The 128851-nt window shown below is 51.6% G+C and overlaps 4 protein-coding genes across 10 annotated transcripts in view; 3 read left to right on the top strand and 1 right to left on the bottom strand.

Annotated features, from left to right (window-relative positions):
- Nucleotides 1-7757: 7757 nt before the first annotated feature.
- LOC144503919 (hyccin 2) lies at nt 7758-70153 on the bottom strand. Of its 3 annotated transcripts, none has more exons than XM_078228996.1 (12): nt 69939-70153; nt 47366-47441; nt 46273-46374; nt 42563-42742; nt 37544-37624; nt 30414-30529; nt 28718-28813; nt 25986-26102; nt 23746-23833; nt 21243-21402; nt 20740-20895; nt 7758-13429 (listed from the first exon to the last, which is right to left on the bottom strand). In XM_078228996.1, exons 2-12 carry the CDS (start codon nt 47414-47416, stop codon nt 12864-12866), a joined length of 1713 nt encoding a protein of 570 aa, XP_078085122.1. In that variant the 5' UTR covers nt 47417-47441; nt 69939-70153; the 3' UTR covers nt 7758-12863. The 3 variants fall into 3 exon arrangements, with proteins under 3 accessions (XP_078085122.1, XP_078085121.1, XP_078085123.1); XM_078228995.1 differs by having other exon boundaries at nt 70004-70153; XM_078228997.1 differs by lacking the exon at nt 20740-20895 and having other exon boundaries at nt 70004-70153.
- Nucleotides 70154-73699: 3546 nt separating this feature from the next.
- Nucleotides 73700-75666, top strand: ndufb3 (NADH:ubiquinone oxidoreductase subunit B3). Its single transcript, XM_078229269.1, has 2 exons — nt 73700-73859; nt 75391-75666. Exons 1-2 carry the CDS (start codon nt 73747-73749, stop codon nt 75545-75547), a joined length of 270 nt encoding a protein of 89 aa, XP_078085395.1. The 5' UTR covers nt 73700-73746; the 3' UTR covers nt 75548-75666.
- Nucleotides 75667-88332: 12666 nt separating this feature from the next.
- On the top strand, nt 88333-115737 carry LOC144503922 (CASP8 and FADD-like apoptosis regulator). 3 transcript variants are annotated; one of them, XM_078229001.1, is made up of 11 exons: nt 88333-88470; nt 90013-90110; nt 93246-93674; nt 100606-100711; nt 103088-103229; nt 106462-106571; nt 108080-108152; nt 109641-109723; nt 110756-110834; nt 111639-112152; nt 114467-115737. In XM_078229001.1, exons 3-11 carry the CDS (start codon nt 93370-93372, stop codon nt 114594-114596), a joined length of 1542 nt encoding a protein of 513 aa, XP_078085127.1. In that variant the 5' UTR covers nt 88333-88470; nt 90013-90110; nt 93246-93369; the 3' UTR covers nt 114597-115737. The 3 variants fall into 3 exon arrangements, with proteins under 3 accessions (XP_078085127.1, XP_078085130.1, XP_078085129.1); XM_078229004.1 differs by having other exon boundaries at nt 88340-88470; nt 108083-108152; XM_078229003.1 differs by lacking the exon at nt 88333-88470 and adding an exon at nt 88807-88824.
- Nucleotides 115738-128408: 12671 nt separating this feature from the next.
- The window catches only part of LOC144503916 (caspase-8-like), a 27759-nt gene continuing 27316 nt past the window's right edge, over nt 128409-128851 (top strand). For all 3 annotated transcript variants that reach the window (XR_013499569.1, XM_078228992.1, XM_078228991.1), the window contains exon 1: nt 128409-128494. The gene's annotated coding sequence lies outside the window, so the exon portion shown is untranslated. The remainder of the gene's footprint in view (nt 128495-128851) is intronic.

Here is a 128851-nt window from a genome sequence, read left to right as displayed (position 1 = left end):
CCCGCCCCCCCCCCCCCCCTCCCCTCACCCTCCTCCCCCCCCCCCCCTCCCTCACCCTCCTCCCGCCCCCCCCTCCCTCACCCTCCTCCCGCCCCCCCTCCCTCACCCTCCTCCCGCCCCCCCTCCTCCCGCCCCCCGCCCCCCCTCCCCACCCTCCTCCCGCCCCCCCCTCCCTCCCTCACCCTCCCCCGCCCCCCCCTCCCTCCCTCACCCTCCTCCCGCCCCCCCCTCCCTCCCTCACCCTCCTCCCGCCCCCCCCTCCCTCCCTCACCCTCCTCCCGCCCCCCCCCTCCCCTCCCTCACCCTCCTCCCGCCCCCCCCTCCCTCCCTCACCCTCCTCCCGCCCCCCCTCCCTCCCTCACCCTCCTCCCGCCCCCCCCTCCCTCCCTCACCCTCCTCCCGCCGCCCCCCCCCTCCCTCCCTCACCTCCCCTCCCTCCCTCCCTCCCTCCCCCTCTCCCTCTCCTCCCGCCCCTCCCTCCCTCCCTCCCTCCCCCTCACCCTCCCCTCACCCTCCCCTCACCCTCCCCTCACCCTCCCCTCACCCTCCCCTCACCCTCCCCTCACCCTCCTCCCGCTCCCGGATCAGGGTCTCCGGGTCGCTGATGAAGCGCAGCCTCCCGGGCCTCATCCTCCCGCCGCTGTCCCGGGGCCAAAGGTCAGACTGAAGCCAATCAGCAGCCGCTACCACATCAGCCAATCGGCGCCCAGCTCCAGAGGGCCAATGGCACGAGTGGGCGGGGCCGGGAGTGAGGGGGCGGGGCCCGGCGTGAGGGGGCGGGGTCCTGAGTGAAGGGGCGGTGTCCTGAGCGACGTGGCCGGGCCCGGAGTGAGTGGGAGGGGCCGGACCGAGGGGGCGGGCCCGGAGTGAGGGGGCGGGGCCCGGCGTGAAGGGGCGATGTCCTGAGTGAAGGGGCGGTGTCCAGAGTGAGGGGGCGGGGCCTGGAGTGAGGGGGCGGGGCCCAGAGTGAGGGGGCGGGGCCAGAATGAGGGGGCGGGGCCATACATTTCCTCCTTTTTATGGAAGTTTCACTCGAACTTTATTCAGCTTCTTCCGACTTTCATTTCATCCTTAAAGTTTTAACGTTTATTTATCAGTGTTACAGGTAGGCTGACATTAACACTGCAATGAAGTTACTGTGAAAGTCCCCGAGTCGCCACACTCCGGCGCCTGTTCGGATTCACTGAGGGAGAATTTCGCTCGGCCAATCCATCTAATCTATACAGCTGTGGGCACAGTAAGGAGTCTCACAACACCAGGTTAATGTCCAACAGGTTTATTTGGAATCACGAGCTTTCGGAGCGCTGCTCCTTCATCAGGTGGTACTCACTGGAGTTTAAAAGGATGAGGGGGGGATCTGATCGAGGTGTATAAAATTGATAAAGTAAATGTGGACCAAATGTTTCCTCTTATGGGGCAATCAGGAACAAGAGGTCACAGGGTACAGGTTGAGAGGCGGTAGATTTAAAACTGAGAGGAGGAGGAACTACTTCTCGCAGAGGGCGGTGAATGTGTGGAACTCGCTGCCCCATCGCGCGGGGGAGTCTGAATCATTGAATGGATTCAAGAGGGAGATGGATATATTTCTAATTAAAAAAGGGATGAGGGGATATGGGGAACAGGTGGGGAGGTGGATTTGAGACCAGGCAGGGATCAGCCATGATCTGATTGAATGGCGGAGCAGACTCAAAGGGCTGAATTTGCCAACTTCTGCTCCTAGTTCCGATGTTCCTATGAGAGAAAAAGAGATAGAGTTATGTCGCATTCCAATTATGAGTTGCCTTCTTAACCTCTGCAGTCCCCACGTTAACAATACTCCTACATTGCTGTTACATAAGGAATTCAGGATTTTGACCCCAAGATGATGAAGGAACAGTGATATATATATCCAAGTCAGGCTGATGTTCCCCTGTGCTGCCTGTCCTTTTAGGTGTAGTGATCATAGAATCCCTACAGTACAGAAGGAGGCCATTCGGCCCATCGGGTCTGTACCGACCACAATCCTACACAGGTCCTATTCCCATAACCCCACACATTTACGCTCCGAGTCCCCCTGACACTAAGGGTCAATTTAGCATGGCCAATCAACCTAACCCGCACATCTTTGGACTGTGGGAGGAAACCAGAGCACCCGGAGGAAACCCACGCAGACACGGGGAGAATGTGTAAACTGCACACAGACAGTGACCTGAGGCCAGAATTGGGTCCCAGGCACTGTGAGGCAGCAGTGCTAACCACTGTGCCGCCCTGTGGTTGCTGTCAAAGTGAGACCTTAGTGAGCTGCCACAGATGTAAGAATTATAGATTCTATAAACTGCAGCCATGGCAAAGTGATGAAAAAATATGGACACTGAGTCCAGATATGGGAGTGCAATAAACCAAACTGCTTCGCCCAGGGCAGGCATCTTGGGAGTCTGTGAACCCATGCAATCTGCAGTTGTCTGGGACTGCTGCATGCGACACCCTCTACCCCGGTTCCCAATGTTAAATGGGAGGACTCCTCACTGGAGGGGCCTCCACTGGGGACCTCTGCCACTTGATGGCAACAGGTATGCCAAGGTGTGTCTGGGCGGCGGGCGAGGGTAAGGAAAAGAAGGGTGTGCAGCAGCAGCCCAGACAGGAAACCCCTCCACGCAGTGCAAAAGGGCACGGGGCACGTTTCCACAAGGAAAGAACCTGGAACGGGACTTGAACCCACGACCATCTTAACTTGAGGGCGAGTGTGCTACTAACTGAACCATGGCCGGTGGCAATTCATTTAGCTCCCCTATGCTGCCACAGGTTCATTTACCATCTACCATGGTGGGATTCGAGCCCGGGACCCCAGAATATTGATCTAGGTTTGTGTTTTATCAGTTCAGTGGCCTAGACCACGAGGCCACAGGAAGAACCCAATGCAGGGGAATGGCACTAAGTCAAAATGCCCCTTTGGGGAACCGGTGGGCAGAGAGTGGGCCACTTGGCCGCCTTCTGCCCTGTAATGATTGAGAGTTTCTCCCTCTCTATCTCACCCCCTCATGATTTTGAACACACCTCTCTCTCAGCCTTCTCTTCTCGAAGGAAAACAGTCCCAACCTCTCCAATCTATCCTCATAACTGAAGTTTCTCATCCCTGGAACCATTCTCGAGAATTTTTTCTGCATTCTCACTAATCATAGAATCCCTACAGTGCAGAAGGAGGCTATTCAGCCCTTCGATTCTGCACCAACTCTCTGACAGAGTGTCTTATCCACCACCCTATACCCGTTAACCTGCATTTACCATGGCTAATCCATCTAATGTGAACATCTTCAGACACTTAAGGGGCAATTTAGCATGGCCAATCCACCTAACCTGTACATGCGCGCAAGAAACAATACTTTTCACTGTGTGCTAATTGACAATAATAAATCAAATCAAAAGAATTGCTGCAATCTGGGAAATCCAGTGACTGTCGGAAGTGCTTCCAGAGGCCTTGGGTCTGCAGCAGTGTTCACTGATCTGTCATGTGGCTGCAGTGTTACAACTGTACCCCAGGTTTTCACACAGATAGACGTTGGACTTCTCATTATTTCAAATATGATGTGAGTCAGCTGACCCCCAATCAATAATCAGTAAGGATACGCGACAACACCTCCTCCACGCTCATCCTCAACACCAGTGCCCCATAAGGCTGTGTCTTCTACTATACTCCTTACACACCCATGACTGTGGCCAAATTCCACTCCAACTCTATTTTCAAGTTCGTTGCCGACACCACATGGGTCGGATCTCAAACAACGACGAGACGGAGTACAGGAATGAGATAGAGAATCTGGTGAACTGGTGCGGCAACAATAATCATAGAAATCATAGAAATCATAGAAACCCTACAGTGCAGAAGGAGGCCATTCGGCCCATCGAGTCTGCACCGACCACAATCCCACCCAGGCCCTAACCCCACATATTTACCCGCTAATCCCTCTAACCTACGCATCCCAGGACTCTAAGTGGCAATTTTTAACCTGGCCAATCAACCTAACCCGCACATCTTTGGACTTAATCTCTCCCTCAATGTCATCAAAACGAAGGAGATTGTCATCGACTTCAGGAAGTGTAAAGGAGAACATGCTCCTGTCTACATCAACAGGGACGAAGTAGAAAGGGTCGAGAGCTTCAAGTTTTTAGGTGTCCAGATCACCAACAACCTGTCCTGGTCCCCCCCATGCCAACGCTATAGTTAAGAAAGCCCACCAATGCCTCTACTTTCTCAGAAGACTAAGGAAATTTGGCACGTCCGCTACGACTCTCACCAACTTCTACAGATACACCATAGAAAGCATTTGTTCTGGTTATATCACAGTTTGGTATGGCTCCTGCTCTGTCCAAGACCACAAGAGACTACAAAGGGTCGTGAATGTAGCCCAATCCATCGCTCAAACCAGCCTCCCATCCGTTGACTCTGTCTACACTTCCCGCTGCCTCGGAAAAGCAGCCAACATAATCAAGGACCCCACGCACCCCGGACATTCTCCCTTCCACCTTCTTCCATCGGGAAAAAGATACAAAAGTCTGAGGTCACGTACCGACCGACTCAAGAACAGCTTCTTCCCTGCTGCCGTCAGACTTTTGAATGGACCTACCTTGTGTTAAGCTGATCTTTCTCTACACCCTAGCTATGACGGTAACACTACATTCTGCACTCTCTCCTTTCCTACTCTATGAATGGTATGCTTTGTCTGTATAGTGCGCAAGAAATAATACTTTTTCTGTATAGTAATAAATGTGACAATAAATCAAATCTTTGGCAACTAAGAGGCAATTTAGCATGGCCAATCCCCCCAACCTACTCATCTTTGGAGTGTGGGAGGAAACCAGAGCTCCTGGAGGAAATCCACATATACATTGGAGAGAATGTGCAAACTCCACAAAGACCGAGGCTGGGATTGAACCCCGGTCCCTGGCACTGAGAGGCCAATGGTAGCCATGATGTGGAGATGCCGGCGTTGGACTGGGATAAACACAGTAAGAAGTCTCACAACACCAGGTTAAAGTCCAACAGGTTTATTTGGTAGCAAAAGCCACTAGCTTTTGGAGCGCTGCTCCTTCGTCAGGTGAGTGGGAGTTCTGTTCACAAACAGAGCATATAAAGACACAAACTCAATTTACAAAATAATGGTTGGAATGCGAGCCTTTACAGGTAATCAAGTCTTAAAGGTACAGACAATGTGAGTGGAGAGAGGGTTAAGCACAGGTTAAAGAGATGTGTATTGTCTCCAGACAGGACAGTTAGTGAGATTTTGCAAGCCCCAGGCAAGCTATGGGGGTTACAGATAGGCCATCCTCATGTGTGCGGAACTTGGCTATCAATCTCTGCTCAGCAACTCTGCGTTGTGTGTCGTGAAGGCCGCCTTGGAGAATGCTTACCCGAAGATCAGAGACCGAATGCCCGTGACTGCTCAAGTGTTCCCCAACAGGAAGAGAACACTCTTGCCTGGTGATTGTCGAGCGGTGTTCATTCATCCGTTGTTGTAGCGTCTGCATGGTCTCCCCAATGTACCATGCCTTGGGACATCCTTTCTTGCAGCGTATCAGGTAGACAACGTTGGCCTAGTTGCAAGAGTAGGTACCGTGTACCTGGTGGAAGGTGTCCTCACGTGAGATGATGACATCTGTGTCAATGATCCGGCACGTCTTGCAGAGGTTGCTGTGGCAGGGTTGTGTGGTGTCGTGGTCACTGTTCTCCTGAAGGCTGGGTAGTTTGCTGCGGACAATGGTCTGTTTGAGGTTGTGCGGTTGTTTGAAGGCAAGAAGTGGGGGGGTGGGGATGGCCTTGGTGAAACGTTTGTCTTCATCAATGACATGTTGAAGGCTCCGGAGAAGATGTCGTAGCTTCTCCGCTCCGGGGAAGTACTGGACGATGAAGGGTACTCTGTCCACCGTGTCCCGTGTTTGTCTGAGAGGCAGCAGTGCTAACCATTGTGCCACCGTGCTGCCTTGACATTTTTCATCATGCCCAGTTAAGGGCGGACCAGTGTTTTGGACAGTTTTTACGTTTTAGGGCTCTAAAATAAATAGCTAAGGAAATTGTGGAGGCATTGGCGGTGATCTTTCAGGAATCACTGGAGGCAGGGAGGGTACCAGAGGACTGGAAAGTAGCTAATGTAACAGTAGCTTCTGTTTAAGAAGGGAGGGAGTTAGCAGACAGGAAATTATAGGCCGGTTAGCCTGAGTTCGGTCATTGGCAAGATTTTAGAGTCCATTATTAAAGATGAGATCGCTGAGTACTTGGAAGTGCATGATAAAATAGGACTGAGTCAGCACGGCTTCGTCAAGGGGAGGTCATGTCTGACAAATCTGTTAGAGTTCTTTGAGGAGGTAACAAGGAAGTTAGATAAAGGAGAACCAGTGGACGTGATTTATTTAGATTTCCAGAAGGCCTTTGACAAGATGCCGCAGAGGAGACTGTTAAATAAGTTAAGTGCCCATGGTGTTAAGGGTACGATCCTGGCATGGATAGAGGATTGGCTGACTGGCAGAAGGCAGAGAGTGGGGATAAAGGGGTCTTTTTCAGGAAGGCAGCCGGTGACTAGTGGTGTGCCTCAGGGGTCAGTGCTGGGACAACTTTTCACAATATACATTAACGATTTGGAGGAAGGAGCTGAAGGCACTGTTACTAAGTTTGCAGATGATACAAAGATATGTAGAGGGAAGAAGCAGGGAGGCTGCAGAAGGACTTGGACAGGTTAGGAGAGTGGGCAAAGAAGTGGCAGATGGAATACAATGTGGAAAAGTGTGAGGTTATGCACTTTGGAAGGAGGAATGGAGGCATAGACTATTTTCTAAATGGGAAATGCTTAGGAAATCAGGAACACAAAGGGACTTGGGAGCCTTTGTTCAAGATTCTCAAGGTTAATGTGCAGGTTCAGTTGGCAGTTAGGAAGGCAAATGCAATGTTGGCATTCATGTCGAGAGGGCTAGAATACAAGAGCAGGCATGTACTTTTGAGGCTGTATAAGGCTCTGGTCAGACCCCATTTGGAGTATTGTGAGCAGTTTTGGGCCCCGTATCTAAGGAAGGATGTGCTGGCCTTGGAAAAGGCCCAGAGGAGGTTCACAAGAATGATCCCTGGAATGAAGAGTTTGTCGTATGAGGAATGGTTGAGGACTCTGGGTCTGTACTCATTGGAGTTCAGAAGGATGAGAGGGGATCTTATTGAAACTTACAGGATACTGCGAGGCCTGGATAGAGTGGATGTGGAGAGGATGTTTCCACTGGTAGGAAAAACTAGAACCAGAGGGCACAACCTCAGACTAAAGAGACGATCCTTTAAAACAGAGATGAGGAGGAATTTCTTCAGCCAGAGAGTGGTGAATCTGTGGAACTCTGCCACAGAAGGCTGTGTCATTGAGTGTCTTTAAGACAGAGATAGATAGGTTCTTGATTAATAAGGGGATCAGGGGTTATGGGGAAAAGGCAGGAGAATGGGGATGAGAAAAGTATCAGCCATGATTGAATGGCGGAGCAGACTCGATGGGCCGAGTGGCCTAATTCTGCTCCTATGTCCTATGGTCACCTCCTCGCTGCATGTTTCATTTACTTGAACCAGGAAAAAAAAACAAGCAACACATCAAACTGGGAAACACGAGGCGTGCGGCCTCACGGAGCACGGGATTAAGCTGTGGGTGCAGATGGACACTTCCTCAGTGCCTGCACAGCACTGCTCCGAGGGAGAGAGAGACATAGACTGGGGGGAAAAAAAGACGATACGGCCAGGTAGAAATGACAGTAGCCCAGAATCAAGAAACAGCACAGTATTTATTTCAGGTAGAGATTACAGATAGATAATTTCTCTGCATTGCAGACTGATCTGAATGTTTATACACCTGTATTTACACATTTAAAATCTTTAATCTGTGACAGGTATTTACAGGATAGAGATCACATTCACATCCCTTACATTAACAGTATAGTTCATTTTTAATTTTTAAAAAAAGCTCTCTGTTCAAAGGATGACGGATTTACATGCATCGATCAACAGCTGGGTTCCCACCAGATGACTCATTCCCTGCTCCACCTGCCCCCAAAACGCAGCTTCTAATCCCTGAGCATCTGCCGGGAACGCAGGACACAGTCAGGTCTGGACACAGCCGAAAGGCCCGTGAATGAGTGGGGAGACGTGGCGTCAGTCTGCTGCTGATCACTTCATGGAATCCCTACAGTGCAGGAGGAGGCCATTCGGCCCATCGAGTCTGCACCAACAACAATCCCACCCAGGCCTCATCCCCATAACCCCATGCATTTACCCTAGCTAGTCTCCCTGACACTCGGGGGCAATTTAGCGTGGCCAATCCCCCCTAACCCGCACATCTCTCGACTGTGGGAGGACACCGGAGCACCCGGAGGAAACCCACGCAGACACGGGGAGAATGTGCAGACTCCGCACAGACAGCGACCCGAGCCGGGAATCGAACCCGGGTCCCTGTGAGCTAGCAGTGCTAACCACTGTGCCACCTTGCCACCCCTGCATGATGGGGGGGGGTTAAGGAAGGCGAGTATCTGGCCTCCCTCCCTCCCTCCGCAGTGAAGTCAGCAGTCAGACAGACACAGCTTCCAGTCACGTCCATCTCTCTGGACTCGCTCAGCTGGACATTCCTCGGGCAAAACGGGGTTGATTTATTATTCACAAGCACTGAGACAGAGGACCAAACACACACACACACACACACACACACACACACATCGAGCAGTTTAAATTTCCACATAGAATTGGGGGGATCCACATCTCTCCCTACTTGTGTGGCATGGGGAGGGGGGAGGGAGCGAGGGGGGGGGTAAGATAGCTGGGCAGACTGTTTAAAAAAAAAATTGTGGAGTTGCCAGCATTGGACTGGGGTGGGCACAGTAAGTAGTCTCACAACACCAGGTTAAAGTCCAACAGGTTTATTTGGTAGCACGAGCTTTCGGAGCGCTGCTCCTTCATCAGGGGAGTGGAGAGGTTAGTTCACAAACACGGCATATATAGACAGGGACACAACTGCAAGATAATGGTTGCTGCAATTGTGTCTTTGCCTCGATAAGCCGTGTTTGTGAACTAACCTCCACTCACCTGACGAAGGGGCAGCGCTCCGAAAGCTCGTGATTCCAAAATTAAACCTGTTGGACTTTAACCTGGTGTTGTGAGACTTCTTATTTAAAAAGAAAGACAATCCAGTCAGTCCCAATTCTGCAGGCTCCACGTGGTGGGATTGGATAAGGAGTGGGAAGGTGTTGGGATCCCCTGTAACCACAGATCACACACCGTGCTCACTAGTGACACATGACTACAGTGAGGAAGGACAGTTGGAGCATTGCAACCAGCCCAATGCCGGAATGAAAAATCTAAATGTGCCAAAAAAAAAACCCAACAACAATCGTTTGATATCCTACAACCAATATCAGTTGAAGCACATTCACCGAGAATTCACCGCAGTGCCGTTAACTGCAGCTTAATCTAGACTGAGGTTCAAGATTGCCAGAGGTGGCAAATTCAACCCTCTCCCCCATACCCCTCCCGAGTATTTCTCTCACTGTCAGTCTCCAAAGTGGAAGCAGGCCTCCTAGCTGCCCGGGGATACTCTCCTCACCTGGCAGTCTGCTCAGTGCGAGAGGCAGTGAAGTTGCGAAAATCCCAGACATTCCCTTAGGGGGAAGACAGAGTGCACAGTCCTGAGGGGGCGGGGGGGGGGGGGGGGGGGGGGGAGAGAGCCAGGAGAGAACGCCATCCCTGGTATGGGGGCCAGGGTCACATTGCTGCGGAGGGTGGAAACTGGCACAGTTTTTGTGCCCAATCTGAATTTAAGATGATTTTTTTGGAAGGGGGGGCCGGGGGGGGGGGGGGGGCAGTGGGAGACAGGAACTGAGTTTCTGTCAGCACTGAAATCTCAGGACATTGGCAACATTCAGGAACTGGCCGGAAGTTTTTATACTGCAGAAATGTGAGCTAGATTCCATGTACCTGACCCAGGCTTTCATACAGGGATCAGCTCCTTATACCCCGGGTGTCACTGTAAAGATTAGACCCTTGTTGCTGGTGTGGGAATGCTGCCTTTTCCGCTTCTGAAATGTCTCTACCCAATCTGTTCTCGTCACGGCCCCAGAACCAGCTTCATATCCCCCGGGAAATGCAAACGGAACAGAACAGGGACTCCAGGGACATTCCAATCCTCTCTAACCCCATTCCGGGGCCACGGGCTGGGTTAGATGCGAGAGAAAGCTCTTCAATGAGGCGAGACTGGCACATACTATTTTTTTCTAATCAAACAGGTACAAGGTGGTTGAATGATTTATACGCAGTGCTGAGCACTGCCCAGGCGGCTGGAAAGACTAAAGGCCCTCGCACAGTAAGATCACCGGCAGAATCTCTGCAATGCAGCAGGGCCTGACACTGAGCTGTGCTCAACACATACAGGAGCTTGCAGCCAGCTCCCTCAACATCACCCAGGCACCTGGGGAAAGTGTGTACGTGTTTGTGTGTGTGTACATGCAGGAGTGTGTGTGCATACGTGTGTGTGTGTCTGTGTGCACGTTTGTGTGCGTGCATATGTATATGGGAATACGTGCGCATGTGTGTGTGTGTGTGTGCATGTATGTGTGTGCATACGTGTGTGTGTGTCTGTGTGCGCGTGTGCACGTTTGTGTGCGTGCATATGTATGTGGGAATACGTGCGCATGTGTGTGTGTGCGCATGTATGTGTGTGCATACGTGTGGGTGTGTCTGTGTGCGCGTGTGCACGTTTGTGTGCGTGCATGTGTATGGGAATACGTGCGCATGTGTGTGTGCATACACGTGTGCATGTATGTGTGAATGTGTGTATGCATGTATGTTGTGCATGCGCACACGTGTGTGAAAACTGTCAGCAACTGTGCACCAGTATGTAACATGCAGGTACAGACACAAAATCATATCAGACAGAGGAAGGCGCGCACACACGCACACGGAAACAAGCAGAGACACGTGTAGACACTCAGACACATTCTGGGTCAGGCGAGGAACAGGATCAGTAACCAGTGCTGGAAGGGAATGTAAATGTTGAGCCTCGACAACTCCCACAGTCGCACAACGCTGACAATTGGGCTACTGGAGAATGCCCAAGGCCAGGGTGCCTGAGCCCCCAGGGTGCCCACCTGCAGTGTGGGAGAAATCAGATTAAAGCGGGAGGCAGAGTTAAAGCAAATGGAAGTTTTTGTAGCTGCTCCAAGTCCTGAATGTCATCTCTCCCCCACCAAAGGCCACGGGGCAATCACCACCTAACGAGCCGCAGCCCTGATGCAGATGGTCATTTATGACAGGATACTTTCACAGGGTGGACAATGAGCCTCTCTCAACCAATAGAAATGCTATCCAGCCCATCAGGTGACACACAGGAAGCTGAACGAGTGGCCGCACTGAGTGGCTCCTCGGGGGGAGGGGGAGGTCTTTCCAAGACCGCCGCCCACTATTAGGGGGTCAGCTGTAGATAGATAACTACTCCAATGCTATACCCACCATACAACACAAGGAGAAAGCTTAGCAAACACCGAGAGGAGCTACCCTCACAGGATAAGGAGAGGAGTACAGAGCGGTGTGTATACACGCTCTGCTCTGGCAGTGCGGTACTGACACTCCAGGTTGAATAGCTGCAACACCTTTACAAACACCCGCTTCTTAGTGTTCCCCTCTCAGAGAGGCTCGCTGACTTTCAGCGCTCCTTTAGAGACCTTCCCTACTCAAAATAATCTTTCTTTGGTGAGGGGCATTTCCCCACATACTTCATTTTCATAAATATATTCTGTAACTGAAGATTTGGACCTTCCTGAAGGCAGTAGAATAGGATCGGAGGAAATGGGACGGGCTGGAAGGGTTGAGGGGGGGGGGTGGGGAGGGAGTCGGGGTTGGGGTAGTGGGGGTGTGCAGTCAGGGTAGGGAGGGTGGGGGCAGTTAGGATTGGGGGGGGTGGGGAGGGAGTCGGGGTTGGGGTAGTGGGGGTGTGCAGTCAGGGTAGGGAGGGTGGGGGCAGTTAGGATTGGGGGGGGTGGGGAGGGTGTCAGGGTTGGGGTAGTGGGGGGGTGCAGTCAGGGTAGGGAGGGTGGGGGCAGTTAGGATTGGGGGGGTGGGGAGGGAGTCGGGGTAGTGGGGGTGTGCAGTCAGGGTAGGGAGGGTGGGGGCAGTTAGGATTGGGGGGGTGGGGAGGGAGTCGGGGTAGTGGGGGTGTGCAGTCAGGGTAGGGAGGGTGGGGGCAGTTAGGATTGGGGTGGGGAGGGAGTCAGGGTTGGGGTAGTGGGGGTGTGCAGTCAGGGTAGGGAGGGTGGGGGCAGTTAGGATTGGGGGGGGTGGGGAGGGTATCAGGGTTGGGGTAGTGGGGGGGTGCAGTCAGGGTAGGGAGGGTGGGGGCAGTTAGGATTGGGGGGGGTGGGGAGGGTGTCAGGGTTGGGGTAGTGGGGGGGTGCAGTCAGGGTAGGGACAGTTAGGATTGGGGGTGGGGGGGGGGGGGGGGGGGGGAGGGAGGGGTCAAGGACAGAATAGGAATGTCGGAGGATGGCCAGATATTGGAGGTCTGATCAAAGCAGATCTCCTCGGTCAGGACAAGATGAATTGCACTTCACCCGAGAATGAGGGAGGGGAGGGAGCAGACGGTGCGGGCAGACGCTGGTCTGTCGCCTCCTACAAGCTCCCTTTATTGCTGTCCCAGTACAGGGTAATTCCTACTGACTCTCAATAATTGTCAGTTGGAATTGAAGAGGGCAGAGGTTGGGGGGAATTGGGGGGGGGGGGAGGAGAGGGGGGGTTGGGAGGACGTCCTCCTGGAGAGAATGGAGCTGAAAAAGAACAAAGGGGGGAGTTTACCCAAACGCCAGCCACTGGGACGGGCGAGGCAGAGGCTGCCCTACACCTGGGAAATCAGCTGCATGTTGAAGCTGGGTGATCGAGATTGTTTGGTGAGGGGTGCCCCCGGGGACAGCAGGTCCATGGCCTCCGCCCCCCGGCCCAGCCGCTCCTCCTGCAGGCTGACGGTGGAATAGCGGTTGGCGTTACCGTGCGCCAGGTTGGAGCTCCCATCCAGGGTCTGGCTGCCGTTCACCCGATCGAAGGACTTGGTGGAGGAAGTGCTGGCCGTTCGTACGAGGCCGACCGCCGAGGCAGCGGGCACAGGCTGCCCGCCAGCTATCAGCAGGTGCTTCTTCACCGGAGTCAGCTCCATGGCGTCGGTGGCAGAGCGGGTCGCCGCCAGCTTGCGACTGCCCGTTTCCCGGCTGCAGTCGGCTGCACCATCGGCCCTGGGCGTTGCTGCCGCCTGGTCTTTCTCTCTGCCCATCAGGCTGCTTGGACCTTTCTTCAAGCTGCTGCTCTTGGAGCCGCTGGGCTGGCTGATGCTGGAGGCCCCGGATGAGAATCCCTCGTCTGCGTCAGTCAGCTGGACAGCCTCATCTCCCCCAGCAGCACCCTGTCGATCTGTGAAAGTACAAACAGCCGCTTCAGGGAACAGTCGCTCTCCAGAGACACACAGGCCAACCCGGCCAGCTTCCAGACAAAGCCACAGCATTGTCTCTGTGATTAGCGCATACTCTATACACATTACAAACCCCGTTATACACACACACATTACAAACCCTATTATATACACACACACACATTACAAACCCTATTATACACACATACACATTACAAACCCTATTATACACACATACACATTACAAACCCCGTTATACACACACACATTACAAACCCCATTATATACACACACATTACAAACCCTATTATACACACACACACATTACAAACCCCGTTATACACACACCCACATTACAAACCCTATTATACACACATACACATTACAAACCCCGTTATACACACACACATTACAAACCCCATTATATACACACACATTACAAACCCTATTATACACACACACATTACAAACCCCGTTATACACACACCCACATTACAAACCCTATTATACACACATACACATTACAAACCCCATTATACACACACACATTACAAACCCCATTGTACCCACACACATTACAAACCCCATTATATACACACACATTACAAACCCCATTATACCCACACACATTACAAACCCCAATATACCCACACACATTACAAACCCCATTATACACACACATTACAAACCCTATTACACATATTACAAACCCCATTATACACACACTGCAAACCGTTATCCAATCACACACATTACAAAGCCCATTAGACACACATTACAAACTCCATTATCCAATCACACATACACACATTACCCAATTATCCAATCACACACACATTACAAATCCAAATATTCAATCACACAGACAGATTACAAGCCCCATTATACAATCACACACACATTACAAACCTCATTATCCAGTCACACATTAAAGTGTTCCCAGGTGCTTTGCAGGATCACAGTTTACAAAATAAAATACAACACTGAGCTACAAAAAGAGTGATTAGGACAATGACTAAACCTGTGGTTGGCTTGAATAATGGTTGTAATGAAGGAGCGAGGGGGAGAGGGTTATGAAGGAAATTCCAGAGCTACAGCCTCTGCAGTTGGTGACTTGGCCACCATTGGTGGGATGGCTGGGTCTACATCAGAGGAAGCTGAGATCTCCGAGGGAAGGCCGGAGGAAGTTCACACTTAGGAAGGGGTGAGGCCATGGAGGGACATGAACACGAGGCTGAGAATATCTCGAAGTGTTGCCAAACCAGGATCCAATGCGGTTCAGTAATGGGCAGAGTGAATGTGCTGGGGGCAGTGGTGAACCGGACTTGGTGCGAGTTCGGATACAGGCAGCCGTTGGGGTCATGTTTACGGGGGAATGGTCGATATGAACTTGGTCAGGGGAGTATTAGAATAGGCTATGTTAGAGGTCACAGAGAGATGGTAGAGGGCGTGTGCTGATAAGCTGAGGTCAGGGAGAAGTAGCCAGTCTTGGTGTTGAATGGATATGTGGACAGAATTGTCACTCAAGGTCAAATAAGACACCAAGGTTGCACAGTAGCCAGGGAGAGGGATGGAGTTAGTGGCTCGAGAATGGAAAACAAGAGCAAATAGTCTCAGGCAAGCTAGGAATGGGGATGGAATATTTGCATGTACTGCAAGGGGAGGTGAGGGCCGAGTGGTATTATCCTTAGACTATTAATGCAGAAACTCAACTAATGTTCTGGGGACCTGGGTTCGAATCCCACCACGGCAGGTGGTGGAATTTAAATTCAATTAAAAAAATTTGGAATTAAGAATCTACTGATGACCATGAAACCATTGTCAATTGTCGGAAAAACCCATCTGGTTCACTAATGTCCTTTAGGGAAGGAAATCTGCCGTCCTTACCTGGTCTGGCCTACATGTGACTCCAGAGCCACAGCAATGTGGTTGACTCTCAACTGCCCTCGGGCAACAAGGGATGGGCAATAAATGCTGGCCCAGCCAGCGACGCCCGTGTCCCACATGAACAAATAAAAGAAAGGGGAATGGAATATAAAGTAGGGAAGTTTTACTGCAGCTGTATAAGGTTTTGATGAGACCACATCTGAAATACTGTGCACAGTTTTGGTCTCCTTATTTGAAAAAGGATACAACCACACTGGAAGCAGTTCAGGGAAGGCCGACTCGACTCATTCCTGGGTTGGGGTGGCGGTTTAACTTATGAGGAAAAGTTGAGCAGGGCAGGCCTATACACATTGGAGTTTAGAAGATTAAGAGGTGATCTTATTGGAACATACAAGATCCTGAGGGAAGCTGATGGGATGGATACTGGGAGGATGTTTCTCCTTGTGGGAGGGGCTAGAACCAAGGAACACTCTAAGAACAAGAGGTCTCATTTTAGGAGGTGGTCTCGGAGAATGTTTTTCTTTCATTGGCAAAAATTGGCAAGTCATGTTGCAGCTTTATAGAACCTTAGTTAGGCCGCACTTGGAATATAGTGTTCAATTCTGGTCGCCAAACTATCAGAAGGATGTGGAAGCTTTGGAGAGGGTACAGAAAAGATTTACCAGGATGTTGCCTGGTATGGAGGGCATTAGCTATGAGGAGAGGTTGGAGAAACTTGGTTTGTTCTCACTGGAACGACAGAGGGTGAGGAGCGACCTGATAGAAGTCTACAAGATTATGAGGAGCATGGACAGAGTGGATAGTCAGAAGCTTTTTCCCAGAGTGGAAGAGTCACTTACTGGGGGGCACAGGTTTAAGGTGCGAGGGGCCAGGTTTAAAAGAGATGTACGAGACAGATATTTTACACAGAGGGTGGTGGGTGCCTGGAACTCGTTGTCGGGGGAGATAGTGGAAGCAGATACAATAGTGACTTTTAAGGGGCGTCTTGACAAGTACATGAATGAGATGGGAATAGAGGGATATGGTCCCTGGAAGGGTAGGGGGTTTTAGTTAAGTCAGGCAGCATGGTCGGTGCAGGCTTGGAGGGCCGAAGGGACTGTTCCTGTGCTGTAATTTTCTTTGTTCTTTCTTCTTTGAACAAAGAACAGTACAGCACAGGAACAGGCTCTTCGGCCCTCCAAGCCTGGGCCAATCATGATGTCCTAACTACACTAAAGAAAAAAACCTCTAAGTATAAGGTTATAAGTTTTAAGCTTAAGTTTTAAAGTTTATTTATTAGTGTCACAAGTAGGCTTACATTAACACTGCAATGCAGTTACTGTGAAAATCCCCTAGTCACCACACTCCGGCGCCTGTTCGGGCACACTGAGGGGGAATTTAGCACGGCCAATGCACCCTAACCAGCACGTCTTTCAGACTTCTGCCCTTACTCGGTCCGTATCCCTCGATTCCTTCCTTATTCACGTACCCATCCATTCGAACTTGAACATAACTTGGAAGCCTTTTATGTGGAACTTGATTTAAAGCATTCTGAAAACCCAAATAAATCCTTTTACAGGGAGTTCCACCGTATACTTCATCGGTAACATTCGCAAAGGAGTTGAGGAGGTTGGAGAGGGAGCATTCCTCTGCCTTCAGCCCTCCTCACTAAAGCCTTTTCCCTCAGCCAATAACTAGCTGGGCCCTGCCCCTAGCAACCCCCTGGGAATACTGCCAATTATCTCAACTAGAATTTAGATTGTGGAAGCAATTATTTCCGAGTTGACAGCACAGTCTACTTTTGAGGGGAGTTTTAAAGCAAGACATTTCTGTGAAGGTTTTACTTGCACTGAATGTTGCAGTGCTTGTCATGGCACCCAGATACCAAAGCAAAACTTTCCCCCTCAAACTCAGTGATACTGCAGTGTAGGTAATCCCAGCACGATGCAAGTATCATCGAAACCCAACAGTGATGAAGGAGGCCATTCGGCCCATCGAGTCTGCACCGACCACAATCCCACCCAGGCCCTATTTCCGTAACTCCTCATATTTACCCTGCTAATCCCCCTGACACTAAGGGTCAATTTAGCTTGGCCAATCCACCTAACCCGCACATCTTTGGACTGTGGGAGGAAACCGAAGCACCCGGAGGAAACCCACGCAGACACGGGGAGAACGTGCAGACTCCACACAGACAGTGACCCGAGGCCGGAATTGGACCCGGGCCCTGACGCTGTGAGGCAGCAGCGCTAACCACTGTGCTACTGTACTTCGCTAAGTTTTGTTTTAAGGCTGAGATGTCCACAGCACGACGAACATTTAAAACCACAGTAACAGTTGATCAAACACACTCATTTTGACAAACATCGAGCCCGGGTAAAGCAGTCCAGCATTGCCCCGGGTGTACACTGTCCATGCATTCAAATAGTCTCAATGTTGCACAGCAGAACACACAGAAGCACATACAGTGGCATGCAGTGAAGCATTCAGACACAGTGTGGAGAATCCGCTCCCAGCAACCGCAGTAATCACAACCCAGCAACCTGGACATTGTATAAACTCTCCATTCCAATGTCCCACCACACAACTGCAAAGTAGCCTGCTCTTTTAAACTTACCACCCATCACCACTCATATACCAGAACAAAAGTCAGCGATTTTCAGGAATGTGTTTAAACTGAGGTTAATTCTGTCACAATTAGACCACATTCCCAATGAAATAAACCAGCTCAAAACGGCCCCACAGTCACGAGCACAGCAGTCGAGGGAGTGGACTGACACCACAGTGACTGTCACACAACCGACATTCTCCCTTCGCACTGTTCCATCACCCTCTCCGCACTATACCATCTTTCTCCCTCACTCTCTCGCTCCCTCCTCACTGTCCCGTCGCCCTCCCCTCACCGCCCCGTCTCCCTCCCCTCACCGTCCCGTCTCCCTCCCCTCTCTCTCTGCACCGTCCCGTCTCGTCTCCCACCCCTCACTGTCCCGTCCCGTCTCCCACTCCTCACTGTCCCGTCCCGTCTCCCTCCCCTCACCGTCCCGTCCCGTCTCCCTCCCCTCACCGTCCCGTCCCCCTCCCCTCACCGTCCCGTCCCCCTCCCCTCACCGTCCCGTCTCCCTCCCCTCTCTCTCTGCACCGTCCCGTCTCGTCTCCCACCCCTCACTGTCCCGTCCCGTCTCCCACTCCTCACTGTCCCGTCCCGTCTCCCTCCCCTCACCGTCCCGTCTCCCTCCCCTCACCGTCCCGTCTCCCTCCCCTCACCGTCCCGTCTCCCTCCCCTCACCGTCCCGTCTCCCTCCCCTCACCGTCCCGTCTCCCTCCCCTCACCGTCCCGTCTCCCTCCCCTCACCGTCCCGTCTCCCTCCCCTCACCGTCCCGTCTCCCTCCCCTCACCGTCCCGTCTCCCTCCCCTCACCGTCCCGTCTCCCTCCCCTCACCGTCCCGTCTCCCTCCCCTCACCGTCCCGTCTCCCTCCCCTCACCGTCCCGTCTCCCTCCCCTCACCGTCCCGTCTCCCTCCCTCCCTCCGCACTGTCCCGTCTCCCTCCCTCCCTCCGCACTGTCCCGTCTCCCTCCCTCTCTCTCCGCACTTTCCCGTCTCCCTCCCTCTCTCTCCGCACTTTCCCGTCTCCCTCCCTCTCTCTCCGCACTTTCCCGTCTCCCTCCCTCTCTCTCCGCACTGTCCCGTCTCCCTCCCTCTCTCCGCACTGTCCCGTCTCCCTCCCTCTCTCCGCACTGTCCCGTCTCCGCCTCTCTCTCCGCACTGTCCCGTCTCCCTCTCTCTCCGCACTGTCCCGTCTCCCTCCCTCTCTCCGCACTGTCCCGTCTCCGCCTCTCTCTCCGCACTGTCCCGTCTCCGCCTCTCTCTCCGCACTGTCCCGTCTCCCTCTCTCTCCGCACTGTCCCGTCTCTCCTTCTCTCTGTGCACTGTCTCATCTCTCTCCCGCTCTCTCTGCACTGTCCCATCTCGCTCCCTCTCTCTCTCCGCACTGTCCCATCTCTCTCCCTCTCTCCGCACTGTCCCATCTCTCCCTCTCTCTCTCTGCGGAGTTCCAATCTCTCTCTCTCTGCCCTGCCCCATCTCTGAGCTGCCATGTGCCTCTTTCACCCCACAGCCTCTCTCTCTTTCTTGGCTCCAGCACCTGTTGTGTCAATGGGCTGTTACAAGCTGTATTTATGGAGCAGTTGAATGACACACAGAACAGTAAAGACCAGAGTTCCACCCCCTGCGGATTTCAGGAGCAGAACCTTTGGTGTTGACGGATATGAGGGAGTTAATCAGCCAGGGTCGCTGCCCAGTGACTGCTGCCCAGTGACTGCTGCCCAGTGACTGCTGCCCAGTGACTGCTGCCAGAGGCTGTGGGTTGTCGCTGTTTGATGACGCCTCTTCATCAATACTCACCTCGTTGGCTCACACCAGCCTGAGTGAGGGAGGAGGTGGGGAGTGGCGAGAGAGAGCATGAGGGATGGGGGCTGACAGAGGGGCGAAAGGGAGGGCAGAGGGTCAGAGGATAGGTACACGGATTGGAGGATGTCAGGGTTGTGAGGGCGAGGAGGTGGTTCATAGAATCCCTACAGTGCAGAAGGAGGCCATTCGGCCCATCGAGTCTGCACTGACAACAATCCCATCCAGGCCCTATTCCCGTAAACCCACACACATTTATCCTGCTAATCCCCCTGACACCAAGGGGCAATTTAGCATGGCCAATCCACCTAACCCGCACATCTTTGTACTGTGGGAGGAAACCGGAGCACCCAGAGGAAACCCACGCAGTCACGGGGAGAACATGCAGAGTCCGCACAGTGACCCGAGGCTGGAATCGAACCCGGGTCCCTGGCGCTGTGAGGCAGCAGCACTAACCCACGGTGCCACTGTGCCATCACTGAGGTGTCTGAACACTGGCTGTACTCCGCGCTTCCTGCAACTGTATTTGATTCAAAGCCAGGATTCATGGTAACATTGCCTCATATTTGCCACTGGGAAATGACCAAGAAACAGCAGCAATGCTGAGATGCGAAGGACAGCCAGGGGAGAGGAACTGCCTCAGCATTCAAAGGCAGGGCTTGGGGAGGGGAGGGGAGTGGGGGTCAGGGTTGGGTGGGGAGGGAGGAGGAGGGGGGGACAAGATGCAGGAGGGAGAGCATGCAGTCAGTCAACGAGCACAGTCCCATCCGTGAAGCTTCAAACCAGATCGCCCCTTTCCCATGCCCATTTGGCACAGCGGCAGGGGAGCATGAGCCCGTAAACAGGAGACCTGAGGCAGCGCAGCACGGTATGAGAATGATTCAACCTTAGCTTGCCGTTAGCAATGGAGCCGAATGGGGATGTGTAGAAACACCCCCGGGGGTACAGCCACTGGCCGTGCTTGGGGAGCGAGGGGACACACAGCCATGGCTGCCTTCCAGCATTCTCACTGATCGCCACTTCCTCATCGCAGGCCTACCCGGTGTTGCCAATGGCGCCGCCTCCTGCGGACAGAGCCAGGGGGGGTCTCGTCTCCCCTCCCCTCTCCTCTCGCGCACCCCGGCCAATCCAGACGAGTAACGGATTAGGGAGGAGGGGTTGCTTAGCTCCACCTCGGCCGTGTAATCTACACAATCTGGGATTCAACACAGAACATTTAGTCTTTTCCCCCATCCAGTTGCGAGCTGGGATAGAGGGGTGAAGACAACACCAAGGTCACACAGAGGTAACAGGACGTACGCTGACAGGGGGAGACAACACAGCTCAGGACAATGGTAACACTGGCGCCAGGACAGAGCAACATCCTGAGAGCAGCTCCGTCGGGGCAGAGGGGGCACCACCATACCTGCTCGACTTCCCAATTGGACCTGAAGCTGTAAAGAGCAGCGGGAAGGTTTTACAATTCGACACATGGAGAGGTTTAATATCCCGCAGTCAAAGTCGCGCCAAGATCAAAGGCGAGGTTTCCCCAGGCGGCTTTACCTTCTCGTTTCCAGCGGTGTCTCCGGATAGAGGCCGTGGTGATGGCAGTACGGGATATCCTAGGGATCGTCGGTGTGACCTCCACCTGCAGACACCTCTGACCCATCTTCGAAACGTCAGGAGCATCAAAGGGCAACGAGCTCTTCATCGCATTGGCGACCTGCCAAAAAACAAGACCAAAGTCAAGGTGGGAGGAGAGAGGACAGGGTCATAGAATCCCTACAGCGCAGGAGAAGGCCATTTGGCCCATCGAGTCTGCACCGACCACAATCCCACCCAGGCCCTACCCCCTTAGCCCCACATATTTACCATGCTAATCACTAACCTATGCATCCCAGGGCACTACGAGGCAATTTAGCATGGCTAATGCATCCTTGGGCAGCACGGTGACGCAGTGGTTAGCACTGCTGCCTCACAGCGCCAGGGACCCGGGTTCAATTCCCGGCTTGGGTCACTGTCTGTGTGGAGTTTACACGTTCTCCCCATGTCTGCGTGGGTTTCCTCCGGGTGCTCCGGTTTCCTCCCACAGTGCTGGTTAGGTGAATTGACCCGAACAGGCGCCAGCGTGTGGCGACTAGGGGAATTTCACAGTAACTTCATTGCAGCGTTAATGTAAGCCTACTTGTGACTAATAAATAAACTTTAACCCACACATCTTCGGAGTGTGGGAGGAAACCGGAGCACCCGGAGGAAACCCATGCAGACACGGGGAGAATGTGCAGACTCCACACAGACAGTGACCTAAGCCAGGAATCGAACCTGGGTCCCTGGCGCTGTGAGGCAGCAGAGCTAACCACTGTGCCATCGACTGCAGTACACTCACATCACATGTACCCGCACACCAGACTAGTGTTACCCATTTATTAGTGAAACCGGAGGTATCATACCAGGAAGAAATGATTCGAATATGGAGAGTTCCAGAGGTGCTGTTCTCTTGGAGCGTGTTCTCATCAACAACATCAACTTGGTTCATGAAGTCACCCATTGCCTGACAAAGCAAGCTCGATATTCGGCCGGTTCGCCCACAGGCTTTGGAGAGAGTGTGCAGTTCGTCTCAAGGGGCTGGCACAGTGGTTAGCACTGCTGCCTCACAGCGCCAGGGACCCGGGTTCGATTCCCGGCTTGGGTCACTGTCTGTGTGGAGTTTGCACGTTCTCCCCGTGTCTGCGTGAGTTTCCTCCCACAGTTCGAAATATGTGCTGGTTAAGGTGCCAAAATTCTCCCTCAGTGTTACCCAAACAGGCGCTGGAGTGTGGCGACTGGAGGATTTTCACAGTAACTTCATTGCAGTGTTAATGTAAGCCTACTTGTGACACTAATAAATAAATAAATCTACCAGTCAGTGATTCTCACTGTACTTCCCAATGGTGGTGAGGTTTGGATAAGCTGCCAACTTCACATAAAGCAACTGAATGCATTCCACCGTCGCTGCTTAAGATCCATCTTCAACATCCCCTAGGCCGAGGCTCTTGCAAAGGTGCTGCGTACCTGGCAGTGGGTGTATGCTACTCTGGGGTGGTTGCACGTTGGATTCCCGTAAGACCATAAGACATTGGAGCAGAATTAGGCCACTCGGCCCATCGAGTCTGCTCCGCCATTCAGCCATGGCTGATATTTTTCTCATCCCCATTCTCCTGCCTTTTCCCCATAACCCCTGATCCCCTTATTAATCAAGAACCTATCTATCTCTGTCTTAAAGACACTCAATGACCTGGCCTCCACAGCCTTCTACGGCAAAGAGTTCCACAGATTCTCCACTCTCTGGCTGAAGAAATTCCTCCTCATCTCTGTTTTAAAGGATCGTCCCTTTAGTCTGAGGTTGTGCCCTCTGGTTCTAGTTTTTCCTGCTAGTGGAAACATCCTCTCCACGTCCACTCTATCCAGGTCTCGCAGTATCCTGTGAGTTTCAATAAGATCCCCCCTCATCCTTCTAAACTCCATCGAGTACAGACCCAGAGTCCTCAATCGTTCCTCATACGACAAGCTCTTCATTCCCGTGTGCCCAAGATAGTAGCCCACAGCCAGCTGAGCACAGGGACCCGTGCCGCCCAGAGCATCCCAAACTCACTCACACAAAGACATTCCCAAACTTAGAGGGCAAGAGCTGGGCCCCATCACAAGGGGGTAAACTAACAGAATGCTGGACAGATCCAAACAGAGAAGCCTTGGTCATGGAGCAGTCTCAAACAGTTAGAGAACGGAGTCGAGTACCCGCGGGACGAGTGAGCTTACTGCCTTCACTCTCCCTCCCAGCAGAGACTACATATGTAATAATCATAACTGGATCTGCGAATCAATGTCTTGGTTTAACATCACCTACGGGATGACACCAGACAAGACGGTGAATCTCAGGCTTCCCTGCTGAACACACATCCGTCGAGATGACAGGTGAATCCATCAGGGATGTCACTGCACAGCCAATGAGGTATTATAATGACACTGAGTACTGCAGCGCCTGTCAGCGGGCTGAGATGCAGATATAATGGGTGAAGTTCTGGCTTACCAGCAGCGGCTGAGAGTATAGCTCTAACTGTGCCCGGTACAGGAGGTCCTCCAGTGCCTCTTGGCCCAGCTCCCACTCTCCATTGTATCTGTGGAAGAATGACAAAGAGAATGTAAAATGCGCGTGAGACAAGGGTGAAACGTGGGTGGGGAGTTGAGCTGGTGGAGGTGTGTGGCTGGGAGTAGGGAGAGGCAGAGCTCTGAGAACAAGCCCACTCGCAGCAAGCAAATCACTCTCAGTTCAGACACACCCAACGATACAGCAGCAAATACACACAGCAGCCAACAGGAGGGGTCGAACGGGCGAGGCAGAACGGCCTGTGGTCAGCTGACAGGTTGGACGTGATCCTGTTTCTGCCAATCACATCACTGAGGGACTGGCAAAGAGGAACACAAACCAGCGCACAGCGATTAAAGCAGAAGCACAGAAGGTAACAAGTGGTGGAGACAGATTCACACAGCGAGTGGTTAGGATCTGGAATGCACTATCTGAGAGTGTGGTGGAGACAGATTCACACAGCGGGTGGTTAGGATCTGGAATGCACTGCCTGAGTGTGTGGTGGAGACAGATTCACACAGTGAGTGGTTAGGATCTGGAATGTACTGTCTGAGAGTGTGGTGGAGACAGATTCACACAGTGAGTGGTTAGGATCTGGAATGTACTGTCTGAGAGTGTGGTGGAGACAGATTCACACAGCGAGTGGTTAGGATCTGGAATGTACTGTCTGAGAGTGTGGTGGAGACAGATTCACACAGCGAGTGGTTAGGATCTGGAATGTACTGTCTGAGAGTGTGGTGGAGACAGATTCACACAGCGAGTGGTTAGGATCTGGAATGCACTGTCTGAGAGTGTGGTGGAGACAGATTCGCACAGCGAGTGGTTAGGATCTGGAACACTGTCTGAGAGTGTGGTGGAGACAGATTCACACAGCGAGTGGTTAGGATCTGGAATGCACTGTCTGAGAGTGTGGTGGAGACAGATTCGCACAGCGAGTGGTTAGGATCTGGAATGCACTGTCTGAGAGTGTGGTGGAGGCAGCTTCACACAGCGAGTGGTTAGGATCTGGAATGCACTGTCTGAGAGTGTGGTGGAGACAGATTCACGCAGCGAGTGGTTAGGATCTGGAATGCACTGTCTGAGAGTGTGGTGGAGACAGATTCACACAGCGAGTGGTTAGGATCTGGAATGCACTGTCTGAGAGTGTGGTGGAGACAGATTCACACAGCGAGTGGTTAGGATCTAGAATGCACTGTCTGAGTGTGCGGTGGAGACAGATTCACACAGCGAGTGGTTAGGGTCTGGAATGTACTGTCTGAGAGTGTGGTGGAGACAGATTCACACAGCGAGTGGTTAGGATCTGGAATGTACTGTCTGAGAGTGTGGTGGAGACAGATTCACACAGCGAGTGGTTAGGGTCTGGAATGTACTGTCTGAGAGTGTGGTGGAGACAGATTCACACAGCGAGTGGTTAGGATCTGCAATGTACTGTCTGAGAGTGTGGTGGAGACAGATTCACACAGCGAGTGGTTAGGATCTGGAATGTACTGTCTGAGAGTGTGGTGGAGGCAGATTCACACAGCGAGTGGTTAGGGTCTGGAATGTACTGTCTGAGAGTGTGGTGGAGACAGATTCACACAGCGAGTGGTTAGGATCTGGAATGCACTGTCTGAGAGTGTGGAGACAGATGGCTTTCAAGTATTACTCAGAACTGAGAATAATTATCAGAAGTGGAACAAATGGCACCAGACAATGGGGAAAGGACAGGGGGAGTGGGACTTGCTGAGGTGCTCTTTCAGAGAGCCAGCATGAACTGGATAGGCTAAGTGAAGACAAAAACAAGAAATGTTCAAAAAGCTCAGCAGTTCCGACAGTACCTGCGGAGAGGGAATAGAGCTGACGCTTCGAGTCAGGGTGACCCTTCATCAGAGCTGAAGACAAAGGGGAACAGGGTGATATTTATACTGTTGGGCCCCCTTTCTGTCTGCAACCATTCTACAAAGGGGACGCCAGAGGGAACATTAATTGTCACAACAGCGCGCAGGAGCTGCAGCTGAAACAGGGCAAGTTAAGCTGGTGTGCCTGTGAATCGGGAGGGGCAGGGCTCAGGGGTGGGAGCACAGCTGCTGGGGCTTGGCGGGTTAGAATCACATTTATACTGCGTAGAGAGAGAGAAAGGACTTTTCCCAAATGGTGGTGATGGTAATAACCAGTCAATAGATAGCAAAGCCTCGCTTACTCACATGGTATGATAGACACCAGACAACAGCTGCACCATAAACTCCGGGTCCAGCATAACCCGGCCGCAGGTCTCACTCCACACCTTCTGCCGCTGTCGGGGGAACCCAGTAATACACAACCTAACGATAGAGAACAGGCAGGTATCATGAACAGCTTCTGAACCCTGATATGCTCAAAAGGCAGTCATGCAGAACCTTTTTAAACACAGCCTGGATTAGGGTAGCGACCACAGTTCAGTAAATTGTACAAAAGTCCCCCTTGGGTCTAACGAGTGAGTAGCCTGAAGGATTGCAGATCAGGACAGCACCGGGTGAAATGCTTGTCAATCGAAGTCAGGACCTGTTCAAAGTTTAATTTCTTACTGTCACATGTAGGCTTACATTAACACTGCAATGAAGTTACTGTGAAAATCCCCTAGTCGCCACACTCCGGTGCCTGTTCGGGTACACTGAGGGAGAATTTAGCACGGCCAATGCACCCTAACCAGCACGTCTTTCGGACTGTGGGAGGAAACCAGAGCACCCGGAGGAAACCCACGCAGACATGGGGAGAACTCCGCACAGACAGTGACCAAACCGGAATGGAACCCGGGTCCCTGGCCCTGTGAGGCAGCAGTGCTAACCACTGCGCCACCGTGTCACCCCCTCCTCCCAAAACCTGGTCCAAGAAATCGAGGTTCCCAACAGCATTTGCAATGAAGCTCACAACTTTACAGCGAGAGAGAGGGGCCATTAACCCTCTCGCCCCTGTGACCTCCTCCGAGAAAAAGGTTCTTGATTAATAAGGGGATCAGGGGTTATGGGGAAAAGGCAGGAGAATGGGGATGAGAAAAATATCAGCCATGATTGAATGGCGGAGCAGACTCGATGGGCCGAGTGGCCTAATTCTGCCCCTATGTCTGATGGAGACCCCTTCATTCTACCCCCTCCCAGCCCCCAGCCTCTCCCTCACTCCCAATCCCCTGCTCTCCCCCCACCTCCATTCGGCCCATCATCCTGTGCAAACCCACCAAGACAGGGCTGGGAACTGAAGTGCTTTGTATTACTGAAGATTGATGTCACTTTCCACAAAGATTACCCACAAATTGTGCAATTTCACCGCGCGGAGACGGATGTTAATTCTGTAACTCTTCCCCCCACAAAAGAAAAACTGAAGAAAAACTGAAAGCTGGAATCAGTGCAGCAAATAGGAACAGGGTCATGGGGACAGCATGATAAAAAAACTCAACCCAACTGTGCCAGCCACAGCTCCGTGGGGGGAATTCCCACCTCGGAATCAGAAGCTTGTGGCCGGGCCCCGCGATGTGAGTTGACACTCCCAATGCCATCTTTCTGATGAGACACTAAACGGTGCCCCTCTGCCCCAGACAGAACTGGCCGCGTGGCACTATTGCGAAGAGCAGGGTCATTCTTCCTGGTATCCTGCTGGTAATGCTGCTTTAAAACCACAATCACTCAAGCTGAGTGCCTGGCCATTATCGCAGCGCTCTCGCTGGGATCTTGCTGTGCATAAAGCCCAGCTCCCTGCATCACAACAGCCGCTACACTTCATTGGCTGTAATGAGCAGAGGTGGTGAAAGGCGCTATGGAAATGCAAGTCTGTCTTTCGTTAGCTGGCAGAACAGGGTAAAACTTTATTCCAATTCCCAGCTGACAAAATCGGAAACACTTCCCACAGCTGCCGTTTATTAAGGGGAAGGATTCAGCCGCCTGTTTCTGAGAAATGTTGACACAAGCTCCCATCCAGAGCTCCAACTCCACAGCTGGCATCGTCCCTCCAGACCTGGTTCCCCCATTTATCACCTCCTCTCTCACATTCTGTTTACTCCACATGGCTGCGCTTACCATGGTCCCACCCTGCTTCATGCCAACCTCCACTACATTGCGCCAATGCCAACCTCCACCGTGTTGCCTCAGTGTTGACCTCTACTGCACCGCACCACAATGCCAATCCACCAGTGCCCACGGCGCCCCAGTGCCACCCTTCACCGTGCCGCCTCACAGAACATACCTCCTCCGCACCACGCCAAGGTGCCGACCTCCAACACACTGTACCAGTGCCAAATTCCTTTGCACTGTACCAGTGTCACTACACTCTTAACCCCGTGCCAACACCCCCGCACTCTCCGTGCCAACACCCCCGGGCCAAACACCCTGCGCTCTCCCACGGCGCCAACCTCCCCCGCGCCCTCCCATGGCGCTAAGCTCCCCCACGCCAACCTCCACGCGCTAAGCTCCCACAGTGCCAACCTCCCCCGCGCACCCCCACGGCGTCAACCTCCCCCACGCCCCCCCCACGGCACCAACCTCCCCCACGGCGCCAACCTCCCCCGCGCCCCCCCACGGCGCCAACCCCCCCGTGACCCCCCGCGGCGCCAACCCCCCCCGTGACCCCCCACGGCGCCAACCCCCCCCGTGACCCTCCCACTGCGCCAACCTCCCCCAACCCCCTCCCACTGCACCAACCTCCCCCACCCCCTCCCATGGCGCCAACCTCCCCCGCACCCCCAACCTCCCCCGCACTCTCCCAGCGCCAATCCCCGCTGCACTCTCCCAGTGCCAATGCCCCCTCCACACTCGCCCACAGCGCCGGCCCCCTCCACACTCGCCCACAGCGCCACCATCATCCTGCACTGTTCCCCCCTCAACTAAGTGACAAAATTAACCCCCAAAAAAACTCTTTAAAAGTGAGCTGGAAAATAAACCACGATTAGTGCTTCACTCACATCACTTACCTCGAACACACACTGCATAGGGAGCGATAGGAAGAGTTCGGCATGGAGACCACTGTAGAATTATAACACAGCATGAGGAAACTCAGCACCTCGAACCTGGGAAAAAACACAGGCACATCACCAAACATTATACACCTGTCCAAGTACCTGGCATTGTAAATACAAGGCCACTCACACAGTGAATCCTCATATTAACAGGTTCCTGGACTTTCTCTCTCATGTTATAAATCATAGAATCCTACAGTGCAGAAAAAGGCCATTTGGCCCATCGAGTCTGTACCGACCACAATCCCACCCAGGCCCTATCCCCAAAACCCCATGCATCCGACCCTAGCTAGTCCCCCTAACATTAAGGGTCAATTTAGCATGGCCAATCCACCTAACCCACACAACTTTGGACAGTGGGATGAAACCGGAGCACCCGGAGGAAACCCACGCAGACACGAGGAGAACCTGCAAACTCCACACAGACAGTGACCTAAGCCGGGAATCGAACCCAGGTCCCTGGCGCTGTGAGGCAGCAGCGCTAACCACTGTGCCACCGTGCCGCTCCAAAAATCTATGGCTTCACTGGCTCTCAGATTCAGTTACACTGCGACTCTGGCAATCTGGCCACGTGCCCCCGGGCATCGGCAGAGCAAAGACCGGCAAATGGTTAGTGCCTCACCAAAGGGCAAGGGGAATATTGAGAACTGGTCATTTCGGGTTATTTGCCACAGCCCATTGGCATCTCTTGCCATTAGGGAGGAGGAGACAAAAACAGGAAAATGCTGGAAAATCTCAGCTGGTTTGACAGCATCTGTGCAGAGAGAACAGAGCCAACATTTTGAGTCTGGATGACCCTTCGTCAGAGCTGAGAGGAGGAGCTCATTGGTTATCGAAACCTTGAGGGCACCACCCAGCAAACATTGGGCAAGGCGAGAGGGCAGACTCCATGAGCTGCCGTAGCCGGCACGGGGGTTGTTGCGTCACTGTTGGCGTCATTCTGTACCTCATTCTAGCCATCTACGCAACTGGGATAAACCACCACAACCCTCCGCTTATTCACTGCCGACCCCAAAGGAAAGGTCATGCCTCTGGGAAGGCCGCAGATTCTGATGTCTGGAGAGGAACCATTGGGAAAACCGGGGTGGGGAAAACCAACACAAACGGTGTCCTCTGACTGGCAAAGCTTGTAACAACACCAGGTTAAAGTCCAACAGGTTTATTTGGTAGCAAATACCATTAGCTTTCGGAGCACTGCTCCTTCGTCAGATGGAGTGGAAATCTGATTTTCACTCCATCTGACGAAGGAGCAGCGCTCTGAAAGCTAATGGCTTTTGCTACCAAATAAACCTGTTGGACTTTAACCTGGTGTTGTTAAAACTCTTACTGTGTTTACCCCAGTCCAACGCCGGCATCTCCACATCATGACAAAGCTTGCACAGTGGGCTAGGGAGCATAATAAGCCAGTTTGCTCATTTGTCTAAACAGAAAGCCCATATTTAATACCCTTCTTTCAAATAATCTGGCTGTCGGCTTGACAATCTCACACAGTGAAACACTAGGGGAACAATGTGCACTGAGAAAGCTCGGGGGTGGGAGAGGGTGAGCATGTGTCCAGGTTTGTTGAGGTGGGAGTGTCCAGACTGCGACCAGGGAAAGGGGGGGGGGAGAGAACCAGGGCAGAAGGATCAGTCCGTGCTGCTTCCCTTACCTGTTCTGTGCTGTGAAATTCTCCCTCTGAGGGTGCAGGTCACTGTACACCACCCGGATGAGATCGTGCTGACTGAGTGCTCCTTCTGTCAGGGCCATAGAGCCGATGCTTGAAGGCTGCGGGTTAACACAAAGCGAGGGGCTTTTTCATTTTCGGTTCAGCTCCGCGTGTGCCGATAGTCACCGGAGTAATCCGGACAGTGCAAGGTCAAACCCCACCCAGGCGGTTTGAGAATTCAGATTCAGTTTAAATTAAAAACCCGGAAGTAAAACCCGGAAGTAGCAGAGACCATCAATCAGAGAATCCCGACAGTGCAGAAGGAGGCCATTCAGCCCATCGAGTCTGCACCGGCTGACAGAACATCTTACTCAGGCCCACCCACCTCCCACACAATCCATGTAACTCCATATATTTACTACACATCTTTGGACACTAAGGGGCGATTTAGCATGGCCAATCCACCTAACCTGCACATCTTTGGACAAAGAGGAAACTGGAGCATCCAGAGAAAACCCACGCAGACACGGGGAGAACATGCAAACTCCTCACAGACAGTGGCCCGAGGCCAGAATTGAACCTGGGTCCCTGGTGCTGTGAGGTAGCAGTGCTAACCACTGTGCCACACCTAACTGCGGCACTTCTTCATAAAACACAAACGATCTACACCTCGAAAGTAACTGACTGGTGTTGGGATGTCCAGAAGATGTGAAACGCATTCAAGAGGCGGCTGGATATAGCGCTTGGGGCGAACAGGATCAAAGGTTATGGGGAGAAAGCAGGATTAGGCTATTGAGTTGGACGATCAGCCCTGATGGTGATGAATGGCAGAGCAGCTCGAAGGGCTGAATGGCCTCCTCCTGCTCCTATCTTCCATGTTTCTATGAAAGGGGCTGTAGAAATGTGAGTTCCTTCTTTCCTCTCCCATTAGCTTAGTCCCCTAACAGAGGCAACACCCAAGTGGGTGGCAGAGTCCAGCGACTGTCCTCCAGACGGGTGAAGCCTTCACCAACCAGCTGCCAGTCTGCTGCCCAGTCTCTAAACAGCTGGATGGTAAAGGGTTACGGGGGAAAAGATTTATCTCACGACTCAATTCCTTGTCACGAGTTAACCCAACATCAGTGTAATGCTTCGATGCTGGGGGAGGTGGGAGACTCCAAGGCTGAAACAGGGTGAACTAAAAGAGGACGGGGATTTACTCTGGGAGGAGCTGGCACTCTAATGCAGAGGAGTGCTCGGTGCTTCTGAACCCCACAGTGGTCCAACCCAGCAGGACAGCAGAGCCGGCTCTCAGCACGGAGTCACCCAGGGCTGAACCGGGAGCTGGGGCAAAGCAGCTGTGGAGGAGGAGGGGGTGCTGGAGTCACCTTACACCCAATCACTGGGCTTCCTTCCAGCACTACCCACTGTGCTCAGCTGCTGGGGGTCCCTGACGTGTGACGTGGGGGTAACATGTACACAGAACGGCTCCTTAGAGAAAGCAAAGGGGCTCAGTGAATGTCCGCTATGTGGTGTTTTAAGATCGAATTAGTGAGCAGGCAGCAACAATGGAAGGGTGGGGATGGCCTTCTGACCAAATAACCCACCGGTGGAAGGAAACCTGGCTCAGGTTCAACACCCTATCACTCCCGCTGCCAGAGCCACGCAGGGCTGAGCGACCACAGCTTGCACTTCACTAATACAGCAATAACAATAAAGGTGCATTTCTGTAGCAACTTTCGCTAGCCTCAGAATGCCTCAAAACATTTTATAGTCAGTGAAAGAAGTTACGAAGTGTAGTTGCCTCCGCCCCCACCTCCACTTTCATGCAGGAAATGCAGCAGCCAATGCTTACACAGCAAGATCCCACAAACGTCCAGCAGATAATGACCTGATCGCCTCTTCTAATGATGTTGATTGAGACCTAAGCTATAGGAATACAATTAGGCCATTCGGCCCATCGAGTCTGCTCCGCTATTCAATCATGGCTGATAAGATTCTCAACCCCATTCTCCTGCCTTCTCCCCGAAACCTTTGACCCCCTTATTGATCAAGAACCTATCTTTCTCTGACTTAAATACACTTCCCTCCGGGTGCTCCGGTTTCCTCCCACAGTCTGAAAGACGTGCTGGTTAGGGTGCATTGGCCGTGCTAAATTCTCCCTCAGTGTCCCCGAACAGGCGCCGGAGTGTGGCAACTAGGGGATTTTTACAGTAACTTCATTGCAGTGTTAATGTAAGCCTACTTGTGACACTAACAAATAAACTTTACACCTCAATGACCTGGCCTCCACAGCTTCTGTGAATTCCACAGATTCACCACCCTCGGGCTGAAGAAATTCCTCCTCATCTCAGTTCTAAAGGGTTGTTCCTTTACTCTGAGTCTGTGCCCTCGGAACTTAGTACTAATGATCCCTGGAATGAAGAGCTTGTCGTATGAGGAACGGTTGAGGTCTCTGGGTCTGTACTCATTGGAGTTTAGAAGGATGAGGGGGGGATCTTATTGAAACTTACAGGATACTGCGAGGCCTGGATAGAGTGGACGTGGAGGGGGTGTTTCCACTAGTAGGAAAAACTAGAACCAGAGGGTACAACCTCAGGCTAAAGGGATGATCCTTTAAAACAGAGATGAGGAGGAATTTCTTCAGCCAGAGAGTGGTGAATCTGTGGAAATCTTTGCTGCAGAAGGCTGTGGAGGCCGGGTCATTGAGTGTCTTTAAAAGAGAGATAGATAGGTTCTTGATTAAGGGGGAAAGGCAGGAGAATGGATGAGAAAAATATCAGCCATGATTGAATGGCGGAGCAGACTCGATGGGCCGAGTGGCCTCATTCTGTTCCTATGTCTTATGGTCTTACTGTACCTGGGAGTGTCACAGTAAGAAGTTTAACAACACCAGGTTAAAGTCCAACAGGTTTATTTGGTAGCAAAAGCCACACAAGCTTTCGGAGCTCCAAGCCCCTTCTTCAGGTGAGTGGGAATTCTGTTCACAAACAGGGAGTGTCTGGGAGTGTCAGCCAGGATTACGTGCTCAAGTCTCTTGAGTGGAACTTGAACTCATAACTTTCTGGCTCAGGAAGGGAGAACGACGTCAGTAATGAGATCTGAATTTCAGGCAAGTGTGTCAGCAGCCATTTGCCTGAGCTCTAGGTGACACGCCGCACAAGACAAGGCGGCGTGTTCAGCTTGTGTAGCATGCAGTGAGCTTTTTGCCGTCTGTGCGTTTACTGGGAGGGAAAATCTTATCCTGATCTCAATAATCTTATCAAAGAGAGTGCAAGTTCCACCACTGTGGACTGTTTCAGTCTGATCACAAGACTGTTGCTATCTTGCGGGAGTCACTGAGTCACGGACAAAGTTTACAAGATATGCATTGGAACTGATGAGGCAGCTGGAGAGAAACTGTTTCCACTGGTTGGTGAGTCTAGGGGGCAGTGTCCAAAAACTACAGCCAAACCTTTCAGGATTGATAAACTGGAAAGAGTGCAAAGGAGATCTATGAGGATGCTGCCAGGACTATTGGGCCTCAGTTACAGGGAGAGGTTGGCCAGGCTAGGACTTTATTCCTTGGAATGTAGGAGAATGAGGGGTGACCTTAGAATAGCATGCATAGAAACCCTACAGTGCAGGAGGCCATTTGGCCCATCGAGTCTGCACCAACCACAATCCCACCCAGGGCCCATCCCCACAACCCCATGCATTTACCCTAGCGAGTCCCCCTTACACTAAGGGGCAATTTAGCACGGCCAATCCGCCTAACACGTGCATCTTTGGACTGTGGGAGGAAACCGGAACACCCGGAGGAAGCCCACGCAGACACGGGGAGAATGTGCAAACTCCACACAGACAGTGACCTGAGGCCAGAATTGAACCCTGGCGCTATAAGGCAGCAGTTCTAACCACTGAGGTGTATTATTATTGTTATTGAGGTGTACAAAAAAACAAAGTCATTAGGGGGATAGATAGGATGAATGCACATCATCTTTTTCCCCAGGGAAGGGGAATTGAAAACTAGAGGGCATAGGTTCTAAAGACATGCGGGTTAGGTGGATTGGCCATGCTAAATTGTCCCTTAGTGTCAGGGGGACCAGCTAGGGTAAATGCATGGGGTTATGGGGATAGGGCCTGGGTGGAATTGTGGTCAGTGCAGACTCGATGGGCCGAATGACCTCCTTCTGCTCTGTAGGGATTCTAAGGTGAGGGGGGAAAGATTTAAAAGGGGCCTGAGGGGTAACTTTTTCAGGCAAAGGGTGGTATGTATATGGAATGAGCTGCCAGAGAAAGCGGCTGCGGCAGGTTCAATTACAACGTTTGATTTGATTTATCACATGAATTGGGACAGTGAAAAATAATGTTTCTGGCACACCATACAAAGCATACCGTTCATAGAGAAGGAAAGGGGAGGGTGCAGAATGTAGTGTTATAGTCATAGCTAGGGTGTAGAGAAAGATCAACATTTAAAAAGCCTTTGGATAAGGACATGGATGGGAAAGGATTAGAGGGCTAAACACGGCCATTTAGGACTAGCTGGGAGGGCACCATGGTCAGCACGGACCAGTTGGGCCGAAGGGCCTGTTTCTGTGCTGTATTGCTCTATGACTCTATCAGTGAAATTAGAAAACACTTTTGCACACAAATGGTGGTGGGAGTTTGGAACTCTCTTCTGCAAGTGGCAATTAATGCTCGCTCAGTTGTTAATTTTAAATCCGAGACAGACAGATTTCTTTGAACCAACTGTATTAAGGGATACAGGAAAGTGCAGGTACCTGGAGCTCGGTCTCAGTGCTCACTGAATAATAGAACTCAAGGATCCAACTGATGTCCTCCTTCTCCTATATTCTATAAGGCCATAAGACATAGGGGCAGAATTAGACCATTCGGCCCATCGAGTCTGCTCCGCCATTCAATCATGGCTGATGTTTTTCTCATCCCCATTCTCCTGCCTTTTCTCCATAACCCCTGATCCTCTTATTAATCAAGAACCTATCTATCTCTGTCTTAAAGACACTCAATGACCCGGCCTCCACAGCCTTCTGCGGCAAAGAGTTCCACAGATTCACCACTCTCTGGCTGAAGAAATTCCTCCTCATCTCAGTTTTAAAGGATCATCCCTTTAGCCTGAGGTTGTGCCCTCTGGTTCTAGTTTTTCCTACTAGTGGAAACATCCTCTCCACGTCCACTCTATCCAGGCCTCGCAGTATCCTGTAAGTTTCAATAAGATCCCCCCTCATATTTCTAAACTCCAACGAATACAGACCCAGAGTCCTCAACCGTTCCTCATACGACAAGCTCTTCATTCCAGGGATCATTCTTGTGAACCTCCTCTGGACCCTTTCCAAGGCCAGCACATCCTTCCTTAGATACGGGGCCCAAAACTGTTCTCAATACTCCAAATGGGGTCTGACCAGAGCCTTATACAGCCTCAGAAGTCCATCCCTGCTCTTGTATTCTAGCCCTCTTGACATGAATGCTAACATTGTATTTGCCTTCCTAACTGCGACTGAACCTGCACGTTAACCTTAAGAGAATCTTGAACAATGACTCCCAAGTCTCTTTGTGTTTCTGGTTTCCTAAGCATTTCCCCATTTAGAAAATAGTCTATGCCTCCATTCCTCCTTCCAAAGTGCATAACCTCACACTTTTCCACATTGTATTCCATCTGCCATTTCTTTGCCCACTCTCCAAACCTGTCCAAGTCCTTCTGCAGCCCCCCTGCTTCCTCAATACTACCTGTCCCTCTACATATCTTTGCAAACTTAGCAACAGTGCCTTCAGTTCCTTCCTCCAAATCGTCAATGTATATTGTGAAAAGTTGTCCCAGCACTGACCCCTGAGGCACACCACTAGTCACCGGCTGCCATCCTGAAAAAGAACACTTTATCCCCGCTCTCTGCCTTCTGCCAGTCAGCCAATCCTCTATCCATGCCAGGATCTTACCCTTAACAGCATGGGCACTTAACTTATTTAACAGTCTCCTATGCGGCACCTTGTCAAAGGCCTTCTGGGAATCGAAATAAATCATGATAATATTCAGGGTAATTTCTTATGGAACTTCTCCCTGGTGTTTGGATAGTTCCGGAGGATTACTCTTTCTCCCCTCCCTGTGCTGTCATTGACTTGCTGAGTAGGTTTTCCAGACTGCTGCCCAGTGGCCCAGACAGAGTGTCTGGGATACCCCCATTGAGAGACCGGATCACAGTAGCCCCAAAGCCCTCATTAGCAATACTGCCCAGCCAGGATTAGCAGACAGTTAGATCCCCAACTGGACCCCCCACCCCCCCCCCCCCCACTCCCCTAACCCCCCCCAACATTCAGGTTCGGAGGAAACTCCAAATGCTGCCCGGATGGAGGGCTACACACCCTGCAGGGTCAGGGGTAGACTAGGTTCTTGGGATCAGTACAGTGGGAGAGGAGAATAGCTGTTCCTTCATCACTTTCCCAGAGGAAGCCACTCACCAGGTTTCAGAGAGAAAATCTCACCAGAGATGAAGCTACTTGCGAACTTGATGAATCCACTTTCTCAGAAGACTAAGGAAATTTGACATGTCAGCTACGACTCTCACCAACTTTTACAGATGCCCCATAGAAAGCATTCTTTCTGGTTGTATCACAGCTTGGTATGGCCCCTGCTCCGCCCAAGTCCGCAAGGAACTACAAAAGGTCATGAATGTAGCCCAATCCATCATGCAAACCAGCCTCCCATCCACTGACTCCATCTACACTTCCTGCTGCCTTGGCAAAGCAGCCAGCATAATTAAGGACCCCACGCACCCCGGACATTTTCTCTTCCACCTTCTTCCATCGGGGGAAAGATACAAAAGTCTGAGGTCACGTACCAACCGACTCAAGAACAGCTTCTTCCCTGCTGCCATCAGACTTTTGAATGGACCTACCTTGCATTAAGTTGATCTTTCTCTACATCCTAGCTATGACTGTAACACTGCATTCTGCACTCTCTCCTTTCCTTCTCTATGAACGGTATGCTGTCTGTATAGCGTGCAAGAAACAATACTTTTCATTGTATACTAATACCTGTGACAATAATAAATCAAATCACATCAAAAAGCTGTTGCATTCGGAATTCAGTCCCAGTTTTCAGGAACCTCCGGGGAGGGAGGGAGGGAGGGTGAATGATGGCTCCATCAAAGGCAACTCACCTCATGGTAAACTGATGGCTTGGATAGTGACGGGATAGTGAAAGACAGCACCTTATTGTTTCCGTCTCTATCGACTATCTCCTGCGAGGAAAGCAAAACAAAGTCATTAGCTCCCATTTCACACAAAAACAATTCTGTTCGATGCGTCCGTCACTTTTCATGATAGAAAAACGAGGGAGACTGACAGGGCTTGAACTGATGGCAGCAAAGCAAAACCTGTCTGACTGCTCAGCTAATCACATCATGAATCAGGGCAATGATCGCAACGTGCCACAACAGTGTGAAACTGCAGCAGGAGAGCAAACACCTAACCCAGTTCAACCCGACCTCAGACACCCAAAACGGACATGGCTACACAATGCTCCCTTGTGCAATTCCACCCGATATGCCCAGGTTAACAATGTGTGGAAGGAATACTGCTAAGACCAGCTAGCTACAACATAAGTGTGAAAGATGACCACCTCGCTTCTATTGTAAATGAATGGCCATCTAAAGTAAAGTGAAGTAAAAAGTAAAGCTTATTTATTAGTCACAAGTAGGCTTACATTAACACTGCAATGAAGTTACTGTGAAAATCCCCTAGTCGCCACACTCCAGCGCCTGTTCAGGTACACTGAGGGAGGATTTAGCATGGCCAATGCACCCTAACCAGCACGTCTTTGGACTGTGGGAGTAAACCGGAGCATCCGGAGGAAACTCACTCAGACACAGGGAGAACGTGCAGACTCGGGGAGAAAGTGCAAACTCCACACAGACAGTGACCCGAGACCAGAATTGAACCCGGGTCCCTGGCGTTGAGAGGCAGCAGTGCTAACCACTGTGCCACCGTGCCGCCCCTATTGACCACGTGACTGAAACTAGCTCTTTGGTATTGAAATCCTTTCATCCAAAATTCAGGAGAGACTGGGGCCGGTTTACGGAATAACACCAACAAGACGATCGCTGCACAGAAAGGCTGCGTCACTTTCACTCCTGAAGAACCAAGAGGCTTAAACCTCCCAGCCTGATATCCGGCCCCAGCTTCTCTGAATTTATCCAAACTACCATTCAAGATAGGAAAAGCTTCCATTTTCACTGGACTCCCAAAGACACGATGGGGCGAATTTTCCTGTTCTGCCCACCACGGGAATGATAGGGGTGGACCATGGAAAGGTCCGTTGGCCTCGGGCAGGATTCTCCTGTTTTGGGGCGAGCGCGGCTGGAGAATCCCGTCCAGGATAACTGTTAACGAATCTTTTGGTTTAACACTGTAGAAGTGCACTACCTTCTTTAATCGTATCTTTCTGAAGTGTGTGGTGTGTGACTGACATGGCGTTTAGATCTTTCTGTGGGAGCGTGCGAATAAATGATACACTTTGTTCAGTCTGCTGCCAGTACCTTTGGAACTGATGACACAATACTGGGAGTTTAGAAACACACGTCTACCTTTGCAATAAATAAACCACTGAATACAGACAGAGGGGAAGGGAATGGGGGAGGTCACTGTTTGTCTCTCCTCCCGTGTCCATAACAATTGCAACAGATTGGAATTCAAATTCTCTCTGTGCTATAACAGACTGAGATTCAATTCTGTGCTCTTAACAGTTTTACTGTAACAGGTTGTTATTGTCTACCATCTGGTATCATATGTACACTTACAGTATACCCCCTGAACAGTGGTGCTACAGACAACTGTACACTGACAGTATACAGTATTAGCATCAAAGCTACAGGACACAATGTACACTGACAATATACCCTGAACAGTGGAACTACAGGACATCCTATGTACACTGACAGTATACCCTGTTTAATTTAAAGTTTTATTTATTAGTGTCACAAGTAGGCTGACACTAACACCGCAATGAAGTTACTGTGAAAATCCCCTAGTCGCCACACTCCGGTGCCTGTTTGGGTACACTGAGGGAGAATTTAGCATGGCCAATGCACCTAACCAGCATGTCTTTTGGACTGTGGGAGGAAACCGGAGCACCCGGAGGAAACCCATGCAGAGAAGGTGCAGACTCTGCACAGACACTGACCTAAGCCGGGAATCGAAGCCGAGTCCCTGGCGCTGTGAGGCAGCAGTGCTAACCACCGTGCCACTGTTAACAATGGAGCGACAGGAGACTGTATGTACACTGACAGTGTACCCTGTTAACTCTGTAGCTACAGGACACTGTAATGTTCAGACTTTGGAAGTGTGGGGCCTATGTTTCCCTCGGTGAGAATCAGCAAAGGGGGTGAAAGCTGGCTATAAGCTGATCTCGCGAAGGCCAGAGATGGATTCAAGTGCAGGAGCAGGGAATCGTAATCCCCATAAAAATCTCTAGCTGCCCGGATAACGGGCAAAGTCTCCGAAAGTGGTAATCGCCCGTTTGAGACTGGAGCTTGTGTCTATTCAACCTCCACTCTCAGGTAAGGGGCAAGAATCTGATCAATGCCAATTGTAGCTGGACCTCTCAGAGCTGCTGAAGCATTGCTCAGTGAGTCGCCGGTCCTGAAAAGAGGGAAGAGGCCAGAGACCCCACATAAACTTGCAAAGAGCAGCAACTTGAATACTGTGCCTTGTTACTGCTTGCTCTGATCCGGCAGTGGCTGTACATTCAGTGACATTGCCTCAGAGGCGACATTCTATTTATATTCAATGACACTAATTATTCGAGTGCCAAAAGGTTTGTACATTATGTTTAAAATTTTTCAGATATCATATTGTACACATTTTCCAGGATGTCAACTGGGGAAGCACGGTGGCACAGTGGTTAGCACTGCTGCCTCACCGCGCCAGGGATCTGGGTTTGATTCCTGTCTCGGGTCACTGTCTGTGCGGAGTCTGCACCTTCTCCCCGGTTTCCTCCGGGTGCTCCGGTTTCCTCCCACACTCCAATGATCTGCGGGTTAGGTTGACTGGCCATGCTGAATTGCTCCTGAATGTCAGGGAGATGAGCTGGGGAGATTTGTGGGCTTAAGGGGATAGGGTTTGGGTGGGATTGTGGTTGGTGCAGACTCGATGGGCTGAATGGCCTCCTTCTGCACCGTAGGGATTCTATGATTCTAACTGCGGAGGATGAGATGCAATATTCTGAGTAGTGATGTGCATTGTCTCGATGTGTATTCTATTGGTTATTAAGTAGTGCGTTTGATAAAAAGTGACACATTCTGTGTGTGTGTTTTTGGCCCACAGTTCCCAGGTCTGATAGAGTCATAGAATCCTACAGTGCAGAAGGAGGCCATTCAGCCCATCGAGTCTGCACCGACCACAATCCCACCCAGGCCCTATCCCAGTAACCCCACATATTTACCCTGCTAATCCCTCTAAGGGGCAATTTACCATGGTCAATCCACGTAACCTGCTCATCTATAAAGATCCAAAGATGTGCGGGTTAGGTTGATTGGCCATGCTAAAATTGCCCCTTAGTGTCCTGAGATGTGTAGGTTAGAGGGATTAGTGGGTAGAATATGTAGGAATATGGGGGTAGGGCCTGGGTGGGATTGTGGTCGGTGCAGGCTCGAAGGGCCGAATGGCCTCTTTCTGTACTGTAGGGTTTCTATGATTCTATGATGATCTTTGGACGGTGGGAAGAAACCGAAGCAGAGGAAACCCATGCAGACACGGGGAGAACGTGCAAACTCCAGTCACCCAAGGCCGGAATCGAACCCGGGTCCCTGGCGCTGTGAGACAGCAATGCTAACCACTGTGCTACCGTGCCACCCTGTGATATCTCAAGCTGCTCAGGGAAGGTTTAGTCCTCCCATAGGCTCCTTGTGCAGCTTCCAGCATTGTTTTTTTTCCCCCTTGGCACTCAGGCTGTTCCTAGCACTGAGTGTGGAACTCGCCTGCTGTCTTCAAAGTATTTTTAATCCTTACCGGGAGCCGGGGTAGACAAGGGAGAGAGAAGGGGGGGGGGGGGGGGGGGGGTGTGAACAGGGGTTTCCATCTATATAAACACCACACAAAATTCAAGATAGGAAGGTAGTCAGGCAGGAATACGGCAGTGAATAACTCACCTCCTGACTCCCCAAAGCCTGCCCACTGATGCGCGATATAACTCACGAGGCTAGTGGTGCTCGAGGAAATAAAGGCTTTTATTGACTACTACAATAGAGCTACCATATATAATACACGATCCCAGACTGAGGGGTCCCAGACAGAGCAGTGACCTTTATACCTCTCCCAGGAGGCGGAGCCCGACTGGGATGTACCATAATAACTATATTACAGGTAGAACAGCCCAACCCTAACCCCAACAGTAACATGTAGAACAGCCCAACCCTAACCCCAACAGCAACATATATACAGACTCATAGTACTGGCCAGACCCTGGCTCAGCACTACCTGGTGGGAACCAACAATGGTTCACCACACCCACCATCTCCAAGGCACAAGTCAGGAGTGTGATGGAGTATTCTTAACTTGCCTGGATGGGTGCAGCTCCGATAACACTCAAGAAACTCGACACCATCCAGGACAAAGCAGCCCCGCTTGATTGACACGCTAACCACAAACATTCACTCCGCCCCCCCACAATGCACAGTGGCAGCAGTTGTACCATCTACAAGATGCACTGCAGGAACTCACCAAGGTTCCCAAGAACAGCACCTGCCAAACCTGTGACCTCTACAACCTGGAAGGACAAAGGCAGCAGATCCCTGGGAACACCACCACCACCACCTGAGGTTCCCCTCCGAGTCCGTCACCATCCCAACTCGGAAATATATAGGCCGTTCCTTCACTGTCGCTGGGTCAAAATCCTGGCGCTCCCTCCCTAACAGCACTGTGGGTGTACCTACGTCACATGGACTGCAGCGGTTCAAGGCGGCAGCTCACCAGCACCTCCTCAAGGGGCAATTAGAGATGGGCAATGAATGCGGGGCATTACCAGCAATGGGCACATTCTGCAAAAGAATTAAAATAAACCAGAAAAGAGAGGGGACAAATCTAAACACTCTGAGCATTGGCTCACTCACTGATGCCTACACATCATGACCCATGTGGTACACAGACACACCCGGAGACAGACAGACGGACACACAGCTTACCAGGTTGTAGATCCCCAGGAGCAGGGCTTCGATGCAGCCATTGCTCTGTCTCTCTCTGCTTGCTGTGATGCACAGATATCCCCAGACCAACTCGGGCAGGAATTGCAGCGTGAACCTCTTCAACCTGACCTCCGAGCTGCGGTACAGCTCAAACAGCTGGTGACAGACGGGTTCCAGTAACTGTGGAGACAGAAGAAGAGGTCAAAACAGGAAAGATCGCCACCGCAACAACACGCCAAGAGGGATCAGAATCCCTACAGTGAGGGAAGGAGGCCATTCGGCCCATCGAGTCTGCACCGACCACAATCCCACCCAGGCCCTTATTCCCGTAACCCCACATATTTACCCTGCTAATCCCCCTGACGCTAGGGTGAATTTAGCAGGGCCAATCAGCCTAAACCAGCATGTCTTTCGAGTGAGGGGGGAAACCGGAGCACCCGGAGGAAACCCACCCTCCGGGAAGAACATGCAAACTCCACACAGACAGTGACCCGAGGCTGGAATTGAACCCAGATCCCTGGTGCTGTGAGGCAGCAGTGCTAACCATTGTGCCACCATGCCGCCTCTAAAAGGAAGAATAGAGACATAGAGGTTTACAGCATGGAAACAGGCCCTTTCGGCCCAACTTGTCCATGCTGCCCTTTTTTTTTAAACCCCTAAGCTAGTCCCAATTACCCGCATTTGGCCCATATCCCTCTATACCCATCTTACTCATGTAACTTTCTAAATGCTTTTTAAAAGACAAAATTGTACCCGCCTCTACTACTACCTCTGGCAGCTCGTTCCAGACACTCACCACCCTCGGTGTAAAAAATTGCCCCTCTGGACCCTTTTGTATCTCTCCCCTCTCAGCTTAAACCTATGCCCTCTAGTTTTAGACTCCCCTACCTTTGGGAAAAGATATTGACTATCTAGCTGATCTATGCCCCTCATTATTTTATAGGTCTCTATAAGATCACCCCTAAGCCTCCTACGCTCCAGAGGAAAAAAGTCCCAGTCTATCCAGCCTCTCCTTATAACTCAAACCATCAAGTCCTGGTAGTAGCATCCTAGTAAATCTTTTCTGCACTCTTTCTAGTTCAATAATATCCTTTCTATAATAGTTTGACCAGAGCTCTACACAGTATTCCAAGTGTGGCATTACCAATGTCTTGTACAACTTCAACAAGACGTCCCAACTCCTGTATTCAATCTTCTGACCAATGAAACCAAGTATGCTGAATGCCTTCTTCACCACTCTGTCCACCTGTGACTCCACTTTCAAGGAGCTATGAACATGTACCCCAAGATCTCTTTGCTCTGTAACTCTCCCCAACGCCCTACCATTAACTGAGTAAGTCCTGCCCTGGTTCAATCTACCAAAATGCATCACCGTGCATTTATCTAAATTAAACTCCATCTGCCATTCGTCAGCCCACTGGCCCAATTAATCAAGATCCCGTTGCAATCTGAGATAACTTGCTTCACTGTCCACTATGCCACCAAGCTTGGTGTCATCTGCAAACATGCCTCCTATATTTTCATCCAAATCAAGAAGTGCCAGGTCTAGGCTCTCCTCACTGTTTTGTGTTTAGGCCTGGCACACTCCCATGTCCAGCACTCCAGATGATGTACTTCTTTTTAATCCTTTCACGGGACATGGGCATCGCTGGTTGGGCTGGCCTAACCCTAATTGCCCCTTGAACTGAGTGTCTCGTTTGGCCATTAAGAGAGCAATTAAGAGTCAACCACATTGCTGTGGCTCTGGAGTCACATGTCGGCCAGACCGGGTCAGGACGGCAGATTTCCTTCCCTAAAGAGACATTAGTGAACCAGATGGGTTTTACAACAAGTGATGATATTCTAAAGGTCACCAGTACTGAGATTCACTTGCAACTGAATTTAAATTCACCAGTGCTGGGATTTAAACCCGTGGCATTAGCCTGAACCTCTGGACTAATAGTCCAGTAACACCACCACTATACCACTGCCTCCCGTCTCAAAGGATGAAGCTCACATCAGCATCCTTAACTGTGAAATAAATCAAAACATCCCAAAGTTCCCTTGCAAACGGCAACCTCCAACATAAATGAGTCCTTGTTATGTCAGTCACACCTGACTCTGCTGTGAAGTCAGGCTAACTGGACATGTTGTAATCAGGAATTAATTCATTCCTTTTCATCTCTTTATGAGCTTGTTATTTAAATACACCCCTGAAAAGGATTTTATAACTCGGCATTTGGAAGGCAGTGGTATAATCAGACAAAGTCAGCATAGATTTACAAAAGGGAAATTTCTGAGGGTGTAACTAGTAGAGTTGACCGAGGAGAACCAGTGGATGTGGTTTATTTAGACTTTCAGAAGGTTTTCGACAAGGTCTCATAGAACAGACTACTATGTCAAGTTAAAGCACATGGGATTGCAAGTAATGTCTTGAAATGGATAGAAAGCTGGTTGGCAGATTGGAAGCAAAGAGTTGGCATAAATGGGTCTTTTTCTGATTGGCAGTCAATGACTAGTGAGGTTCTGCAGGGATCTGTGCCAGGACCCCAACTGTTCACATTATATATTAATGATTTGGAAGAGGGAACTGAATGTATTATCTCCAAATGATTCAAAGTTGGGTGGGAGGGTGAGCTGTGAGGAGGATGCAGAGATGCTTCAGCGTGATCTGGTCAGGCTGAGTGTGTGGGCATCTGCATGGCAGATGCAGTATAATGTGGGTAAATGTGAGGTTATCCACTTTGGTAGCAATAATAAAACAGATGATTACCTGAATAGGTGTAAATTGAGAGAGGCGGATACTGAGTGAGACTTTGGTGTCCTCATGCATCAGTTGCTGAAAGTAAGCGCGCAGGTACAGCAGGCAGTAAAGAAGGCAATGGTGTGTTGGCCTTCATAGCGAGAGGATTTGAGTATAGGGATAGGGATGTTGTGCTGCAATTGTATAGGGTGTTGGTGAGGCCACACCTGGAGTATTGTGTGCAGTTTTAGTGTCCTTATCTGAGGAAGGATGTCCTTACTACAGGGGGAGTACAGTGAAGGTTTACCAGGCTGATTCCCGGGATGGCAGGTCTGTCATATGAGGAGAGACTAAGTCGGTTAGGATTATATTCACTGGAATTTAGAAGAGTGAGAGGGGATCTCATAGAAACTTATAAAATTCTAACAGGGTTAGACAGGGAAGATTCAGAAAGAATGTTCCCGATGGTGGGGGAATCCAGAACTAGGGGTCACAGTTTGAGGATAAGGGGTAAACCTTTTAGAACTGAGGCGAGGAGAAATTTCTTCACCCAGAGGATGGTGAATGTGTGGAATTCACTACCACAGAATGTAGTTGAGACTCAAACATTGTCTGATTTCAAAAAGAAATTAGAAATAGCTCTTGGAACTAAAGGGATCAAGGGATATGGAGGGGGAAGGGGGGGGATCAGGATATTGAATTCGATGATCAGCCATGATCAGAATGAATAGCGGAGCAGGCTCGAAGGGCCGAATGGCCTCCTCCTGTTTTGAGTTTCTACGTCTATAAAATCGGAAATGAAAATCAACACAAGCAGGATGACTGCAGGAAGCTTCAGCACACAGAGCCAAGAAGCTTCAGCAAGACACCTGCCAGAGCTCCTGTAACACAGGCAGCAAGTGTCAGGATCCACATCCCCCGTGGCCATTACAGAATAGGAGCTTCACCTCTCTGAGCTGACAGGAGACACTCTCTGCTGGAGCCTTACCTCATTGTTGGGGTCCTGGATGACCTTGTAGAGAGCCGGCACGATATTTGTCTTCTGGTGGAGGGTTGCTGCATAACAGGATATCTGATTTTCAGGTAAAGTCTGTAAAAGACAGAGGGAGAAAGGGAGAGGTTTCAGAGTCTGTCACAGTCTTAAGCTCTGAGCATAATGGCAACAGACAGTGTTGGTCACTGGGAACCGTCACACCAAAGCTTAGTTACCCTTTGCCGAGCTGCCAGGGTCTAATCACACGGGCGAGCGGGAGGGCGCGGGAGTGAGAGGGGATGAGAAAGGGTGGGCGTTGTATACACACACAGACCCTCACCATGAGCGCGAGTGTGGCCTGAATGGGTGGGTGCATAGTTGCGTGCATATGGGTATGTGGTTGTGAGTGGGTTTGAGTGCATGCATGTGTGGGTGTATGTCTGGTTTTAGGTGTAGGGGTGTGTGGGTCTGTAAATGTGTGGCTATGGGTGTGTGCGTATGTGTGTGTGTGTGTGTGTGTGAGCGTGTGTGTGTATGGATGTGTGTGTGTGCATGCGTGTGTGTGTGTGTATGGATGTCTGTTTGTGTGCGTGTGTATGGATGTCTGTGTGTGTGTATGTATGTGTGTGTGCGTGTGTGTGTGTATGGGTGTCTGTGTGTGTGTATGTGTGTGTGAGCGTGGGCCGGGTTGGGGAGCATGTATGTGTGTTTGTGGTGTGTGTGCTCGCGGGGTGTATGCGTGTGCCTGTCTCAGTTGCTGTGATTCCACGTGACCTCGGGTGTTGCTCCTGGAGCAGTTCAGATCACCGCAGACGCTTGGACACTTCCTGCCGGACACGCACCCAACGGGGACAGGCAGCCCGGATAAATATTTCCACTTTAGCGGACGGATCTCGGCGGCAGAGCGCGGATAAACATGGAATGACTTTTGGCATGTTCATTCAAAGAACAAAGAACAATACAGCACAGGAACAGGCCCTTCGGCCCTCCAAGCCCGCGCCGACCATGTGCCCAACTGGACCATTTGTTTGTAACCCTCTATTCCCAGTCTGTTCATGTGGTTATCAAGATAAATCTTAAACGATCCCAGCATTCACAGCGATATTACCTTGAACTGGGAGAGCCAATCCTCCACCACCCCGATGTCAGAGTCCAGCATCTTCCTGCCGGTCCAGCTGAGAAACCTGAGGAGAAAACGGAGACTTCAATCCCACAGGTCTGAGGAGCTCCATGTGACACACATCAATAAAACGCAGGGCAACGCGGACAACAGAGACCGAGCTCGGTGGCACAGATTGTTGATGAGCGTATGGCGTTGCCATGGGACACGAACCGACTGAGTGAGTGGGTAAACGCTGTGGCAAATGGAGCTGAACGTGGGCGATCGTATGGTCCTCCACTTTGAACAAAGATTAGAGTCTCTCTCAATGGTGAGGACCCAGGAGCTGGGGTTAAACAATAGAGGCTGAGGGCTCATTGTACAAAAATCACCCGAGAGCTACAGGGACCAGGGAGAAAACAGGATTTAAAAAGATGAATGGACGGTGGAAGTCCTGATACAACCTCAGGTCAGACCCCAACAGGAGTAATTGCACTCAGTTCTGGGCTAGCACACCTCAGCAAAAGTAGAAAGGCCTTGGAAGGGGGTACAGTGCAGACTGAAAAGGGTCTTTGATTTGATTTGATTTATTATTGTCACAGGTATTAACATACAGTGAAAAGTATTGTTTCTTGCGCCCTATACTGACAAAGCATACTGTTCATAGAGAAGGAGAGAGTGCAGAATGTAGTGTTACAGTCATAGCTAGGGTGTAGAGAAAGATCAACTTAATGCGAGGTCGGTCCATTCAAAACTCTGACAGCAGCAGGGAAGAAGCTGTTCTTGAGTCGGTCGGTACGTGACCTCAGACTTTTGTATCTTTTTCCCGATGGAAGAAGGTGGAAGAGAGAATGTCCGGGGTGTGTGGAGTCCTTGATTATGCTGGCTGCTTTTCCGAGGCAGCGGGAAGTGTAGACAGAGTCAATGGATGGGAGGCTGGTTTGCGCGATGGACTGGGCTTCGTTCACGACCCTTTGCAGTTAAATTATGAGGTAGGTTACATGGACTGGGCTTGTATTTCTTGAGAACAGAAGATTAAAGGATGCTGTAATTGAGGTTATGATGATCAAAAGCTCGGGGGGGGGGGGGGGGGGGCGAGGAAGCAGTTCTTCACATGAAAGGTTGTGTAAATTTGGAACTCAAAACTTACGCTGGGGGGAGGGGAGGAGTTAAAGAGAGGGATTGAAGGAAAGCAGCAGCCTGGACAAGCAGCAGGGAAAGGCTGTGTTCTGTTAGCTACCAGGCAGAATGCTGGTGGTAGTTTGTCCTTTGGTTGAGGAGATAGAACCAGCAGGAATTAAGGTCCTAGCGTGGCTGGGGAAAGGAGTGAAGCAAGCTGCTGGAGGTCAGTTTGGGATGTTTTGGTAGAGTGTAAGGAAGGGGCCCTCGATGGTCATTGGACATCCTGACTTGGTGAAACGGGGAGAAGTGAACCTACTGGAAACTGAGAGTAATCTTGCAAAGGATCCTGCAAAGGCTGTAATCCTGTGGAGAGCATGGTGCAGTGTATAAGCGTAGCATGGGGTTATCAGACACATTCAGAAACTAACAAATGTTATCCCTTCTGTAGTTTAGTCTATTAGTTGATGACTAACAAATGTTTGGACAATATTATTTTTAGTTTGTTTCTTACACTAAAAGTCTTAAAACTTGAAATCTTGACGTGCAAATTCCTTCGAGTCGGAATTCAAATACCTTGTTTAAAATTATCGGTCTCTTTGGGGATTGTAACAACTGCCCTGTGCTCTCAATATACTGGGATCCATCAGAGAGCAGGGGAAGTTTCAGTCAGGAGATTCATGGCTGGTTTTCTCACTTCAGAGATTCCTTTCTCTCGGGGAGAAAGTGTGATCTCCGGGCTATAACCAGACCGGTTTTTACCATCGGTTTTCCAACTGACCAGTTTCAACCTCGATCACCAACTCCTTTACACGTGGTAAAGATTATGTTCAGCCAACCTCAGTACACTGATCTTGTGTGAGAGAGACTGGGGCTGATAGCAGTGCTCACGGCCTCCAGGAGGCAGGTGCCAGGAGTCTGTACTCTCACGGAATACTGGTACACAGTCTGTTAGAAACCAGCGACTTAGAGAGCTCAAGGTACGATAGATTACAAGAGCAATGCTCAAGCTATTAATGAATGTTCCTGACCCTCATGACACACAATGTCCTTGAGACACATGGACGAACACGTACAGTGTGATTCTATCCACTAACTACATTGCTGGAGTGAGCCGAGTGTGTGATTCCTCCCCCCAGCCCCCCCAAAGTGCTGATGTAACAGCAGTCAGAACAGCTGCTGCCTATAACCATGACTGAAACGGCAATGCTCCTGGCCCCGGGATCAAGAAACCCAGACTAATGTTCGCAAAGCGCAGCAATACAGACTGGTTACAACATGGGAGGAGGCCATTCAGCCCATCATATCTGCACCAGCTCTAAGAATGAGCACTGCACCTAATGTCATTCGTGCACCTTCTCCCCGTAACGCTGCAGATTTTTCCTTTCAGATAATAATCCAAATCCCTCTTAAAAGTCTCAATTCAATCTGTCTCCACCACACTCTCAGACAGTACATTCCAGATCCTAACCACTCGCTGTGTGAATCTGTCTCCACCACACTCTCAGACAGTGCATTCCAGATCCTAACCACTCGCTGTGTGAATCTGTCTCCACCACACTCTCAGACAGTGCATTCCAGATCTTAACCACTCGCTGTGTGAATCTGTCTCCACCACACTCTCAGACAGTGCATTCCAGATCCTAACCACTCGCTGTGTGAATCTGTCTCCACCACACTCTCAGACAGTGCATTCCAGATCCTAACCACTCGCTGTGTGAATCTGTCTCCACCACACTCTCAGACAGTACATTCCACATCCTAACCACTCGCTGTGTGAATCTGTCTCCACCACACTCTCAGACAGTACATTCCACATCCTAACCACTCGCTGTGTGAATCTGTCTCCACCACACTCTCAGACAGTACATTCCACATCCTAACCACTCGCTGTGTGAATCTGTCTCCACCACACTCTCAGACAGTACATTCCAGATCCTAACCACTCGCTGTGTGAATCTGTCTCCACCACACTCTCAGACAGTGCATTCCAGATCCTAACCACTCGCTGTGTGAATCTGTCTCCACCGCACTCTCAGACAGTGCATTCCAGATCCTAACCACTCGCTGTGTGAATCTGTCTCCACCACACTCTCAGACAGTGCATTCCAGATCCTAACCACTTGCTGTGTGAATCTGTCTCCACCACACTCTCAGACAGTGCATTCCAGATCCTAACCACTTGCTGTGTGAATCTGTCTCCACCACACTCTCACACCAGGACGTCTCTGAGCGATTGCAGGACATTCTTAAGGGGGAGGGTGAACAGCCAGAGGTCGTGGTGCATATTGGTACCAATGACATAGGTGGGAAAAGGGATGAGGTCCTGAAATGTGAATATAGAGAGTTAGGCAGAAGGCTAAAGTGCAGGACCTCGAAGGTAGTAATTTCAGGACTACTACCGGTGCCTCGTGCAAGAGAGAGTAGGAATAGGAGGATTAGGCAGATGAATGCGTGGCTTGAGAGCTGGTGCAGGGGGCAGGGATTTAGATTTTTGGATCACTGGGATCTTTTCTGGGGAAGGGCTGATCTGTTCAAGAGGGACGGGTTACACCTGAACTGGAGGGGGACTAACATCCTGGCGGGGAGATTTGCTAGAGCCACTCGGGAGGGTTTAAACTAGTTTGGCAGGGGGATGGGATCCAAAGCAGTAGGGAGACAGAAGAGAAGTTTGAGGACAGCACAGAAGTTAAAGAGAGCACATTAATTAGTAAAGGCAGTGTCAGTAATCCTAGTACCAGACAGATCAGGCAAAAGCAAGACAGAGAGCAAGGGAAGTCCAGATTAAACTGCATTTATTTCAATGCAAGAGGCCTGATGGGCAAGGCAGATGAACTCAGGGCATGGATGGGTACATGGGACTGGGATATTATAGCAATTACTGAAACATGGCTAAGGGAGGGACAGGACTGGCAGCTCAATGTTCCAGGGTACAGTTGCTATAGGAAAGATAGAACAGTAAGAGAGGAGGGGGAGTTACACTTTTGATTAGGGAAAGCATCACGGCCGTACTGAGAGGGGATATATCCGATGGTTCGGCCACTGAGTCTATATGGGTAGAACTGAGAAATAAGGAGGGGGAAATCACTTTGATAGGGTTGTACTGTAGGCTCCCAAATAATCAGCAGGAAATTGAGGAGCAAATATGTAAGGAGATTACAGATAGCTCCAAGAAAAATAGGGTGGTAATAGTCAGAGATTTCCCAACATTGACTGGGACAGCCATAGTATTAGAGGGTTGGATGGAGAGAAATTTGTTGAGTGTATTCAGGGGGAATTTCTCATTCAGTATGTGGATGGCCCGACCAGAGAGGGGGCAAAACTTGACCTCCTCTTGGGAAATAAGGAAGGGCAGGTGACACAAGTGTTAGTGAGGGATCACTTTGGGACCAGTGACCATAATTCTATTAGTTTTAAGATAGCTATGGAGAATGATAGGTTTGTCCCAAAAGTTAAAATTCTAAATTGGGGCAAAGCCAATTTTGATGGTATCAGGCAGGAACTTTCAAAAGTTAATTGGGGGAGTCTGTGGGAAGGCAAAGGGACGTCTGGTAAGTGGCATGATTTCAAAAGTGTGTTAACCAGGGTTCAGGGTAAACAAATTCCTCTTAGAGTGAAGGGCAAGGCTGGCAGAAGTCGGGAACCCTAGATGACTCGGGATATTGAGGCTCTGGTCAAGAAGAAGAAAGAGGCACATGACATGCATAGGCAGCTGGGATCAAGTGAATCCCTTGAGTATAGGGGGTATAGGAGTAGAGTTGAGAGAGAAATCAGGAGGGCAAAAAGGGGACATGAAATTGTTTTGGCAGATAAGGCAAAGGAGAATCCAAAGAGCTTCTACAAATACATAAAGGGCAAAAGAGTAACAAGGGAGAGAGTAGGGCCACTTAAGGATCAACATGGTCATCTATGTGTGGATCCACAAGAGATGGGTGAGATCCTAAATGAATATTTCTCATCAGTATTTACTGTTGAGAAAAGCATGGATGTTAGGGAACTTGGGGAAATAAATAGTGATGTCTTGAGGAGTGTACATATTACAGAGGAGGTGGTGCTGGAAATCTTAAAGCGCATCAAGGTAGATAAATCCCCGGGACCTGATGAATCATATCCCAGGACATTGTGGGAGGCTGGGGAGGAAATTGCGGGTCCCCTAGCAGAGATATTTGAATCATCGCTAGTCACGGGTGAGGTGCCTGAAGATTGGAGAGTGGCAAATGTTGTGCCTTTGTTTAAAAAAAGGGCAGCAGGGAAAAGCCTGGGAACCACAGGCCAGTGAGCCTCACATCTGCGGTGGGTAAATTGTTGGAAGGTATTTTGACAGACAGGATCTACAGGCAGTTAGAGACGCAAGGACTGATTAGGGACAGTTAGCATGGCTTTGTGAGTGGAAAATCATGTCTCACAAATTTGATTGAGTTTTTGAAGGGGTAACCAAGAAGGTAGATGAGGGCAGTTGATGTTGTCTACATGGACTTTAGCAAGGCCTTTGACAAGGTACCGCATGGTAGGTTGTTGCATAAGTTTAAATCTCCAGGGTGAGGTATCTAAATGGATACAAAATTGGCTTCTTGACAGAAGCCAGAGGGTGGTTGTAGAGGGTTGTTTTTCAAACTGGAGGCCTGTGACCAGCGGTGTGCCTCAGAGATCAGTGCTGGGCCCACTGTTATTTGTCATTTATATTAATGATTTGGATGAGAATATAGGGGGCATGGTTAGTAAGTTTGCAGATGACACCAAGATTGGTGGCATAGTGGACAGTGAAGAAAATTATCTCCAATTGCAACGGGATCTTGATCAATTGGGCCAGTGGGCTGACGAATGGCAGATGGAGTTTAATTTAGACAAATGCTAGGTGATGCATTTTGGTAGATTGAACTAGGGCAGGACTTACTCAGTTAATGGTAAGGCGTTGGGGAGAGTTACAGAACAAAGATCTCGGGGTACATGTTCATAGCTCCTTGGAAGTGGAGTCACAAGTGGACAGAGTGGTGAAGGCGGCATTCGGCATGCTTGGTTTCATCGGTCAGAACATTGAATACAGGAGTTGGGACGTCTTGTTGAAGTTGTACAAGATATTGGTAAGGCCACACTTGGAATACCGTGTGCAATTCTGGTCACCCTATTATAGAAAGGATATTATTAAACTAGAAAGGGTGCAGAAAAGATTTACGAGGATGCTACCAGGACTTGATGGATTGAGTTATAAGGAGAGGCTGGATAGACTGGGACTTTTTCCTCTGGAGCGTTGGAGGCTGAGGGGTGACCTTATAGAGGTCTATAAAATAATGAGGGGCATAGATCAGCTAGATAGTCAATATCTTTTCCCAAAGGAAGGGGAGTCTAAAACTAGAGGGCATAGGTTTAAGGTGAGAGGGGAGAGATACAAAAGTGTCCAGAGGCGCAATTTTTTCACACGGAGAGTGGTGAGTATCTGGAACAAGTTGCCAGAGGTAGTAGTAGAGGCGGGTACAATTTTGTCTTTTAAAAAGCATTTAGATAGTTATATGGGTACGATGGGTTAGAGAGGGATATGGGCCAAATGCGGGCAATTGGGACTGGCTTAGGGGTTTCAAAAAAAGGGCGGCATGGACAAGTTGGGCCGAAGGGCCTGTTTCCAAGCTGTAAACCTCTATGACTCTATTTCAGATCCTAACCACTCGCTGTGTGAATCTGTCTGCACCACACTCTCAGACAGTACATTCCAGATCCTAACCGCTCACTGTGTGAATCTGTCTCCACCACACTCTCAGACAGTGCATTCCAGATCCTAACCACTCGCTGCATAAGTTCAAATCCCAACACAGTAACTGGGTGGAATTTAAATTAAATTAATTAATAAATCTGTAATTAAAGTGCTGGTCTCATTAATGGTGATCATGAAATTACCAGACTGCGGTAGAAACCCATCTGGTCCATTAATGTTCTTTAGGGAAGGAAATTTTCCGTCCTTACCCGGTCCGGCCTACACGTGACTCTAAACCCACAGCAATGTTCACTCGAACTGCTCCTCCGAAGTGGCCGAGTGAGGCACTCAGTTGTATCAAACTGGTGCAGGAAAGAAGCGGTTCAAGGAGACTGCTCACCGCCAACTTCTCAAGGGTCGAGTGAAGATGGGCAACAAATGCTGGCCTGACCCACCACCCACGAAGGAGTAGATAAAAAAACCTCCACAAACTGCAATGCAAGCCGAGGGAACCTGCTGTGAAGGGAGCTTCACTCTTCTCAAGACCAGAGTCTGTCGTTCCAGAGACAGCACCCTCCAAAAAATAACTCCCTCTTCCCCTGATTTTAAGCATCACCATTTTGAAAGTGGCATTGATATTTCAGATCCGTCTGATTATTTTCTTTGTCTTTCTTATTTATTCACTACTCCTGCTTTACAATTTACATCCTGCAAGAAGCTGAAGGTTATTTTTGGCCTGCGTTTTATATACAGGAAGCATTTTTTAAAAAATGCTCTCAAGTCTATTTATTACATCAATAGTGGAAACGGCTCCGTGCCTGTGAGAAACGCTACTGGCAATGAACTTGAGCTAAAAGCACTGGGTTGGAGCTCAGATTATCAGAATCTCAACAGGAACTGCCGCGGTCAGGCACAACATCGCAGTACACAGACTGCAGGGGGAAGAAGCTCATACAATGCACTAAATGGAGGTAAAGGATTGTATAGCTCACATATTGGGAGCACAGAAGGATTCCAGACAGAATGGAGGCGACAACTGGACCCCAGCATTGGAGGGGGATTCCTAGGTCAGGACACTGTCCTGCTGGGAGGGTGCCTGTTGTAGATTAGGAGAGCAGGTACCGTGGTGACACCTCTCGCAAAGCATCCCTCCGACATTCAGCGCAGAGGCTCATAACTGGCAGGGGCATCCGGTCGCACCAAGAATCCTGCTCTGCCCAAGACCACAAGAAACTACAAAAGGTCGTGAATGTAGCCCAATCCATCACACAAACCAGCCTCCCATCCATTGACTCTGTCTACACTTCCCGCTGCCTCAGCAAAGCAGCCAGCATAATCAAGGACCCCCCCACGCACCCCGGACATTCTCTCTTCCACCTTCTTCCGTCGGGAAAAAGATACAAAAGTCTGAGATCACGCACCAACCGACTCAAGAACAGCTTCTTCCCCGCTGCTGTCAGACTTTTGAATGGACCTACCTCGCATTAAGTTGATCTTTCTCTACACCCTAGCTGTGACTGTAACACTACATTCTGCACCCTCTCCTTTCCTTCTCTATGAACGGTATGCTTTGTCTGTATAGCGCGCAAGAAACAATATTTTTCACTGTATACTAATACATGTGACAATAATAAATCAAATCGAGTTAGTGCCATCAGGGAAGGAGCACAGTTCAGGAGTCATTTATGCCATAGGAGGGGACTATTCAGCCCATCAAATCCATGCCAGCTCTTCAGAGAGCTGTAAGATCAGCCCCATTCCCCCGCTCCAACCCTGTGACCCTCAAGAGCCCTTCGGGTTTCATCTTGAAATCACTGGTCGCCTGTGTTTTCACCCGCCCCCCCTTGTCGGCAGCGAGTTCCAGACCATTACCCTCGGCTGGGTTAAACAGTTCTTCCTCACAGCCCCTCGGCCCCACCCGCCCCCATCTCTGCAATCACTAACTCACTCATCCCATCAACAAAGCACCCCCAAAAAACTGAAGTCCAAAAATGTGTGGGTTAGATTGATTGGCCGTGCTAAAATTGTCCCTTAGAGTCCCGGGATGTGTAGGTTTGAGGGATTAGTGGGGTAAATGTGAGGGGTTGTGGGGATAGGGCCTGGGGTGGGATTGGGGTTGGTGCAGACTCGATGGGCCGAATGGCCTCCTTCTGCACTGTAGGGACTCGATGATTTCTATGAATGTACAGCCTTCAAACACCAACTCACTCACCTCACAACAAACTCCCAAAACAATCCATCCTTAAATTGAATACCTAGTCTGGGGACTCCAGCCCCACCCCAGTTTCCTCCCACAATCCAAAGATGTGCAGGTTAGGTCAATTGGCCATATTAAATTGACCCTAGTGTCAGGGGATTAGCAGGGTAAATATGTGGGGTTGCGGGAATAGGGCCTGGGTGGGAATGTGGTCCGTGCAGACTCGATGGGCTGAATGGCCTCCTTCTGCACTGTAGGGATTCTTACGATTCAGCCGCTATTCTGGCTAAGCATTGCACAAATGGTCATACAAGGGCTAAGAATGAACTCAGTCCACACCTTGCTCAGTGTCTAATCCGTCCGGTGCTGCAACATTCCACCAAATGTTCCAACACAGCAGACACGCAGAAATCATTGAATGAGTCAGGACAGGTAGAGGGCGTATCTAATAAAACACGCAGCATCCCAGGCTTTAGGAACACAGGCATACTGGTTCAGACCCTACTGCAGCGCTGCGCCCAGTTCTGGGTGCTGTACTTTAGGAAAGATACAAAGGCACTGGCAAGAGAGAAAAGATTTATGAGAATGGTTCCAGGGATAAGAAACCTCAGTAATGTGGGTAGACTGGAGAAGCTGGGGCGGGGGGGGTTATTTCGTTCTTGGAGTGAATTTGATTTGATTTATTGTCACGTGTATTAGTATACAGTGAAAAATATTGTTTCTTGCGTGTCATACTGACAAAGCATACCGTTCATAGAGAAGGAAAGGAGAGAGTGCAGAATGTAGTGTTACAGTCATAGCTAGGGTGTAGAGAAAGACCAACTTAGTGCGAGGTAGGTCCATTCAAAAGTCTGACGGCAGCAGGGAAGAAGCTGTTCTTGAGTCGGTCGGTACGTGACCTCAGACTTTTGTATCTTTTTCCCAACGGAAGAAGGTGGAAGAGAGAATGTCCGGGGTGCGTGGGGTCCTTAATTATGCTGGCTGCTTTGCCGAGGCAGCGGGAAGTGTAGACAGTCAATGGATGGGAGGCTGGTTTGAGTGATGGATTGGGCTACATTCACAACCTTTTGTAGTTTCTTGCAGTCTTGGGCAGGGCAGAAGCCATACCGAGCTGTGATACAACCAGAAAAAATGCTTTCTGTGGTGCATCTGTGAAACTTCGAGAGGAGATTTGATGGAGATTTTCAAAATCGTGAGGGGTCTGGACAAGTGTGGAGGGGGAGAAAGTGTTCCCACAGGTGGAAGGATCAAGAATGAGATGGATTTTAGGTGATTGGCAAAAGAAGGAATGGCGACATGAACCACAGAATCCCTACAGGGCAGCAGCAGGTCATTCGGCCATCGAGTCTGCACGGACTCCGAGGAGTCCCAGCACCCACACTACAAGGATGAATCTGTGTAATTCCATAAGGGGAGTGGGCAGCACCATACTGGATATCGAAGTACAAAGCAGGCCACGGGCAGGTTGTGCTATACCCCTCGACACTGCAGCTGTGGGAGAGAGACTGCGGCAGCCTCACTACTCAGAGCCGAGTGAGAATCAATGAATCACGAAGTTTAGTTTGCGGCAGAATGCGCGAGAGAACACCGACTGTGACCAAGACTGAAACATCATTCACTGCCCAGCAGCATATGGTCACCGCAGGAAGGCACAGAACGTATACCGCAAACAGGAAAAAAAGACAAATTGTGAAACTACAGCCCAGTTTTGGGTATGAATCTGCACGTGCACAGGGTTACAGCCCGCCCGCGCGCACAGGGTTACAGCCCGCGCACACGCACAGGGTCACAGCCCGCGCGCACGCACAGGGTCACAGCCCGCGCGCACGCACAGGGTCACAGCCCGCCCGCGCGCACGCACAGGGTCACAGCCCGCCCGCGCGCACGCACAGGGTCACAGCCCGCCCGCGCGCACGCACAGGGTCACAGCCCGCCCGCGCGCACGCACAGGGTCACAGCCCGCCCGCGCGCACGCACAGGGTCACAGCCCGCCCGCGCGCACGCACAGGGTCACAGCCCGCCCGCGCGCACGCACAGGGTCACAGCCCGCCCGCGCGCACGCACAGGGTCACAGCCCGCCCGCGCGCACGCACAGGGTCACAGCCCGCCCGCGCGCACGCACAGGGTCACAGCCCGCCCGCGCGCACGCACAGGGTCACAGCCCGCCCGCGCGCACGCACAGGGTCACAGCCCGCCCGCGCGCACGCACAGGGTCACAGCCCGCCCGCGCGCACGCACAGGGTCACAGCCCGCCCGCGCGCACGCACAGGGTCACAGCCCGCCCGCGCGCACGCACAGGGTCACAGCCCGCCCGCGCGCACGCACAGGGTCACAGCCCGCCCGCGCGCACGCACAGGGTCACAGCCCGCCCGCGCGCACGCACAGGGTCACAGCCCGCCCGCGCGCACGCACAGGGTCACAGCCCGCCCGCGCGCACGCACAGGGTCACAGCCCGCCCGCGCGCACGCACAGGGTCACAGCCCGCCCGCGCGCACGCACAGGGTCACAGCCCGCCCGCGCGCACGCACAGGGTCACAGCCCGCCCGCGCGCACGCACAGGGTCACAGCCCGCCCGCGCGCACGCACAGGGTCACAGCCCGCCCGCGCGCACGCACAGGGTCACAGCCCGCCCGCGCGCACGCACAGGGTCACAGCCCGCCCGCGCGCACGCACAGGGTCACAGCCCGCCCGCGCGCACGCACAGGGTCACAGCCCGCCCGCGCGCACGCACAGGGTCACAGCCCGCCCGCGCGCACGCACAGGGTCACAGCCCGCCCGCGCGCACGCACAGGGTCACAGCCCGCCCGCGCGCACGCACAGGGTCACAGCCCGCCCGCGCGCACGCACAGGGTCACAGCCCGCCCGCGCGCACGCACAGGGTCACAGCCCGCCCGCGCGCACGCACAGGGTCACAGCCCGCCCGCGCGCACGCACAGGGTCACAGCCCGCCCGCGCGCACGCACAGGGTCACAGCCCGCCCACGCGCACGCACAGGGTCACAGCCCGCCCGCGCGCACGCACAGGGTCACAGCCCGCCCGCGCGCACGCACAGGGTCACAGCCCGCCCGCGCGCACGCACAGGGTCACAGCCCGCCCGCGCGCACGCACAGGGTCACAGCCCGCCCGCGCGCACGCACAGGGTCACAGCCCGCCCGCGCGCACGCACAGGGTCACAGCCCGCCCGCGCGCACGCACAGGGTTACAGGCTTGAAAACCCGCACATCCAGGCTTCCAGGTGGACACGGACATGAATTTCAAACACAAGACATGCTCGATTACAAACCCACAGGCACCTGCACACAGTTAATTACAAATCTGCACACCCGCAATTATTCACCTGCACACACATGCACACTTGATTGCAGAGCTGCAAACAAATGACTACAGGCACCATGCACGCACGATCAACGACCACGTGCAGATAATTACAGAGGTGCACACACATGGACGCACTCGATTACGGACCCATACACACACATACTCTATTAGACCCAGACACGCGTGCAATTGGTCAGACACAAACACCCGTGCGCGCACGCGCGCCCTCCGTTCCAGACTCACAAGCGCGCGCCCTCCATTCCAGACCCACCATGTGTGCACGCACACCCTCCGTTCCAGACCGACACGCGCGCGCCCTCCGTTCCAGACCCACAAGCGCGCGCACGCCCTCCGTTCCAGACCCACACACTCGTGCACTCGATGACAGACCCACACACAGGTGATTATAGATCCACGCACCCGAACTGGAATACAGCTATACACATTCACACACACCGGATTACAAATGCAAATGCACAGTTCCACGCACATGCTCGGTTACAGAACACACGCCAGATTATAAACATGGTGGATCAGAGACAGACGCACGCCAGGTTGCTCTCACACACATGCGCCGGCTAGATTACAGACACATGGGATTTTTGCAGTAACTTCACTGCAGTATTATTGCAAGCCTACTTGTGACAATGATAAATGATTTAAACTTTAAAAACATGTCACAGTACACATCCACGTTGGACTATACAATTTCGATTTCATAGCGCATTACACAATTACAGTCGCACACTGGATCACACACGCCGGGGTGACAGTCACACACACACACACACCGGGTGACAGTCACACACACACAGGGTGACAGTCACACACACACACACACCGGGTGACAGTCTCACACACACACACACACACACCGGGTGACAGTCACACACACACACCGGGTGACAGTCACACACACACACACACACCGGGTGACAGTCACACACACACACACACACCGGGTGACAGTCACACACACACACACACACCGGGTGACAGTCACACACACACACACACACACCGGGTGACAGTCACACACACACACACACACACACCGGGTGACAGTCACACACACACACACACACGCACACACCGGGTGACAGTCACACCACACACCGGGTGACAGTCACACACACACACACACACCGGGTGACAGTCACACACACACACACACCGGGTGACAGTCACACACACACACACACCGGGTGACAGTCACACACACACACACACCGGGTGACAGTCACACACGCACACACACCGGGTGACAGTCACACACGCACACACACCGGGTGACAGTCACACACGCACACACACCGGGTGACAGTCACACACGCACACACACCGGGTGACACCCACACACACACACACACACCGGGTGACAGTCACACACACACACACACACACACCGGGTGACAGTCACACACACACACACACACACGCACACACCGGGTGACAGTCACACACACACACACGCACACACCGGGTGACAGTCACACACACACACACACACGCACACACCGGGTGACAGTCACGCACACACACACGCACACACCGGGTGACAGTCACACACACACACACGCACACACCGGGTGACAGTCACACACACACACACACACACGCACACACCGGGTGACAGTCACACACACACACACACCGGGTGACAGTCACACACACACACACACCGGGTGACAGTCACACACACACACACACCGGGTGACAGTCACACACACACACCGGGTGACAGTCACACACACGCACACACACACCGGGTGACAGTCACACACACACACACACACACACACCGGGTGACAGTCACACACACACACACACCGGGTGACAGTCACACACACACACGCACACACACACCGGGTGACAGTCACACACGAACACACCGGGTGACAGACACACACGCACACACCGGGTGACAGTCACACACACACGCACACACCGGCTGACAGTCACACACACGCACACACCGGGTGACAGTCACACACACGCACACACACGCACACACCGGGTGACAGTCACACCACGCACCGGGTGACAGTCACACACACACACACACCGGGTGACAGTCACACACACACACACACCGGGTGACAGTCACACACACACACACACAGGGTGACACTCACACACACACACGTGACAGTCACACACAAACACACACACGCACACACCGGGTGACGGTCACACACGCGCACACACCGGGTGACGCTCACACACGCGCACACACCGGGTGACGCTCACACACGCGCACACACCGGGTGACGCTCACACACGCGCACACACCGGGTGACGCTCACACACGCGCACACACCGGGTGACGCTCACGCACACACCGGGTGACGCTCACGCACACACCGGGTGACGCTCACGCACACACCGGGTGACGCTCACGCACACACCGGGTGACGCTCACGCACACACCGGGTGACGCTCACGCACACACCGGGTGACGCTCACGCACACACCGGGTGACGCTCACACACACGCACACACCGGGTGACGCTCACACACACGCACACACCGGGTGACGCTCACACACACGCACACACCGGGTGACGCTCACACACACGCACACACCGGGTGACGCTCACACACACGCACACACCGGGTGACGCTCACACACACGCACACACCGGGTGACGCTCACACACACGCACACACCGGGTGACGCTCACACACACGCACACACCGGGTGACGCTCACACACACGCACACACCGGGTGACGCTCACACACACGCACACACCGGGTGACGCTCACACACACGCACACACCGGGTGACGCTCACACACACGCACACACCGGGTGACGCTCACACACACGCACACACCGGGTGACGCTCACACACACGCACACACCGGGTCACACACACGCACACACCGGGTGACAGTCACGCACACACCGGGTGACGCTCACACACACGCACACACCGGGTGACGCTCACACACACGCACACACCGGGTGACGCTCACACACACGCACACACCGGGTCACACACACGCACACACCGGGTGACAGTCACGCACACACCGGGTGACAGTCACGCACACACCGGGTGACAGTCACGCACACACCGGGTGACAGTCACGCACACACCGGGTGACAGTCACGCACACACCGGGTGACAGTCACGCACACACCGGGTGACAGTCACGCACACACCGGGTGACAGTCACGCACACACCGGGTGACAGTCACGCACACACCGGGTGACAGTCACGCACACACCGGGTGACAGTCACGCACACACCGGGTGACAGTCACGCACACACCGGGTGACAGTCACGCACACACCGGGTGACAGTCACGCACACACCGGGTGACAGTCACGCACACACCGGGTGACAGTCACGCACACACCGGGTGACAGTCACGCACACACCGGGTGACAGTCACGCACACACCGGGTGACAGTCACGCACACACCGGGTGACACTCACACACACACGCACACACCGGGTGACACTCACACACACGCACACACCGGGTGACACTCACACACACGCACACACCGGGTGACACTCACACACACGCACACACCGGGTGACACTCACACACACGCACACACCGGGTGACACTCACACACACGCACACACCGGGTGACACTCACACACACGCACACACCGGGTGACACTCACACACACGCACACACCGGGTGACACTCACACACACGCACACACCGGGTGACACTCACACACACACACCGGGTGACACTCACACACACACACCGGGTGACACTCACACACACACACCGGGTGACACTCACACACACACACCGGGTGACACTCACACACACACACCGGGTGACACTCACACACACACACCGGGTGACACTCACACACACACACCGGGTGACACTCACACACACACCGGGTGACACTCACACACACACCGGGTGACACACACACGCACACACCGGGTGACACTCACACACACACCGGGTGACACTCACACACACACCGGGTGACACTCACACACACACCGGGTGACACTCACACACACACCGGGTGACACTCACACACACACCGGGTGACACTCACACACACACCGGGTGACACTCACACACACACCGGGTGACACTCACACACACACCGGGTGACACTCACACACACACCGGGTGACACTCACACACACACCGGGTGACACTCACACACACACCGGGTGACACTCACACACACACCGGGTGACACTCACACACACACCGGGTGACACTCACACACACACCGGGTGACACTCACACACACACCGGGTGACACTCACACACACACCGGGTGACACTCACACACACACCGGGTGACACTCACACACACACCGGGTGACACTCACACACACACCGGGTGACACTCACACACACACCGGGTGACACTCACACACACACCGGGTGACACTCACACACACACCGGGTGACACTCACACACACACCGGGTGACACTCACACACACACCGGGTGACACTCACACACACACCGGGTGACACTCACACACACACCGGGTGACACTCACACACACACCGGGTGACACTCACACACACACCGGGTGACACTCACACACACACCGGGTGACACTCACACACACACCGGGTGACACTCACACACACACCGGGTGACACTCACACACACACCGGGTGACACTCACACACACACCGGGTGACACTCACACACACACCGGGTGACACTCACACACACACCGGGTGACACTCACACACACACCGGGTGACACTCACACACACACCGGGTGACACTCACACACACACCGGGTGACACTCACACACACACCGGGTGACACTCACACACACACCGGGTGACACTCACACACACACCGGGTGACACTCACACACACACCGGGTGACACTCACACACACACCGGGTGACACTCACACACACACCGGGTGACACTCACACACACACCGGGTGACACTCACACACACACACACACACCGGGTGACACACACACACACACACCGGGTGACACTCACACACACACTCACACCGGGTGACAGACACACACACACCGGGTGACACTCACACACACACACACACAGGGTGACAGACACACACAGGGTGACAGACACACACAGGGTGACAGACACACACAGGGTGACAGACACACACAGGGTGACAGACACACACAGGGTGACAGACACACACAGGGTGACAGACACACACAGGGTGACAGACACACACACACACCGGGTGACAGTCACACACACACACACACAGGGTGACAGTCACACACACACACCGGGTGACAGTCACACACACACACCGGGTGACAGTCACACACACACACCGGGTGACAGTCACACACACACACCGGGTGACAGTCACACACACACACCGGGTGACAGTCACACACACACACCGGGTGACAGTCACACACACACACCGGGTGACAGTCACACACACACACCGGGTGACAGTCACACACACACACCGGGTGACAGTCACACACACACACCGGGTGACAGTCACACACACACACCGGGTGACAGTCACACACACACACCGGGTGACAGTCACACACACACACAGGGTGACAGACACACACACACTCACAGGGTGACAGACACACACACACAGGGTGACAGACACACACACACAGGGTGACAGTCACACACACACAGGGTGACAGTCACACACACACACACAGGGTGACAGACACACACACACACACAGGGTGACAGACACACACACACCGGGTGACAGACACACACACACAGGGTGACAGACACACACACACAGGGTGACAGACACACACACACAGGGTGACAGACACACACACACAGGGTGACAGTCACACACACACAGGGTGACAGTCACACACACACAGGGTGACAGACACACACACACACAGGGTGACAGTCACACACACACACAGGGTGACAGTCACACACACACAGGGTGACACACACACACAGGGTGACACACACACACACCGGGTGACAGACACACACACACACAGGGTGACACAAACACACACACACCGGGTGACAGTCACACACACACACAGGGTGACACACACACACACACAGGGTGACACACACACACACACACACACAGGGTGACACACACACACACACACACACACACACACAGGGTGACACACACACACACAGGGTGACAGTCACACACACACAGGGTGACAGTCACACACACACAGGGTGACAGTCACACACACACAGGGTGACAGTCACACACACACACAGGGTGACAGTCACACACACACACAGGGTGACACACACACACACACAGGGTGACACACACACACACACAGGGTGACAGTCACACACACACAGGGTGACAGTCACACACACACACAGGGTGACAGACACACACACACCGGGTGACAGTCACACACACACACAGGGTGACACACACACACACACAGGGTGACAGACACACACACACCGGGTGACAGACACACACACACCGGGTGACAGTCACACACACACACAGGGTGACAGTCACACACACACACAGGGTGACAGTCACACACACAGGGTGACAGTCACACACACACACCGGGTGACAGTCACACACACACACAGGGTGACACACACACACACACAGGGTGACAGACACACACACACAGGGTGACAGACACACACACACAGGGTGACAGTCACACACACACACAGGGTGACAGTCACACACACACACCGGGTGACAGACACACACACACCGGGTGACAGACACACACACACCGGGTGACAGACACACACACACCGGGTGACAGTCACACACACACACAGGGTGACAGACACACACACACACAGGGTGACAGTCACACACACAGGGTGACAGTCACACACACACTCCGGGTGACAGTCACACACACACACAGTGTGACAGACACACACACACAGGGTGACAGACACACACACACAGGGTGACAGTCACACACACACACAGGGTGACAGTCACACACACACACAGGGTGACAGTCACACACACACACAGGGTGACAGTCACACACACACACAGGGTGACAGTCACACACACACACCGGGTAACAGACACACACACACAGGGTGACAGACACACACACACAGGGTGACAGACACACACACACAGGGTGACAGTCACACACACACACAGGGTGACAGTCACACACACACACAGGGTGACAGACACACACACACACCGGGTGACAGACACACACACACAGGGTGACAGACACACACACACAGGGTAACAGTCACACACACACACAGGGTGACAGTCACACACACACACAGGGTGACAGACACACACACACACTGGGTGACAGACACACACACACAGGGTGACAGACACACACACACCGGGTGACAGTCACACACACACACAGGGTGACAGACACACACACACACCGGGTGACAGACACACACACACCGGGTGACAGTCACACACACACACACACAGGGTGACAGACACACACACACACAGGGTGACAGACACACACACACCGGGTGACAGTCACACACACACACACACAGGGTGACAGACACACACACACACAGGGTGACAGACACACACACACACACAGGGTGACAGACACACACACACCGGGTGACAGACACACACACACAGGGTGACAGACACACACACACAGGGTGACAGACACACACACACAGGGTGACAGACACACACACACAGGGTGACAGACACACACACACAGGGTGACAGACACACACACACACAGGGTGACAGTCACACACACACACAGGGTGACAGTCACACACACACACAGGGTGACAGACACACACACACACACAGGGTGACAGACACACACACACCGGGTGACAGACACACACACACAGGGTGACAGACACACACACACAGGGTGACAGACACACACACACAGGGTGACAGACACACACACACACAGGGTGACAGACACACACACACACAGGGTGACAGTCACACACACACACAGGGTGACAGTCACACACACACACAGGGTGACAGACACACACACACACACAGGGTGACAGACACACACACACCGGGTGACAGACACACACACACAGGGTGACAGACACACACACACAGGGTGACAGACACACACACACAGGGTGACAGACACACACACACACAGGGTGACAGACACACACACACACAGGGTGACAGTCACACACACACACCGGGTGACAGACACACACACACAGGGTGACAGACACACACACAGGGTGACAGACACACACACACACAGGGTGACAGTCACACACACACACAGGGTGACAGTCACACACACACACAGGGTGACAGACACACACACACACACAGGGTGACAGACACACACACACCGGGTGACAGACACACACACACAGGGTGACAGACACACACACACAGGGTGACAGACACACACACACAGGGTGACAGACACACACACACAGGGTGACAGACACACACACACACAGGGTGACAGACACACACACACACAGGGTGACAGTCACACACACACACAGGGTGACAGTCACACACACACACAGGGTGACAGACACACACACACACACAGGGTGACAGACACACACACACCGGGTGACAGACACACACACACAGGGTGACAGACACACACACACACAGGGTGACAGTCACACACACACACAGGGTGACAGACACACACACACACTGGGTGACAGACACACACACACAGGGTGACAGACACACACACACCGGGTGACAGTCACACACACACACAGGGTGACAGACACACACACACACCGGGTGACAGACACACACACACCGGGTGACAGTCACACACACACACACAGGGTGACAGACACACACACACACAGGGTGACAGACACACACACACCGGGTGACAGTCACACACACACACACACAGGGTGACAGACACACACACACACAGGGTGACAGACACACACACACACACAGGGTGACAGACACACACACACCGGGTGACAGACACACACACACAGGGTGACAGACACACACACACAGGGTGACAGACACACACACACAGGGTGACAGACACACACACACAGGGTGACAGACACACACACACAGGGTGACAGACACACACACACAGGGTGACAGACACACACACACACAGGGTGACAGTCACACACACACACAGGGTGACAGTCACACACACACACAGGGTGACAGACACACACACACACACAGGGTGACAGACACACACACACCGGGTGACAGACACACACACACAGGGTGACAGACACACACACACACAGGGTGACAGACACACACACACAGGGTGACAGACACACACACACACAGGGTGACAGACACACACACACACAGGGTGACAGTCACACACACACACAGGGTGACAGTCACACACACACACAGGGTGACAGACACACACACACACACACAGGGTGACAGACACACACACACCGGGTGACAGACACACACACACAGGGTGACAGACACACACACACAGGGTGACAGACACACACACACAGGGTGACAGACACACACACACACAGGGTGACAGACACACACACACACAGGGTGACAGTCACACACACACACCGGGTGACAGACACACACACACAGGGTGACAGACACACACACACAGGGTGACAGACACACACACACACAGGGTGACAGTCACACACACACACAGGGTGACAGTCACACACACACACAGGGTGACAGACACACACACACACACAGGGTGACAGACACACACACACACCGGGTGACAGTCACACACACACACAGGGTGACAGTCACACACACACACAGGGTGACAGTCACACACACACACCGGGTGACAGACACACACACACAGGGTGACAGTCACACACACACACAGGGTGACAGACACACACACACACACCGGGTGACAGACACACACACACAGGGTGACAGACACACACACACAGGGTGACAGACACACACACACAGGGTGACAGACACACACACACACAGGGTGACAGACACACACACACACAGGGTGACAGTCACACACACACACAGGGTGACAGACACACACACACACACCGGGTGACAGACACACACACACCGGGTGACAGACACACACACACAGGGTGACAGACACACACACACAGGGTGACAGACACACACACACAGGGTGACAGACACACACACACACACAGGGTGACAGACACACACACACACAGGGTGACAGTCACACACACACACAGGGTGACAGACACACACACACACACAGGGTGACAGACACACACACACCGGGTGACAGACACACACACACAGGGTGACAGACACACACACACAGGGTGACAGACACACACACACACCGGGTGACACGGTCTCTCTGGGTGTTGAGGCCTCGGGCCTGACTCTCCCTCCTCCCCGGGCTCACCGTGCTGCCGCGGCCCGGGCCTGTGTCTCCCTCTCTCGGGGCCGGTGCTCCGGGGCCGGTGCGGGGCTCAGGGCGCTGATTGGCGGCGGGGGGAAGCCCCGCTCCGGCCTCCCGGCTCCATCCGCTCAGCAACAAGGCCCCGCCCCGGGCAGCACCGCCCGCTGCCATTGGCCCGCCACCCGCCTCCATCCGCGCCGCCCATTGGCCCAGCCTCTCCGCCAACCAGAGTGTCGCCGTTGCCGGGATAGGGCGGCCCCAGCCGCGCGGGGCACTCTGGGAGCTGCCGCCGCCATTGCTGCCGGATCCTGACACTCAGAAACAGGCAGCTGCAGGGAGGAGAAACCCAGGACTGCCCCCCCCGGGGAAACAGGCAGCTGCAGGGGAGAACCCCAGGACTGTCTCCCCGTCGGGCAACAGGCAGCTGATGGGGGGGGAGAAACCCCAGGACTGTTCCCCACCCCCGGGAAATAGGCAGTTGGAGTGAAGAGAAACCCCAACACTGTCCTCTGCCTCCATTCCCTTTCTCTGAAAGTCTCCCGATCCCGTCACACAGCGGAGTGCTGCTCTTCTGAGATCAACCAACATGCCATCAGACTTTTGAATGGACCAACCTTATATTCAGTTGATCTTTTTCTGCACACTAGTTCTGACTGTAACACTACATTCTGCACCCTCTCCTTTGGTGGCACAGAAGTTAGCACTGCTGCCTCACAGCACCAGGGACCTAGGTTTGATTCCCAGCTTGGGTCACTGTCTGTATGGAGTTTACATGTTCTCCCCATGTGCTCCAGGTGCTTCAGTCTCCTCACACAGTCCAAAAGACGTGCGTTGGCCATGCTGAATTCTGCCTCAGTGTACACTGGAGTGTGGCGACTGGGGGGTTTTCACAGTCACTTCATTGCAGTGTTAAGGTAAGCCTACTTGTGACTAATAAATAAATTTTAAACTGCCCTTCCCTCCCAATCACACCCCTCAATCCCCCCACCATCATTAGCAGCCTTTTCAAACAGCAGACTGAATCGTCCTCAGCAGGTCACTCCTCGATTCTCTTCCCTCCACACCTATGGCAGACAAAGGTAGTGCTGCAAAGCCTGTTCTCCCGGGCTCATCCCCCCCACCCCACTCGCTCCCCCCCCCGATAACAACCGTAGATAACGGCTGTTATCTTTGGTGCCCTCTAGCCCAGTGAGCTGTAGCGACTGGCCCCTTTAACATATTCCAGGCTGAGTTCAGTGGATTTGTGATTGACAAAGGAGTCAAGAGTTAAGGGGGGGGGGCGCTGCAGACAGGAAAGTGGAGTTGAGGCCACAATCAGATCAGCCACGATCTAATCGAGCAGCAGAGAAAGCTCTAAATGTATACCAGTGAGGGCCCATTTGGAGAATGGCAGGAGAACCCTGGCAGGAATCAAGCCTGCAACAGTGGTAGGAGAGCACCAACATTGACAAGACTTATTAAGAAGGCTAATGCGCATGGATATAGGGTGATCTGACATGGTGGATTCATAATTACTTCGCGGTAGGACACAGGGTGGTGCCAGACGGCTGCTTTAGTGACTGGAGATCCGTGCTGGGCCCCCTATTGTTCGTCATTTATATAAATGACATAGATGACTATGTGGGGGGTAGGATCAGTAAGTTTGTCAATGACACAAAGATTGGTCGGGTGGTTAACAGTGAGGTTGAGTGTCTTGGGTTACAGATATAGACGAAATAGTCAAATAGGCGGAGAAGTGGCAGATGGAATTTAACCCTGAAACGTGTGAGGTGATTCACTTTGGAAGGAGTAATTTGACAAGGAAGTATACTATGAAAGGTCTGACACTGGAAAGTTCCAAAGAACAAAGGGACCTTGGTGTGTTTGTCTATAGATCTCTGAAAGCGGAAAGGCAGGTTAATAGGGTGGTGAAAAAGGCATATGGCGCACTCGCCTTTATCAATTGGGGTATAGATTACAAAAGCAGAGAGGTCATGATGGAGTTGTATAGAACTTTGGTGAGGCCACAGCTGGAGCACTGTGTGTAGTTCTGGTCACCATATTATTGGAAGGACATGAACGCACTGGAGGGGGTGCAGTGGAGATTCACCAGGATGTTGCCTGGGATGGAACATTTAAGTTATGAAGAGAGGTTGGATAGGTTTGGGTTGTTTTCATTGGAGCAGAGAAGACTGAGAAGCGACCCTGATTGAGCAATACAAGATTATGAGGGGCATGGACACAGTGGATATGAAGTAGCTGTTCCCCTTAGTTGAAGGGTCAGTTATGAGGGACACAAGTTAGAAGTGAGGAGTGGGAGGTTTAGGGGGGGATTTGAGGAAAAACATATTTTACCCAGAGGGTGGTGAGGGTCTGGAATGCGCTGCCTGGGAGGGTGGTGGAGGCGGGATGCCTCACATCCTTTAAAAAGTACCTGGATGAGTACTTGGCATGCCATAACATTCAGGGCAATGGGCCAAATGCTGGCAAGTGGGATTAGGTGGGCAGGTAAGGGCATTTCATGCGTTGGTGCAGACTTAATGGGCTGAAGGGCCTCTTCTGCACTGTAGAACTCTGTGATTCCGTCTAGGCACATTGAAGAATTGGGGTAAGGATTTGGGCGTGTGGAATAACTGAGAGGAAGAAATGAAAGGAGAGAGAGGTTGAGTTAAGGGATTTTCACAGTAACTTAATTGCATTGTTAATGTAAGCTGACTTGTGACAATAAGAAATAAACTTAAAACTTAAGAAATGAAAGGAGAGAGGGGTTGAAGAAGGTCAGAGAGAAAACAAATAGAGGGAGGTAACAGTGAAATGGAAATGGAAGCGATGGGTTTGGGTCAAACGCAACAGCAGAAGTGAGCACATGGATGCACGTGGGGAGATGTAAGTTATGTAGGATGGTTATGTGGCATTAATTAGGATGCAGACATCATCGTAATGAACAGGAAATACAGAGGGGATAATCCTGAATCCCATAATGGATTAAAGTTGAAAATAGGTGACTGGATTAGCATACAGTGAAAAGTATTGTTTCTTGTGCGCTATACAGACAAAGCACAGCGCGCAAGAAACAATACTTTTCACTGTATGCTAATACATGTGACAACAATAAATCAAATAAAAGGAATCAGCGTTGGATATTGACAAACCATTGCCCAAATTCAGAGACAATAGTGGCAGCTGCTGAAGTCCAGGAGACACTTGGTGTGAGTGGACAGACTGATGGATAAATTTCTAATGGCTGAAGACCTATGAGGGGGAGGAGAATCCATACAGCACAAGATGAGAAGGGGGTGGCACGGCGACACAGTGGTTAGCGCTGCTGCCTCACAGCGTCAGGGACCCGGGTTCAATTCCCAGCCTCGGGTCACTGTCTGTGCGGAGTTTGCACATTCTCCTCGTGTCTGCATGGGTTTCCTCCCACACGCCAAAGATGTGCAGGTTAGGGGGATTGGCCCTGGTAAGTGTGTGGGTGCATGGGGATAGGGCTGAAGGTACAGCCTGGGGAAGATGCTCTGTCAGAGAGCCAGTACAGACTCGATGGGCCGAATGACCTCTTTCTGCTCTGCTGATTGTGGAGTCCCCAGCGCGCAGGCGCCGGAGTTGGCTCTTCGGAAGCGTTTCCAGGTCGGTATTTCGTATTTCCGGGTCAATGCTGTATTTCCGGTTTCCGGGTCAGTATTTCTGATTTCCGGGTCGGCTGGCGGCCACTATTTCCGGGTTATTACTTCCGCTTTCCGGGTCAGTTGGAGGTCACTGTCACCATGGGATCCGGGCCGGAGCTGCCGGACCCCCGGAGCTGGAGCGCGGCGGGGACCCCGCTGGAGGTCGCCCAGGAGCGGCTGCGGCGGCGGGGACTCCGGGACCCCTGGGCCCGGTGGGTGACTGCGGGGAGGCCGAGGCGAGGGCTGGGTGCGGGGGGAGGTCCCCCTGTCCCCGGGGCCGGGGGGCGGGGGCGGTGGAGGGCCCTGGGGGGAGGTCCCTGGGGACGGGGGGGCGGGGCGGCGGGGGGGGGGGGGGGGTCAGGTCCCTGGGGGCGGGGGCGGGGGCGGGGGGGGGGGTCAGGTCCCTGGGGGCGGGGGGGGGGGTCAGGTCCCTGGGGGCGGGGGGGGGGGGTCAGGTCCCTGGGGGCGGGGGGGGGGGGTCAGGTCCCTGGGGGCGGGGGGGGGGGGTCAGGTCCCTGGGGGCGGGGGGGGGGGGTCAGGTCCCTGGGGGCGGGGGGGGGGGGTCAGGTCCCTGGGGGCGGGGGGGGGGGGGTCAGGTCCCTGGGGGCGGGGGGGGGGGGGTCAGGTCCCTGGGGGCGGGGGGGGGGGTCAGGTCCCTGGGGGCGGGGGGGGGGGGGTCAGGTCCCTGGGGGCGGGGGGGGGGGGTCAGGTCCCCCTGTCCCCGGGGCGAGGTTTTGGGCTCCCCTCCTGCAGCCTCTGTTTTGCCCTCCCCACCCGGGGTGGTAATGTCCCTGTGTTTGTAATGCAGTGACCCCCCTCCCCCGAGGCCACTGCTGTGGGGACGTGGGTTAAAATCTTTAATTTGATTTATTATTGTCACATGTATTAACATAGTGAAAAGTATTGTTTCTTGCACACTATCCAGCCAATGCATACCGTTCATAGAGAAGGAAAGGAGAGGGTGCAGAATGTAGTGTTACAGTCACAGAAAGGGTGTAGAGAAAGATTAAATTAATGCAAGTCCATTCAAAAGTCAGCAGGGAAGAAGCTGCTCTTGAGTCGGTTGGTACGTGACCTCAGACTTTTTCCCAATGGAAGAAGGTGGAAGAGAGAATGTCCGGGGTGGGTGGGGTCCTTAATTATTCTGGCTGCTTTTCCGAGGCAGCGGGAAGTGTAGACAGAGTCAGTGGATGGGAGGCTGGTGAGTGATGGATTGGGCTACATTCACGACCTTTTGGAGTTTCTTGCGGACTTGGGCAGAGCAGGAGCCATACCAAGCTGTGATACAACCAGAAAGAATGCTTTCTATGGTGCATCTGTAAAAGTTGGTGAGAGTCGTAGCTGACAAAGTCTCCGGTTCCATCCCTCTCCCCGGCGACTGTCTGGTGCTGAGCCAGTCCGTTTGCTGTCTTGCTTTCCCCACCGCCTCTCCTCCCCTTGTGCACAGTCCTTGCGACCATAGACACACAGAAAATAGGAGCAGGAGAAGGCCATTCGGCCCCTCGAACCTGCTCCGCCATTCAATGCACTCCTGACTAATTGAGCCTCCTCCCTCCCGGGACTTCCCTTCAGGCTGTCAGTTGTCACCGGTCCTGCCAGCAAATCATTACTTTGGCCTTCTGTCTCTATCGGGAAGCCCAGCCATTCGCTGTTCGAACATGAGTGGTTGGCAGGGTTAAACCAGGATTGACAGAGGTTCGTAGCCAATGCTTTAACCATTTCCTTTGCCTTGTATCTTCACAGCAATGAGGCCTGGCGGTTCAGTGGAGGTTTTGCTAAACCGATTGCCTTCAGCGATATCTTCTTTCGAGGCTTCAAGTGGGGATTTGCAGCTTTTGTTGTGGCTCTGGGTGTTGAATATGCGCTGCTTTCTCCCAAGAAGAATGGAGGGCATCACTAGAGAATGACAAAGAACATTGAAATTCTGCGGAACTTCATGATCTCCCCACCTTGGGTGGGCTGTAACTCGTGCAGGGGACAAGTAGCAAACCTCTCGAATAAAATAATGTATTGAATCCATTTGTGATTTGTCATGTTCCTTTTAAAGCTTTTTCTCCATTGCTTTTGTCTGTTATTGCCTATTTTCATAGAATCCCTACAGTAACAGACAGAGGCCATTCGACCCATCAAGTCTGCACTGACCACAATCCCACCCAGGCCCCATTCCTGTAACCCCACATATTCACCCTGCTAATCCCCCGACACTAGGGTCAATTTAGTATGGCCAATCAACCTAACCAGCACGTCTGTGGGAGGAAACCGGAGCACCCGGAGGAAACCCACGCAGACACGGGGAGAATGTGCAAACTCCACACAGACAGTGACCCAAGCCGGGAATGGGACCCGGGTCCCTAGCACTGAGGCAGCAGTGCTAACCACCGTGCTGCCCTCCTGCAGCTGATGACTATCCAATACCGGCTCCAAGTACTCTTGTTTAATTTTTTTTATTCAATCATAGGACATGGGCGTCACTGGCTGGCCAACATTTATTGCCCATCTCTAATCACCCTTGAGAAGACCGCCACCTTGAATCGCTGCAGTCCACGCGCTGTGGGTTGACCCACAATGCTGATAGGGAGGGAATTCCAGGATTATGACCCAGCGACTGTAAAGAAATGGCACCCTCACCTCTGGAGCTCCATTCTCAGCCCTCTCCTGGTTCTCATTCACATGCTGCTCCTCAGATGCCATCAAAGGTGATTCCGCTTCCACACACACGCTGAAAACAGCCGACTACACTGTGACATGACCTTTCCTGACTGTCTTCAGAGCCACTTGTCCAATGTCCAGTCCTGTATGAGCTGTAGTTTCCTCCAGTTCAACATGGAAGACTTGAGATCGTTGTCTTCAGTCTGTGTCACTGGTCTGGCCCCTCTGTAGCCACTGACCAGGTTGTCCACATCAGTCTCATCTTTGACCGTGAGGTGAACTTTGCTCCCAAGTTTATTCCAGCACCAAGACCACGTGCTTCAAGCTCCAGAATCCCTGCAGTGCAGGAGGAGGCCATTTGGCCCATCGAGTCTGCACCGACAATCGGCCCTATCCCCGTAACCCCATGTATTTATCCTGCTAATTCTCCTGACACTAAGGGACAATTTAGCATAACCAATCCACCTAATCTGCGCTTCTTTGGAGCACGGCACAGTGGGTAGCACTGCTGCCTCACAGCGCCAGGGACCCGGGGTCGATTCCCGGCTTGGGTCACTGTCTGTGTTGAGTTTACACATTCTCCTCGTGTCTGCGTGGGTTTCCTCCGGGTGCTCCGGTTTCCTCCCACAGTCCAAAGATGTGCGGGTTAGGTAGATTGGCCATGATAAACTCTCCCTCAGTGTCGGGGGACTAGCAGGGTAAATACATGGGGTTATGGGGATAGGGCCTGGGTGGGATTGTGGTCGGTGCAGATTCGATGGGCCAAATGGCCTCCTTCTGCACTGTAGGGATTATATATATGTATGAACAAAGAACAGTACAGCACAGGAACAGGCCCTTCGGCCCACTAATCCTGCGCTGGACTCAGGCTTTTTCCCAGGGTGGAAATGTCTGCTACAAGAGGACACAGGTTTAAGGTGCTGGGGGGTAGGTACAGGGGAGATGTTCGGGGTAAGTTTTTCACACAGAGGGTGGTGGGCGAGTGGAATCAGCTGCTGTCAGTGGTGGTGGAGGCGAACTCAATAGGGTATTTTAAGAGACTCCTGGATGAGTACATGGAGCTTAATAGGATGGAGGGTTATAGGTAGGTCTAGAAGGTAGGGATGTGTTCGGCACAACTTGTGGGCCGAAGGGCCTGTTTGTGCTGTAGCTTTTCTATGTTTCTATGTTGTGCTGTGGGAAAATCACCACTCGGAGTCAGAGTTAAAGATTCAACATGCAGTTTATCTGACAAAGCTTTGGGAGAAGCGCTGGGCACTCCGCAGTGCTCGCAGTCACCTCGATATTAAAATGGCAGCTGAGCTTTTATACTTTTCAAAGAATCGGCAAGTACAGACATTAGCAGTTATCACATCGTTAGGCGATTATGCCCCCCCCTATCAACGACTGATCTCGTTAACAAAACTCATTGTTTCGGTTCTGCTTTATCTTAAGCTAAGGTGATCATCTGGACCTCAAGGTCTGGTTTATTTCCTGTAGTAATTAGACAATAACAGGATTTAGTTAGTTGTGCAATGTCTGTGCCTAATGTCTTTCCACAGAGTCCATTTTGTACCAGGTAACCATCTTGTATCTTTTAATTTCGGGATTCCCTCTGGCAGCATCTCACTTTTACTCCAACGGTTGAAAGAAACCCATGCAGATATGGGGAGAATGTGCAAACTCCACACACTGACCCAAGGCTGGAACTGAAGCTGGGTCCCTGATGGTGAGACAGCAGGTGTTAACCACTGTGCTGCCCTGCCTCAGTTCAGTTGCTGCTGAAACCCTCACCCGTGCTGTTGGCAGGCGATGGCCGAGTGGTATTATCGCTAGACTATCAATCCAGAAACTCAGTTACTGTCCCGGGGACCCGGGTTCGAATCCCGCCACGGCATCTGGTGGAATTTAAATTCAATAAAAAATATCTGGAATTAAGAATCTACTGATGACCATGAAACCGTTGTCAATTGTTGGAAAAATTCATCTGGTTCAGTATTGTCCTTTTAGCGTTATCGACCCTAATAATCACATTTTAATTTAATGTCTGAGTTTCCTTTGTACTTTGATTTTTGTTCGGGCTGTTCCCCCTCCTTTTGGGAAGCTGCCCCTTTTACTTTGTCCTGACTTAATTTGAGTTTGTTTATTTGGTTTGACCTTAAAAGAGGTCACCTCCAGACTCAAATATTCCAATGCTCTTCTGCCTGGCCTCCCATCTTCCACCCTACATAAACTCTGTGTGGCTTTCCTCCGGGTGCTCTGGTTTCATCCTATAGTCCAAAAGACGTGCTGGTTAGGGTGCATTGGCCATGCTAAAATTCTCCCTCAGTGTACCCGAACAGGCGCTGGAGTGTGGCGACGAGGGGATTTTCACAGTAACTTCATTGCAGTGTTAATGTAAGCCAACTTGTGACAAGAATAAATAAACAAAAAAAAAGCCTATTTCTTGACGTGTCAAGTTCCATTTGCCCATCGTCTTGTGCTTACTGACCTACATTGAATCCAAGTCCCTGAAAGTGCCTCCTATAAATATTTCATGCATGTGTTCAAATTCTTCTATCAGCTCGTCCTGTCCCTACCTCTAATCACCTTCAGCTCTACGACCTGTCTAGATCTCTGCACTCCTCCAATTCTGGCCTCTTGTCCACCCCCATATCACTTCACCCCAGTGTTTAGCTATCTGGGCCTTAATTTCCCCCACAAGTCTCTACCTTTCCACCTCCTTCCCCCTTTAAGAAACTAAAATCTTTGCCCGGTCTTTTTATCACATCATAGAATCCCTACAGTGGAGAAGGAGGCCATTTGGCCCATTGAGTCTGCAACCAACTCTCCAACAGAGCATCTTACTCTATCCCCATAACTCCATGTATTTACCCCGACTAATCCTCCTAACTTGCACACCTTGGGACACTAAGGGGCAATTTAGCATGGCCAATCCACCTAACCCACATATCTTTGGAGTGTGGGAGGAAACCGGAGCACCCGGAGGAAACCCACGCAGACACAGGGAGAACGTGCAGACTCCACACAGACACCTGAAGCTGGAATTGAACCCGGGTCCCTGGCGCTGAGGCTTCAGTGCTTGCCACCGTGCTGCCCAATCCTTGTGCTTTCTTTGCTTCCCTGTTATTTTGTTTGACATTCCTGTCAGGCGCTTGGTGTGTTTTGTGACATTAAAAGTCGCTGTTTGACCCTTGCTGCTCCTGTTGTCACACTAGGGAGCACTTGTGGGGAAGTTCTCTGTTGGTGGCCAGATTCTCTTTAAAAAGACTTAAGAAAAATTAATTTCACAAAGGCAATTTCTTTCAGTTTTAAGATGTATAAAATTTATTTTAAGACATACAAAACAAACAAAACATTAACCTCGGCCATGGGAGGCCTTTGAAGGGTCAAAAACACCGACTAGTGCTAAAGACGCCTCCGAATATCTGAGGCACTGAGCCAAAATTCAATACAATTTTAACTTTCTGATATCTAAGGTACTCATAGAATGCCTACGGTGCAGAAAGAGGCCATTCGACCCATCGAGTCTGCACCGACCACAATCCCACCCAGACCCTATTCCTGTAACCCCACACATTTACCCCGCTAATCCCCTGTCACTAGGGTCAATTTAGCCTGGCCAATCCACCTAACCTGCACATCTTTGGAGTGTGGGAGGAAACCGGAGCACCCGGAGGAAACCCACGCAGACACGGGGAGAACGTGCAAACTCCACACTGGTAGTGACCCAAGCCTGGATTAGAACCTGGGACCCTGGCGCTGTGAGGCAGCAGTGCTAACCACTGTGCCACTTATAATTTGCTTAGACTTGATTTCATTTCACGTTAATATGTCAGTCCAGTACATGGCAGATACTTCAGCCAATTTGCAAAGCACTGCTCGACTTAATGAACTTCATTTGCTAACCCAAAAATCGGATATCTACCCCTCTGGCATGGTCTACTTCCTTGTTGCTATGTCTCTCTAAGGACCCTTTCACCCAAATACCTTTCCCAGGGGCACTTTGCCAAGACAATCGACTGTATCAGTCCAGGGCCCTTTGGATAGATACACTCTTATGCCCAGACAATAGACCTTTCACTTTGATATTAAATGTTTAATTAAATGTTTCAGCATTTGTCCTGAGATTGAAACTCCATTATATTGTCTGCTGAGCAAATAACTGAACATCTGAACTTCTATTGTCTCTGCAATATTTGTACATTGGCTGTAGTGAATATTTCAAACTTGTTATATTAATACACTATTATCATTCAACATAAATACAATTTTTTATCATTAAAATCATCTTTCATTTCTTTTAATAGTGTTTAACATTCACACGTGAGCAAACTGCCAACATGATCTGGTTAGGTGCAAGTTATTTTAACTCTTTCCTTCCCCTCTGTTACTAAAAAGGCTCACAACACCAGGTTAAAGTCCAACAGGTTTATTTGGAATCACGAGCTTTCGGAGCGCTGCTCCTTCATCAGGTGAGTGCCACATTCCACTAACCTGAGGAAGGAGCAGCGCTCCGAAAGCTCGTGCTACCAAATAAACCTGTTGGACTTTAACCTGGTGTTGTGAGACTTCTTACTGTGCCCACCCCAGTCCAACGCCGGCATCTCCATATCTCTGTTACTAAACCTAAGAATCTGCCTATGATTCTGCTTATAAATACAGAACCCCCTTCCTCAGACACTAAGACCAATTATAGCACCTCAAGATTACTTACACTGATGGCTCTCTGATCTGTGTTGTTCATTAGCAGGTTCAGTCACTGCAGGAAGACAAATATAATTTTGAAGCAACGTTGAAGGAACCTTTGCAAGTTTCCTCCTTTGTGTTAGTGGAATTCCCCTTTGCCCCATAAACCAGTTAGATTGGTGACTCAAGCGCTTCTCAATTCTGCATCGGTGGATTGACTGTGGGAGTTTTATGAGCACATCAGTCATTTTGGTTACAAGATGTCCAGCCTGTTTGGATAAGAGGGAAGCCATCATGCCCAGAGTTTGGAGGAAGAAAGTGGTTGCATGCAAGTTAATCTTTGGTGTGAATTAGAGGTGAGCCATAGGGTAAGTTATCGAGTGGAAGCACAAGGCTCCAACCCTACGCTCTCTAGTGGCACAGTGGTTAGCACTAGTGCCTCACAGCGCCAGGGACACGGGTTCGATTCCCGGTTTGGGTCACTGTCTGTGTGGAGTTTGCACGTTCTCCCCATGACTGCTTGGGTTTCCTCCAGTTTCCTCCCCCAATCCGAAGGTGTGTGGGTTCGGTGGATTGGCCATGCTAAATTGATCCTTAGTGTCAGGGGAACTAGCAGGGTAAATACGTGGGGTTATGCGGATAGGGTCTGGGTGGGATTGTGGTTGGTGCAGACTCAATGGGCCGAATGGCCTCCTTCTGCACTGTAGGGAGTCTATGATTCTCTGTACAATGGAAGTGAGGTACAGGGTGACTGACAGGGCGTCACCACCTCTGCAGTTGCTTGGATATTTCTGACCAGCCGGAAGTGGTGTAGGAACAGTGACCCTGAGGTGACCTAGGCAAGGAATTAATGGAATTTCAACGCCTCAGTGAGGAGGTCTCCCCACCACATTGTTGGAACAAAAGCAGATAGATGGAGTTGAGATAGAGTCATATAGGTTTACAGCATGGAAATGGGCCCTTCGGCCCAACTTGTCCATGCCGCCCCTTTTTTTAACCCCTAAGCTAGTCCCAATTGCCACATTTGGCCCATATCCCTCTATACCCATCTTACCCATGTAACTGTCTAAATGCTTTTTAAAAGACAAAATTGTACCCGCCTCTACTACTATCTCTGGCAGCTCGTTCTAGACACTCATTCTGCTGTCAGACTTTTGAATGGACCTACCTCGCATTAAGTTGATCTTTCTCTACACCCCTAGCTATGACTGTAACACTACATTCTGCGTCCTCTCCTTTCCTTCTCTATGAACAGTATGCTTTGTCTGTATAGCGCGCAAGAACCAATACTTTTCACTGTATACCAATACATGTGACAATAATAAATCAAAATCAAATCTAATCACCCTCTGTGCGAAATAATTCCCTCTCTGGACCCTCTTGTATCTCTCCCCTCTCACCTTAAACCTATGCCCTCTAGTTTTAGATTCCCCTACCTTTGGGAAAAGATGTTGACTATCTAGCTGATCTGTGCCCCTCATTATTTTATAGACCTCTATAAGATCACCCCTCAGCCTCCTACGCTCCAGGGAAAAGAGTCCCAGTCTATTCAGCCTCTCTTTATAACTCCTTATAAACCATCAAGTCCCGGTCGCATCCTAATAAATCTTTTCTGCACTCTTTCTAGTTTAGTAATATCCTTTCTACAATAGGATGACCAGAACTGTACACAGGTAGAGATCAATTATGTGATTGAATGAGAGTCGGGATAAATGGGTCATTTACAGGTTAGTAAAACCTAGCTGGTGGAGTGCCCCACAGTGATCCGTGCTGGGGCCTTATGGCCTTATAACATATATTAATAACTTGGCTAAAGGGACAGATCGTATTGTAGCTAAACTTGTGACAATGTACACCGTCTAAAAAAAAGTCTTGTGATAGATACACGGAACCTGCAACGGGATATGGACAGATTAAGCGTGTGGGTGGAAAATTGACAGCTGGAGTGTAATGTGAAGGTTGTCCGTGTTGGCAGGAGAGTAGAAAGGGAGAATATTATTTAAATGGAGAGAGACTGGAGAATGCTGCAGTGCAGAGGGATCTGGGCGTCTTTGTACATGAATCACAAAAAAAAGGGATATAGGCTGAGGGGTGATGGTTTTGGGTGAGGGGGAATATAGGGAAGGGGTATTAGGATGAGGTGGTTTGGGGGAGGGGATATTTCAGGATGGGGGTGATTTGGGGGGTATTTAGGCTAAGGAGGTATATGGGGAGGGGTATTTAGGGTGAAGAGTGAGAGTTTAGGGTAAATGGTATTTAAAGTCAGGGTATTTGGGGAAGAGTATTTAGGGTTGAGGCATTTAGGGAGGGTATTTAGAAGTGGGGGTTATTTGAGGAGGAGTAATTAGGTAGGGATTTTTCAGGGTGCGGTTTATTTAGGGTGGGGTTATTTTGGGTTACAATATTGGGGGTATTTATGGTGGGGTTTATTTGGGGTCGGGGATGTTTGGAGTCGGCGGTGTTTGGCGTTGGGGGTGTTTGGGGTCAGGGGGATTAAGGTCAGGGGTCTTTGGAGTCAGGGGGTATTTGGGGTCAGGGGTATTTAGGGTCAGGGGGTGTTTGGGGTCAGGAGGTGTTTGGGGTCAGGGGGTGTTTGGGGTCAGGGGGTGTTTGGGGTCAGGGGGTGTTTGGGATCAGGGTATTTGGGGTCAGGATGTTTGGGGTCGGGGGTATTTTGGGGTCAGGGGGTATTTGGGGTCAGAGCGTATTTGGGGTCAGAGGTCTTTGGGGTCAGAGGTATTTGGGGTCAGAAGGTATTTTGGGTCAGGGTACTTGGGGTCAGGAGGTATTTGGGGTCGGGGTATTTGGGGTCAGGGTATTTGGGGTCAGAGGGTATTTGGGACCGGGGTATTTGGGGTGGGAAGGTATTTCGGGTCAGAGGTATTTGGCATCAGGGGGTATTTGGGGTCAGGGGGTATTTGGAATCAGGGGTTTTTTGGGTCAGGGTATTTGGGGTCGGGGTTATTTGGGGTCAGAGGGTATTTGGGGCCGGGGTATTTGGGGTCAGAAGGTATTTTGGGTCAGGGGTATTTGGAATCAGGGGGTATTTGGGGTCAGGGGTTTTTTGGGGTCAGGGTTTATTTGGGGTCAGGGGGTATTTTGGTCAGGGGTATTTGGGGTCAGAGGATATTTGGGGTCAGGGGGTATTTGGGGTCAGAGGATATTTGGGGTCAGGGGGTATTTGGGGTCAGGGGGTATTTGGGGATCGGAGGGTATTTGGGGTCAGGGGTATTTGGGATCAAAGGGCATTTGGGGTCAGGGGGCATTTGGGGTTGGGGGTATTTGGAGTCAGGCTATTTGGGGTCAGGGGGTGTTTGGGGTCAGGGGGTGTTCGGGGTCAGGGGGTATTTGGGGTCAGGGGTGTTTGGGGTCAGGGGGTGTTTGGGGTCAGGTGGTGTTTGGGGTCAGGGGGTGTTTGGGGTCAGGGGGTGTTTGGGGTCAGGGGATGTTTGGGGTCAGGTGGTGTTTGGGGTCAGGAGGTGTTTTGGGGTCAGGGTGTATTTGGGGTCAGGGGGTATTTGGGGTCAGGGGGTATTTGAGGATCAGAGGGTATTTGGGGTCAGGGGTATTTGAAGTCAAAGGGCATTTGGGGTAAGGGGGTATTTGGGGATCAGAGGGTATTTGGGGTCAGGGGTATTTGGGACCAAAGGGCATTTGGGGTCGGGGGTATTTGGGATCACGGGGTATTTGGGGTCGGGGGTGTTTATGGTCAGGGGGTGTTTATGGTCAGGGGGTATTTGGGGTCAGGGGGTGTTTGAGGTCAGGGGGTGTTTGGGGTCGGGGGTATTTCGGGTCAGGGGGTGTTTGGGGTCAGGAGGTGTTTGGGGTCAGGGGGTATTTTGGGTCAGGGGGTGTTTGGGGTCAGGGGGTGTTTGAGGTCGGGGGTGTTTGGGGTCAGGGGGTGTTTGGGGTCAGGGGATGTTTGCGGTCAGGGGGTGTTTAGGGTCAGGGGGTGTTTGAGGTCAGGGGGGTGTTTGGGGTGAGGGGGTGTTTTGGGTCAGAGGGTGTTTGAGGTCAGGGGGTGTTTGGGGTCAGGGGGGTGTTTGGGGTCAGGGGGGTGTTTGGGGTCAGGGGGTATTTGGGGTGAGGGGGTGTTTTGGGTCAGGGGGTGTTTGGGGTGAGGGGGTGTTTTGGGTCAGGGGGTGTTTGAGGTCAGGGGGTGTTTGGGGTCAGGGGGGTGTTTGGGGTCAGGGGGGTGTTTGGGGTTGGGGGTGTTTGGGGTGAGGGGGTGTTTTGGGTCAGGGGGTGTTTGGGGTGAGGGGGTGTTTGGGGTCGGGGGTGTTTGGGGTCAGGGGGTGTTTGGGGTCAGGGGGGTGTTTGGGGTCAGGGGGGTGTTTGGGGTCAGGGGGTGTTTGGGGTCAGGGGGTGTTTGGGGTCAGGGGGTGTTTGAGGTCAGGGGGTGTTTGGAGTGAGGGTGTGTTTGGGGTCAGGGGGTGTTTGGGATCAGGGGGTGTTTGGGGTCAGGGGGTGTTTGAGGTCAGGGGGTGTTTGGAGCGAGGGTGTGTTTGGGGTCAGGGGGTGTTTGGGGTCAGGGGGTGTTTGAGGTCAGGGGGTGTTTGGGGTGAGGGGGTGTTTGGGGTCAGGGGGGTGTTTGGGGTCAGAGGGTGTTTGGGGTCGGGGGTGTTTGGGGTCAGGGGGTGTTTGAGGTCAGGGGGTGTTTGGGGTCGGGGGTGTTTGGGGTCAGGGGGTGTTTGGGGTCGGGGGTGTTTGAGGTCAGGGGGGTGTTTGGGGTCGGGGGTGTTTGGGGTCAGGGGGTGTTTGGGGTCAGGGGGTGTTTGGGGTTGGGGGTGTTTGGGGTGAGGGGGTGTTTGGGGTCAGGGGGGTGTTTGGGGTCAGGGGGTGTTTGGGGTCAGGGGGTGTTTGGGGTTAGGGGGGTGTTTGGGGTCGGGGGTGTTTGGGGTGAGGGTGTGTTTGGGGTCAGGGGGGTGTTTGGGGTCAGGGGGTGTTTGGGGTCAGGGGGGTGTTTGGGGTGAGGGGGTGTTTGGGGTCGGGGGTGTTTGGGGTCAGGGGGTGTTTGGGGTCAGGGGGGTGTTTGGGGTCAGGGGGGTGTTTGGGGTCAGGGGGTGTTTGGGGTCAGGGGGGTGTTTGGGGTCAGGGGGTGTTTGGGGTCAGGGGGTGTTTGAGGTCAGGGGGTGTTTGGAGTGATGGTGTGTTTGGGGTCAGGGGGTGTTTGGGGTCAGGGGGTGTTTGGGGTCAGGGGGTGTTTGAGGTCAGGGGGTGTTTGGAGTGAGGGTGTGTTTGGGGTCAGGGGGTGTTTGGGGTCAGGGGGTGTTTGAGGTCAGGGGGTGTTTGAGGTCAGGGGGTGTTTGGGGTGAGGGGGTGTTTGGGGTCAGGGGGGTGTTTGGGGTCAGAGGGTGTTTGGGGTCAGGGGGGTGTTTGAGGTCAGGGGGTGTTTGGGGTCGGGGGTGTTTGGGGTCAGGGGGGTGTTTGAGGTCAGGGGGTGTTTGGGGTCAGGGGGGTGTTTGGGGTCAGGGGGTGTTTGAGGTCAGGGGGTGTTTGAGGTCAGGGGGTGTTTGGAGTGAGGGTGTGTTTGGGGTCAGGGGGTGTTTGGGGTCAGGGGGTGTTTGAGGTCAGGGGGTGTTTGAGGTCAGGGGGTGTTTGGGGTGAGGGGGTGTTTGGGGTCAGAGGGTGTTTGGGGTCAGGGGGTGTTTGGGGTCAGAGGGTGTTTGGGGTGAGGGGGTGTTTGGGGTCAGGGGGTGTTTGGGGTCAGAGGGTGTTTGGGGTGAGGGGGTGTTTGGGGTCAGGGGGTGTTTGGGGTCAGGTGGTGTTTGGGGTGAGGGGGTGTTTAGGGTCAGGGGGGTGTTTGAGGTCAGGGGGTGTTTGGGGTTGGGGGTGTTTGGGGTCAGGGGGTGTTTGAGGTCAGGGGGTGTTTGAGGTCAGGGGGTGTTTGGGGTGAGGGGGTGTTTGGGGTCAGGGGGTGTTTGGGGTCAGGGGGTGTTTGGGGTCAGGTGGTGTTTGGGGTGAGGGGGTGTTTAGGGTCAGGGGGGTGTTTGAGGTCAGGGGGTGTTTGGGGTTGGGGGTGTTTGGGGTCAGGGGGTGTTTGAGGTCAGGGGGTGTTTGAGGTCAGGGGGTGTTTGGAGTGAGGGTGTGTTTGGGGTCAGGGGGTGTTTGGGGTCAGGGGGTGTTTGAGGTCAGGGGGTGTTTGAGGTCAGGGGGTGTTTGGGGTGAGGGGGTGCTTGGGGTCAGAGGGTGTTTGGGGTCAGGGGGTGTTTGGGGTCAGAGGGTGTTTGGGGTGAGGGGGTGTTTGGGGTCAGGGGGTGTTTGGGGTCAGAGGGTGTTTGGGGTGAGGGGGTGTTTGGGGTCAGGGGGTGTTTGGGGTCAGGGGGTGTTTGAGGTCAGGGGGTGTTTGAGGTCAGGGGGTGTTTGGGGTGAGGGGGTGTTTGGGGTCAGAGGGTGTTTGGGGTCAGGGGGTGTTTGGGGTCAGAGGGTGTTTGGGGTGAGGGGGTGTTTGGGGTCGGGGGTGTTTGGGGTCAGGGGGTGTTTGGGGTCAGGGGGTGTTTGGGGTCAGAGGGTGTTTGGGGTGAGGGGGTGTTTGGGGTCAGGGGGTGTTTGGGGTCAGGGTGTGTTTGAGGTCAGAGGGTGTTTGGGGTCAGGGGGTGTTTGGGGTCAGGGGGTGTTTGAGGTCAGGGGGTGTTTGGGGTGAGGGGGTGTTTGGTGTCAGGGGGTGTTTGAGGTCAGGGGGTGTTTGAGGTCAGGGGATGTTTGGGGTCAGGGGGTGTTTAGGGTCAGGGGGGTGTTTGGGGTCAGGGGGTGTTTGGGGTCAGGGGGTGTTTGAGGTCAGGGGGGTGTTTAGGGTCAGGGGGTGTTTGAGGTCAGGGGGTGTTTGGGGTCAGGGGGTGTTTGAGGTCAGGGGGGTGTTTGGGGTCAGGGGGTGTTTGGGGTCAGGGGGTGTTTGAGGTCAGGGGGTGTTTGGGGTCAGGGGGTGTTTGGGGTCAGGGGGGTGTTTGAGGTCAGGAGGTGCTTGGGGTGAGGGGGTGTTTGGGGTCAGGGGGTGTTTGAGGTCAGGGGGTGTTTGGGGTCAGGGGGGTGTTTGGGGTCAGGGGGGTGTTTGGGGTTGGGGGTGTTTGGGGTCAGGGGGGTGTTTGGGGTTGGGGGTGTTTGGGGTCAGGGGGGTGTTTGGGGTCAGGAGGTGTTTGGGGTGAGGGGGTGTTTGGGGTCAGGGGGTGTTTGGGGTCAGGGGGTGTTTGGGGTCAGGGGGTGTTTGGGGTCAGGGGGTGTTTGGGGTCAGGGGGTGTTTGGGGTCAGGGGGTGTTTGGGGTCAGGGGGTGTTTGGGGTCAGGAGGTGTTTGGGGTGAGGGGGTGTTTGGGGTCGGGGGTGTTTGGGGTCAGGGGGTGTTTGGGGTCAGGGGGTGTTTGGGGTCAGTATTTGGGGTCAGGGGTCACAGTGCTGGCCGGTGTCCCGGCCTCTGGGCCCTGACCCGGAGCTGGAGCTGAGCCGGGGCCGGGCTGTGAGGCGGGGCTTTCGCTTTCACTTCCCCAGCCGGCGGAGGGAGCTCCGGGGCCAGGGTGAGGCCGGGGCCGCGGTCCCTTCGCGGGGGAGAGGCCGGGGATTGAGGCCCGGGGAGCGGCCGCCGCCTCAGGCCGGCTCCGGGGATCGGGGGGGGGGGGGAGCGGGAGGCCCCGGGCCCGCGGCCTGGATCCCCCTCCCTCAGGCCCGGCCGCAGGGACTGGGCCCGTGTCCCCTCCCGGGGAGAGAGGCGGGCGGGCGGGGAGGGGGAGAAACCCGAACAATGCGGCCGGGGGGGGGGGGGCGGGGGCACAGAGCGGGATAGGACAGAGTGGAGGGGCCGAATGGCTTCCTGGCCCAGTGGAGGCAGAAACCCCCAGAACAGACCAGCAGCAATGAGACAGAGAGCAGCGGTGAGGCTGGAGAGACTGATCCTGATGGGCCGAATAGCCTGAAACCCCCCCCCCCCCCCCAGGATACAGACTGGGGGTGGCACAGGGGTCAGCGCTGCTCCCTCACGGCGCCAGGGACCCGGGGGGTCGATCCCCGGCTCGGGTCACTGTCTGTGCGGAGTCTGCACATTCTCCCCGTGTCTGCGTGGGTTTCCTCCGGGTGCTCCAGTTTCCTCACAGTCTGAAAGACGCCCTGGTTAGGGTGGATTGTCCGTGCTAAATTACCCCTTAGTGTCCCGGGACACATAGATTAGAGGGATTAGCAGAGTAAATATGAGGGTTTACAGGGTTAGGGCCTGGGTGGGATTTTTGTCAGTGCAGATTCGATGGACCGAAAGGCCTCCTTCTGCACTGTCGGGGTTCAATGGGGTTCCAGAGACTAGTGCGTCTCAAGCCGCACTAGTTTTCCGAGTTCTCCTTGTCTCCAGTCGCACTGATTGTTTTCAGTCCCTCCATCTTTTTGCCCCTTGATTTTCTACCAGTATTGTGACGCTTTCAGTGTCTTCTATCGTGAAGACACAGACACACGGTTACAAAGATAGATCTAGATCAGGAAGGATTGGAGGTGGCTTAAGTAGAACATAAACACCAGCGTAGATAGATTGGCCTTTCTGTGCTGTCTATCCAATGTACTGGTAATAATCTTGGGAAGATAGGGCTCGCTGGAAAAGAATGGTGAACATGTGGTGTAGAGGGTGGGGTAAAGGATACATGCAAGGAGCAGAAGGATAGAAAGCATCGGTCGCCCGAATCCAAACTGGGACTGTCCTGTTGGAGATTAGGCCACAAGTTCATAGCTAGAAGTTCTGAACTTCCCAGACAGTCCTCACCCACCATCAGCCATCTTTTCACTGTAAACTGGTTAAATCAAATCCCAAAGGAGAAAATCCTGGAAAATCTCAGCCGGTCTGGCAGCATCTGTAAGGAGAGAAAAGAGCTGACGTTTCGAGTCCAGATGACCCTTTGTGAACAAGAGGCCAAAATTGGAGGAGTTCATCTGGATTTGAAGCGTCAGCTTTTTTCTCTCCTTACAGACGCTGCCAGACCTGCTGAGATTTTTCAGCATTTTCTCTTTTGGTTTCAGATTCCAGCATCCGCAGTAATTTGCTTTTATCCAGTGGTTAAACCAAATCTCTCTTTGTCCTCCAGGCTATCAGAGCCAAAGGGGCGGGAGGGCCTCCGGTTAGTAGCCTGCACACACACGCGATGGGCAGAATGGCGGTCCTTATGGAGGCAGTGCAACGTCGGTGAGTAGGACGTGGTTAAACATCAGCACCAGCAAGGAACGACAGGGCAGTTGTAGGATTGTCATGGGAATAAGGTCTCGGGGATGAGTTGAAACCAGCTAAGGTTATTAGAGCCATAGAGGTTTACAGCATGGAAACAGACCATTCAGCCCAACTTGTCCATGCCCCCCTTTTTTTAAAACCCCTAAGCTAGTCCCAATTGCCCACATTTGGCTCATATCCCTCTATACCCATCGTACCCATGTAACTGTCTAAATGCTTTTTAAAAGACAAAATTGTACCCGCCTCTACTGCTACCTCTGGCAGCTTGTTCCAGACACTCACCACCCTCTGTGTGAACAAATTGCCCCTCTGGACCCTTTTGTATCTCTCCCCTCTCACCTTAAACCTATGCCCTCTAGTTTTAGACTCCCCTACCTTTGGGAAAAGATATTGGCTATCTAGCTGATCTGTGTCCCTCATTATTTTATAGACCTCTATAAGATCATCCCTCAGCCTCCTACACTCCAGAGAAAAAAGTCCCAGTCTATCCAGCCTCTCCTTATAACTCAAACCATCAAGTCCCGGTAGCAGCCCAGTAAAGCTCTTCTGCACTCTTTCTAGCTGAATAATATCCTTTCTATAATAGGTAAGAGAGATGTCAGTGAGAGGAGTGAGACACATGAACGGGAGGCGAACAGAGGGATAGAAACCGTATATTGATGCAGACTTGATGGGCCGAAGGGCCTGTTCCTGTGTTGTATTGTTTTTTGTTCTTTGTTCTAAAATTGTTTGGCTGAATGAAGTGGATAAATAACCACACAACAAATAAATAACATGGACAAAATAAATCCAAGACGGATTTGTTGGAAAGAAGGAAATGGGGAATGAAGAGAAAAGCTATGGCAGAGGAATAGCAAATTCCTGAAACCGCTTACAGGGTATGAGGGGAGATGAGGAAGCAGATCGGTGGGTGAAGAGAGATTTGGAGGGTTGTAGGGAGTCTCTGAAACAAGGATACAGAATATTAGTTCGGGGTGCTGATTGAAACTGGAGTGAGATATTAGAGGGGGAGGAGAGAAGCAAGGGGAATTAAACAATCAAATATGGTCAAATGTAACTAAACTCTATCTAATTGTCATGTGTTAAATACAGAGTAAAGCTCCCTCTACACTGTCCACATCAAACACTCCCAGGACAGGTACAGCACAGGCTAGATACAGAGTAAAGCTCCCTCCACACTGTCCCCCATCAAACACACCCAGGACAGGTACAGCATGGGGTTAGACACAGAGTAAAGCTCCCTCTACACTGTCCCCCATCAAACACTCCCAGGACAGGCGCAGCACGGGGTTAGATACAGAGTAAAGCTCCCTCTACACTGTCCCCATCAAACGCTCCCAGGGCAGGTACAGCACGGGGTTAGATACAGAGTAAAGCACCCTCTACACTGTCCCCATCAAACACTCCCAGGACAGGTACAGCACGGGGTTAGATACAGAGTAAAGCACCCTCTACACTGTCCCCATCAAACACTCCCAGGACAGGTACAGCACGGGGTTAGATACAGAGTAAAGCTCCCTCTACACTGTCCCCCATCAAACACCCCCAGGACAGGTACAGCACGGGGTTAGATACAGAGTAAAGCTTCCTCTACACTGCCCCCATCAAACACTCCGAGGACAGGTACAGCACGGAGTTAGATACAGAGTAAAGCTCCCTCTACACTGTCCCCCATCAAACCCTCCTTGGACAGGTACAGCACAGGGTTAGATACAGAGTAAAGCTCCCTCTACGCTGTCCCCATCAAACACTCCCAGGCCAGATACAGCACAGGGTTAGATACAGAGTAAATCTTCTACACTGTCCCCCATCAAACACTCCCAGGACAGGTACAGCACGGGGTTAGATACAGAGTAAAGCTCCCTCCACACTGTTCCCCATCAAACATTCCCAGGACAGGTACAGCACGGGTTTAGATACAGAGTAAAGCTTCCTCTACACTGTCCCCATCAAACACTCCCAGGACAGGTACAGCACGAGGTTAGATACAGAGTAAAGCTCCCTCTACACTGTCCCCATCAAACACTCCCAGGGCAGGTACAGCACAGGGTTAGATACAGAGTAAAGCTCCCTCTACACTGTCCCCATCAAACACTCCCAGGACAGGTACAGCACGAGGTTAGATACAGAGTAAAGCTCCCTCTACACTGTCCCCATCAAACACTCCCAGGGCAGGTACAGCACAGGGTTAGATACAGAGTAAAGCTCCCTCTACGCTGTCCCCCATCAAACACTCCCAGGGCAGGTACAGCACAGGGTTAGATACAGAGTAAAGCTCCCTCTACACTGTCCCCATCAAACACTCCCAGGACAGGTACAGCACGGGGTTAGATACAGAGTAAAGCTCCCTCTACACTGTCCCCATCAAACACTCCCAGGGCAGGTACAGCACAGGGTTAGATACAGAGTAAAGCTCCCTCTACACTGTCCCCATCAAACACTCCCAGGACAGGTACAGCACGAGGTTAGATACAGAGTAAAGCTCCCTCTACACTGTCCCCATCAAACACTCCCAGGGCAGGTACAGCACAGGGTTAGATACAGAGTAAAGCTCCCTCTACGCTGTCCCCCATCAAACACTCCCAGGACAGGTACAGCACGGGGTTAGATACAGAGTAAAGCTCTCTCTACACCATCCCCATCTAACACTCCCAGGACAGGTACAGCACGGGGTTAGATACAGAGCAAAGCTCTCTCTACACCATCCCCATCAAACACTCCCAGGACAGGTACAGCACGGGGTTAGATACAGAGTAAAGCTCCCTCTACACGGTCCATTGAATATTCTGACCTAGAATTTAAAACCCGAATGACAAGTGTGGAAAAACTAATGTGTTATCTAATTATTGTTGCCCTAGTTTGTTGCGGACTGTTGCTGGGGCTCTGTGGCTGCCAGTTGGTCATTAAAGCTGGCTTAGCATCTACAAGGAATGTCCGGCTTTGTGACCTAGGCTTTGATGAGCTGGGTTCGGGGGCCAACAGATGCTGAAATGTAGGCAGGACCGCTCGCAGCTGAGCGAATGAAACCAGACGTTTTTGTTTAAACCAAAAAGCAATAGTGGTCAGTTCATTGATGTTCAACTCCCGGCTTAGGTCTCTGAGTTTCACTGGAAAGAAGAAGTCGGGGTGTCATCAGGATGAGATCACAGCACGAGATCACCTATCGGAGCCTTAACTTCCTGTGAGGGAGCCTTTGGGCTGCTCGCTTCAGCTTCCGATGATGTTTAACCAACGCGATAAGGACATCAGACCATTGGCTTTGCAAATAGCTGGCGAACTGTCCCAGGACGAAAGTGCCACCTTAGTGTTCTTGTGCCTGGATGTTGTTAAAGATTACTCGGCCACCGGGGAAGTGAAAGACCTCTTTGAGATCCTGAGCAAACAGAACCTGCTGAGATTTGAGCTCCTGGCGGAACTGCTTTATCGAATCAAAAGGTTCGATATCCTGAAAAAAATGAAGGCTGATCTGGTGTCATTTGGGAGACGTTTGAAGGATGATCACGGATACATATCTTTATACAGGTAAGACCAACCTCGGAATAACCAGGTGCCTTCTATCTGCCCTGCCCCTTTGGTCTCCTTACTGAAGCCAAGGTTCAGTAAGAAGTCTCACAACACCAGGTTAAAGTCCAACAGGTTTATTTGGACTTACGAGCTTTCGGGGCACTGCTCCTTCATCAGGGGAGTGGAGAGGTTAGTTCACAAACACGGCATATATAGACAAAGACACAATTGCAAGATAATGGTTGTTGAGTCTGTGTCTATATATGCTGTGTTTGTGAACCCACCTCTCCACTCCCCTGATGAAGGAGCGACACTCCGAAAGCTCGTGATTCCAAATAAACCTGTTGGACTTTAACCTGGTGTTGTGAGACTTCTTACCGTGCCCACCCCAGTCCAACGCCGGCATCTCCACATCGAAGCAAAGGTTATAAATGTATTAGAATCAGTCAACTGATTCCAGGGACAAAGGGCTTATCTTATAAGGAAAGGTTGGACAGGTCGGGCCTATATCCGCTGGAATGTAGAAGAATGAGAGATGATCGAATGGAAACGTACAAGCGTCCTGAGGGGACTTGACAGGGTGGATGCTAAAACCAGGGTTTCCCCTTGTGGGAGAGACTCAACACACAGTTAAAAAAACAAGGGGATTCCCACTCAAGAAAGCATGAGACAGGGTCATTGAATATTCTGAGTTAGATAGATACTTAATTGACAGTCAAAGGATATGGGGGGTGGGGAGGGGGGGTGAAGGAAGACAGGAAAACGGAGTCGAGACCACAATCAGATCAGCCACAATCCTTTCGAAAAGTGGAGTAGACCTGAGGGGCCGAATGGCCTACTCCTGCTCCCAACTCGTATTGTGTTATTCTCCAGTTGCTCCTTGCCGGGGTTTAGCAGAGAGCATCGCGATGGCAGCTGTACAAGGTAGATGTTTGCTGCAGTCCGTGACAGGCCTTGGCCAGTGCAGCACGGAAGCCAGCCTTATTCCTCACACCGCAGTGCTTGCAGCCACGGAATATCTCGGTTCAGATGATCTTTTTTGGGCTGCTCTGTGTCACCTTTATTGTCAGGGTGGGGCTGCAACGTGAGTGATTCGTCTGGGCGATGGAGCGTGGGACCCGCCTGAACATTATTGATCTGTCCGTAGGAATAGGAATTGTCCATTCACCCCTCCCGTCCAGCCTGCTCTACCATTCACTTACACCATGGCTCATCTGTCTCCATCTACCTGCCCTGGGTCAGTATTCCTTCATTCACTTGGCCTGAGCTGACCCAAGCCCCGGCTTCCAAAGTTTTTTGTGGGAGAGAGTTCTAGAATTCAGGGATACAGTTACTCCGCGGAATGAAAATAGATGGGTGACGGTGAGAGGGGCTGGGAAGAAGCAGTCGGTGCAGGGATCCCCTGTGGTCGTTCCCCTTAGCAATAAGTATTCCGCTTTGGATACGGTTGAGGGGGACGACATACCAGTGGTGAGCCGCAGTGAGAGGATCTCCGGCACTGAGTCCGTCCCTGTGGCTCAGGAGGGTAAGGAGGAGAGCGGGAGGACAATAGTTATTGGGGACTCGTCAGTTAGAGGGATAGATAGGAGGTTCTGTGGCAGCAAAAGAGACTCGAGGATGGTTTGTTGCCTACCGGATGCCAGGGTCCGTGACGTCTCGGACCGTGTTTTCCGGATTCTTAAGGGGGAGGGGAAACGGTCACAAGTCGTGGTACACATTGGTACCAACGACATAGGTAAGAGAAGGGACGGGGATTTAAAACAGGAATTTCGGGAGCTGGGCTGGAAGCTGAGAGCAAAGACAAAACATGTGGTCATCTCTGGTACGCTACCGGTGCCACGTGATAGCGAGTTGAGGAACAGGGAGAGAGTGCACTTAAACATGTGGTTGCAGGGATGGTGCAGGAGGGAGGGTTTCAGATACGTGGATAATTGGAACACGTTCTGGGGAAGGTGGGACCTCTACAAACAGGACGGGGTGCACCTGAACCAGAGGGGCACCAATATCCTGGGAGGGAAATTTGCTACGGCTCTTCAGGGGGATTTAAACTAATTTGTCAGGGGAGTGGGAAAAGGAGTTGTAGTCCGGAAGTCAGTGTTGAGGGTGGTGAGATATTGGGGAAGGTATCAAGGTCAAGGGTGGGTACCGGTAGACAGGAAGATGGGTTGAAGTGTGTCTACTTCAATGCAAGGAGCATCCGGAACAAGGTGGATGAACTTGGGGCGTGGATTGCTACTTGGGACTACGATGTTGTGGCCATTACGGAGACGTGGGTAGAACAAGGACAGGAATGGTTGTTGGACGTTCCGGGGTATAGATGTTTCAGTAAGTGTAGGGAAGCTGGTAAAAGAGGTGGAGGAGTAGCATTGTTAATCAAGGATAGTTTAACGGCTGCGGAAAAGCACTTTGAGGGGGATATGCACACTGAGGTAATATGGGCTGCAGTTAGAAACAGGAAAGGAGCGGTCACGTTGCTAGGAGTTTACTATAGGCCCCCAAATAGTAATAGAGATGTGGAGGAAGAAATTGCTAAGCAGATTATGGATACGTGTGGGGGTCACAGGGTAGTTGTCATGGGGGACTTTAACTTTCCAAATATTGATTGGAACCTTTGTAGGTCAAATAGTTTGGATGGGGCACTTTTTGTGCAGTGTGTGCAGGAGGGTTTCCTGACACAATATGTGGATAGGCCGACAAGGGGTGAGGCCACATTGGATTTGGTACTGGGAAATGAACCGGGCCAAGTGTTAGATTTGGTTGTGGGAGAGAACTTTGGAGATAGTGACCACAATTCGGTGTCTTTTGTTATTGCAATGGAGAGGGATAGGGCCGGACGGCAGGGCAAGGCTTACAATTGGGGGAGAGGTAATTATGATGCGATTAGGCAAGAATTAGGGGGCATAAGATGGGAACAGAAACTGTCAGGGAAAGGCACTTATGAAAAGTGGAACTTTTTCAAGGAACAAATACTGGGTGTCCTTGATAGGTATGTCCCTGTCAGGCAGGGAGGAAATGGCCGAGTGAGGGATCCGTGGTTCACAAAAGAGGTGGAATGTCTTGTGAAAAGGAAGAGGGAAGCTTATGTAGGGATGAGGAAACAAGGTTCAGATGGCTCGATTGAGGGTTACAAGTTAGCAAGGAACGAGCTGAAAAAGGGGCTGAGGAGAGCTAGGAGGGGACATGAGAAGTCCTTGGCGGGTCGGATCAAGGAAAACCCCAAGGCTTTTTACTCTTATGTGAGGAATAAAAGAATGACCAGGGTGAGGTTAGGGCCGGTCAAGGACAGTGGTGGGAACTTGTGTATGGAATCAGTAGAGATAGGCGAGGTGATGAATGAATACTTTTCTTCAGTGTTCACCAAGGAGAGGGGCCATGTTTTTCAGGAAGAGAAGGTGTTACAGGCTAATAGGCTGGAGGAAATAGATGTTCGGAGGGAGGATGCATTGGCAGTTTTGAATAAACTGAAGGTCGATAAGTCCCCTGGGCCTGATGAAATGTATCCTAGGATTCTTTGGGAGGCGAGGGATGAGATTGCAGAGCCTTTGGCTTTGATCTTTGGGTCCTCGCTGTCCACGGGGATGGTGCCGGAGGACTGGAGAGTGGCAAATGTTGTTCCTCTGTTTAAGAAAGGGAATAGAAATGACCCTGGTAATTATAGACCGGTTAGTCTGACTTCGGTGGTTGGTAAATTGATGGAAAAGGTCCTTAGGGATGGGATTTACGACCATTTAGAAAGATGCGGATTAATCCGGGATAGTCAGCACGGATTTGTGAAGGGCAAATCGTGCCTCACAAATTTGATAGAATTTTTTGAGGAGGTAACTAGGTGTGTTGATGAAGGTAGGGCGGTTGATGTCATATACATGGATTTTAGTAAGGCGTTTGATAAGGTCCCCCATGGTCGGCTTATGATGAAAGTAAGGAGGTGTGGGATAGAGGGAAAGTTGGCCGATTGGATAGGTAACTGGCTGTCTGATCGAAGACAGAGGGTGGTGGTGGATGGAAAATTTTCGGACTGGAGGCAGGTTGCTAGCGGAGTGCCGCAGGGATCGGTGCTTGGTCCTCTGCTCTTTGTGATTTTTATTAATGACTTAGAGGAGGGGGCTGAAGGGTGGATCAGTAAATTTGGTGATGACACCAAGATTGGTGGAGTAGTGGATGAGGTGGAGGGCTGTTGTAGGCTGCAAAGAGACATAGATAGGATGCAAAGCTGGGCTGAAAAATGGCAAATGGAGTTTAACCCTGATAAATGTGAGGTGATTCATTTTGGTAGGACAAATTTAAATGTGGATTACAGGGTCAAAGGTAGGGTTCTGAAGACTGTGGAGGAACAGAGAGATCTTGGGGTCCATATCCACAGATCTCTAAAGGTTGCCACTCAAGTGGATAGAGCTGTGAAGAAGGCATATAGTGTGTTAGCTTTTATTAACAGGGGGTTGGAGTTTAAGAGCCGTGGGGTTATGCTGCAACTGTACAGGACCTTGGTGAGACCGCATTTGGAATATTGCGTGCAGTTCTGGTCACCTCACTATAAGAAGGATGTGGAAGCGCTGGAAAGAGTGCAGAGGAGATTTACCAGGATGCTGCCTGGTTTGGAGTGTCGGTCTTATGAGGAAAGGTTGAGGGAGCTGGGGCTGTTCTCTCTGGAGCGGAGGAGATTGAGGGGAGACTTAATAGAGGTTTATAAAATGATGAAGGGGATAGATCGAGTGAACGTTCAAAGACTATTTCCTCGGGTGGATGGAGCTATTACAAGGGGGCATAACTATAGGGTTCATGGTGGGAGATATAGGAAGGATATCAGAGGTAGGTTCTTCACGCAGAGAGTGGTTGGGGTGTGGAATGGACTGCCTGCAGTGATAGTGGAGTCAGACACTTTAGGAACATTTAAGCGGTTATTGGATAGGCACATGGAGCACACCAGGATGGTAGGGAGTGGGATAGCTTGATCTTGGTTTCAGATGAAGGTCGGCACAACATCGTGGGCCGAAGGGCCTGTTCTGTGCTGTACTGTTCTATATCTATATCTATATCTATAACTCCACGTTAGGAAGTGCTTCATCAAATCATAGAATCCTACAGTGTAGTAGGAGGCCATTTGGCCCATCGAGTCTGCACCAACCACAATCCCACCCAGGCCCGTAACCCCATATATTTACCCTGCTAATCCCTTGACACTAAGGGGCAATTTAGCATAGCCAATCCACCTAACTCACACATCTTGGGACACTAAGGGGCAATTTAGCATGGCCAATCCCCCTAACCTGCACATCCTTTAGGACTCAGCCCTCTTGTTTTGGACTTTCAACTATAGAGGAAATTGTTTCTCCCTATCTCGGAGGTGGCACAGTGGTTAGCACTGCTGCCTCACAGCGCCAGGGAGCCGGGTTCGATTCCTGGCTTGGGTCACTGTCTGTGCGGAGTCTGCACATTCTCCCCGTGTCTGTGTGGGTTTCCTCCGGGTGCTCCGGTTTCCTCCCACAGTCCAAAAGACGGGCTGGTTAGGTGGATTGGCCGTGCTAAATTGACCCTTAATGTCCCAAGACACATAGGGTGGAGCCCTAAAAGATATGCAGGTTAGGTGGATTGGCCATGCTGAATTGCCTCTTAGTTTCAGGGGGATTAGCAGGGTAAATATGTGGCATTGCGGGGTAAGCCGAGGTAAGAGCTGGTGCAGACTCGATGGGCCAAATGGCCTCCTGCACTGTAGGGATTTTATGATCTGTTAACTCCTTTAATCATCTTAAACATCACAATTAGATCACCTGTTAATCTCCTCTACCCAACGGAATATGAGCCTCTTCTATGCAACCTATCCTTGTAATTTAACTCTTCAAGCACTGGTATGACTCTGGTGAATCTGTAAGGCACTCATTCCAAGGCCATTACATATTCCTACAGTGCTCAGAACTAAACACAATAGAATCCCTGCAGTGCAGAAGGAGGCCATTCGGCCCATTGACTTTGCACTGACCACATTCCCACCCAGGCCCTATGCCCGTAACCCCACAAACTTACCCCACTAATCCCCCTAACCTACGCATCCCTGGACACTAAGGGGCAATTTACCATGGCCAATGCACCTAACCTGCACATCTTTGGACTGTGGGAGGAAACCGGAGCACCCGGAGGAAACCCACGCAGACACGGGGAGAATGTGCAAACTCCACACAGACAGTGCCCCAAGCTGGGAATCGAACCCGGGTCCCTGGCACTGTGAGGCAGCAGTGCTAACCACTGTGCCACCCCAGGTCCCTGGCGCTGTGAGGCAGCAGTGCTAACCACTGTGCCACCGTGCCGTCCAGTACTCCGACCAAGACCAAATCTGTAACACAACTTTCACCTCTTCATATTTCTGCAACCTTAATAATTTTGGGGATTCAGACAATGGACTGTCGATAAGTTCAGGGAAACTAACTGAGGCTTGGTATCTCTATCTCTGTCTCTCTTTAACACATGATGTGGCGATGCCGGCGTTGGACTGGGGTGGGCACAATAAGAAGCCTCACAACACCAGGTTAAAGTCCAACAGGTTTATTTGGTAGCACAAGCCACTAGCTTTCGGAGCGCTGCTCCTTAATCAGGTGAGTGGGAATCCTATTCACAAACAGGGCATATAAAGACACAAACTCAGTTTACAAGATAATGGTTGGAATGCGAGTCTTTACAGGTAATCAAGTCTTAAAGGTACAGACAATGTGAGTGAAGAGAGGGTTAAGCACAGGTTAAAGAGATGTGTATTGTCTCCAGCCAGGACAGTTAGTGAGATTTTGCAAGCCCAGGCAAGTTGTGGGGGTGACAGATAGTATGACATGAACCCAAGATCCCGGGTGAGGCCGTCCTCATGTGTGCGGAACTTGGCTATCAGTTTCTGCTCAGTGACTCTGCGCTGTGTGTCCATTCTGGGCCTCCCTTGTTGATTCTTCTGTCTGGAACTTCTTTAACACAGGCAGCTGCTGGTGGATATCAGTGAAAACCTCTCTCAAGAAGACCTGCAATCAATTTTCTTTATATTACGTTGTCAAATACCGAAAGGTCACCAGGAAGCGATGAAGGTAATTTTAATATTCTAGGGGTTCTGCCTTGGGCTCAGGCTCACGGATTGTAAGTGCAGGTAGCAGCTTGTGTGCAGGGAGGATAATCTGGCGTCTGCCAAGTCTGCCCTGGGGTAAACACCACAAACCGCAGAGTCTCGTCATTAACACAGCCGGGGGCTTTTATTTTCCTTTTTCAAATTCAAGCCACAGAATCAGGAACTGCTCCTGGGCAGCAGCTTGGCACTGCTCTCAGCGACGCCACAGTCAGAGCGGCTGGACATCTGAGGCTGCAGCCATTTTGAGCCCAGCAAGATCCCAGAAAGGCACTTCTTGTATAAAGATGAGGTCACCTAGTCTGCAGCGCGGCAAATGCGTATTTTATTGTTGGCGCCATCTGATCCCTCTTTGAAAATCCACATAGTTCTCTAAATATCTCCAGTGATCGTCATAGAAAACATAGAATCCCTACATTACAGAAGGAGGCCATTTGGCCCACTGAGTCTGCACCAACTCTCCAAAAGAGCATCTTACCCAGGCCCTTTCCCTGTAACCGCTTGGGACACTAAGGGGTAATTTAGCATGGCCAATCCCCCTAACCAACACATCTTTGGACACTAAGGGGTAATTTAGCATGGCCAATCCACCTAACCTACTCACCTTTGGGCATTAAGGGGCAATTTAGTATGGCCAATCCACCTAACCTACACATCTTTGGACACTAAGGGGCAATTTAGCATGGCCAATCCCCCTAACCAACATATCTTTGGGCATTAAGGGGCAATTTACAATGGCCAATCCCTCTAACCTACACATCTTTGGACACTAAGAGGTAATTTACCATGGCCAATCTCCCTAACCTACACATCTTTGGAATGTGGGAGGAAACCGGAGCACCCGGAGGAAATCCACACAGACACGGGGAGAATGTGCAGACTCCACACAGACAGTGACCCCAAGCTGGGAATCGAACCCGGGTCCCTGGCGCTGTGAGGCAGCAGTGCTAACCACTGTGCCACCATGCCACCCTTTAAGTCTCTCACTCAGCTGACTTTGTATCTGAGAATCAGACCCAGCATTTGATTCTCTATTGGATTAAAGATATCCTGATCCAGCAAGCCACCCCGAATACATTCCATTCCTGACATTCCTTCACTTTCTCTTTCCTGATCTCATTTCCCATCCCATAGCACTCGGCTTTTTTATTATTATAGGAATGTGGACTTTGTTTCCTGGAATTTCCCATCCTGAGATGGTGAGTCACCTTCCTGAACCATCTGGTGCAGCCACACCCACAGTGCTGTTCGGGAGGGAGTGCCAGGATTTTGACCCAATGACAGTGAAGGGATGGACGATGTATTTCCAAGTCAGGATGGTGGGTGGCTTGGTGGGGAACCAGCAGGTGACGCTGTTTCCATACAAGCAACAAGTAATATTCACGCCATACAAGTAGTACCAGGCAATGGCCATCTCTAATAAGAGAGAATCTCACCATCGCCCCAAGACATTTGATGGCATTGCCATCACTAAATCCCCCACTATCAGCATCCTGGGGGTTACCACTGACCATCACTGAATCCCTCCCACTATCAACATCCTGGGAGTTACCACTGACCATCACTAAATCCCCCACTATCAACATCCTGGGAGTTACCATTGAACGGAAACTGAACTGGACTAGCCATATACATACTAGTCACTCTCTAAATTACAACCAGGTTTTGTGTCTTCCAGAATATCCTGGGCCTCCCTTGTTGATTCTTCTGTCTGGAACTTCTTCTTTGGTACCTTTGCTATCTAGATGGGGCTTTCTCTAAGACCTAGATGAAGCTGAGAGCCAGCGATTTTCTCTCTGTTGAGAGCTGTGATCTTTGACAGGTGGCAGTTGCTCTCTCTTTGTCCCACTCCCCCCTTCTTTTATACCTGTGACGACATATCAATATTTCCCACAATAGGATTGGTCCGAGGTTGCCAAAACCATCAGATTTAAATTTAATAGGTTCCTGGTATCTAAGTGCCTGATTGAAATTGATTGGCTAAATTCCAAAGCCTGTTGCCTTGGTAACATTGCTGCTCGGCCTTTCAATATTAATGTTTCAGTTTGGACTCTCTGTGTACCTGCTTTTTAAATCTCTTAAGCGCAGAAAAAGCTCCACCTTTTAACGGGACCTCGTAATGTTTTACAAACACCAATCTAAAATCACTCTGTCCAACTTCACAACACTATCCTGTCAAGGTCTCTCTGAATTCTGTGCTGCGCAATTGCCCCATATTCTTCAGGAGACCGAAGATTTGTTTAACTCAGACTCTCCTCCAAGCCTCGCGCCCAGTACTGTATCGGGTTAGGATTTGGGCAGGGTCTGTTCCTGAGCTAACAGAAGGCTTTTTATCTGACAGACTTTCCTGGATTTAATCGTCGAGCTGGAAAAACTCACCATGATTGATGCAAATAACTTGGAAGTGGTGGAACAGTGTCTGAAGACTATTGGGAGAATCGATCTGAGCAAGATGATTTTAAAATACAAACAAACGGGTGAATGTGAGTAAGCACTTGGAATGTGGGAGAGTGGACACTGGGGGGAATGGACACTGGGGGGAGTGGACACTGGGGGGAGTGGACACTGAGGGGAGTGGACACTGGGGGGAGTGGGCACTGGGGGGAGTGGACGCTGGGGGGAGTGGACACTGGGGGGAGTGGACACTGTGGGGGAATGGACACTGTGGGGGAAATGGACACTGTGGGGAATGGACACTGGGGCGAAATGGACACTGGGGGGAGTGGACACTGTGGGGGAGTGGACCCTGTGGGGGAGTGGACCCTGTGGGGGAGTGGACCCTGTGGGGGAGTGGACCCTGTGGGGGAGTGGACCCTGTGGGGGAGTGGACCCTGTGGGGGAGTGGACCCTGTGGGGGAGTGGACCCTGTGGGGGAGTGGACCCTGTGGGGGAGTGGACACTGTGGGGGAGTGGACCCTGTGGGGGAGTGGACCCTGTGGGGGAGTGGACCCTGTGGGGGAGTGGACCCTGTGGGGGAGTGGACCCTGTGGGGGAGTGGACCCTGTGGGGGAGTGGACCCTGTGGGGGAGTGGACCCTGTGGGGGAGTGGACCCTGTGGGGGAGTGGACCCTGTGGGGGAGTGGACACTGTGGGGGAGTGGACACTGTGGGGGAGTGGACACTGTGGGGGAGTGGACACTGTGGGGGAGTGGACACTGTGGGCGAAATGGACACTGTGGGCGAAATGGACACTGTGGGGGAATGGACACTGTGGGGGAGTGGACACTGTGGGGAGTGGACACTGTGGGGGAATGGACACTGTGGGGGAGTGGACACTGTGGGGAGTGGACACTGTGGGGGAATGGACACTGTGGGGGAGTGGACACTGTGGGGAGTGGACACTGTGGGGGAATGGACACTGTGGGGGAATGGACACTGTGGGGGAGTGGACACTGTGGGGAGTGGACACTGTGGGGGAATGGACACTGTGGGGGAATGGACACTGTGGGGAGTGGACACTGTGGGCGAAATGGACACTGTGGGCAAAATGGACACTGTGGGGAGTGGACACTGTGGGCGAAATGGACACTGTGGGGGAATGGACACTGTGGGGGAATGGACCCTGTGGGGGAGTGGACACTGTGGGGAGTGGACACTGTGGGGGAGTGGACACTGTGGGCGAAATGGACACTGTGGGCAAAATGGACACTGTGGGGAGTGGACACTGTGGGGGAATGGACACTGGGGGAATGGACACTGTGGGGGAATGGACACTGTGGGGGAATGGACACTGGGGGAATGGACACTGTGGGGGAATGGACACTGTGGGGGAATGGGCACTGTGGGGGAATGGACACTGTGGGGGAATGGACACTGGGGGAATGGACACTGTGGGGGAATGGACACTGTGGGGGAATGGACACTGGGGGAATGGACACTGTGGGGGAATGGACACTGGGGGAATGGACACTGTGGGGGAGTGGACACTGTGGGGGAATGGGCACTGTGGGGGAGTGGACACTGTGGGGGAATGGACACTGTGGGGGAATGGGCACTGTGGGGGAATGGGCACTGTGGGGGAATGGGCACTGTGGGGGAGTGGACACTGAGGGGAATGGACACTGTGGGGAGTGGACACTGTGGGCGAAATGGACACTGTGGGGGAATGGACACTGTGGGCGAAATGGACACTGGGGGAGTGGACACTGTGGGGGAATGGACACTGTGGGCGAAATGGACACTGGGGGAGTGGACACTGTGGGGGAATGGACACTGTGGGGGAGTGGACACTGTGGGGGAATGGACACTGTGGGGGAATGGACACTGTGGGCGAAATGGACACTGTGGGGGAATGGACACTGTGGGGGAATGGACACTGTGGGGGAATGGACACTGAGGGGAATGGGCACTGTGGGGGAGTGGACACTGAGGGGGAGTGGACACTGTGGGGGAATGGACACTGAGGGGAATGGACACTGAGGGGAATGGACACTGGGGGGAGTGGACACTGGGGGGAATGGACACTGGGTGTAGTGGACACTGGGGACTGGGGTAACACTGGGGAGAATGATATTGAGTGTTTAATTGAATGGACAAAGCGCTTTAAAAAAAATTCACAGGTTGTGGGCGTCGCTGGCTAGGCCAGCAATTATTGCCTGTCTGTAATTGCCCCTTGAGAAGGTGTTGGTGAGCTGCTGCCTGCTGGAACCGCTGCAGTCCATGTGGTGTAGGTACACCCACAGTGCTGTTAGGGAGAAAGTTCCAGGATTTTGACCCAGTGACAGTGAAGGAACGGCCGATATATTTCCGAGTCGGGATGGTGAGTGACTTGGAGGGGAGCCTCCAGGTGGGGGTGTTCCCAGGGATCTGCTGCTCTTGTCCTTCGAGATGGATTTCAGTGTCGGCGAATGCAAAATTATCCACTTTCCACTTGAAGAAGGAGAACAGAATGCTTTCTAACTGCGAGTAACAGTGGAAATCCAGAGAGACTTCGGGGATGGTGTCTGGGAATGTAGACCTTTAAAATCATAGAATCCCTACAGTGCAGGAAGAGGCCATTCAGCCCATCGAGTCTGCACCGACTCTCCGACAGAGTATCAGCTCACGGAGCCGCATCCCGCCCTATCCCCATAGCCCCACACATTTACCCCACTAAGCCCCAAAACCTGCACATCTTTGGACACTAAGGGGCAATTTAGCACGGCCAATCCGCCTAACCCACACATCTTTGGACTGTGGGAGGAAACCAGAGCACCCGGAGGAAACCCACGCAGACACGGGGTGGACGGTGTCTCCACACAGACAGTGACCCAAGCTGCGATTCGAACCCGGGTCCCCGTCTCTGTGAGGCAGCAGTGCTAACCACTGTGACCCCGTGCCGCGCGGTTTCTCCATGCAAAAGATGTGGCAATTATTACAAAGTCACTTGTTAACTTTAAATCCAAGATTGAGAGAGTTTGCCAACAAAGCTATTGAAGAATATAGGACGAAGGTGATATATGGAGTTAGGCTGCAGATCAGCTGTAACCTCCCTGACTGGTGGGACATGCCTAAGCAGCTAAATGGCCTTCTGCTATTGTTAAGTTAGACTGATTAGAGGGAGTTACAGGCTGTTGCTGGGGGTAGATTTGTTATAGGGAGTTACAGGCTGTTGCTGGGGGTAGATTGGTTATAGGGAGTTACAGGCTGTTGCTGGGGGTAGATTGGTCAGTGGAGTTTGAGGTAATTGTGTTGTTAGTGATGTTACGGTTTGTAATATCTTGTCTCTTTCTCTCAGCTCCAGGAGCTCATTCTGCGGGAAGGTCTGATGCGTATCAGAATGTTATCCCAATTTTTGTTCCCTGTCAGGAACGGGGAATTGGCGCTGGACGATTAGAACGAAACCGGGTAGGTATCCCTGAAAACTATTAACAGTGCTCACAGCAATCCGTGTGTGTGTGTGTGGTTCCTGGATGTGTGTGTGTGTGTTTGAGTGTGAGGTTAGTGGGGTTTGGGTGTGTGTGTGTGTCTGCCTGTGTGTTTACGTGGGTGTGTGTGTGTTTGTATATGGTTAGTGGGGGTGTGTATGGGTGGTGTTAGCAGGGGTTTGGTGTGTGCTTGTGTTTTAGTTTATTTATTATTAGTCACAAGCAGGCTTACATTAACACTGCAACGAAGTTACTGGCGCCTGTTCGGGTACACTGAGGGAGAATTTAGCACGGCCAATCCACCTAACCAGCACGTCTTTCAGACTGTGGGAGGAAACCGGAGCACCCTGAGGAAACCCACACAGACACGGGGAGAATGTGCAGACTCCGCACAGACAGTGACCCAAGCCGGGAATTGAACCCAGGTCCCTGGCACTGTGAGGCAGCAGCGCTAACCACTGTGCCACCCCTGTACTTTGTACATGATATGACTCCAACTGATGAAGAGTTTGCCCCCTGATTCCCACTGACTCCAGTTTTGCTGGGGCTGCTTGATGTCACACTCAGTCAAATGTCAAGGGCAGTCACTCTCACCTCACCTCGAGTTTAGCTCTTTTGTCCAGGTCAGATTAGGGCTGTCGTGAGGTCAGGAGCCAAGTGACCCTGATAGAATCCAAACTTAGCATCAGTGAGCAGGCTATTGCTGAGTTGGTGCCACATGATTGTACTGTGAACTAACTTTTCCATCATTTTGCTGATATCGAGAGTAGACTGATAGTTTAAAGTTTATTTATTGTTGTCACAAGTAAGGCTTACGTTAACACTGCAATGAAGTTGCTGCGAAAATCCCCTAGTCGCCACACTCTGGCGCCTGTTCGGGTACACTGAGGGAGAATTTAGCACGGCCAATGCACCCTAACCAGCACGTCTTTCAGACTGTGGGAGGAAACCCACGCAGACACGGGGAGAACGTGCAGACTCTGCACAGACAGTGACCCAAGCCGGGAATCGAACCCGGGTCCCTGGTGCTGTGAGGCTGTACCGATAGGGGGGTAGTTGAACTGAATTTGTCCTGCTTTTTTCTGGATAGGATATACCTGAGCAATTTTCCACATTGCCAGGTAGATGTCAGTGTTGTAGCTGTACTGGAACAGCATGACTAGGAGCGCAAGTCATCGGTACTGTTACCAGAATGTTGTCAGCACCCATTGCCCCTGCAGGTATCCAGTGCACTTAGCAGCTTGTTGGTACCTTGAAATGAATTGGCTTCAGTGACGCCGGGGGCATCCATAAGACATAGGAGCAGAAGTAGGCCATTCGGCCCCTCGCATCTGCTCCGCCATTCAGGGAATGAATTGCTCCCCATTCACTGAGCTGCCGTGCCACGTGTGTGTGGTTAGCAGGGGGGGTGTATGGGTGGGGTTAGCGTGGCGTGAGTATGGTTTTCTCTCTATCTTCACCTGGCTGTCATTCTCACGTACCTTCCAGCAGGTGAGCAGGTGTACAGGCAGCGGTCAGTTACTGAGACAACATGTTCACTCAAGATCATCTGAGGCTTCATGTAAGTAACACCAGCTGAATCAGAACAATCTGTGTACCTGGTCTGTGGGAGTGTTTGCCGTTTATAAGACCATAAGGCATAGGAACAGAATTAGACCACTTGGCCCATCAAGTCTGCTCCGTCATTCAATCTTGGCTGATATTTTTCTCATCCCCATTCTCCTGCCTTTTCCCCATAACCCCTGATCCCCTTATTAATCAAGAACCTATCTATCTCTGTCTTAAAGACACTCAATGACCCGGCCTCCACAGCCTTCTGCGGCAAAGAGTTCCACAGATTCACCACCCTCTGGCTGAAGAAATTCCTCCTCATCTCTGTTTTAAAGGATCGTCCCTTTAGCCTGAGGTTGTGCCTCTGGTTCTAGTTTTAGCAACCCCCGTGTTATAGTTTCTGCACCAAATGTATCTAGAATTTAAGGCTGAGAGAAAAGTTTTTTACACAGTGGTTTCAGAGCCTCTGTCCTGTGATTATCATAGAAACCCTACAGTACAGAAAGAGGCCATTCGGCCCATCGAGTCTGCACCGACCACAATCCCACCCAGGCCCTACCCCCATATCCCTACATATTTTACCCACTAATCCCTCTAATCTACGCATCCCAGAACACTAAGGGGCAATTTTAGCATGGCCAATCAACCTAACCCGCACATCTTTGGACTGTGGGAGGAAACCGGAGCACCCGGAGGAAACCCACGCAGACACGAGGAGAATGTGCAAACTCCACACAGACAGTGACCCAAGCCGGGAATCGAACCCAGGACCCTGGAGCTGTGAAGCAGCAGTGCTAACCACTGTGCTACCGTGCCGCCCCTGGGCAGTTGTTTGTGTTCTAACCAGCCCTTTCGCCTGGAAGAGCACAGACTATCCACATATCTATTGCACGTTGGTTAATGAAGTCAATTTTTAAAAAAGTTTATTTTTTAGTGTCACAAGCAGGCTTACATTAACACTGCAATGAAGTTACAGTGAAAATCCCCTAGTCGCCACACTCCGGCGCATGTTCGGGTACACTGAGGGAGAATTTAGCACGGCCAATGCACCCTAACCAGCACGTCTTTCGGACTGTGGGAGGAAACCGGAGCACCCGGAGGAAACCCCCGCAGACACGGGGAGAACGTACAGACTCCACACAGACAGTGACCCAAGCCGGGAATCGAACCCGGGTCCCTGGCGCTGTGAGGCAGCAGCGCCAACCACTGTGCCACCGTGCCGAAAGGGGGGGGAAGGGGAATACCTGACACTTCAGGTGAGAGTCCTGAGTGAAGCTGGGGACTTTCTCAGCCTCGGCCAGGGTAGGTTTTAAGTGACTGTCCAGAAAGCAGTGTTGTTAATGTGCTGGCCACTGACTGTGATTGGAGCAGAATCTCCCCCCCCCCCCCCCCCCCCGCCGACACCATCACCCGCTCCTCACGGACAGTCGGGATTGTGCGGATTGACTGAAGGTCTGATTCCAGAATGACATTCATCGTGTCCGTTTATACTCTACAGCTGAAGAGCATCATTCAGAGACGTTGAGGAACCCGGTGCCTGAATTGTCTGAAGCTGCAGCCACTGGATACACAGGACCGCAGGTGAGAAGACACACATTGATGGGGAGGAGACGGTCAGCATGTGTCAACGGGAGGGGATCAAAGAATAAATGCATGTGTGTGTGCGTGTGTGTGTGCATTGCGTGTGTGTGTGCATTGCGTGTGTGTGTGCATTGCGTGTGTGTGTGTGCATTGCGTGTGTGTGTGTGCATTGCGTGTGTGTGTGCATTGCGTGTGTGTGTGCATTGCGTGTGTGTGTGCATTGCGTGTGTGTATGTGTGTGCATTGCATGTGTGTGCATTGTGTGTGTGTGCACGTGCATGCGCACATGTGTGCGTGTTGCACATGTGCGTGCGTGTTGCATGTGTGTACGTATGCACACGCGTGTGTGGAGGATTGGAGACAGTGTAACCATGCACACACCCCCACTCCCACCACTGGCAGAGTAGCCACCGCACTCCATTACGCCCAGTGACAACCTGGACAAAGTTACACCTCGAGGAGTCTGAGGCCTCGGTGTAGGGCCAGCACCACAACAAGTGAATGGTGACCGTCCCCCGGTCAGACCCAGGCTGTGCTGCGGTAAACCAAGCTCATACCAAACCAATCAGATTCACCATCTCCGATCCAATATGGTGCTCTGAGCTTCTGCCTTCTCAGCCCTAACCTCCAGGTCTCTGAGCCAGAAAGGTTGTTAATCCAGAACGCCATTCTCAAAGCCCTGAGCACAAATTTTAGATTTGCTGCTTTCAGGAGGCGGTACTGAGGGAGTGCTGCACTGCCCGAGATGCCACATTTCAGATAAGATGTTAAACAAAGGCCCCATCAAATCTCACGGCAGAATTTAGAGTAGGAAAGGGCAGTTCCCCCTTCACTGTGTCCTGGCCAACGGTATCCATCGATCAACATCTGTAAAACGGTGTACCCAATCATTCACCTCATCGCTATCTGTGCCAATCCCGTAACAGTGGCTGTACGTCAAATGAAATTGATTGGCTGTGAATCTCTTCCTGAAGTTGTAAAAGGTGCTATATAAATGCAATTCATTCCCTGCGTCGCTGTGCTCTATTACAGAATAGGCTGGAGACGTACAGGGTGCAGAGTACACCCCTCGGACTCTGCTTAATCATCGATTGTATCGGAAACGATGCAGGTAGGATAGTGTTCACCTGCACTGTGTGGGAGGTGACTCAGTCTGCAGTGAGCACTCCCTATTCCCCATTCCCTGTGTATTACTCCCCATTCCCTGTGTGTTACTCCCATTCCCTGTGTGTTACTCCCACTCCCCGTGCGTCACTCCCATTCCCCGTGTGTCACTCCCATTCCCCGTGCGTCACTCCCATTCCCTGTGCGTTACTCCCATTCCCTGTGCGTTACTCCCATTCCCTGTGTGTCACTCCCATTCCCCGTGCGTCACTCCCATTCCCCGTGCGTCACTCCCATTCCCCGTGCGTCACTCCCACTCCCTGTGTGTTACTCCCATTCCCTGTGTGTTACTCCCATTCCCTGTGTGTTACTCCCACTCCCCGTGCGTCACTCCCATTCCCCGTGTGTTACTCCCATTCCCTGTGCGTCACTCCCACTCCCTGTGCGTTACTCCCATTCCCTGTGTGTTACTCCCATTCCCTGTGTGTTACTCCCATTCCCTGTGTGTTACTCCCATTCCCTGTGTGTTACTCCCATTCCCTGTGTGTCACTCCCATTCCCTGTGTGTCACTCCCATTCCCTGTGTGTCACTCCCATTCCCTGTGTGTCACTCCCATTCCCTGTGTGTTACTCCCATTCCCTGTGTGTTACTCCCACTCCCCGTGCGTCACTCCCATTCCCTGTGTGTTACTCCCATTCCCTGTGTGTTACTCCCACTCCCCGTGCGTCACTCCCATTCCCTGTGTGTTAGTCTCATTGCCGATAGACTCTCCCTGTTCCCGGTGTGTTGAGTTTGTCCTCTGTTTTCCAGAATTATTGAAGAGGACGTTTGAGGCACTCCGGTTCCGGGTTCTGCTCCACTTGTGTGTTGCCCTGGATGAGATGAAGCAGATTCTGAGAGAGACAGCGCGGCGGGAGGACCTGGCTGCTCTCGACTGTTTTGTCTGCTGTATTGTGAGCAGAGGGACAGTGGACTCGGTGTTGGCCATTGATGGGATCTACCCCGGCCTCGCCTTTGAGCAAATCCAGCAATATTTCAAAGGGCAGGGCTGTCGGGCCCTGCTGGGGAAACCCAGACTGTTCTTTGTCCAGGATTTCCTCACGCCCACTGCTGACGCTGACAATCTCCTGGAGACGGACACAGCTCAGAGGAACGGGGAGGTGGTCCAGGCTGACAGTCGCGTCTGGGAGGAAGTGGTTCCTCAGGAAGCCGACATCCTGTGGAGTTGCTGCCGGGTGTCGGAGCACGTGCTGATCCAGGCACCCCAGCAAGTGTCGTCATTCATGCGAGAGCTGACAGACTGCCTGCTCCAACATCAGCACAGGTGAGTACCGGAGAGGCATCAGATACAGCGACTGAACCCAGACACAGGTAAACGCAGACCTCCCTGTCACAGGTAAACGCAGACCTCTCTGTCACAGGTAAACGCAGACCTCCCTGTCACAGGTAAACGCAGACCTCCCTGTCACAGGTAAACGCAGACCTCCCTGTCACAGGTAAACGCAGACCTCCCTGTCACAGGTAAACGCAGACCTCCCTGTCACAGGTAAACGCAGACCTCTCTTTCACAGGTAAACGCAGACCCCTCCAGTCACAAGTAAACGCAGACCTCCCTGTCACAGGTAAACGCAGACCTCCCTGTCACAGGTAAACGCAGACCTCTCTTTCACAGGTAAATGCAGACCCCTCCAGTCACAGGTAAACGCAGACCTCCCTGTCACAGGTAAATGCAGACCCCTCCAGTCACAGGTAAACATAGACTCCCCCAGTCATAGGTAAACGCAGACCCCTCCAGTCACAGGTAAACGCAGACCCCTCCAGTCACAGGTAAACGCAGACCCCTCCAGTCACAGGTAAACGCAGACCTCCCTGTCACAGGTAAACGCAGACCTCCCTGTCACAGGTAAACGCAGACCTCTCTTTCACAGGTAAACGCAGACCCCTCCAGTCACAGGTAAACGCAGACCTCCCTGTCACAGGTAAATGCAGACCCCTCCAGTCACAGGTAAACATAGACTCCCCCAGTCACAGGTAAACGCAGACCCCTCCAGTCACAGGTAAACGCAGACCCCTCCAGTCACAGGTAAACGCAGACCTCACTGTCACAGGTAAACGCAGACCCCTCCAGTCACAGGTAAACGCAGACCCCTCCAGTCACAGGTAAACGCAGACCTCCCTGTCACAGGTAAACGCAGACCCCTCCAGTCACAGGTAAACGCAGACCCCTCCAGTCACAGGTAAACGCAGACCTCACTGTCACAGGTAAACGCAGACCCCTCCAGTCACAGGTAAACGCAGACCCCTCCAGTCACAGGTAAACGCAGACCTCACTGTCACAGGTAAACGCAGACCCCTCCAGTCACAGGTAAACGCAGACCCCTCCAGTCACAGGTAAACGCAGACCTCCCTGTCACAGGTAAACGCAGACCCCTCCAGTCACAGGTAAACGCAGACCCCTCCAGTCACAGGTAAACGCAGACCTCCCTGTCACAGGTAAACGCAGACCCCTCCAGTCACAGGTAAACGCAGACCCCTCCAGTCACAGGTAAACGCAGACCTCCCTGTCACAGGTAAACGCAGACCCCTCCAGTCACAGGTAAACGCAGACCTCCCTGTCACAGGTAAATGCAGACCCCTCCAGTCACAGGTAAACGCAGATCCCTCCAGTCACAGGTAAACGCAGACCTCCCTGTCACAGGTAAACGCAGACCTCCCTGTCACAGGTAAACGCAGACCCCTCCAGTCACAGGTAAACGCAGACCCCTCCAGTCACAGGTAAACGCAGACCTCCCTGTCACAGGTAAACGCAGACCCCTCCAGTCACAGGTAAACGCAGACCTCCCTGTCACAGGTAAATGCAGACCCCTCCAGTCACAGGTAAACGCAGATCCCTCCAGTCACAGGTAAACGCAGACCTCACTGTCACAGGTAAACGCAGACCCCTCCAGTCACAGGTAAACGCAGACCCCTCCAGTCACAGGTAAACGCAGACCCCTCCAGTCACAGGTAAATGCAGACCTCCCTGTCACAGGTAAACACAGACCTCCCTGTCACAGGTAAACGCAGACCTCCCTGTCACAGGTAAACGCAGACCTCCCTGTCACAGGTAAACACAGACCCCTCCAGTCACAGGTAAACATAGCCCCCCCCCCCCAGTCACAGGTAAACACAGACTCCCCCCTCAACACAGGTAAACCCAGAGACCCCCCCCATCACAGGTAAGCCTAGAGGACCCCCCCCACTCCCTGTCACAGGCTGGGCTGGCAGGGGGCTGCTGCAGCGCAGTGGGTAAATGTGATGTGTATTGATGAAAGATGCAATGAAGTGAAGGGGTAGAGGAAGGGGAGTGTGCCATTCAGCCCCTCCAGACTGTTCTGCCAGCACAGCAGTTTACAAATAGCATTGGAATGCTTGGCTTTATTCAAAGAGTTCACATTATATTAAATACTTTATTTAACACTGATTGGGCCTCAGCTGGAGGGCTCCGGACTTGGTGTTCCATGCACCGGACTTGAGGAAAGCTGTCAGTATGTTGGAGAGGGCGCTGAGGTTTATTGTGCTGTAACAGTGTGGTTCAACTGGAACAATGTCACTGTTTGTATCTCGGCAGTACCCTCTCTCTCTCTCTCTCTCTGCAGGTGTGATGTGGTGTCGATGCTAACAGAGGTGAACAGGCAAACAATGCTGAGAAACCGCCGCCTGGCCGGGGAGGAGCCCACCCCCCTGGTCCTCCGACACACCCTGAGGAAGAAACTGATCTTCCCCTGAGGGCCGCTCACTGCTTTCTGACCACGCGCACTGGTTCACTGTAACTGTCTTCAACACTACACGAGCAAACTCCGAGCGATGGTGCCTGCACTCTTCAATAAGCAAAGCTTGAGGCAGAGGGGGCACAATCAGGAGAAGAGAATCAAGCCCACCAAGGGAGCTAGGATGGGCAGGAGGGATCTTCGAGCAGGACAGGGGGAGTAACACCGAGAGAGATCCAGACTGAGCTAGCAGGATTAACACAGGGAGTGATCTAGACTGGGGTAGAGGGATTAACTCGAGAGATCTAGACTGCGGTAGAGGGATTAACTCGAGAGATCTAGACTGCGGTAGAGGGATTAACTCGAGAGATCTAGACTGGGGTAGAGTGATTAACACAGGGACTGATCTAGACTAACATAGAGGGATTAACACAGGGAGAGATCTAGACTGCGGTAGAGGGATTAACTCGAGAGATCTAGACTGGGGTAGAGTGATTAACACAGGGACTGATCTAGACTAACATAGAGGGATTAACACAGGGAGAGATCTAGACTGCGGTAGAGGGATTAACTCGAGAGATCTAGATTAGCGTAGAGGGATTAGCACAAGGAGAGATCTAGACTGGGCTAGAGGGATTAACTCGAGAGATCTAGACTGGGCTAACAGGATTAACATAGGGCGAGATCTAGACTAAGGTAGAGGGACTAACACCGAGAGAGATCTAGACTGGGGTAGAGGGATTAACCCGAGAGTTTCCTCCGGGTGCTCCAGTTTCCTCCCATCGTCCAAAAATGTGTAGGTTAGGGGGAGTGGCCATGCAAAATTGCCCCCTTAGTGTCCAAGGATGTGCAGGCTAGTCGGATTAGTGGGGTGAATGTGTGGGGCTATGGGGATAGGGCTGGTGGTCTGCCCTGAGTAAGATCCTCTATTGGAGAGTCAGTGCAAACTCGATGGGCCGAATGGCCTCCTTCTGCACTGTGGAGATTCTGTGATTCTAGACTGGGATCAGGGCATTGACCTGGGATCTAGACCAGGTTTGAGGACTCGATATTGGGAGGAATTTGGGACAGGGAGGGGTTAAGAAATGACGTGTGGGCTGTAGGAAGCCTTGAATGCTATATCACGCTTCATCACTTAATAAAATATTTTACTCAATGTGTTCAGTTTGAAGTCTTGTAACTATCACCATCATCATTGTGCTTTTCAGTTTGGGGACCCTAATGGAAACTTTTCACATTATCCATTGAGGGTGTGATTATATGTAGTGTAGCTAATAAGACATTACTGGAGTACTGGCTACAATTCTGGGCCAAGCTACTCTGACACCAGGGAATGGACTGTAAGTTAAAGTATATTTATTAGTCAAAAGTAGGCTTACACTAACACTGCACAGTAAGAAGTCTCACAACACCAGGTTAAAGTCCAACAGGTTTATTTGATAGCACGAGCTTTCGGAGCACTGCTCCTTCCTCAGGTGAGTGGACTCAGGAGCAGTGCTCCGAAAGCATGTGATTCCAGATAACCTATTGGACTTTAACCTGGTGTTGTGAGACTTCTTACTGCTGCCACCCCAGTCCCATGCCTGCCTCTCCACATCATTAACGCTGCAATGAAGTTACTGTGAAAACCCCCTAGTCGCCACACTCTGGTGCCTGTTCGGGTTACACTGAGGGAGAATTTAATATGGCCAATCCACCTAACCTGGCTAATTCTGGCTACTCCTGCAGCCGGGAATACATAGGAAATAGGAGCTGGAATAGGCCATTTGGCCCGACAAGCCTGTTCTGCTGTTCAGTAAGATTGTGGCTGATCTTCCATCTCAGCTACACTTTCCAGCTCACTCCCCATATCCCTCGATTCCCCCAATTCCCAAAACTCCTGATCCCGAGCTCGACCATGCTCAGCATCTGAGAATCCACTGCTCTGCAGGAGAGAATTCCAAAGATTCACAATCCCATGGGAGTGAAGAAATTCTCCCCTCATGTCAGTCCAAAACGGCTGACCCCGTATCCTGAGACTGGTGGTCCACAGATCTAATCTCACCAACCAATGGCAATCACCTCTAAGAATCTCAAGATCTCCTCTCATTCTTCTAAACCCCAAAGAATATAGATCTAGTCTACCCAGTCTCCCCTCATTTTTACTTCAATTGTGGAACATGGGCGTCATTGGCTGGCCAGCATTTATTGCCCATCCCTAGTTGCCCTTGAGAAGGTGGTGGTGAGCTGCCTTCTTGAATCGCTGTACTCCATGTGCTGTGGGTTGATCCACAATGCCGTTAGGGAGGGAATTCCAGGATTTTGACCCAGCGACTGTGAAGGAACGGCGATATATTTCCAAGTCAGGATGGTGAGTGGCTTGGAGGGGAACTTGCAGGTGGTGGAGTTCCCATGTATCTGCTGCCCTTGTCCTTCGAGATGGAAGTGGCCGTGGGCTTGGAAGATGCTGTCTAAGGATCTTTGGTGAGTTGCTGCAGTGCATCTTGTAGATAGTACACACTGCTGCTACTGAGCGTCGGTGGTGGAGGGATTGAATGTTTGTGGATGTGGTGCCAATCAAGCGGGGCTGCTTTATCCTGGATGGTGTCGAGCTTCTTGAGTGTTGTTGGAGCTGCACCCATCCAGACAAGTGGGGAGTATTCCATCACACTCCTGACTTGTGTCCTTGTAGATGGTGGACAGGCTTTGGGGAGCCAGGAGGTGAGTTACTCGCCGCAGTATTCCTAGCCTCTGATCTGCTCTTGTAGCCTCTGTGTTTATATGGCAAGTCCAGTTGAGTTTCTGGTCAATGGTAACCCCACGGATGTTGACAGTGGGGGATTCAGTGATGGTTACACCATTGAGTGTCAAGGGGCGGTGGTTAGAGCCTCTTATTGGTAATGGTCATTGCCTGGCATTTGTGTGGTGTGAATATAGTGAACCGTCAGTGCACCTGCCCTAAAGCAAGTATATCTTTCCAGAGATGAGGGGAGTAAATTTTTATACATGGTACTCTAGGTGTAACCTCACAAAATATCTATATGATTGCAGCAAAAATGTCCTTATCCTTATCCCCTTGCAATAAAGGCTGACATACCATTCACCTTTCTAATTGCCTGCTCTGGGGGAGATGGGAACTGTACAGACCAGAGAGGTTGCACCTAAACAGAGGGGGGACTGAGTTTCTTGTGGGGAGATTTGCTATTGAGAGTGGGGAGGGTCCTAACTAACTTGACAGGGGGGTGAGGGGCGGACATGGAGGTAATGTCAGAGAGCAAGGTGCACACTGTACTGGGATAGACCAATAGTACCAGTGCAGGGAATAGTAAGTGAGTTCAGAGTAAGGGAGCCAGTAATAGAGTCTAAAACTGGTGCACCTTTAGGATTGCAGGGAGAGTGGGAAATATGACTGGTGAGTTACAGATAAGCTGTATGGATCCATGACGTGGCTATAACAGAGACCTGGCTCAAAGAAGGGAAGGACTGGCTACTGAATAACCCTGAACACGGGGAGTTGAAGGAAGAAGAGGTGATAGTATTGATTGAGAATACTGCAGTGCTGGAGAGAGATACGATGTCCCAGAGGTGTCGAGAACAGTGGGCAGAATTCTCCCCAAAAAATTCTAAGTGTTGAATTCGCGAGAAAACTGGAGTAATTCATGCTGGTTTTTTCAGTGAGTTCACACCAGAATCTCCCACACTCTGTGCAATGCAGAGGCCACCAGCTTGAATATCATTCAATTTCAGTGGAAATATATTCCTGCCCGGGAGGCTGAAACCAGCGGGGCTCCGCGTAGGCGCAGTGGCTCCGAACTCTCAGCCTCGCATTTGCAGGCCAGTTCAACTGCTGGCCAGCCAGGGAACCCCACAGTGCGCCCCCCCACCCCCCCCCCCCACAGCTCCCCACAGCCCGATCACAGACCCCCGCCAACCATTCCCAGACCAGCCTCAACACAATCCCCCCCCCCCCACCACCACCTCCCGTCAGGGCCATTGTGATCTCCTGGACTCGTTTCGATCGCCTCAGGGGGTCGGAGAGGAATTTCCCAGATTTTTTTTTTCCCCATATTGGCCCTGGGGTTTTTCACTCTGGGTTTTTGCCTCTCCCTGGAGATCACATGGTCTGGAATGGGGGGGTGGGGGTGAGTTAATAGGTTGTAATGAACAAAGCATCATAGCTGTGAGGGACAGCTCGGTGGATAGGATATTAGGATGTAGATAGGCTGGAAAATTGGGCGGGGATCCTGGATTCAGGATTCAATCCTGGCGCGGGCTTGGAGGGCCGAAGGGCCTGTTCCTGTGCTGTATTGTTCTTTGTTCTTTGTTTGTCACGGACTGCCCTGATCTCCAGCACCCTTCCCCGCAGAGCCAATTCCCCCATCCCTCCCACCACAATGTAGAAAACCCCGCAGCAGAACCGCCCCCCACCCAAGCCTGCCCCGATCACTATCCTCCCTCCTGTGCCCTATCGATCCCAGTAGCAGTGGGACCCCCCCCCCCCCACCGATCGCCACCTAGGCTCCGCCCAATAGGCCCCATCCCCTTGGCGCTGCCCCAACCCAATGGGCAGTGCCAAGGTGGCCCTTGGGCGGTGCCGGGGGCACAGGCTGGCATTGCTAGGGGTGTCCATGTCCAGGTGCACACCCCACCACTGCCTGACCCCATTGGGGCCCCCAATTGCCCTCCCTTCACTCCAGCAGGGTCGGGTCACTAGCTCCCCGACGATTTGGGGGTGGGAGAGGCTTAGCAGACCCAGAGAATTCAGTCCCAGACCCTGCTAATAGCATTGAAACGGTAATTAAAATATTTACATGCTGTCCCTGCCGATTTCCGGTATGGAGCAGAGCACGCTGGAGAACGATGCTGGAAGACGCTAGCGGGATGCGAAAACTCGCGCGAATCCCACACATTGTCACCCCGCACGATTCTCCCGGCCCACTGCGCTAAAAATCAATGCAGCAGGATGGGAGAATTAGGGCCAGTGTGTTTGGCTGGAGCTAACAATCACAAAAGATGCAATTGCATTGATCAGTGTTGAGTCCAGGATTGAGAGAGAATCTGGTGAACTGATGTGATAACAAGAATCTCTCCCTCAATGTCAACAAAATGAAGGAGATTGTCAGCGACTTCAGGAAGCGTAAAGGAGAACATGCCCCTGTCTACATCAACAGGGGTGAAGTAGAAAGGGTCGAGAGCTTCAAGTTTCTAGGTGTCCAGATCACCAACAACCTGTCCTGGTCCCCCAAAGCTGACACTATAGTTAAAAAAGCCCCACCAACACCTCTACTTTCTCAGAAGACTAAGGAAATTTGTACATCCACTACGAATCTCACCAATGTTTACAGATGCACCATAGAAAGCATCCTTTCTAGTTGTATCACAGCTTGGTATGGCTCCTGCTCTGCCCAAGACCGCAAGAAACTACAAAGGGTCGTGAACGAAGCCCAGTCCATCACTCAAACCAGCCTCCCATCCATTGACTCTGTCTACACTTCCCGCTGCCTCGGCAAAGCAGCCAGCATAATTAAGGACCCCATGCTCCCCGGACATTCTCTCTTCCACCTTCTTCCATCGGGAAAAAGATACAAAAGTCTGAGATCACGTACCATCCGACTCAAGAACAGCTTCTTCCCTGCTGCTGTCAGACTTTTGTATGGATCTACCTCGCACTAAGTTGATCTTTCTCTACACCTGAGCTATGACTGTAACACTACATTCAGCACTCTCTCCTTTCCTTCTCTATGAAAGGTATAGTGCGCAAGAAACAATATTTTTCACTGTATATTAATACAATAATAAATCAAATCAAAATCAAAGCCTATAGGCCACCAATTAATGAGAAAGATGTGCAGGAATAAACATGCAAGAAATTACAGCGAGGTGGAAGGTTTATAGTTACATTGGAAGACTAATTGTGTGAATATAGATTTGGGAGAGGAGTACTGCAATGGACAGGGAGGGGCAAGAGTTTCTGGAATGTATTCAGGAAGATTTTTGACAGCAGTATTGTTTCCAATGGAGTGAGAAAGGAGGCGACACTTGACCTGGTTCTTGGGAATGAGTTGGGCCAAGTGGATCAAGTGTCCGTGATGATCATTGTATCATCAGGTTTAGACCGACTATGGAAAAGGGCAGAGAACTATCAAAAGCAGGATTAATTAACTGGCAGAAAGCCAACTTCAATGGGAAAGAACGGATCTGAGACAAATGAATTGGAGTCAGAGATTAGCGGGAAAACTGGAGCAGAACAACTGGCTGCCTTTAACAAAGAGAAAGTTTGGGCTCAGCCAAGGTACGTTCCCACAGAGGAGGAAGACAGGGAAACAATCCCGGAGATTCCTGGATGAAGGAAGAGATAGAGATTTAGATAAAGAAGGAAAAGTGAGTTTAGGACAGATGTCAGGTGAATGATACAGCAGAGAACCTGGATGAATGTAGAAGATTTAGAGGGAAAGTGACAAAGCAAATAAGGTGACTCAGAGAGAGGATAAAAAGAGACTGGGAGCTAACATAAAAGGAAAGCTTCAATAGGTGCATAGATAGTAATTTTTTTGTATTTATGGGACATGGGCGTCGCTGGCTGACAAGCATTTATTGTAAGAAGTTTAACAACACCAGGTTAAAGTCCAACAGGTTTATTTGGTAGCAAAAGCCACACAAGCTTTCGGAGCTCCAAGCCCCTTCTTCAGGTGAGTGGGAATTCTGTTCACAAACAGGGCATATAAAGACACCATTATTCATGTAAATTGAGTCTGTGTCTTTATATGCCCTGTTTGTGAACAGAATTCCCACTCACCTGAAGAAGGGGCTTGGAGCTCCGAAAGCTTGTGGGGCTTTTGCTACCAAATAAACCTGTTGGACTTTAACCTGGTGTTGTGAGACTTCTTACTGTGTTTACCCCAGTCCAACGCCGGCATCTCCACATCAAGCATTTATTGCCCATCCTAGTTGCCCAAGGGCAGTTGAGAGTCAACCATATTGCTGTGGCTCTGCAGTCACATGTAGGCCAGACCAGGTAAGGATGGCAGATTTCCTTCCCTGAAGGACATTAGTGAATCAGATGGGCTTTTCCTGACAATTGACAATGGTTTCATGGTCATCAGTAGATCCTTAATTCCAGATATTTTTTATTGAACTCAAATTCCACCAACTGCCATGGCAAGATTCGAACCCGGGTCTCCCAGAACCTTCGCTGAGTTTCTGGATTAATAGTCTAGTGATAATACCACTAGGCCATTGCCTCCCCTATGAGTGGTGGTAAATGGGTGGTGAAAGGAGTGGGGCCAATTTGGGACCAAAAAGGGGGATTTATGCAGAGCTGAGGTATTTTACAGAAGAGGGAGGCCATTTGGCCCATTGTGCCTGCACTGGCTCTCCAAATGAGCATCATGGCTTAATGCCATTCCCCTGCCTTTCCTCCCTACCCCTGCACATTGTATCTATTCAAGTAATCAACCAATGCTCTTGAATGCCTCTACTGAACCTGCCTCCACCACACTTCCAAGTAGTGCATTCCAGACCCCAACCACTCACTGAGTGATGTGAGTAAACTTCATAAACTTTGCATCCACCTTTACCGAGGAGAAAGATGTTGCCCAGGTTATGGTGAAAAAGAAGGTAATTCAACCAGTTAAAGGATGTAGAATTGAGAAGAAGGAGATATTGGATTGGTGTTGGATAGGCTGTCTGTATTTAAAGTTAACATGGTACCTGGACTTGGATCTCCTGCCCTAACAGCACTATGGTGTATCGACACCACAGCAACTGCAGCAGTTCAAGAAGGCAGCTCACTACCACCTTCTCAAAGGGCAATTAGGAATGGGCAATAAATGCTGGTCTTGCCTGTGACACCCACATCCCATGAATAAGAAAAAGATGCATTCAAAGATACCAAGGGAAGTGAGAGTGAAAATTGCAGAGGCATTGGCTGTAATTTTTCAGTCTTCGAATCATAGAATCCCTACAGTGGAGCAGGAGGCCATTTGGCCCATCGAGTCATTTCTCGTGACCAATTCACCCAGCCTACACATCTTTGGACACTAAGGGGCAATTTATCATCATAGAAATCATAGAAACCCTGCAGTGCAGAAGGAGGCCATTCGGCCCATCGAGTCTGCACCGACCACAATCCCACCAAGGCCCTACCCCCACATATTTACCCGCTAATCCCTCTAACCTACACATCCCAGGACTCTAAGGGGCAATTTTTAACCTGGCCAATCAACCTAACCCGCACATCTTTGGACTGTGGGAGGAAACCGGAGCACCCAGAGGAAACCCACGTAGACACGAGGAGAATGTGCAAACTCCACACAGACAGTGACCCGAGCCGGGAATCGAACCCGGGACCCTGGAGCTGTGAAGCAGCAGTGCTAACCACTGTGCTACCGTGCCGCCCTAATTTATCATGGCCAATCCACCTAACCCGCACATCTTTGAACTGTGGGAGGAAACTGGAGCCCCTGGAGGAAACCCATGAAGACACGGAGAGAACGTATAGAGGCTTGGATGGAGAGAAATTTGTTGAGTGTATTCAGAAGGAATTTCTCATTCAGTATGTGAATGGCCCAATGAGAGAGGGGGCAAAACTTGACCTCCTCTTGGGAAATAAGGAAGGGCAGGTGACAGAAGTGTTAGTGAGGGATCACTTTGGGACCAGTGACCATAATTCTATTAGTTTTAAGATAGCTATGGAGAAAGATAAGTCTGGCCCAAACGTTAAAATTCTAAATTGGGGCATTTTGATGGTATCAGACAGGGACATTCAACAGTTAATTGGGGGAGTCTGTGGGAAGACAAAGGAACGACTGGTAAGTGGGAGACTTTCAGAAGCCCAGGCTTCAGGGTAAGCACATTCCTCTTAGAGTGAAGGGCAAGGCTGGTAGAAGTAGGGAACTCTAGATGACTCGGGATATTGAGGCCCTGGTCAAGAAGAAGGAGGCACATGACATGCATAGGCAGCTGGGATCAAGTGGATCCCTTGAAGAGTATAGAGGGTGTAGAAGTAGAGTTAAGAGATAAATTAGGAAGGCAAAAAGGGGATATGAGATTGCTTTGTCAGTTAAGGCAAAGGAGAATCCAATAAGATTCTACAAATACATAAAGGGCAAAAGAGTAACAAGGGAGAGAGTAGGGCCTCTTAAGGATCAACAAGGTCATCTATGTGTGGATCCACAAGGCATGGGTGATATCCTAAATGAATATTTCTTATCAGTATTTACTGTTGAGAAAAGCATGGATTTAGGGAACTTCGGAAATAAATAGTGTTGTCTTTAGGAGTGCACATGTAACAGAAAAGGAGGTGCTGGAAGTCTTAAAGCGCATCAAGATAGATAAATCCCCGGGACCTGGTGAAGTGTATCCCACTTGTAGGAGGCTAGGGAGGAAATTGCGGGTCTCCGAGCAGAGATATTTGAATCATCGACAGCCACAGGTTAGTTGCCTGAAGATTGGAGAGTGGCAAATGTTGTGCCATTATTTAAAAAGGGATGCAGGGAAAAGCCTGGGAACTACAGGCCGGTGAGCCTCACATCTGTAGTGGATAATTTGTTAGAAGGTATTCTGAGAGACAGGATCTACAGACATTTAGAGACGCAAGGACTGATTAGGGACAGTCAGCATGGCTTTGTGTGTGGAAAATCATGTCTCACAAATTTGATTGAGTTTTTTGAATGGGTAACCAAGAAGGTAGATGAGGGCAGTGCAGCTTATGATGTCTACATGGACTTTAGCAAGGTCTTTAACAAGGTACCGCGTGGTAGGTTGTTGCATAAGGTTAAATCTCACAGGATCCAGGGTGAGGTAACCAAATAGATACAAAATTGGCTTGATGACAAAAAACAGAGGGAGGTTGTTTTTCAAACTGGAGGCCTGTGACCAGTGGTGTGCCTCAGGAATCGGTATTGAGTCCACTGTTATTTGTCATTTATATTAATGATTTGGATGAGAATTTAGGAGGCATAGTTTGTAGTTTGCAGATGACACAAAGATTGGTGGCATAGTGGGCAGTGAAGAAGGTTATCTCGGATTGCAACGGGATCTTGTTCAATTGGGCCAGTGGGCTGACGAATGGCAGTTGGTGTTTAATTTAGCTAAATGCGAGGTGATGCATTTTGGTAGATTGAACCAGGGCAGGACTTACTCAGTTAATGGTAGGACGTTGGGGAGAGTTCCAGAACAAAAGGATCTAGGGGTACAGGTTCATGGCTCCTTGAAAGTGGAGTCACAGGTGGACAGAGTGGTGAAGAAGGCATTCGGCATGCTTGGTTTCATTGGTCAGGACATTGAATACAGGAGTTGGGACGTCTTGTTGAAGTTGCACAAGACATTGGTAAGGCCACACTTGGAATACTGTGTACAGTTCTGGTCACCCTATTATAGAAAGGATATTATTAAACTAGAGAGAGTGCAGAAAAGATTACGAGGATGCTACCGGGACTTGATGGTTTGAGTTATAAGGAGAGGCTGGATAGACTGGGACTTTTTTCTCTGGAGCGTAGGAGGCTGAGGGGTGATCTTATAGAGGTCTATAAAATAATGAGGGGCATAGATCAGCGAGATAGTCAATATCTTTTCCCAAAGGTAGGGGACTCTAAAACTAAAGGGCATAGGTTTAAGGTGAGAGGGGAGAGATACAAAAGTGTCCAGAGGGGCAATTTTTTCACACAGAGGGTAGTGAGTGTCTGGAACGAGCTGCCAGAGGTAGTAGTAGAGGCGGGTACAATTTTGGAATTTAAAAAGACAGTTACATGAGTAAGATGGCTATTGAGGGACATGGGCCAAACGCGGGCAATTGGGATTAGCTTAGTCGTTAAAAAAAAGGGCGGCATGGACAAGTTTGGCCAAAGGATCTGTTTCCATGCTGTAAACCTCTGACTCTAATGTGCAAACTCCACGCAGTCACCCGAGGCCGGAATTGAACCCGGGTCTCTGGCACTGTGAGGCAGCAGTGCCACCATAAACAACTGTGTCCAACATGAGGATATTTACCCTGTCACTTATGGGGTGTTTTTTTATTCATTCGTGGGACATGGGCGTCGCTGGCTGGGCCAGCATTCACTGCCCATCCCTCGTCGCACTCCCAGGGCAGTTGAGAGTCAACCACATTGCAGTGGCTCTGGAGTCACATGTAGGCCAGACCGGGTAAGGACGGCAGATTTCCTTCCCTAAAGGACATTAGTGAACCAGATGGGGTTTTTTACAACAATCGATAATGGTTTCACGGTCATCAAAAGATTCTTAATTCCAGTTTTTTTTTAATTGAATTCAAATTCCACCATCTGCCGTGATGGGATTTGAACCCGTGTTCCCAGAACATTAGCTAAGTTTCTGGATTAATAGTCGAGTGATAATACCACTAGACCATCGCCTCCCCACACAGCTTGGAGGAGTATTTGTCCTGTGTATGGAGTAGTCTTTTGACTGTTTTGAGTTTGCCCTGTGCTTTTCATAGAATCAGAATCATAGAAACCCTACAGTGCAGAAGGAGGCCATTCGGCCCATCGAGTCTGCACCGACCACAATCCCACCAAGGCCCTACCCCCACATATTTACCCGCTAATCCCTCTAACCTACGCATCCCAGGACTCTAAGGGGCAATTTCTAACCTGGCCAATCAACCTAACCCGCACATCTTTGGACTGTGGGAGGAAACCGGAGCACCCGGAGGAAACCCACGCAAACACGAGGAGAATGTGCAAACTCCACACAGACAGTGACCCGAGCCGGGAATTGAACCCGGGACCCTGGAGCTGTGAAGCAGCAGTGCTAACCGCTGTGCTACCGTGCCGCCCGCTTTTGGGGTGTTTATACTTTTGGGATGGGTGTTTGGCTTCTTTTGGAGTATTTACCCAGTGTTTCAGAGGTGTTTGCACTGTCTTGTTGGGTTTTTGGACTGTTTTGGGGTATTTACCCTGTATTCTGAGGGGTATTTGGATTGTTTTCAGGGATCTTTACACTATTGGGATTGGGGTTTGGACCCTGTGGGTATTAACTCTATGCTTTGAGGGGTATTTGGATTGTTTTCTGAGGTATTTACACTATTAGGAGACGTATTTGATTGTTTGGGGGGTATTTACACTGTGTTTTGAGGGTAATTATGCTGGGTTTTGGAGGTATTTGATTGTTTGGGGTATTTACACTGGGTTTTGGGGGATATTTACATTGGGTTTTGGGAGATATTTACACTGGGTTTTGGGGGATATTTACATTGGGCTTTGAGGGATATTTACACTGGGTTTTGAGAGTATTTGATTGTTTTGGGGGATATTTACACTGGGTTTTGGGGATATTGACACTGGGTTTTGGGGATATTGACACTGGGTTTTGGGGATATTGACACTGGGTTTTGGGGATATTTACACTGGGTTTTGGGGATATTTACACTGGGATTTTGGGGGATATTGACACTGGGTTTTAGGGATATTTACACTGGGTTCTGGGATATTTACACTGGGTTTTGAGAATATTTGATTGTTTTGGGGATATTTACACTGAGTTTTGGGGATATTTACACTGGGTTTTGGGGATATTTACACTGGGTTTTGGGGGATATTTATCATAGATCATAGAACAGTACAGCACAGAACAGGCCCTTCGGCCCCCGATGTTGTGCCGAGCTTTATCTGAAACCAAGATCAAGCTATCCCACTCCCTATCATCCTGGGGTGCTCCATGTGCCGATCCAATAACCGCTTAAATGTTCCTAAAGTGTCTGACTCCACTATCACTGCAGGCAGTCCATTCCACACCCCAACCACTCTCTGCGTCAAGAACCTACCTCTGATATCCTTCCTGTATCTCCCACCACGAACCCTATAGTTATGCCCCCTTGTAATAGCTCCATCCACCCGAGGAAATAGTCTTTGAACGTTCACTCTATCTATCCCCTTCATCATTTTATAAACCTCTATTAAGTCTCCCCTCAGCCTCCTCCACTCCAGAGAGAACAGCCCTAGCTCCCTCAACCTTTCCTCATAAGACCTACCCTCCAAACCAGGCAGCATCCTGGTAAATCTCCTCTGCACTCTTTCCAGCACTTCCACATCCTTCTTATAGTGAGGTGACCAGAACTGCACACAATATTCCAAATGTGGTCTCACCAAGGTCCTGTACAGTTGCAGCATAACCCCACGGCTCTTAAACTCCAACCCCCTGTATTTACACTGGGTTTTGGGGATATTGACACTGGGGTTTTGGGGGATATTGACACTGGGTTTTGGGGGATATTTACACTGGGGTTTTGGGGGATATTTACACTGGGTTTTGGGGGATATTTACACTGGGGTTTTGGGGGATATTTACACTGGGTTTTGGGGGATATTTACACTGGGGTTTTGGGGATATTGACACTGGGTTCTGGGATATTTACACTAACTGGGGTTCTGGGATATTTACACTGGGTTTTGAGAATATTTGATTGTTTTGGGGATATTTACACTGGGTTTTGAGAATATTTGATTGTTTTGGGGATATTTACACTGAGTTTTGGGGATATTTACACTGGGATTTTGGGGGATATTGACACTGGGTTTTAGGGATATTTACACTGGGTTCTGGGATATTTACACTGGGTTTTGGGGATATTGACACTGGGTTTTGGGGATATTGACACTGGGTTTTGGGGGATATTGACACTGGGTTTTGGGGATATTTACACTGGGTTTTGGGGATATTTACACTGGGTTCTGGGATATTTACACTGGGTTTTGAGAATATTTGATTGTTTTGGGGATATTTACACTGGGTTTGCCGGAATTACTGAGGTATTTCCCGGAACCCGCCGCTGCTGCAGTGACTCAGCTCCGAGGCACCGAATAAGAAACATTTCCGCATCCGCCCCCCGGCCGCTGATGCGCCGCTGCTGGCGGGAGGCTTCTCCGCTGCCGCCGGGTTCTCCGCTGCCGCCGGGTTCTCCACTCCCGCCGGGCCCGCTCCCAGGTTAGTGCCGCTCGGTGTCCGGGACTGGGAGCCGGACTGTCTCCACTCCCAGAGCTTCCCATTGACACATTCCCCAGGGATACACTGTATCCTCAAGCGGAGAATGCACCGCAACCCGAATACACTGTAACCAACTGGGCAAATCAGCCAGGATCCCTGCTCCTGATTCCTGGGTTAGAGAGAGAGAGAGGGGAAATCAGCCAGAGTTCCTGCTCCTGATCCCTGTCCAGTGATCCCTGGGTTAGAGAGAGAGGGGAAATCAGCCAGGGATCCTGCTCCTGATCACTGTCCAGTGATCCCTGGGCTAGAGAGAGAGAGGGGAAATCAGCCAGGGTTCCTGCTCCCGATCACTGTCCA

The sequence above is a fragment of the Mustelus asterias genome, chromosome 14 (assembly GCF_964213995.1).
Source record: "Mustelus asterias chromosome 14, sMusAst1.hap1.1, whole genome shotgun sequence".
NCBI lineage: Eukaryota > Metazoa > Chordata > Chondrichthyes > Carcharhiniformes > Triakidae > Mustelus > Mustelus asterias.
The sequence above is the reverse complement of the archived record's forward strand: the minus strand, read 5'-3'. Positions and strand labels throughout refer to the sequence as shown.

Excerpts from the sequence above, each read along its gene's own strand:
- LOC144503922 (XM_078229001.1), top strand. The coding sequence starts at position 93,370 with ATGATGTTTAACCAACGCGATAAGGACATCAGACCATTGGCTTTGCAA. Across the intron at positions 100,712-103,087 it reads GTCACCAGGAAGCGATGAAG|ACTTTCCTGGATTTAATCGT; the intron begins GTAATTTTAATA and ends TTTATCTGACAG. Across the intron at positions 103,230-106,461 it reads ATACAAACAAACGGGTGAAT|CTCCAGGAGCTCATTCTGCG; the intron begins GTGAGTAAGCAC and ends TCTTTCTCTCAG.
- ndufb3 (XM_078229269.1), top strand. The coding sequence starts at position 73,747 with ATGGGATCCGGGCCGGAGCTGCCGGACCCCCGGAGCTGGAGCGCGGCG. Across the intron at positions 73,860-75,390 it reads CTCCGGGACCCCTGGGCCCG|CAATGAGGCCTGGCGGTTCA; the intron begins GTGGGTGACTGC and ends GTATCTTCACAG.
- LOC144503919 (XM_078228996.1), bottom strand. The coding sequence starts at position 47,416 with ATGCTGGACTCTGACATCGGGGTGGTGGAGGATTGGCTCTCCCAGTTC. Across the intron at positions 42,743-46,272 it reads TCCAGGACCCCAACAATGAG|TTACTGGAACCCGTCTGTCA; the intron begins GTAAGGCTCCAG and ends CTGTCTCCACAG. Across the intron at positions 30,530-37,543 it reads AGCCATCAGTTTACCATGAG|CCTTCAAGCATCGGCTCTAT; the intron begins GTGAGTTGCCTT and ends GTTAACCCGCAG.